The 144,179-nt window shown below is 44.3% G+C and overlaps 1 protein-coding gene across 1 annotated transcript; it reads left to right on the top strand.

Annotated features, from left to right (window-relative positions):
* Positions 1–24,708: 24,708 nt before the first annotated feature.
* LRIG2 (leucine rich repeats and immunoglobulin like domains 2) lies at positions 24,709–128,330 on the top strand. The gene is made up of 19 exons (XM_040337469.1): positions 24,709–24,903; positions 58,851–58,922; positions 61,540–61,614; positions 67,275–67,409; positions 71,088–71,231; positions 71,353–71,496; positions 76,544–76,687; positions 85,118–85,261; positions 96,645–96,725; positions 98,864–98,935; positions 102,299–102,367; positions 103,340–103,503; positions 105,978–106,298; positions 110,853–111,134; positions 112,217–112,666; positions 116,264–116,413; positions 119,723–119,872; positions 120,207–120,458; positions 127,480–128,330. The coding sequence occupies exons 1-19, from the start codon at positions 24,725–24,727 to the stop codon at positions 127,713–127,715; spliced, it is 3,264 nt and encodes a 1,087-aa protein (XP_040193403.1). The 5' UTR covers positions 24,709–24,724; the 3' UTR covers positions 127,716–128,330.
* Positions 128,331–144,179: the final 15,849 nt, after the last annotated feature.

The raw sequence follows: 144,179 nt of genomic DNA, 5'->3' as shown, positions 1-144,179 counted from the left end.
TGCAGGAGCACTTAGTCTCCATCCAGCAGAATTTTAAAAAGCTTCAGGAAGGCATGCAGCAAGCTCAAGAGACTTTTAAAAAATTCTATGACAAGGGAAGGAGGGAGTGTCCGGCCTTTGAAGTTGGGGAAAGGGTCTGGCTGTCCGCCACTAATCTCAAACTACCAATCCCTTCACGGAAACTGGGTCCCAGGTTTATAGGTCCATTTAAGATCAAGAGGAGAATCAACCCCGTGGCTTTTGAATTGGCTCTGCCTGAATCTTACAGGATCCATCCGGTTTTCCACGCCTCGTTACTCAAACCACTTTCTTTTAACCCATACCCTGGAAGAGAGGAACCTCCGCCTTCGCCAGTAGAAGTTCTTGGGGAAAGAGAGTTCGAGGTAGAGTCTATCTTGGGCTGCAGAAAAAGGGGGAGGCAGCTCCAGTATTTAGTCCAATGGAAGGGCTACCCTCCAGAAGACAACTCCTGGGAACCCTCCAGGAACCTACATGCTCCCCGCCTGATCCGAACATTTCACCAGGAACATCCAGAGTTAATGGACAGTTTGGGCGTCCGGAGTCTGCCCCTTGGGGGGGGCACTGTCAGGGCACCAATCCCGGGCAGTCCCGTTTTCCTTTGCTTCTCGGCAGGCCAGCGCTGTTGCGCGCGCCGCTGGTGCGCGCATGCGCGGCGTGACGCACAGGCTCGTCTCACCTTGGGCCAATCAGAGGCTTGAGCGGCCTATTTAAACCAGCCCCTTCCTCCTTTCAAGTTGCTGGTTCGTTTCAGTGTTTGGAGTGTTTGCTGCTGGAAACCTTATCTGTGGATATCCTGTTTTACCTGACCTTTGGTTTGCTCTCTGGATTGCTGCTCTCTTTCTCCCTGTGACCCCGGCTTGAACTTTGGACTGTCTGACTTCTCTACCCCTGACCTTGGCTTTGGACTTCGGATACTCTGCCTGCTCCAACCCCTGACCTCGGCTTGCTCTCTGGATTATTCTTCAGCCTTGTTTCTGTGTGAGCACCTTGTTGCTGGACTATTTCCTGTTTCGCTTTCAGAAGTTTCCGGTGAATTACTGCTACCCGGTTCCGTCCTTGCATCGGATTTCCACCTGCCACTGGTCCCGGTGCCTCCTGGTGCGTCCATCCCTCTGTCCCCAAATCCAGGGGGCGGATCGCGCCGGGTCGCAAAGGTGAGCCGCCCTTGGCATCTCGGCCTTGGTAAGTAACGTTTCTGACAATACAAACCAGCCAGATGTCTGAGGCCGACAGGGCGCGCTCACCCTTTGAGGCTCTGTGCCAGCAGGTCTCTGCTTTGGCTGATGCCGTTCAAAAGCTACAAGAGGGTTACCTACAAATGGATGGCCGTCTCCAGCAACTGGTTGTCGCACCAGGACCTTCTGCCGCCCCCTCATCTCCAGTCACAGGGGCATCTAGCACATGGACGAAAAAAACTCTGGATAGCCGCACTCCAAAATGACTTAAAATAAAGTTGGTCTTTTATTGTCAAAAGCACATGCAGACACTGCAAACAACAAGTACAGAATGGCCGACGCGTTTCACGCTGCAATTCAGCGCTTAGTCATGGCTAACACAGGTTCACACTAAAATAACATATATACCAATACCACCATCATGTGAGAAAACATTCGCCAATGGCGGTGCTTGATCAATCAAATAATTAAACAGTTAATTGCATACATATTCAATCTGAATCAAATAGAGCAGGTGATGTGACCTCCTTTACAATTAACAAATTAAGATAAGAAAAAGAGTATAAAAAACATGTATATAAATAAAACATATAATGGCAAAAAAAAACTATATACCCCCTCAAGATTCCAAAGTTATGGAGTGACAATTGTGACCTATGTGTGACTCCACATAAAGTTGCATTTTATGTGCGTGTTCTAAGTATATTAGAAAAATAAAATAATTTTTTTTTTTTTTTTAATTTTCGTGCATTAAGAAAACACAACTATTGTACAGATATAAGCACTCCTGTGTAATACTGTGAAATTCCCCATCAAACCAAGACGTGGGAGTAAAGATTGAAGTGCTTATAAATCTATATTTTTGTTTTACTGTGTATATTTTCTATTTAAAATAAAGAAATTCTAATTCCTATATCTTTATATTCATTTTAATATTTTATTTTTATAATTTTATTTTTATATAGTTTATCAACTGTGTTCCCAATATTTATTCAAAGTGTACAAAAGTGTGACTTTAGTGAAATAATTAATCCTCCCAAGTGAAGCCTGAGTGAATATAAAATATAATTTATTGTTCCGCAACTGCCGTTTACGAGCCGTGCGATCAAAAAAAGTATATGTATACTTGCTTAAAAGAAGGAAGAAATAAAAAAGAATACTTAAAGTAAAAAGGACTGTTGAGAGTGTGAAGTGACTATATAATGATGAGAAAACGTGCATGTATGAACTAGGTGCTGACAAATGTCTAGTGGAGTTCGTAGTCTAATACAAAAATTTGATGTCAAACACAGGGTTTGTATGTCAACTTTATGTCTGTGGCAGTCCAGACACTGCAGTATATATAGGCATCAAATATTATATAATTATGTGTCCGGTTTGTAAAGTTGGCCCGAAAAATGCACTGGACATATGCTTCAAATAAAAGTTGTAAAGATCTGGAGGTTGCCAAAGGGCAGCTGTCAAGATATATGTAACGACCTCTACGGTATCTAACCGTAGGCCGAAAAATAGAAGCATGATGATCATATAGTGCAAGGGTTGATTATCGGGAAACCAAACATGACTCTCCAAAAGGCCGTGAAGGTATACACCTAGTGAAATCAATAGCCTTTTGTGTATATAAATCCGGATGCGTGTAGAACAAGCCCAAAGGCTTGCCAAGAACGCATCCTGAGAATATAACAAACCCCTGTGCCCAAAAATCGATTATTATTTGCGGCCGGCGGTTTTCGTAACTATAGCCTAATGGAGATTATGATCTAATGTATAAATACGTTCATCAAACACAAAAATCGTGTGTAAGAACACTATATCAGCAGTAATATGACACTGCAGGACACCGCAGATAGTCGGTTTGTCAGAAAACCCGATCATGACTCTCCAGAAGGCCATTAAGGTGTACAACCAATGGAAGCAATAACCCTGTGTGTGTGCATTCAAATATGTGTAAAACGAAACTAGGAATAGTGTATTGGATTGGGGAAGGTGTAGCTATAATATATGCTATGAGGGAGAGCATATAGCTCCTATGAAAAAAGATGGTGATAGATATTATGTTCCATAATCTGGGCTTCAGAGAAGCTCCGTTGGAACCGAAGGGAGGTGGTGTGGGTCGGGACACCGCATGAGAAATATTCTCATATGGTACAAAATATTTTAAGACAAAATGTACAGAGATGAAAGTTGAATGTCAGTTGGCAAGAACAAAATAGGTAAAGTTATATAGACACTACAATAATTACTATGTAGTCAACCGATGGACTAAATCAAAGTCCAAGGTCAATACATCAGTTAAGATAAAACAGCCTAGGTTGCAAAACTGGCATTCAAGATAAAACAAACGTAGCTGTAAAAGCTATAAATATGATCCGATCCACCCCTCCTCCCCTCCTAGCAGAACCCCTCTGCCTCTCAAAGTGAGTTTAATAAGGAACCCGAACAATTATAGATCTAAATGAAGGTGAACTTGAGCAAAATAATGCATCACGTCGAACCCATACAGAAACTCGCCCATCTATAAGCCAATATACATATGTGTTTTATGATGTCAATGACATATATGTAAAGACCTGATATACCTGGGTAGGTTATAAATAACAGTCACTGTGTATAAAGTCATGTATGTATGTGGAATGAAGAAAAAGGGGGAATGATGTAACTGAAATAATGCAAAGAAAATAGAGAAGGAGAGGGCATGTGTGTCCACGGGAGGAGGGAGAAGGGGGGGGGGTGGCGGCATTCAATCATGGTAGTGTGAAACATCCCAATCAAAATTAAGTCCCTGTGGCTGCCTGCAATCAAGATGGAATATCCAAAAAACCTCTCGCTTACAGAGGAGCTTGAACTTATCTCCTCCTCTAGGTGGACACACTACCTTTTCCATGCCCTGTATGGATAGACTGGAAATATTTTTGTCATGTAAATTGTTCCAGTGTTTAGCCACGTTGGTGTTGTGGTTCTTCTCAATGTCGTATAAATGATCACTGAGTCTATCCCTTAATCTCCTTATAGTTCTTCCCACATACTGAACACGACAGATACTACATGTGATGACATAAACTACAAATTTGTGTTGCAGTTAATGAACTGTTTTATTTTGAAATCTCTACCGTTAGAGCATGACTGAACCGTGCTGCCAGTGCCTACTAAAGGGCAATATCTGCACCCATGGGTGCCACATTTAAAAGTGCCAACAAAATCAAGCCATGTAGGGGAGGCGGGTTTAGAGACAAACAGGCTGGGTGAGAGAACACCCCCTAAAGTGGGGGCTCTACGGCTCACTGATTTAATGCCCTCAGACAGAATAGATGCATAAATACTGTCACTATAAAGGACAGGTAGATATTTGTTCACAATTTGTTTGATCTTATTGAACTCTGTACTGTAAGTTGTAGAGAATAAGGGGGCTGATCTGTGAACCGAAGACCCAGTCTGAGTGTCTCTCGCTCGTTTCTTGGTCAACAATGAGTCCCTAGATATGATGTTAACCCTGCGTAGAGCGTTGTTGATGACAGTGGCTGAGTAACCTCTGTCCCTGAATCTAAGGGCCATTAGGCCTGCCTCTTTTGTGAAATCATTGGGAGAAGTGCATAGCCTTTTCAAGCGAAGAAACTGTCCATATGGGATGCTGTTTATGGTATGCGTCGGGTGGGATGAGTCAGCTCGCAATAGAGCATTGCCCGCTGTACTCTTCCTATAGAGTCCTGTGGAAATACTGCCATTGGCTCCCGTGAGTGTTACATCCAGGTATTCTATGGTAATAGCTTGTAGATTACCCGTGAATTGAAGATTCAACTCATTGTCATTGAGATATTTGAGCCATTCGTTCAGATCTGCAAACTCATCAGATACGATGAGGAGCAGATCGTCGATGTAGCGACAATATAGAATGGTATCTAAGCGGCGGGGGCTGGTATCTCCAAAGATGCGGGACTTTTCCCACCACCCCATGTACAAATTGGCCAGGGATGGCGAGAACTTGGCCCCCATCGAAGCCCCGCACCTTTGGAGGTAGCAGACCCCGTCGAACATAAACATAAAGAAATTGTGTGTAAGTAAATAACGCAAGGCTAAAATAATGAATTCCTGTAGGGCCAGTGAATAGCGTCCCGACTGTTGCAAAAAGTAGGATACCGCTTGCAGTCCCAGATGGTGTGGGATGCTGGAATAAAGGCTACACACATCAAAGGGGCATCTACCTCTCAGTCGTCTGCAGCACCGGCAGTGGCGGCGATCCATCCAGAACCTCGGGTCCCTACACCTAAGCGGTTTTCAGGCAATCGCAAAAAGTTCAGAGCCTTTAAAAATGCCTGTTTACTATACTTATCATTACAACCTAGAACTTTCTGCTCTGAAGCTGTAAAAGTCGGTTTCGTGATTTCGCTTCTTGCTGACGAACCCCAAGCGTGGGCTCATAGCTTGATGGAGCGGAGAGACCCAATATTGGACACTATGGACTCTTTTCTGGAACACATGTCCAAGTTGTATGATGATCCGTTACGTTCAGCTACGGCAGAGGGCACGCTCCACAACCTAAGCCAGGGGAGGAGGCCGGTGGAGGACTACACCGCAGAGTTCCGCAAATGGTCAGCTGACACGGGGTGGAACGAGGTAGCTTTGAGATATCAGTTTCGTCAAGGACTATCGGAGTCCCTCAAGGACAAGTTGGCCAGAGTCGATCCTCCCACCTCTCTTGAAGCCCTGATTCAATCAGCCACACAGCTTGATAGACGCTTGCGGGAACGACGGGCGGAACACTTCCAAGCGACCCGTCCCAACTGGACACCATCAAGATTCTCCCCGGCTCCTCCGCCTCCTTCAGTTCCATCAGTACCCTCTCTACCTGACCCTGAGCCCATGCAGCTTGGCCTGGTTCGGTCTCCGCTCACCCCCGAAGAGAGACAGCGAAGACGCCAATCCAACTTATGCCTGTACTGCGGTGGAGCGGGCCATTTTCTTCGTTCCTGCCCGGTGAGACCTTGTAAGTCCAAATTACCACCTGCTTTCAGCTTCCACATTACTAACCTACCACAGACTTATGTTGTAATTTTTCTATCTTTACAGCTCCCGGCGGGGGCAACCCGGCTACCAGCCATAATTGACTCTGGAGCATGCAGTTGCTTCCTGGACTCTGCCCTTGCCCAGAAACTACATGTTCCCTACCGTTCCAAAGACTCCCATCTGCAGATTCACCTGGCGGACGGCTCCCTTCCACGTTCCGGATTGGTCACCCAGGAGACCTTACCTATTTTTACCACCTCTGACATCGGACATCAAGAATCTCTCTGCCTGGACCTCATACCATCTCCAATGTTCCCTATCATCTTGGGACTTCCGTGGCTCCAAGTTCACCAACCCTGTATCGATTGGGGCACAAGAGAAGTTAAGTTTTCCTCTTCATACTGCTCTCAACACTGCCTTCGGCCTGTCAAAGCTTCTTGCTCTACCATTACTCCTGCACCGACCAGTACTGCTGCACCAGACGACCTTCTTCACGTCCCTTCTGTCTATTTTGATTTCAAAGACGTTTTTGACAAACAACAGGCCGACCGCCTTCCCTCACATAGGCCATACGACTGCCCTATCGATCTTCTGCCTGGTTCCAAAATTTCATTTGGTCGTATCTTCCCCTTGTCGGAGACGGAACTAGTAGCCCTCAAGGCGTATATCGATGAAAACCTTGATAAGTTCATCCGCCCATCCTCTTCTCCAGCCGGGGCGGGGATCTTCTTTGTTGGGAAGAAGGATGGCTCCCTCAGACCATGCATAGACTACCGTGAATTAAATAAAATCACTATAAAGAATAGATACCCGCTACCTCTCATCCCGGAATTATTCCAACGTTTCCGTGCAGCCCAAGTTTTCTCTAAATTAGATCTCCGGGGAGCTTATAACCTTATCGGAATCAGGCCGGGGGATGAGTGGAAGACCGCCTTCAGATCCAGATTCGGGCATTTCGAGTACCTAGTGATGCCCTTTGGTCTCTGCAACGCCCCTGCCACTTTCCAGCACCTGGTTAATGACATTTTCCACCAATACTTAGACGATTTCATGGTTGTCTATTTAGACGACATTCTTATTTTTTCTGCCTCTCTAGAGCTCCACCGGAATCACGTCAAGAAGGTACTCGCCATCCTCAGGGAACATAAATTGTATCTCAAGGCCGAAAAATGTGTTTTTGAAAAGACCACGGTCCAATTCCTAGGATTTATCATCTCTACCAACGGAATAGCCATGGATCCACAAAAGGTCAAGGCTGTCCAGGACTGGCCACCCCCGACCGATAAAAAGGGCGTACAACGATTTATTGGCTTCGCCAACTTTTACCGGAGATTCATTGTCGGTTTTTCTTCAATTGTGGCTCCCATTACCGAGTTGACCCACCAGGGCTGTCGTTTTCAGTGGTCCCAGAGGGCACAGTAAGCATTTGCAAAACTTAAGGCAGTCTTCTCTTCTGCACCTGTTTTACGGCACCCAGACCCAGTCCTACCTTTCATCCTGGAGGTTGATGCCTCCGAAACGGCCACTGGCGCCATCCTGTCTCAGAGACAGGGACCTAAAGCCTTACTACACCCTGTGGTCTACGCATCCCGAAAGTTGACTCCTCCAGAAAGGAATTATGATGTCGGGGACCGAGAACTTCTTGCCATTAAATTTGCATTAGAAGAATGGAGGTATTTGTTGGAAGGAGCTCTCCATCCTATTTTAATTTTTACCGACCATAAAAACCTGGAGTACCTCCGATCTGCCAAACGATTAGGACCCAGACAGGCCCGTTGGGCTCTATTTTTCACACGTTTTAATTTTCATATCACTTACAGACCTGGCTCAAAGAACGGGAAAGCAGACGCTCTGTCTAGAATGTTTACGGACAATTCTATACCAGTGGAACCTAGTACTGTGCTAACCTCTTTTTTTCGTTTCTCAAACTGATTTACTAACTTCCCTGAAACTCGCTTCAAGACAGTGTCCCGACCAAGCCACCTTTCCTCTGGAAGAACGGGACGACTTGCTGTGGTCAAGGGGTAACATTTTTGTGCCAGCTGAGACTAGGCAATTAGTACTGAGTACATTCCACGACCATAAATTTGCAGGCCACTTTGGTTTTCGAAAGACCTTGGAATTAGTTGGCCGCTCTTTCTGGTGGCCGAAATGGAGGCAAGACTGTAGGGAATATGTTTCTTCTTGTTCCCGCTGCCAGCGTTGCAAGGGCCCGAACATCAAGTCCTGGGGCTTACTGAAACCTCTTCCCATCCCGGAGCGCCCATGGTCAGGGGTTTCCATGAACTTTATTGTGGATCTGCCCCCATCTGAAGGTTTCACTACGATTCTAGTCGTGGTGGACCGCCTGTCTAAACTGGCTCACTTTTTGCCCATGATTGGCACACCCTCTGCGACTGATACAGCCAAGGTCTTTCTGAAGGAGATAGTGAGATTGCATGGAGTACCCAAGAGTATTGTGTCCGACAGAGGGGTGCAATTTACGTCTAAATTTTGGAGGGAGCTTTGCAAATCGCTGGAGATTAAAGTTTGTTTGTCCTCTGCCTATCATCCGCAATCCAACGGTCAAACAGAAAGGACCAACCAAACTCTGGAGCAATACCTCCGCTGCTTCTGCTCGGTATCTCAGAATGATTGGGTGTCCCTATTGCCGTCAGCAGAATTTGCCTACAACAATTCAGTACATGCCTCTACTAACCAAACCCCATTCTGGGCCAACTACGGCTACCATCCGTCCTTCCGGACTCCATCCCCGAATCATCTGTCCCAGCGGTGCAGGAGCACTTAGTCTCCATCCAGCAGAATTTTAAAAAGCTTCAGGAAGGCATGCAGCAAGCTCAAGAGACTTTTAAAAAATTCTATGACAAGGGAAGGAAGGAGTGTCCGGCCTTTGAAGTTGGGGAAAGGGTCTGGCTGTCCGCCACTAATCTCAAACTACCAATCCCTTCACGGAAACTGGGTCCCAGGTTTATAGGTCCATTTAAGATCAAGAGGAGAATCAACCCCGTGGCTTTTGAATTGGCTCTGCCTGAATCTTACAGGATCCATCCGGTTTTCCACGCCTCGTTACTCAAACCACTTTCTTTTAACCCATACCCTGGAAGAGAGGAACCTCCGCCTTCGCCAGTAGAAGTTCTTGGGGAAAGAGAGTTCGAGGTAGAGTCTATCCTGGGCTGCAGAAAAAGGGGGAGGCAGCTCCAGTATTTAGTCCAATGGAAGGGCTACCCTCCAGAAGACAACTCCTGGGAACCCTCCAGGAACCTACATGCTCCCCGCCTGATCCGAACATTTCACCAGGAACATCCAGAGTTAATGGACAGTTTGGGCGTCCGGAGTCCGCCCCTTGGGGGGGGGGGCACTGTCAGGGCACCAATCCCGGGCAGTTCCGTTTTCCTTTGCTTCTCGGCAGGCCAGCGCTGGTGCGCTGTTGCGCGGGCGCGCGCACAGGCTCGTCTCACCTTGGGCCAATCAGAGGCTTGAGCGGCCTATTTAAACCAGCCCCTTCCTCCTTTCAAGTTGCTGGTTCGTTTCAGTGTTTGCTGCTGGAAACCTTATCTGTGGATATCCTGTTTTACCTGACCTTTGGCTTGCTCTCTGGATTGCTGCTCTCTTTAACCCTGTGACCCCGGCTTGAACTTTGGACTGTCTGACTTCTCTACCCCTGACCTTGGCTTTGGACTTCGGATACTCTGCCTGCTCCAACCCCTGACCTCGGCTTGCTCTCTGGATTATTCTTCAGCCTTGTTTCTGTGTGAGCACCTTGTTGCTGGACTATTTCCTGTTTCGCTTTCAGAAGTTTCCGGTGAATTACTGCTACCCGGTTCCGTCCTTGCATCGGATTTCCACCTGCCACTGGTCCCGGTGCCTCCTGGTGCGTCCGTCCCTCTGTCCCCAAATCCAGGGGGCGGATCGCGCCGGGTCGCAAAGTTGAGCCGCCCTTGGCATCTCGGCCTTGGTAAGTAACGTTTCTGACAAAATGTTTCTTAGCATGCTAAGAAACATGTCCGCTGGAAGCCTGTCCGACATGTTCATGTCGGACATGTTCAGTCGTCTGTACAGACTCACCGGACATGTCCGATCGGCCGAAAGCCCTCGCGTCAAAGTGATTCGACGCATGCGTGGAAGCATTGACCTTCCAGGGCCGCACACGTCGCCGCGTCATCGTCGCGGCGACGGCACGGCCACGTCACCGCGTATCGTGTCCGCGCGCATTTTTGTCTGATGGTGTGTACAACCATCAGACAGAAATCCGGCAGCGGACAGACCTGCTGGTGTGTACGAGGCCTTAGGGGTTGTGACAGGAGTCACTTTTGGGTGCAGGGTGACCAAGAAAAAAATTAACATTGAGAAAATGATTGGATTACTTCAAATGGGACAGTAGTTGGAACTGTCTAACTTTAGCCAACCGGTTATATACTCTTCTTTGGGCATCCTGAACCTTCTGCATGTGCTCCCTCACCAGCGGCATCACTTTAGCCACCCTTTCTCGCATTTCAGAAATATGCTCTACCACAGTTTTATGTGGTGAGGACTCACTTTTTCCCATGTTTCCTTTACTAGATCAAGCAACCCCCGGGGACATCGTCCATACACTAGCTCAAACGGTGAGAAGCCCGTGGAGGCTTGTGGAACCTCCCGGATAGCGAACAACAGAGCAGGGAGTAACATATCCCAATCCTTCCCGTATTTCTGGACCACTCTTTTTAAAGCCGAGGTTCACCCAAAAAATACATTTTTAACATTACATTCAGCCGAGTTGTCATAATGACAATCGGCTGTTTTTTTTTATTTTATCCCCGTACATACCGTATTTTCACCGTCGCTTCCGGGTATGTCTTCTGTGTAACTGGGCGTTCCTAATTGATTGACAGGCTTCCGACTGTCGCATACTGCGCGTCACGAGTTGCCGAAAGAATCCGAACGTCGGTGCGCAGGCGCCGTATAGAGCCGCACCGACGTTCGGCTTCTTTCGGCAACTCGTGACGCGCTGTATGCGACGGTCGGAAGCCTGTCAATCAATTAGGAACGCCCAGTCCCGCAGAAGACATACCCGGACGCGGCGGTGAAAATACGGTATGTACGGGGATAAAATAAAAAAAAAACAGCCGATTGTCATTATGGCAACTCGGCTGAATGTAATGTTAAAACATTTCTTTTGGGTAAACCCCCGCTTTAACATGGACTTTAGAGTTTTATTAAACCTCTCACCTAGTGTTGCTCATGAATATTCGCATTGCGAATATTCGTTACGAATATGGCATATTCGAATATTCGCGAATAACTCGAATTTCGCGGCCAATATTCGCTATTCCGAATATTCGTATTTTTTCAATTTTATTTTTAAAACAGATCACATCCTAGTGATCTCCATCGACGTCTAAAAACATTGCTGGTATGATTAGAGACCCTGGGCCGAGTAGCTAAGCTGAGGCGATCCTTTTATGTTGCCGAATATTCGCAATCGCGAATATTCGATTTCCGAATATTCGCTAATACTTTCTCCGCCCTTCTTTTGCATCAGAGCCGCCAATCAGAGTTCTCCTGCCACAGTTGTCATATGAGAGAGTGGAGTGTTTCTGTGCGTTTTTCCAGTGTATCACATCTTCAAAGAATTTTCCATCTTTTGTCCCGTGTCATCATCATTTGCATTTCACCTCTTTAATGAGAATAATAACTGTTTAACATAAAGACATTTAAGAGATGTCAACGTAAACGGTTTACTTGTATTTTCCTAATCTATGGTTATTCAATATTTATTAAACTAATCAATATACAAATTGGTCAAAGTAAACCCTCAAATCTATATAATAATGTATTTATTTTATTAATACCTTGTTAGTTGCAGGGTCCATTACGTAAAACCACACTTTTTCCAAAGGGCAGGTGAAATTCAATGTTTCAAAATTTCGCATTCGCATTAGCGAAATTTCGCAATCAGTTTCGCATTAGCGAAATTTCTCCAAAAATTTTTTTTGATAAAATATCACGAATATTCGATTTTAGCGAATATTTCCCGAATATTCGGCTATATATTCGTGATATATCGCGAAATCGAATATGGTGTATTCCGCTCAACACTACTTTCAACTAAGCCATCGGTCTGCAGGTGATAAACGGATGTCCGCAACTGCTTAATCTGAAACAGTATGCACAAGTCCACCATCACCTTTGACATAAAATGGTTGCCCTTGTCCATTAGTATCTCTTTGGGGAACCCTGTTCAGGAGAACCTTTGAAATAACTCCCAGGCAATGGCCTTAGAGGAAGTTTTTCTCAATGGGACTGCTTCTGGATACCTAGTTGCGTAGTCTAGGATGACTAATATGTATTGGTGCCCCCTTGCCGACTTTACCAGGGGTCTCAAAAGATCCATAGCGATCCGCTCGAATGGGACCTCAATAATTGGCAAGGGTACTAGAGGGTTTATATAGTGGGGCAGTTAACTGGCAAATGGCACAAGATGCACAATATTTTTTAACTTCGGCCTTCACCCCCGGCCAGTAAAACTGGTCGATTATCCTGGCCTCTGTTTTCTCTGCCCCCAGGTGTCCTCTCAGTGGGTCGTTGTGGGCTAGATCAAGGAGCATCCGCCTATACAGTTGGGGGACCAGCAACTGCTCAATGGTTTCCCTCGGCTTTCAGCCACTCTATAGACTAAGGCCCCCTTCAATGCAAAATGAGGAAACCTCTGATCTGCACCTGATATTTGTGAAACCCCATCAATAACAGAAACCTGCTCTTGAGAGTTGACCAAGGTAGGATCCTGTAATTGGGCGGTGCCAAATGCACCCCTGTATACATCCAGGTCTGGATGCACTGGCCTCGAGGACATTTCCCCTTCACCCTCCTCAACCGGGGAGAGCTTCTCGTCATCCTCCCCCAGCATAACTTGTAACGGGGAGACTTTCCCCCCCTCAGGGGTCAACTTGGTTTTGAGGCCTGAAACAGAAACATTATCATCCAAATTAACACTCTCTGCAATTTCATTATCAGCGACAGGTATCTCCACATTAGAGGGGTGTGTTGTGGAGGTTTCAGACCCGGACCCCTCAGACTCTGTCCCTTCCAAGCCCAGTGTCCCCAGTTCTCCTGGCAGCCCCACCTGTACCTGGTTCCACCCCACTATGATGTCATGTATTAAACTTCTAACCCCCCCAAACCTCTTATGTAACTGAGGTACGGCCATAGGAAACAGTCACCGGGACCAGGGGGTACTCCTTGGTGTCCCCATGGATACATACTACCCATAGTGTCTTAGTTACTGGACCGAGCCTCCCAACCATCCTGGCATGTACCAGTGTTACCATGCTACCGAATTCCAGTAGAGCCCTGGTAGGAAGGTGGTTCACCCACACTTCACACACAAACCGTCCTGCAGCTAGATCAAGATGCGTGGCACACGCTCTTTGCACATAAAAAGAGCTTCTTCGGTCAGTCCCGCAATCCATAGGCTCCTCGTGAAGCAGGCACTGTGCCCGGGTATGTCCCCAGGACCGACATCGCCAACACTGTATGTTCTCCATCTTTGGCACAGGAACCAACCTCTGTGGTTCTATGGCAGATGGTGTAGACCTGCGGATTCCAACAACCGGCAGGGCTTCTCTCCTCGGGGCGGTGGCAGGTCTGGGTGTTTTGGTGTGGGTTCCCGACGCTTGGCAGGCCCAAGCAGGTCCTCCACCACGGTGTACCGTTCGACCAGCTGGTCAGCGTTTGTAGGGTTTCCATTGCTTACCCAGCGCTGTAGGTCATCTGGCAGGGCCCGTAGGTACCAGTCCATCACCACTCGTTCTACCATTTGTGGGCCTGACAATTTTTCTGGCTGCAGCCATTTTTTAACTAACTGTATCAGTTCATGCATTTGGGACCTGGGTGGTTGGTCAGGTTTGTACCATCAGCGATGCACCGTCTGAGCCCGGACGGCTGTGGTCACTCCCAGGATCTCAGCCTTTAGACGTTCATAGTTGCTAATGTGCTCAGCTGGGAGGTCAAAATAGGCCTTTTGCGTCACCTGTGAGAAAAGGGGAGACAATGCCGGCCCATTGGTCATGGGGCCACCCCTCTCTCTCTGCTATCCTTTCAAAGGTGGTGAGAAAGGCTTCTACGTCATCGCTGGGCGTTAGTTTTTGTAAGAAATGGCTGGCTCTCACGGACACTTGGTTGCCAGCAGCAACGACCGCTTGCTCTCGTCCCTGAGCCATAAACTGGGCGGCTAGCAGCTACAGCCTGTGCCAGGGCCTGCTGCTGAGCCATTGCTTCCTCATGGCGACGGTTTGCCTCTGCTGAAGCTTGCTGCTGGGTCACGGTGGCTTGTGCCAAAGACTTGATGACCTCCTCCATGCCTTTGCCTGCTGCTTGCAATGTCTGGGCTAACTTCACCCAAGACATGCCATAAGCACACTGGGCTAGATTCAGAAAGAATTTACGCCGGCGTATCCATTGATACGCCACGTAAATTCAAATCTGCGCTGGCGTATCTTCTTTCTGTATTTAGAAAGCAAGATATGCCAAAATTAGGCTAAGATCCGACTGGCGTAAGTCTCTTACGCCGTCGTATCTTAGGGTGCATATTTACGCTGGCCGCTAGGTGATTTCAGCGTAGAATATGCAAATGAGCTGGATACGCCAATTCAGAAATGTACGTGCGGCCGGCAAATTTTTTTAGGTCGTTTGCGTAAGGCTTTTTCCGGCGTAACGTTACTCCTGCTATATGAGGCATAGCCAATGTTAAGTATGGACGTTGTTCCCGCGTCGTATTTTAAAAAATTTACTGCGACGGGCGCAAGTACGTGCGTGAATCGGCGTATTTCGCTCATTTACATATTTGACGCGTAAATCAATGGAGGCGCCCCTAGCGGCCAGCGTAAATATTCACCAAATATACGACGCCGTAGGAGACTTCGTAGGAAGCCAAAATTCAGGCGTATCTTGTACTGTAAATTAGGCGCATAGATACGACGGCGCATCCGTGGACTTACGCAGCGTATCATTAGATACGCCGGCGTAAGTCTTAATGAATCCGGCTAAAAGTCTGCTTTTCTTCAGCACAGCAATTAATTTAAAGCAAAGGCACATACGGTTTTTAGGCAGGTCTTCACCCCAGAACTTCCAGTTCTTGCTGACCCTTTATCAGCTTCTAAGAGGTACACAGCTCTTCAGACAGGTGCACTCCCATACTCCTCATCACACCCTCTATCACCACTTCCTGTCTTTTAAGCTGTTCTTCTGGAAGTTCTTAATCCCCTGTGTGATGACTGCCAGTGGTCAGGAGAGGAGGCTCTTTCCCTCCCGAACGTCACTTTAGAGCCTCTGAAATTCCAGGCCCCAAATGACACTCTAACAAGGACAGAGAGGACTGTAGGCCTGTCCTCTCTGGATTAACTTTTATTGCCAGAAATTTCTCACCCCCTCTGGGTGACCCCCTGAACACTTTACCATTCCCTTAAAGGGACCACGACCCAAATGTTGGTGCTATGTAGCAGCCGTCCAGGATCCAAACCTGGCGTTCTGTACAATATATATACACTGGGGGTCGAAAGTTTGGGCACCCCAGGTAAAAATTTGTATTAATGTGCATAACGAAGCCAAGGAAAGATGGAAAAATCTCCAAAAGGCATCAAATTACAGATTAGACATTCTTATAATATGTCAAAAAAAGTTAATTTTACTTCCATCATTTACACTTTCAAAATTACAGAAAACAAAAAAATAGTGTCTGCAAAAGTTTGGGCATCCTGCAGAGTTAATATCTTGTACTGCCCCCTTTGGCAAGTACAGCTTGTAAATGCTTTTTGTAGCCAGCCAAGAGTCTTTCAATTCTTGTTTGAGGTATCTTTGCCCATTCTTCCTTACAAAAGTCTTCCAGTTCTTTGAGATTTCTGGGCTGTCTGTGACTCACTGCTCTTTTAAGGTCTATCCATAGATTTTCAATTATGTTGAGGTCAGGAGATTGTAAAGGCCATGGCCAAACCTTCAGTTTACACCTTTTGATGTAATCCCCCGTGGATTTTGAGGTGTGTTTAGGATCATTATACATTTGTAGAAGCCATCCTCTCTTTAACTTCAGCTTTTTCACAGATGGCATCAAGTTACCATCCAAAATTTGCTGAAATTTTATTGAATCCATTTTTCCTTCTACTCGTGAAATGTTCCCTGTGCCACTGGCTGCAATATGACCCCACAGCATGATGGATCCACCCCCATGCTTAACAGTTGGACAGAGGTTCTTTTCATTAAATTCTGTGCCTTTTCTTCTCCAAACGTACCTTTGCTCATTCCGGCCAAAAAGTTATATTTTAACCTCATCGGTCCACAGAACTTGTTTCCAAAATGCATCAGGCTTGTCTATATGTTCATTTGCAAAGTTCAAACGCTGATTTTTGTGGTGAGGACGTAGAAGAGGTTTTCTTCTGATGACTCTTCCATGAATACCATATTTGTACAAGTATCTCTTTATAGTGGAATAGTGTACCACAACTCCAGTGTCTGCCAGATCTTTCTGGAGGGATCGTGCAGTCAAACGTGGGTTTTGAATTGCTTTTCTCACAATCCTGCGAGCTGTCCTGTCTGATATTTTTCTTGGTCTTCCAGATCTTGCTTTAACTTCCACTGTTCCTGATGACTGTCATTTCTTAATTACATTCCGAACAGAGGATATTGACATCTGAAAATGCTTTGCTATCTTCTTATAGCCTTCTCCAGCTTTGTGAGCGTCAACTATTTTCAGTTTTCTAGACCACTGCTTAGAAGAACCCATGGTGCTGATTGTTGGGGCAAGGTCAGATGAGTCTGGGCATTTAAAACCTTTGAGATTGACATCACCTGGTCTTCCCAGACGATGATTGAGAACAATCCATGACACTGGCAGGTCTCAGCTTTGCAAAGGGGGCAGTGCATGCTATAAATTCTGCAGGGTGCCCAAACTTTTGCAGACGCCATTTTTTGGTTTTCTGTAATTTTGAAAGTGTAAATGATGGAAATAAAATATAACTTTTTTTTGACATATTATACGAATGTCTAATCTGTAATTTGATGCCTTTTGGAGATTTTTCCATCTTTCCTTGGCTTCGTTATGCACATTAATACATTTTTTTTTGTATTTGTGGGAGATTAGTTTTAGTTGTAGCTGTAGGTGTTTCCCTTCGGAAAGGCTGGAGGAGTATGTTCTTCCTTTATCAGAAAATTTGACCACAAAAGGAAAGGCCCATCTGTATTTAATTTATTTTTCTGTTAAGGCCAATAGTAGTGGTTTTGGTGCCCTCCTGCGCTGGATAGTAGAAGGGGAGAGATCTGCAAATAGTTGTATTGAGTGACCTTGATATAACACTTGGGGGGAGGATCTGGCCCGTTTCATTACCTCTCCCTTTATGGAATAATAGTGGGGCTTGACAATGATGTCTCCAGGTTTACCATCTTTCCTTGGGGTCCCAGAGCCCTATCGAGTTCCAGGTGGTGATGAGGTACAGTAGGTAGCAAGTTTCTGAATAATTCCTGGACTGCTGATGATACATCTAGAACTGTTTCAGGAAGCCTGATTCTGATATTGTATCTGCGAGATCTGTTCTCGAGGTCATCAAATCCAGTTGTTCCTGAACTGTGTGTATATGTTTCCTATTTTGATTTAAACTGCCCTCATTTACAGACCAAAGTTCCTTCCTTTGATCTAAAGAACCAAACATTACAATGTTTATAGTTAGACTTGGCTGAGGAATGTTGTGATACTTGGCAGACTGCCTGTTGTTTTATTTATTTTTTGACAGCCGTTGGATTGAGCAGAGAGTTCTCTGCATAGAAAGAATCGGGAATATGCTTTGTTAAGATCGTGATTAATTCTTAATGATTAATCATGCAGCTCTACCAATCACATGTAATGAAACTAAAAAAAAAAATCAGCATTTTTGCTTGCACATGATTGGATGATAGAAATCAGCAGAGCTTCCCATCAGCTCCAGAGAAACTGCACTTGTAGTGCACTTCCAAGTGCACAGTATAAATTGAGATTTTCCTAGCTTGTGACGGAAAATATTAGTTATATGAAGACAGGAGGTGAGTATCTTATGCATTATCTTCCTTTAATAATGCCCACAGCAGAAATACAACTTTCAGTGAATTTCAGTAATAAAATAACTTTTTTGGAACAAACTACAAGTCCCAGCAGCCCTCTGGGTATGACTGCCAATCACGCAGCAGGTCAGACAGTATATAAGGGGCTGCCTCTTTACACTCCTCCTCTTTCTTGGAGCGAACTGGTATGGACTTGTAACTGGAACTTCAGATGCAACTAGTCTTCCGACCATCAACGAACCGGGTCCGGTGAGTCGAGCAGGTAAACATCCCAACGGGGAACAACAAAGGAGACCACTTCCGGAAGGTTTCAGCCTTTGGCTCGCGTGTTGCGTTCATCAATAACCTGGAACAAATAAGGTAAAATCGTGACAGGGTTGGGTCGGGTGGGAAGATACTCGCCTCCTGTCTTCATATAACTAATATTTTCCGTCACAAGCTAGGAAAATCTCAATTTATATATCAGACAGGAGGCTCATATCTTATGCAAGTTCAAAGTCATACATGGATATATACAGTAATAATAATGACAAATCTATCTAACAACAGAATCACAGAACTGACATAGATATGTGTTCCTCCGGTCTAAAGTAAAATTGGCGGAAGGTGGTCTCGGAAGACCAGTCTGCTGCCATCAGAAGATCCGAAAGGGAACCTCCAGAGGTGATTACCTTGGTAGCCATAGCACCCCTGGAAGAGTGTGCACCGAACAGGGAAACGTCAATCCCTGCCATGTCCATTGTGAACCTTACCCACTGGGCCAACGTAGCCGAAGAAACCGGGTGGTGTGGTTGGACGTAGGAAATGAGGAGTTGGGAAGAAGACGACGACTGCAGCGAAGCTGTTCGTGACTCATAAGTCTGTAAACAGCGAACCACACATAAGTGTGGGTGTGTTGGAAAAAACGGATAGAAGACCGATTGGATTCCCGTTTTCGTCCTACGCACAACCGAGAACTGAACGCCGTGAGGTGAGAATTGACGTCTAGATATGTCTAAGGCTTTGACATCGGACACGCGTTTGATGGAGATCAGGCATAGGAGAACCGTAAGTTTAAATGACAGTAGTTTTAGCGGGAGAGCGTCATTGTCATCCCAAACTGAAAACATGTGCAATACCGTAGTTACGTCCCAAGTGGTCTGATATTTGGGACGTGGCGGGCGTTGGAACCTAACACCTCTCAAAAGGCGGCACACCAAGGGGTGTCTACCCACGGGAAGGGGATCTACTGGAGAGTGATAAGCCGAAATCGCGGAGCGATACACGTTAATGGAGCTATACGATCTCCCGGATTCAAAAGAATCCGCCAGGTAGTTAGCTACCACTGACACAGGTGCGTGAACGGGATCAATTTGCCGTTGATCACATCAACGCACCCAGGTTCCCCAGGCTGATCGGTATGCCGATCTAGTCCCGGGGGCCCAGGCCAGGGCGAGGAGGTCCCTAGCTGTTCGTAAAGGGGGCTACCTGCGTCCGACACCCCGAGACCAACCATGCGAGGAGATGCAGATTGTGATCCACAACCAGAGGATGTGGTTCCCCGGTTGGATTGGATAGGAGATGGGGCACGCGAGGAAGCAGCCTGGGGAGATCGACAGTCATTCCCAGGAGAAGGGGAAACCACGGTTGTGTTGGCCACCACGGAGTGATCAGCACGACTGAGGCCCCCAGGTTTGCAATGTGTAAAAGAACCCTGAGGATCATTGAGAATGGTGGAAACGCATAGTGCGTCCCCTGTGGCCAGGTCTGGCGAAGGGCGTCTATCGCCTGGGCCTCAGGATCCGGTCTCCAGCTGTAAAAGAGTGGAAGCTGCCGATTGAGGCGGGAGGCGAACAGGTCCATGGTAAAGGGGCCCCACAACCGAACTAGGGAGAGGAACACCATTCGGTCCAGCCTCCAATCGCTGGAATCGGTGAGGTACCGAGAATTCCAATCCGCAATCAAGTTCGAGGTGCCTGGAATGTATTCCGCCAGGGGAACGATGTTGCGTTCCAGACAGAAGTGCCAAAACTCTTTTGCTAGGTCCGCCAGGGCTCTGGATCTGGAGCCCCCTAAGCGGTTGACATATTGGACTGCGGTCACATTGTCCATGCGTAACAACACACAGCAGTTGGATACGTTCGGAAGAAGACTCCTGAGGGCGAAAAAGGCCGCCATGAGATCCAACGTATTGATGTGTAGCAGAGACTCCTCTGCGGACCAGGTCCCTCCTGTGGAGGAGGGCCCGCATCGAGCACCCCAGCCGAGTCGGCTCACATCCGATTCTATTATGTAATCCGGATTGGAACTGAAAATGTTTTTTCCGTTCCAATCGATAGCATGACGTAACCACCAGCGCAACTCCACTATGGCTTCCGCATCCAGTGGTACCTCGTCTGCGTAGCGAAGACCCTGGCGTAGATGGAGCGCCTTGAGCCTCTGAAGGGCCCGATAATGGAGAGGTGCCGGAAAGATGGCCTGTATTGAGGCCGATAACAGTCCTACTAATCGTGCTAAACCGCGTAAGGACACTCGGCGTTTGTTCAATACGGATCGAATCTCCTTGTGGATAGTAGTCAGTTTGGACTTGGGCAAGCAAAGGACAGATCGATTGGTGTCCACTAAGAATCCCAAAAATTCCATCTCTTGGGATGGAACCAGGATGGACTTCTCGTGGTTTATGACGAACCCTAGCTCCTGGAGCAAATTGACGGTCCAGGAGGCATGTACGTTCGCCTGGTGGATGGATCGGGCCATAATGAGCAGAACGTCCAGGTAGATAATCAATCGTACGCCTCTGCTCCGTAACGCCGCCACCACTGGCTTCAGCAACTTGGTGAAGCACCACGGGGTGGACGAGAGGCCGAAGGGGAGGCAAGTGAATTGCCACATCTTGTCCCTCCAAAGGAAGCGTAGAAGGTGTTGGGAGGAAGGATGAATGGGGACTGTGAGGTAGGCGTCCTTCAAGTCCACCTTTACCAACCAGTCCCCGGAATGTAAGAGGTCTCTCAGATAATGGATCCCCTCCATCTTGAAATGTCGGTAAACGACATGTTGATTGAGGATTCTTAGATTTATAACTGGGCGGAATCCGCCATCCTTTTTTCTGACCAGAAAGAGGTTGCTGAGAAACCCTGGAGAATAAGGGTCCACCTCTACCACGGCCTGTTTGGTGAGAAGAGCTTGAAGCTCCTGGTCTATAAGTGTCGAATTTTTGTTGGAAAACCGGATGGGTTGAGGTACCACATTCATCTCTGGTAAGGAATACAGTTCTATCTGATATCCCGTCACTGTATTGAGTATCCAGGCGTCTGCCGTAATCGCAGACCAGGCGTGGATAAAATGTCTCAGTCTTCCCCCCAAGAGAGTGTGAAAAGAATTCGGGTGTATGGTACTCACCGGTAGCAGGTCTAGAGCGGGGGTAGCCTCTCCCTCCGCATCCCCTCCAAGGACGTCCGCGAGGTGGGAAGAAGGGTGCTGGTTGCGCCACCGGGACTGGATATGATTGCGGAGCCTGGCTGTACTGAGCGGGAGCTCTATAGTATTGCCTGTTTGCGGAATAGCGACCGGCAGAACGGCCCCTGTTTCTGCCGGCCCTAGGAAAATTTTTGGGGGTCCCTGACTTCTTCAGTGACGACTGGGCTTTGTCAAGACTCGTGTACAGTCCGACCATCTTATTAATATCCTTAATAAGTGTGTCGCCAAAGAGCATGCCTTCGGCGAGATGAGATAGTTGAGGGTCCAGTCTCATTAAAATGGAACGGCGACGCTCCGTGGAGCAAATGGTATTTGCGCACCCCAAAAGACAGACCGTTCTCTGAGCCCAGCCTCTGAGCTGATCTAGGTCCACAGGGTCATCCGTGGAGGAAGCCTGTTCGGCAATATTCAAAATCTTAGTGACAGGGCCAAACAGGTCGAGGATTCGGTCCTGGATGGAACGAAAGGATCGTTCGATACCCTTTTTTGAGTATTTGCCCTACTTAGTAAGGTACCTGAGGAGTACCGGGTCCACCTCGGGGGTGACTACAGCCTTCTTTGGGATACAGGGACGAGGACAATCTGCCCTCAATTTATTTCTATTAATCTTGTCTACGGACCTGCGGGCCCAGTATTGGATATATTGGGCAACCTCTGGGAGAGGAGCCCATTCCCCAGAACGGGGGTGAGAAATCCCCTCTGGGTCGAAGAAGGGTTCTCCCCGAGCGTCTAAAATTGTTTCGCCCTGGGTCACAGGGGTGGCGTTGTCTGGGGGCGCCATATGCCCACTACCCTCAAATTCTGCATCATCATCATCAGACTCATAGGCGTCTGCCGCCTCGGATTCCGCGGATGAATCTGACGTATCCACATAGGAATCAGGTTTGGACCGCCTAGCGGACCTTTGCCCCTGCGATTGCTGCTCCCCGAGGCTCAGGGGTCGGTGAGAGTCTGGAAGGGTAGTGGGTCGGCAGACCGGGTAGGGTGCTGCCTGGGGCACATTATTTACTTCCCCTGCCGGGGAGTCGTGAATTGTGGTAACATTTTTGCGCTTTTGAGTCGCCTTGCCCTTCTTTGTGGGCGGTTCACCACAGCCTGAGGGACCAGGCATGACAGGCGCAGCCGAGTGCGTTACAGGGGCAGAAGCCATGGCTGCTTGCACTGAATGATTAATTAATTCCTGGATCTGGGTAGCAGTCAGGAAAATGGGGCTGTTAAGGGTGGGGTCTCCCCCAGCTGGGATAATAGGAGACTCAGTGTATCTCTCATCAGCCATGGTGAATGCAAAAAACAGTGATCAGAGAGAAACCACAGTCTATTCTAGTGAAGAACTTAAACAGGAATCTGCACAGATAAGGAGAACTGATGGGGAAAATCTTCCCACACTCTGAGTCCAGTTAAAACTGCTAACCTGCACAGAAAAAAGGGGGGATGAGATAAAAGAATCCCCCACACAGTAAGCCCAGCGGCCGGGTAACCGGGTTATGATTTTTAGGGAAAATGAATAATTTTGCTCCGGGACATACAATGACGTCCTACCAGTACAGCCGACTCACTCTTCACTGGAGCAGCGGCGAACGGTAGGGACGTCCCTGCTCAGGAGAGCGTAATCTCGCGAGATTACGTCTCCTGAGCCGCGATTGGATGGCGCAGCGGTCCGCCGGACACGCCCCCCGCAGCGTGCGAAGCGCTGAGTGGATGAGCGCGGTGATGTACCGCCACGCCCCCTCAGAGACGAGAACGTTCTGAGGGGAAGCGCGCGGTGCTTGAGAGGAAAGACAGGAAGGCTCCAAGGGGTGTAAAATGGCGCCGACCTGTAATGAGGTAGATTTACCTCAGCGGGGACAGAAGGAAACCGAAGTTTGCGGAGCGCCGCTGAACGGCGAGAAAAACATAATAAAAAAATAATACAGATAAAACAATTATAATAGAAAATAATAAAATATTAATAAAATATTACTAATACAATATTAAAATAAGGAATAAAATAACGCATACGATCTCGTGAGGGAAATGTAGCGGGAGACAAGTCCCAGCAGACAATATCCCAGCACAAAAATAATGATCTAAGCAGTAAATTAGTGAGAATAATAGACTTATCTGAATTTCTTGCTGTGAGCAGAAAGAAAGAGGAGGAGTGTAAAGAGGCAGCCCCTTATATACTGTCTGACCTGCTGCGTGATTGGCAGTCATACCCAGAGGGCTGCTGGGACTTGTAGTTTGTTGCAAAAAAGTTATTTTATTACTGAAATTCACTGAAAGTTGTATTTCTGCTGTGGGCATTATTAAAGGAAGATAATGCATAAGATATGAGCCTCCTGTCTGATATATAATTGCTTTTAGTAAATCAACCTCCCGTATCCTAAGACAGCAGGTCAAATGCAGCTTCTCAACTACTGTGTGTACAGCTCAATTACACTAAATGTGGACTTGTGTTTGAGGTAAGGAGAGCTAATTCCAGGAATGTATGTTATGGGAATATGGACTGTAAGGCTAAATCCAAACGCAGGAAACTGTTGACACGAACCCCTAAAATCCACTGCTCCATCATGAAAAAAACACTTTGATTTTTGCCTTTCTTGTTTTACCCAATGTGTTTCACAAAAATAAAACTCCAAAACTTCGGGGAAATAAAAGCTCTTACGTTAGCCGATTCCTAACAGTCAGTAAAGCAAAATAGGAAACATAACCCCTTTCTAAAAGACCCTTTAGAATTATAATAGTTGTAATCTTCAGTTTCCCTGAAGTGACTGGTTCCCTTTACGTGATCCTATCCAGCGCTGAAGCGACCCGCCAACTCCTCTGACATTCTGTTTACACCTCAGAATACTTCCGGTTACTGGTCGGCGCTTGGCCGTGACGTCAACACGTATGGTACGGCAGAACGGAGTGTAAGCAGTAGGCGGTCCTACGACTAGACGGGGATCGGGGAGAGTGGGCCTTACCGGGGAGCGTTATTTGGATTGTTCGGGATTGTGTACGGGCTCCGGGAGAAGAGCCACAGGGAGAAGATGGAAGCCGCTACATGGCTAGCTCTGGGGGTCCTCCTAGCTGTGCTGCTGCTGGAGGCCGCATCCTCCGATACGTCCTGCCCGGCTCCGTGTGTATGCGAGGGCCGAATGCTGGACTGCAGCAGAAGAAGACTGGGCCGGCTTCCCGCAGCGCCCCTGCCAGAGGGCATCACCAGCCTGTAAGTGTCTCATTGCATGCTCCGGTGTACTGCAGGGCGAGCCGATCTCCGGGGAGGGGAGCTGCACTCAGGATACTTGGGGATAAGGGCTGTGCATGGGATCCCTGGGGATGAGGGATTCACACAATATAACCAGGGGTTTGTAAGCATACACACAGGGTCTTCATGGTATGGGGTCTGTGCGCGAGGGGAGGGGGTAGCCATGGTATGGGGTCTGCGTGCGAGGGGAGGGGGTAGCCATGGTACGGGGTCTGCGTGCGAGGGGGAAGGGGTAGCCACGGTATGGGGTCTGCGCGCGAGGGGAGGGGGTAGCCACGGTATGGGGTCTGCGCGCGAGGAGGTAGCCACGGTATGGGGTCTGCGCAGAATATAACCAGGGGTTTATAAGCTGCGCACAGGGTCTCCATGGTTTGGGGTCTGCGAGCGAGGGGGTAAACATGGTATGGGGTCTGTGCAGAATATAACCAAGGGTTTACAAGCTGCGCTCAGGGTCTCCATGGTTTGGGGTCTGTGCGCGAGGTGGTAACCATGGTACGGGGACTAAGCAGAATATAACCCTGCACGCGAGGGGGGTAGCCATGGCATGGGGGGGTCTTTGCGCGAGGGGGGGATAGCCATGGTATATGGGAACTGCACGCGAGGGGGGGGTAGCCATGGCAGTCTGCGTGCGAGGGGGGGGTAGCCATGGCATGGGGTCTGCGCGCGAGGGGGGGGGTAGCCATGGCATGGGGTCTGCGCGCGGGGGGGGTGGAGTAGCCATGGGGGGGTCTGCGCGCGCGAGGGGGGGGGTGTGTGTGTAGGCATGGGGTCTGCGCGCGCGAGTGTGTGTAGCCATGGGGTCTGCGCGCGAGGGGGGGGTGTGTAGCCATGGCATGGGGTCTGCGCGCGAGGGGGGGGTGTGTAGCCATGGCATGGGGTCTGCGCGCGAGGGGGGTAGCCATGGCATGGGGTCTGCACGCGAGGGGGGGGGGGTGTGTAGCCATGGCATGGGGTCTGTGCGAGGGGGGGTAGCCATGGCATGGGGTCTGCGCGCGAGGGGGGGTAGCCATGGCCTGGGGTCTGCGCGCGAGGGGGTAACCAGGGGTTTTTAAGCGGTGATCAGGTGATGGGGGCTGAGCGCGGGGTGACCAGAATATGAGCTGTGTGCGGGATCTCTCTGGGGATTACGGGCTTCACACAAGGTGACCAGAGAATATGAGCTGTGCATGGGATCTCCCTGGGGATGGGGGCTGCGTGCGGGATCTCCGGGGGTTATGGGCTGTGCACAGCATAACCTGGGAATGGGGGTTGCACACAGGGTGACCAGGGCATGGTGGCTGTGTGTGGTGTAACCAGGATGTTGATTGCGCACTGGATTTCTAGGGATGGGGGCTTCACAAAGGATATCTGGGAAGGGGAGCTGTGCAAAAAATAACTCGGAATGGGGGTTGCTGTTTAGAAATTATTCTGAAGAAATGAAACCCACTCCCATCACGTTCTAAAGTTCCTGCCTGTTTCTGTGTCATACTAATTTTCTTTTTATGCTTTGGTAGCCTAACCTGTACTATGATGTAAGATTTTTTTTTTTTGTGCATACTTGAATTTTTTTCTGTTTGGAGTAGGTGCTGTCTGTTGAAAATGAAACACTATTGCTAGGGAATGACTGTATGAAAAGTCTGCTACAGCAGTCATAGCAACCAATCGGGATCAATGTTCTATTATTGGACCTAGGTCACAAAGCTTCAACACAAGTATTTTAGTCATGTGACTGTAATTTTAAAATATCATTATACCGCGCTTAAAGTTTTCAGTTTGACACTTAGAAAGGTGTATTGGGTAGCCTAGTAGTAAAAAGGGTTGCTGGTTCGAATCCCAACCACGATACTGCCTGCCTGGAGTTTGCATGTTCTCCCTGTGCCTGCGTGGGTTTCCTCCGGGTACTCCGGTTTCCTCCCACACTCCAAAGACATGCTGATAGGTTAATTGGCTTCTGTCTAAATTGGCCCTAGTATATGAATGTGAGTTAGGGACTTTAGATTGTAAGCTCCTTGAGGGTAGGGACCAATGTGAATGTACAATGTATATGTAAAGCGATGCGTGAAATATGCTATATAAGTACCTAAATAATAATAAGCTACTTTGCCCCATGAAGGGCAGCTCATTGATACGAATGGTCTGATCTATGCATTGTGCAAAAATGCACGTTTGTACATGTTTACAAAACGCTATAATGTGAACTGAGTCTTTTTCTTCCATAGACCCCAAGTATGTATGTAAAGTACCTGGTTGGTTTGCAGGCCCATTGAATTGTTCAGGTACATGTTTGACTGCTTGACAGTCTTCAGCATAGTCTGACTTCTGTATTGGCTCCTATTGCGTATCCCTGAGATGTGCATATTGATACCAGTAACATTGCTGGCATTGAAGTGTGCTACCGTGTTTCCCCGAAAATAAGCCCGGGTCTTATATTAATTTTGGCAACCTAAAACACACTAGGGCTTATTTTCAGGGGGTGTCTTATTTAACTAAGGTATGTACAATGATCCTAAAGTGGTTGTTATCCTAAAGAAAATAAATAAATCCTTTTCCTTTAAAGCATGATAGATCTCCTGTGTCTCCTGTCTTCTCCCCTCCCTGTCAGGTCAGGAGTCAGTATTTTGATGTAAAAAGCATCTTCAAAAACAGTACCTTTCTTGCAGCTTCCCCGGCTGTCGCATGGTCTGCCTAGGCTCTTCTCTGCTCCAGGATCCCCGCTGGCGTCGGCCTGCTCCGTGCACTGGGGAGGGGGCCGCGGGTGTCGGGCGGGAGGAGAGCAGAGGAGGGGGGAGCCGGTGTCCTGCTGGCGTCGGCCTGCTCTGTGCACTGGGGAGGGGGCCGCGGGAGGAGAGCAAAGGAGGGGGGAGCCGGTGTCCTGCTGGCGTCTGCCCGCTCTGTGCGCTGAGGAGGTAGGGGCATCGGCAGGAGGAGAGGGGAGCCAGTGTCCCACTGGCGACTGTCCGCTCCATGTGCTGAAGAGGGAGGGGCTTCGGGCGGGAGGAGAGGGGGAGCCGCTGCAATAATTCTGCAAAGTGGATTAAAAAAATGTTAAACTAATTTTACTAGGGCTTATTTTCGGGGTAGGGCTTATATTGCAGCCCTCCCCAAGAATCATGCTAGGTCTTATTTTCGGGGAAACACGGTAGCTAGGTCACATGAGGACTTCCTTCGTTGTTGTTGTCACAGGCAGCTTGGCATGGTCTGACAAGGAGTTGGATAAATCAGTCATTGTTTAAGCGGAGTTCCGCCTGGGGAAAAAAAAATTAAGTCAGCAGCTACAAATACTGCAGCTGCTGACTTAATATATGGACACTTACCTGTCCGGAGCCTGCAATGTCTGCACCTGAAGCAGTTCTTCGGGTCGGCTCCCGGGTGCTGCTGCCGCCATTCCTGATACAGGAACCAGGAAGTGAAGACTTTTGGTTTTATTCCTGGTTCCCTACTGCGCATGTGTGAGTCTAAGGCTGAATTCACACCTATGCATTTTGCAGATTTGCCCTACAGAACGTGTTTCATAGGAAACCATGTTAAATGAACTGTGGTGCAAATCTGCAAAATGCAAAAAGCACTGAAACTGCATAGGTGTGAATCCAGCCCTTATTGTTTCTGCTGTTTTCTGGGACATTTGTGTCGCCCAGAAGATGGCGGGGGGAGGAAGTTGGAGGGGGGCCGGACATGGCGTAGTTCACCGCAGAAAGTGCAGTGATCTATGCCTGGAAGTGTAAGCAAATACCTGGATTTGGCGGGTATCTGGCCCCCCCCCCGATCAGCAGAAGTTCCATTTCTGGGTGGAACTCCGCTTTAATGTTTGTTTCCTTACTGTTTAGAATTTGAATCACATGCTATTGTATTCCTAAAGTGGAACTAAAGTCAACACTTTATTAAAACATTTTGTATAGAGCAAGAGTTTTTTTTATTTTTTTTGGTTGATTCCCCTTAATTTCTTTTCCCATAGCCACAACAGGAAGTGAGAGGGAATACCAGGGTGTTATCAGGGCTGCCTGAACTAGTGTTTCCATTGGAAGATTTCCCCTCTATTCCTGTTCTAGTGACCACTCAAAATTTGGAATTTTCTTTCACCTTTGGTAATAAGTCATTATGACAAATAGAGAAGGCTAATCTGCCTAACAGGGTCACATACTGTACATCAGGGTTTGACAAATTTGCTTGGAATCTAGGAGCCAGCTAAAAAAGTTAGGAGCCAGAAAACGCACCCGTCCCGACGAGCTCGCGCACAGAAGCGAACACATACGTGAGCAGCGCCCGCATATGTAAACAGTGTTCAAACCACACATGTGAGGTATCGCCGTGATTGGTAGAGCGAGAGTAATAATTCTAGCCCTAGACCTCCTCTGTAACTCAAAACATGCAACCTGTAGATTTTTTTTAAACGTCGCCTATGGAGATTTTAAAGAGTAAAAGTTTGTCGGCATTCGACGAGCGGACACAATTTTGAAGCGTGACATGTTGGGTGTGAATTTACTCGGCGTAACATTATCTTTCATAATATTTTAAAAAATGGGGATAACTTTACTGTTTTATTTTTTTATTAAAAAAAGTTGAATTTTTTTCCCCAAAAAGTGCGCTTGTAAGACCGCTGCAAAAATACGGCGTGACAGAAAGTATTGCAACAATCGCCATTTTATTTTCTAGGGTGTTAGGATAAAAAATATATATAATGTTTGGGGGTTCTAATTAGAGGGAAGAAGATGGCAGTGAAAATAGTGAAAAATGACATTAGAATTGCTGTTTAACTTGTAATTTTTAACTTGTAATACCAACGGCCACCACCAGATGGCGCCAGCTCACACAAGGAAGAGCTGGGGACTTCACAAGGCCGCAAAGCCGCGGCCTCAATTACTGGACATCACGGGCCCAATTCATTTTATATAATTTTTGAGGCCGACAGGTCTTTCGGCGATATTCAAACACATGCAGTGTTTACATCTGTGATTTCTGATTATGTCTGTGCAGTTTGCCTGAGATCTCTCCTGTTTACTGACAGCAAGATCACAGGCATTGGGATCACACCTAGCATGAGCATCCTCTCTGTACTGTAGGCCATTTTTAAATGTCTGATTGCTCTTCAAACTGTCTGGTTTACAACACTGGCTGGATGAAAGGTGGAAAACTATGCCAAGCCAAAAATGTGTTTTTCTTCTAGTTTTGGTTTGTGTGGAAGGACTAGGCCCCCTGTCAGTTTTTTCCCCTCCTGCTATATGGGACTTCGTTACCTCCGTTCTGTAACTTTCTGTTTTTACCAGAAAGGAACAATCTGCATATATATATATGGGTGTTAAAGGGGTTGTAAAGGTTAGTTTTTTGTTGTTTTTTTTCACCTCAATGCATCCTATGCATTTAAGTGGTAGTATACTCTTTTCATCCGTCGATTGGATGAAAACGCCCACAGTTAAAATGGCTGCAGCCAGACTCAGTGGGGGGAGATTTCTGCAGCATATTTGGCAGGTACAGAATCACAGTATATATAAAATATTATGCAAAGTGGTTGGAGGGAAGCTTCAGAATAGCAAAGATGTTTTTATTACAAATTATGTGCGCAGACTGCAGTTCCTCTTTAAAGCGGTCCTCCACCCTAAAGTGGAGTCCCGCTGATCGGAACCCTCCCCCCCTCCGGTGTCACATTTGACACCTTTCAGGGGGGAGGGGGGTGCAGACACCTGTCTAAAGACAGGTATTTGCACCCACTTCCGGCCACACGCTACGGGCGAAAGACGGGCATTCCGTCACATCCCGTCTGTCGCCCGTTGTGTGCTGGGAACACTCGGCTCCCAGCACACAGCGTGTGAGCCAATCGGCGGGCGCAGCGCGACTCGCGCATGCGCCGTAGGGAACCGGGCAGTGAAGCCGCAGCGCTTCACTTCCTGGTTCCCTCACCGTGGATGGAGGGGGGAGCAGCAGAGAGACGAGCGATCGGCTCATCCTCTGCTGCGATCACCGCTGGACTCCAGGACAGGTAAGTGTCCTTATATTAAAAGTCAGCAGCTGCAGTATTTGTAGCTGCTAGCTTTTAATATATTGTTTTAGTGGCACATCCGCTTTAATGTGCTTCTTCTTGGCCGTGTGTTTTGGGTCATTGTCATGCTAGAATACCCATCCATGACCCATTTCAATGCCCTGGGAAAGGAAAGGAGGTTCTTGCCCAAGATTTGATTCCGCATGGCCCCGTCCATCGTTTCTTAGATGCGATGAAGTTGTCATGTTCCTTTAGCAGAAAAGCATATTGTTTCCACCTCCATGTTTGACGGTGGGGATGGTGTTCTTGGGGTCAAGGGCAGCATTCTTCCTCCAAATACGGCGAGTTGAGTTGATGCCAAAGAGCTCAATTTTGGTCTCACCTGGCCACAACACTTTCACCCAGTTTTTTTCTGAATCATTCAGATGTTCATTGGCAAACTTCAGATGGACCTGTACATGTGCTTTCTTGAGCAGAGGGACCATGCGGGTGCTGCAGGATTTCAGTCCTTCACGGCGTAGTGTGTTGCCAACTGTTTTCTTGGTGACTATGCTCCCAGCTGCCTTGAGATCATTGACAATAATCTCCTGTGTAGTTCTGGGCCGATTCCTCACCGTTCTCATGATCATTGAAACTCCACAAAGTGACAGTTATTTTGTGTTTCTTCCATTTGTCAATAATCGCACCAACTGTTGTCACCCTCTCGGCAAGCGGTTTGGTGATGGTCTTGTAGCCCATTCCAGCCTTCTGTAGGTCTACAATCTTGTTCCTGACATTTTTGGACAGCTCTTTGGTCTTGGTGGAGGGATTGGAATCGGATTGCTTCTGTGGACTAGTGTATTTTATACACTGCCTTTTGAGTGCTCCTAATCTCTGCTTGTAACCTGTATAGAAGACACATGGGAGCCAGAAAGAAATATTGCTGATAGGGGATCAAATACTTATTTCACTCAATAAAATGCAAAACAATTTTTAACCTTTTTTAAATGCATTTTTCTGGATATTTTTGTTGTTCTGTCTCTCATTGTCAAAATAAACAAATCATTAAAATTATAGACTGATCATTTCTTTGTGAGTGGGCAAATGTACAAAATCAACAGGGGATGAAATACTTTTTCCTCTCCATTTTAACCACTTCCTGCCGGTCGTACGACTTTGTACGGCTGTAGTGTGGATCCCAATTGCCGGGAGGCCGTCTATATACGGCCCCCGACTTCCAGCCACTGGGGGGGGCACGCGAGCACCGGCGGCGCGCGCGTGCCTGCCGCATCACTGAGATGCCGATGCGCGTGCCTGTCGGCCGCGATGTCCGCCAGGCACCCGCGATCGGTGGTTACACAGACAAGGACGTGGAGCTCTGTGTGTGTAAACACAAAGATCCATGTACGGTCAGGGAGAGGAGACCGATGCTGTGTTCCTTGTACATAGGGACACAGATCGGTCACCTCCCCCAGTCAGTCCCCTCCCCCTACAGTTAGAACATTCACTAGGCTACACATTTAGCCCCTTCCTCGCCCCCTAGTGTTAACCACTTCCCTGCCAGTCACATTTTTTTACAGTAATCAGTGCATATTTATAGCACTGATCGCTGTATAAATGTGAATGGTCTCAAAAATGTGTCAGAAGTGTCCGACGTGTCCGCCATAATGTCGCAGTCCCAATAAAAATCGCAGATCGCCGCCATTACTAGTAAAAAAAAAATAATAATAATAAAAAAAATAATTCTGTCCCCTATTTTGTAGGCGCTATAACTTTTGCGCAAACCAGTCGCTTATTGCAATTTAAAAAAAAAAAAAAATTGGGATATTTATTATAGCAACAAGTAAAAAATAGTTTTTTTTTTCAAAATTTTCGCTTTTTTTTTTTTTTTGTTTATAGCGCCAAAAATAAAAACCGCACAGGTGATCAAATACCACCAAAAGAAAGCTCTATTTGTGGGGAAAAAAAGAATGTCAATTTTGTTTGGGAGCCACGTCGCACGACCGCGCAATTGTCAGTTAAAGCGACGCAGTGCCGGAAGCTGATTTTTCACCTGGGCAGGAGGGGGGTATATGTTCCCAGTAAGCAAGTGGTTAAGGCAGGTGGCCAGACCACATCATCCTTGCTGAGGATTCAAAAGAAATCAATGAAGAAACTAAAGCTATTTAATGTTAAGCAAAAACTTTTTCTAATTGTTGCATAGTAGGCAACCTTGAAAAGGCACAGGTCCATCCATCTAACCTGTGTGTGTGATTTTATGTCAGTATTGTATATCCCTGTATGTTGTGGTCATTCAGGTGCTTATCTAATATTTTTTTTAAACAATCGACGTTCCCCACTGAGACCACCGCCTGTGGAAGGGAATTCCACACCCTTGCCGCTCTTACAGTAAAGAACCCTCTACCTAGTTTAAGGTTAAACCTTTTTTTCTTCTAATTTTAATGAGTGGCCACGTGTCTAGTTAAAATCCCTTCAACTAAAAAGTTTCACCCCTCTTGTGGGGTCACCAGTACAGTATTTGTAAATTGTATTAGAGATTTTTTATACTAAACCTAAAGCAGAACTTTGCCCAAAAGGGGAAGTTCTGCTTTAAGTCATCCTCCCCGTCCCAGGTTTGGAATGTCATTTTTTGGGGGGCCGGGTACTTTGATTTGACAGGTACCTGCTTCCACCTCAGCTCGGATCTCTTAAGAGGCTTAAGATACCGGCATTGGGAACTCGAAGGGCAGTGAAGAACTGGCCTGGGTTAGAACTGCTCTGGATTCCTAGACAGGTAAGTGTACTGTTATTAAACGTCAGCAGCTACAAGACTTGTAGCTGCTGACTTTTAATATATTTTTCTATTGTGACAAACCAATTTAAGACCAGGACCTTTAGGCAGCTAAAGGACCCGGCCAGTTTTTGCGATTCGGCACTGCGTCGCTTTAACTGACAATTGCGCTGTCGTGCGACGTGGCTCCCAAACAAAATTTGGCGTCCTTTTTTCCCCACAAGTAGAGCTTTCTTTTGGTGGTATTTGATCACCTCTGCGGTTTTTATTTTTTGCACTATAAACAAAAATAGAGCGACAATTTTGAAAAAAAATCAATATTTTTTACTTTTTTCTATAATAAATATCCCCCAAAAATATATACAACATTTTTTTTTCCCTCAGTTTAGACCGATACATATTCTTCTACCTATTTTTGGTAAAAAAAATCGCAATAAGCGTTTATCGAATGGTTTGCGCAAAATTTATAGCGTTTACAAAAAAGGGGATAGTTTTATTGCATTTTTATAAAAAAAATATTTTTTACTACTAATGGCGGCGACCAGCGATTTTACTTTTTTTTTCTCTTCCCTGACTGCAACATTATGGCGGACACTTCGGACAATTTTGACACATTTTTTGGGCCATTGTCATTTTCACAGCAAAAAATGCATTAAAAATGCATTGTTTACTGTGAAAATGACAATTGCAGTTTGGGAGTTAACCACAAGGGGACGCTGAAGGGGTTATGTGTGACCTCATTTGTGTTTCTAACTCGGGGCTCGACAAATCCCGGTCGCCATGGCGACTAGAAATAGCGTTCTGGCGACTTGGCTTGGAAGGTGGGCCAAAAAAAAAAAAAATTTCCATAGGACCGGTGCTCCGCGGACTAGGCCGAAGCCGCGGCCTCGCCTAAAACATCCTGCTCGTAGCGAGCGCCATCTGCCGCTCGCGGCCTTTTCCCAGGATCGCTGCGGGCAGGATGTTTTAGGTAAGGCTTCGGCCTAGTCCGCGGAGCGCCTTTTCCTCAGGCCCCCACCGCCATCGCCGCTCGATCGCGGGGGCCCGTGATGTACGGTAAATGAAGCCGCGGCCTTGTGAAGTCCCCAGCTCTTCCTTGTGGGAGCTGGCGCCATCTGGTGGTGGCCGTTGGTATTACAAGTTAAGCATTACAAGTTAAACAGCAATTCTAATGTAATTTTTCACTATTTTCACTGGCATCTTCTTCCCTGTAATTAGAACCCCCAAACATTATATATATTTTTTATCCTAACACCCTAGAGAATAAAATGGCAATCGTTGCAATACTTTCTGTCACGCCGTATTTGCGCAGCGGTCTTACGAGCGCACTTTTTTTGGGGGGGGGAAATACACTTTTTTTAATTAAAAAATAAGACAGCAGTAAAGTTATCCCAATTTTTTTTTTATATTGTGAAAGATAATGTTACGCCGAGTAAATTCATACCCAACATGTCACGCTTCAAAATTGCGTCCGCTCGTGGAATGCCATCAAACTTTCACCCTTTAAAATCTCCATATGCGAGTTACAGAGGAGATCTAGAGCTAGAATTATTGCTGAATACCGTTTACATATGCGGGTGCTACTCAGGTATGTGTTCGCTTCTGCGCGTGAGCTTGGCGGGACGGGGCGCATTTTCTGGCTCCTAACTTTTTTAGCTGGCTCCTAGATTCCAAGCAAATTTGTCAAACCGTGTGTGTGTGTGTGTGTGTGTGTGTGTGTGTGTGTGTGTGTGTGTGTGTGTGTGTGTGTGTGTACGTGATCCCCATTTTTTAAATTATTATGAAAGATAATGTTACGCCGAGTAAATGCATACCCAACATGTCACGCTTCAAAATTGCGTCCGCTCGTGGAATGCCGACAAACTTTTACCCTTTAAAATCTTCATAGGCGACGTTTAAAAAAATCTACAGGTTGCATGTTTTGAGTTAGAGGAGGTCTAGGGCTAGAATTATTGCTCTCGCTCTACCAATCGCTACCATATGCGGGCGCTGCTCACGTATGTGTTCGCTTCTGCGCGCAAGCTCGTCAGGACGGGGTGCGTTTTCTGGCTCCTAACTTTTTTAGCTGGCTCCTAGATTCCAAGCAATTTTGTCAAACCCTGTTCTAACTGTAGGAGGGTGTAGCTGTAGGTGTGACGTCATCGATTGTGTTTCCCTTAGAAGGGAACACACGATCAATGACAGCGCCACAGTGAAGCTGTGTTTACACACAGCTCTCCCCGTTCTTCAGCTCCGGGGACCGATCGCGGGACTCCAGTGGCGATCGGGTCCAGGAGTCCCGCGGCCGCAGAGCTTTGGACCGGGTCGCGTACGTGGATGTGCCCAGCCGTGCCATTCTGCCGACGTATATCGGCGTGAAGGGGTCCTTAAGTGGTTAAAGTAAAAAGTAAAAAATTGCCCAAAACCATTATGTTACTTTAGCTTTTGGGAGATGTCTAGAACGGATGTTTCCTTCCCCTCGCTTTTTTCCATTTGTATGATCATTTCACACCAGTCATATTTCTGCAGGTTGAATCACATATCAGTTCCTCCTATCTCAAGGGAACTCGGCTGAGCTTTCTGCTCTTGTATTAACAGTTCTGGCTACCTGCCCAGCCATAACAAGGAGTTTTCACTCTCCCTGATGATTCTTCAATTTGTTTATATTATAATCTAGAAGGTGGTGTGAAATTCTCTTTTCAGTGAGGCATTTATCTTGCCTGGATACCAGAGAGATACAGGAAGAAGGTGATTTAGCCTGTCGGCGTCCACTTATGGTGGATATACATTTTGGGTGGACAGAACCTTAAAATTACACAAAATTTCTATCAAAGTATGTCTTTTAAAGCGGAACTAAACCCTCCTATGTTTTAGCATAGGAAGCTGCCATCTTGATATCTGTTTGATCTTCAACTGCCATATTGCTGCACGTGTGATCAGTTATGACAGCAGCCATTTGATTTGACAGTTTTGGTCGAGAGCAAAACATGACCGTTACATTCCTGTAATGTAACTGTTAAATCATAGGGTTTTGTTCCGCTTTTAATAACAAAAAAAAAAATAATAATAAAAAAATAAAAAAATTAAAACCTTCCATCCGCCTCCTCCAAATTCCTTTTTTTTTTTTTTTTGCTGCTGTGATCTGATTTCCTGTAAGGGTTTGTTACGTTCGTTCTCTTCTTGATTGTCTCACTGAAAGTAGCCACGCTCCCTTGTTTGCTCCTGACATGGACTGTGAGATTTGTAGTGACCATGACTGCAGCACTACTCCTTTCAAACAAACGTAAAAAAAGGGGAGAGGTCCAGAACCTCATGGAGAACATTGCAAGGGGCTACAGAAGATAGAATATAGAACCATTATTAATGGATGTTTATGGATTATTTTTGTGAGTAAGGATATTGTTTAGTGTCACTTTTAACCACTCGAGCTCCAGAAAGTTTTACCCCCTTCATGACCAGGGGTATCCCTGACCATATGCAGTACTGCACTACTTTAACTGGCAATTGCACGGTCATGCAACACTATTTTTCACACACTTTCTATTGGTGGTATTTGATCACCACTGTTTTTTTTTTTGGGGGGGGTAACATTCCTAAACAGTGAGAAGCTTAGTTTTGTATATTTTATGTTATATTTGTTTCCCAAATCTGTATTGTATGTGTGCGTTTGTTGTGAATTCCCAGTAACTTGTCACAAGGAAGTTGACCTATAACTGAATGGATGCCTAGCACAAGTCTTAATTGGTGTATTGTGAAAGGCTTTCTATTGTGGTATGATATAACAAAAGGCCTTGCTATTGCAGTCTAGTAGTGACCAAACTGGTTTATAGACAGTTGGGCATGCAGGATGTTGGGTTGATTGAACAATTAAAGTTGTAGTAAACTCTGTTTTATAATTTTTACCTACAGGTAGGCTTATAATAAGGCTTACCTGTAGGCAAAATGAATATCTCCTATACATGCACCGTTTAGCAGATATTGTGGCGAGCAGCAGCCAGTGATGTCACCAGCACATGCATTAGGAAGGAAGAGCATACCCGTGCTGTTTCTTCAGAGCTATGTGCCACGACCGAGTCTCCAACGTGCATGCCTGGGAGTGATGTTATCGCAACTTCCACCAGTCGGAAGGCTGGAGTCTGGGAACCCACACCTGGTAAAGATCACCTGGAAACCTCTGCAGCAGTGACAGCGTCCCGCTGGAGGGCTTCGTTTTATGGGAAGTCTTTCATAATGTACTAGTATGCGGTTATTACCTCCAAAAGATTTACTCTCTTCATGACCAGGCCACTTTTTGGGATATGGCATTGCGTTGCTTTAACTGACAATTTTGCGGTCATACAACGCTGTACCCAAATAAAATTCATATAATTTTTTCCTACAAATAGAACTTTCTTTTGCTGGTATTTGATCATCTATGTGGTCTTTATTTTTTTACACTATAACCAGCGTCACAGTCCCAGCATGCTCCGGGTGATGACGTCACCACACGGAGCATGCTGGGGCTGATGTCATAAGAGGCCTATATAAATCGTCGCGCATCGCACACCCGGCATTACAGCGGGAGGGAGCGTTGAGTCAACATCGAAGAGGAGAAGAAGGCGACACAGAAGACCGGGCCCCCACTGGTTAAAGAGCTGAAAGAAGACAGCGGTGGTGCCTGGCATAAGAGAAAAAGACTCAGAGAGCGGGAGAAGAGAGCGGAGATGTACCCCATACTCATTCACATAGGGTGGGGGGCCGGGATCTGGGTGCCCTCTTATTAGAGGGGGCTCCCAGATTCCGATAAGCCCCCCGCCCACAGACCCCGACAACCAATGGCCAGGGTTGTCGGGAGGAGGCCCTTGTCCCCATCAACATGGGGACAAGGTGCTTTGGGGTGGGGGGGGGCCACAGGGCACCCCCTGCCCCAAAGCACCCCCCATGTTGAGGGAATGCCACCTGGTATGGCTCAGGAGAGGGGGAGCTCTCGCCTGTCCCCACCCCCTTTCCTGACCGGCCGGGCTGCGTGCTCAGATAAGGGTTTGGTATGGATTTGGGGGGAACCCCCACGCCGTTTTTTCAGCGTAAGGGGTTCCTTTTGAAGTCCATACCAGACCTAAGGGCCTGGTATGCCCCCAAAGGGAAAACCCATGCCGTTTTTTTATTTAAAATTTGGCGTCGAGTTCCCCTGTGGGAGGGAGGGGCTTGCCTTAGAACAGGTTCACACTGGGGTGACTTGCTGTAAAGTTGCCTCACTGTGAACGGGAATCCGACTTCTAGGCAACTTCCATTGAAATCAATGGGTACAGGTCGCCTAGAAGTTGGATTAAAGTAGTACAGGAACCTTTTCTGAAGTCGGAGCAACTTCAGTAGTGTACCTTAAGACGGCTCCATTAACTTCCATTCATTTTCTCGACCACGCGACTTGGGGCGACCTGAGGTGACTTGCAGTTGATTCCAGGTCGCCCTATTGTGAACCGGCTCTAAGAGATGAATCTTTGCAGGAACACAGAATCCCCCCCCCCCCCCCCCCTCAGAACAGAACATGGTTCTGTGTCTCTGCCCGATGATTGGTGGGTCCCGGCAGACATCGAGTGCCCAACACCTGCAGATTGGCTTTTGCTGTGAATAAAGACCGCAGAAGCGGTGCACACTCGTGCCCTGCAGTCAGAAGTGCAGGATCACATGTGTATGTATGGTATGTGTGAGTGTGTACACACACACTTTATATTTTACATTTTTTATATGTAATGGGGGTGTGTGTGTGTGTATGTGTGTGTGTGTGTTTGACAAATTTGCTTGGAATCTAGGAGCCAGCTAAAAAAGTTAGGAGACAGAAAATGCGCCCCATCCCGCCAAGCTCGCGCGCAGAAGCGAACACATACCTAAGTAGCACCCGCATATGTAAACGGTATTCAAACCACACATGTGAGGTATCATCGGAACGAGAGCAATAATTCTAGCTCTAGATCTCCTCTGTAACTCGCATATGGAGATTTTAAAGTGTAAAACTTTGATGCCATTCCACGAGCGGAATTCCAATTTTGAAGCGTGACATGTTGGGTATCAATTTACTCGGCGTAACATTATCTTTCACAATATAAAAAAAAAAATGGGATAACTGCTGTTTTTTTTTTTTTTTATTAAAAAAAGTGTATTTTTCCCCCCAAAAAGTGTGTTTGTAAGACCACTGGGCAAATACGGTGTGACAAAGTATTTCAACGATCACCATTTTATTCTCTAGGGTGTTAGAATAAAAAAGGTATATAATGTTTGGGAGTTCTAATTAGAGGGAAGGAGATGGCAGTGAAAACAGTAAAAAAAACACTTTAAGAACTGCTGTTTTACTTGTAATGCCAATGGCCACCACCAGATGGCGCCAGGTTACAGAAGTAAGCTTGGGCCTTCACAGGGCTGCAAAGCCGCGGCCTCAATTACCGGCGGGCACCAGGTCACAATTTCTTGTCGCAATTGCGACCGGGCGCCCGGATTTTATCGAGCTGTGTGTGTGTAATAAATAAATAAATCTATCTATCTATCTATCTATCTATCTATCTATCTATCTATCTATCTATCTATCTATCTATCTATCTATCTATATATATCTCTATATATATCTCTATCACAGTCAGGTCCGTACATTTCGGGACATCGACACAATTCTTATCTTTTTGACTCTATACACCACCACAATGGATTTGAAATGAAACAAACAAGATGTGCTTTAACTGCAGACTTTCAGCTTTAATTTGAGGGTATTTACATCCAAATCAGGTGAACGGTGTAGGAATTACAACAGTTTGTATATGTGCCTCCCGCTTTTTAAGGGACCAAAAGTAATGGGATAGATTAACAATCATAAATCAAACTTTCACTTTTTAATACTTGGTTGCAAATCCTTTGCAGTCAATTACAGCCTGAAGTGTGGAACGCATAGACATCACCAGACGCTGGGTTTCATACCTGGTGATGCTCTGCCAGGCATCTACTGCAATTGTCTTCAGTTTCTGCTTGTTCTTGGGGCATTTTTTCTTCAGTTTTGTCTTTAGCAAGTGAAATGCATGCTCAATAAGATTCAGGTCAGGTGATTGACTTGGCCATTGTAGAACATTCCACTTCTTTCCCTTAAAACTCCTTTGGTTGCTTTTGCAGTATGCTTCGTGTCATTGTCCATCTGCACTGTGAAGCGCCGTCCAATGAGTTCTGAAGCATTTGGCTGAATATAAGCAGATAATATTGCCCGAAACACTTCAGAATTCATCCTGCTGCTCTTGTCAGCAGTCACTTCATCAATCAATACAAGAGAACCAGTTCCATTGGCAGCCATACATGCCCACTCCATGACACCACCACCATGCTTCACTGATGAGGTGGTAGGCTTTGGATCATGAGCAGTTCCTTTCCTTCTCCATACTCTTCTCTTCCCCTCATTCTGGTACAACTTGAATTTGGTCTCATCTGTCCATAGGATGTTGTTCCTGAACTGTGAAGGTTTTTTTTTAGATGTTTGGCAAACTCTAATCTGGCCTTCCTGTTTTTGAGGCTCACCAGAGTGTTCTTGATCTGGTCAACTGGGAATTCTTCAGTTATCCACCACAGTTGTTTTCCATGGTCTTCCGGGTCTTTTGGTGTTGCTGAGCTCACCTGTGCGTTCTTTCTTTTTAAGGAGGTTCCAAACAGTTGATTTGGCCACACCTAAAGTTTTTGCTATCTCTCTGATGGGTTTTTTTTTTTAGCCTAATGATGGCTTGCTTCACTGATAGTGACAGCTCTTTGGATCTCATATTGAGAGTTGACAGCAACAGATTCCAAATGCAAATAGCACACTTGAAATTAACTCTGGATCTTGTATCTGCTCCTTGTAAATGGGATAATGAGGAAATAAAACGCACCTGACTATGGAACAGCTGAGCAGCATTTTGTCCCATTACTTTTGGTCCCTTTAAAAAGTGGGAGGTACATATACAAACTGTTGTAATTCCTACACTGTTCTCCTGATTTGGATGTAAATACCCTCAAGTTAAAGCTGAAAGTCTACAGGTAAAGGCCTTCTTGCTAGTTTAATTTCAAATCAATTGTGGTGTTGTATAGAGCCATAAAGATTAGAATTGTGTTGATGTCCCAATATTTATGGACCCGACTGTGTGTGTGTAATATAGCAGGTTTTACTGCTTACATGGTGCCAGATCACATATACACGCGCACACAATATATATATATATATATATATATATATATATATATATATATATATATATATATATATATATATATATATATATATATATATATTTATTAGTGTGTGTGTGCGTGTATATGTGAACTGGCACCATATACATGTATACCCCGCTTTAAGTACACTCACTTTACATACACTCGCGAGTAAGGACATACCCGCGAGTGTATGTAAAGTGCCTTACAAGTACTGTACAGACATTTTGCAGCCGCAGTAGAAGGAGCTGAAGCTCCGAGAGCATAGCCCGCCCTGTTCCAGTGTGCCCCTGACACCCCCACTACAGCCCCGGAGACCTCAACTACAGCTCCTGACACCCCCACTACAGCCCCGGAGACCTCAACTACAGCTCCTGACACCCCCACTACAGCCCCTGACCCCCTACTACACCCTAGAAGTGAAAAAAGGTATTGTTTCACTTTAAGTACATTTTAGTTTTACATACATGCTCTGGTCCCATTGTGTACTTAAAAGTGGGGTATGCCTGTAAGCAGTAAAACCTGCTATAGGGCGGTCAGCAAGTGGTTAAAAAAATGTAGGTTGGATTTACAACATTGTGTTGCGGTGCCATTCATTTTATTCCTCCTCTCTGCAAGTTTTCATTTATTGTGTTTTGGTGCTTCTATAAATGGTATTCCGATAAATCTAGAAATATTATTTTAGACGCAAACTGATTCATTTAAGTCTATGATCTGGAGAAGAAGGTGCATGGTTTTTCTGTTTGCTCTGGTCCAATGCAGCCTACAGAACAACGTGTAGCACGAGAGTGGGCTGGTGTGAATAGGCCATCAAGACTTGTGCAGTTGCACGTATTGTTTTTGGACAGGCGTTAATCGTCCATACTTTCTACTAATGTTTACAGGTGTACAGCATATATGGACCTTATTATAGTCCACGGCTGCTCAGGGCTGACCTGTAGCCGTCAACAATCAGATCTTTCTGCATATGTGTAATTGCAGCATGGATGACCCATTTAGGGATATGTAATTAGTGGCAGCAGTGCCAATAGCTGCACATTATTGACATTTTACATGCCAGCCGGGAGCACAGTGGCAACATGGTTAGCACTTCTGCCTAGCAGCACTAGGGCTGCCGGTTCAAATCTCAACCATGGCACCATTTGCCTGGAGTTTTCATGTTCTCCCTGTGCCTGTGTTTTGTTTCCTCTGGGTACGCCAGTTTCCTCCTATGCTCCAAACACATGCTGGTAGGTTAATTGGCCCTAGTATTTGTATGTATGAATGTGAGTTAGTTAGGGACCTTAGATTGTAAGCTCCTTAAAGGCAGGGACTGATGTGAATGTATAATACGTATAAAACATGTGTAAGTTGACGGCACTATATAAGTATCTGTAATTAAATAAAAAAATATATATAATGTACTCATGTAAACTTTGGTACAATTGTTTACAGCATAAAATATGGTCTATACACAACTATGAAAGCAGATTTTTTCTAGTTTGGGTTTTCACAGCCAGACGCTAAGTGGGGTAGTGTGCATGGGCCCATAGAATCACAATACTTCTACGTTCAGATCCATATTAATCATGGATCTAAACAGCGGTGACCCGTCCATTAAGGCTGCATAGGCATCACCCCCCCCCCCCCCCAGTCCATGCGTCCGAGCCCTTGATCTACATACAGGAGGGTGACAGACTCATGAATTCCAATGGGGGGGGGGTGTTTTTTTGAAGAACATGATTAGAGCCAGAGGCTCTAATAGGCTTCAAAAAAGGGTGAGCTTGGGGCACAGTGCTTAGTTGTGCTCATATTTGCTATTGCTTGGCTAATTAGAAAGCAGATCTTGTGTCCCGATTGGCTGAAAGGACAGGTTATCCTATTGGACACCTATGACGAGGAGCGAGGAGCCGCACAATGGAAGCCGTGCTGCCTGCCGCAGAGGAGGAGAGGACACGGAAGCCATGCTGCCTGCCGCCGAGGAGGAGAGGACAAATAAGCCGTGCTGCCTGCAACACGCCTGCTGCCCATAGGAGCCAGCAACCTGGCCGCCACCTAGATGGGTTAAGTTCCAGGAGTGGGGGAGGTGGGTTGTTCCGCCAACCGACCAACATGGGGGTGGTTGTTTGCCACCCCCCAAAAAAACACTAGTCACCACTGGATCTAAACGGCATGACCGTGTGCATGAGCCCTTTAAATGTAAAAGCCCTGTGAGCCGACACCACAAAATGGCTGTTCTTTTTGTTACTAGCCAAAACGGCTAGTAATGTGCTGCTTGTTGACTTTCGCCTATGCATCATCAACTGCTATCCACCATTCAGTGAGAGAAACTTTATGGGCCAATGAGTGGCACACACGGGGTTATTTACTAAAACTGTATGGGGCAAAATCCGGTGCCACTCTGCGTAGAAACCAATCGGCTTCCAGATTTTATTGCCAAAGCTTAATTGAACAAGCTGAAGTTAGAAGCCAGACTCTGAGTGCTCCAGTTTTAGTAAACCTCCCCCCCACAGGGTCACCATTAAAAGATGTAAGCAAGACATTCACCTTAAAGTATCTGAAATACAAACTGTCCGTGTTGCCCAAAGCAAACAATCCCTTACGATTTTAATGCCTGTACTAGAAAAATATATGCAAGCTGTCCATTTTTAAACGTTTCATTACAGACAGTTTTCCAGACACTCGGCTGGCGTTGTTTATGACGCTTTATACACCAAAGGCGTGAAGAATTTATTGCCCCCAGTTTAATTTTATTTTGCATTCTTGAGAAAGTGTCAAGTTTTTATAGCTGCTAGCTGGACTGTGCTACGGTTTTTCGGATTATGGCTTGTAATTAGGAGAAATACTTTCACATGAAATCACATGGATGTTTACTTGTGTTGGAGAAAATTGTGGAATTGTTGCATTACTTTATTCTTGAGCATAGAAGAGAAAACCCTGTAGAGTATTTTAGAATGCATTTCATCTTTTACCTGAGCCTATGTGAGGCAGGAAAGTAGAACAATCATTTAAAGGAGTTGTAAAGAAGAGAAACATTTTTCACCTTAATGCATTCTATGCCTTAAAGCAGGGGTGGGCAATTATTTTTTCGATGGGGCCACATGAGAAACTAAAAATATTTTGGAGGGCCGGGCCAAAAGGCTAAACTCAATACTGCATAAAATCAATTGTATTTCTTTATAAAAAGCAGTAAATATCATTGTTGGAAAACTGGTACGAGTACTTGTTATAGACATGGCACAGGAGGGGGACAGAGGCTGGGGACATGGCACAGGAGGGGGACAGAGGCTGGGGACGACACAGGAGGGGGACAGAGGCTGGGGACATGACACAGGAGGGGGACAGAGGCTGGGGACATGACACAGGAGGGGGACAGAGGCTGGGGACATGACACAGGAGGGGGACAGAGGCTGGGGACATGACACAGGAGGGGGACAGAGGCTGGGGACATGACACAGGAGGGGGACAGAGGCTGGGGACATGACACAGGAGGGGGACAGAGGCTGGGGACATGACACAGGAGGGGCACAGAGGCTGGGGACATGACACAGGAGGGGGACAGAGGCTGGGGACATGGCACAGGAGGGGGACAGAGGCTGGGGACATGGCACAGGAGGGGGACAGAGGCTGGGGACATGGCACAGGAGGGGGACAGAGGCTGGGGACATGACACAGGAGGGGGACAGACGCTGGGGACATGGCACAGGAGGGGGACAGAGGCTGGGAACATGACACAGGAGGGGGACAGAGGCTGGGTACATGACACAAGAGGGGGACAGAGGCTGGGTACATGACACAAGAGGGGGACAGAGGCTGGGGACATGACACAAGAGGGGGACAGAGGCTGGGGACATGACACAAGAGGGGGGCAGAGGCTGGGGACATGACACAGGAGGGGGACAGACGCTGGGGACATACGCTGGGGACATGGCACAGGAGGGGGACAGAGGCTGGGGACATGACACAGGAGGGGGACAGAGGCTGGGGACATGACACAGGAGGGGGACAGAGGCTGGGGACGTGACACAGGAGGGGGACAGAGGCTGGGGACATGGCACAGGAGGGGGACAGAGGCTGGGGACATGACACAGGGGGGGACAGAGGCTGGGGACATGACACAGGAGGGGGACAGAGGCTGGGGACATGGCACAGGAGGGGGACAGAGGCTGGGGACATGACACAGGAGGGGGACAGAGGCTGGGGACATGACACAGGAGGGGCACAGAGGCTGGGGACATGACACAGGAGGGGGACAGAGGCTGGGGACATGACACAGGAGGGGGACAGAGGCTGGGGACATGACACAGGAGGGGGACAGAGGCTGGGGACATGGCACAGGAGGGGGACAGAGGCTGGGGACATGACACAGGAGGGGGACAGAGGCTGGGGACATGACACAGGAGGGGGACAGACGCTGGGGACATGACACAGGAGGGGGACAGAGGCTGGGGACATGACACAGGAGGGGGACAGACGCTGGGGACATGACACAGGAGGGGGACAGAGGCTGGGGACAGGCAGCCACTGTTTAATCAATAACAATTGATTAAACAGTGGCTGCATGTGATGGCACAGTGGCTGCGTGTGATGGCACAGTGGTTGCGTTTGATGGGCACAGTGGCGACAATTGATGGCACAGTGGCTGCGTGTGATGGGCACAGTGGCAACAATTGATGGCACAGTGACTGTGTGTGTTGGCACAGTGGCTGCTTGTGTTGGCACAGTGGCTGCATGTGATGGCACAGTGGCTGCGTTTGATGGGTACAGTGGCTGCGTTTGATGGGCAGAGTGGCTGCGTGTTATTGGCACAGTGGCTGCGTGTTATTGGCACAGTGGCTGCGTGTGATGGGCACAGTGGCTGCTTGTGATGGGCACAGTGGCTGCTTGTGATGGGCACAGTGGCTGCTTGTGATGGGCACAGTGGCTGCGTGTGATTGGCACAGTGGCTGCGTGTGATTGGCACAGTGGCTGCGTGTGATTGGCACAGTGGCTGCATGTGATTGGCACAGTGGCTGTGTTTGGGAACAGTGGCAACAATTGATTGCACAGTGGCTGCGTGTGATTGGCACAGTGGCTGCGTGTGATTGGCACAGTGGCTGCGTGTGATTGGCACAGTGGCTGCGTGTGATTGGCACAGTGGCTGCGTGTGATTGGCACAGTGGCTGCGTGTGATGGGCAGAGTGGCTGCGTGTTATTGGCACAGTGGCTGCGTTTGATGGGCACAGTGGCTGCATGTGATTGGCACAGTGGCTGCGTGTGATTGGCACAGTGGCTGCGTGTGATTGGCACAGTGGCTGCGTGTGATTGGCACAGTGGCTGTGTTTGGGAACAGTGGCTGCGTGTGATTGGCACAGTGGCTGCGTGTGATTGGCACAGTGGCTGTGTTTGGGAACAGTGGCTGCGTGTGATTGGCACAGTGGCGACAATTTATGGTGGCACAGTGGCTGCGTGTGATTGGCACAGTGGCGACAATTTATGGTGGCACAGTGGCTGCGTGTGTTGGCACAAGTGGCTGCGTGTGTTGGCACAAGTGGCTGCGTGTGTTGGCACAAGTGGCTGCGTGTGTTGGCACAAGTGGCTGCGTGTGTTGGCACAAGTGGCTGCGTGTGACCCCTCCCGGCCCTGCCTACTGTTATCACCGCGGCGGGGAACATTAGACAGCGTTCGTTTGAACAGCTGTTTTCCCCGCTGCGCATAGATACTCCCCCTTGGACGGATCTGTCCAATCGCGAGCAAGGGGGGGTGTCTATGTGACTCCCCCTTGCTCGCGATTGGACAGATCCGTCCAAGGGCGAGTGTCTATGCCATAGACACTCCCCCTTGGACGGATCTGTCCAATCGCGAGCAAGGGGGAGTGTCTATGTGACTCCCCCTTGCTCGCGATTGGACAGATCCGTCCAAGGGGGAGTGTCTATGCGCGGCGGGGAAAACAGCTGTTCAAACGAACGCTGTCTAATGTTCCCCGCCGCGGTGATTAACGTGGCGGCGGTTTCGGCGGCGGGGGTGGGCCGGATTAAAAGGTCCGCCGGGCCGTATACGGCCCGCGGGCCGTAGTTTGCCCAGGTCTGCCTTAAAGGAACACTAAACGTTCGTTTTTTATTAGATCAATTGATTTCTGTAAGCTAGAGCATTTAAATATCACTTACCTCGTTTTTCCTTTTGACCTCCAAAATACAGTAATCCAGGTTTGAAAATGCCATTTCCTGTCTCTCCTCTTCTTGCTTTCCACCAGCATCTGAGCCGTTTTGCATGGTGGAAAGCAGAATGTGCTCACCCCCTCCCTATGACTACAGCCCTGTGTGAAGATGCTCTTATCCCTCACAGGCATGGAGGCTAAGCCTAATGGGAACTGTAGTTCCCATTAGGCCGTGATGTAGCAAAAATGAATGTGCACCGCAAACCAGGAAGTCAGCGAGAATAATGATTCAGGAGTGACGGAGGTGAATAAAACAGCTCGATTTCAACAGGTATCAAACTAGTTATAATGCAAAACATTATTTTTTTACTTTATCAGCTACTGTCAGACTTTAATTTAACCACTTAAGCCCCGGACCTTTAGGCAGCTAAATGCCCAGGCCAGGTTTTGCGATTCGGCACTGCGTGGCTTTAACAGACAATTGCGCGGTCGTGCGACGTGGCTCCCAAACAAAATTGGCGTCCTTTTTCCCCCACAAATAGAGCTTTCTTTTGGTGGTATTTGATCACCTCTGCGGTTTTTATTTTTTGCGCTATAAACAAAAATAGAGCGACAATTTTGAAAAAAAAACAATATTTTTTACTTTTTGCTATAATAAATATCCTCCAAAAACATATATATATATATATATATATATATATATATATATATATATATATATATATATATATAAAAAAAAAAATTTCCTCAGTTTAGGCCGATACGTATTCTTCTACCTATTTTTGGCAATAAGCGTTTATCGATTGGTTTGCGCAAAATTTATAGCGTTTACAAAATAGGGGATTGTTGTATTGCATTTTTATTTTATTTTTTTTACTACTACTAATGGCGGCGATCAGTGATTTTTTTCGTGACTGCGACATTATGGCGGACACTTCGGACAATTTTGACACATTTTTGGGACCATTGTCATTTTCACAGCAAAAAATGCATTTAAATTGCATTGTTTATTGTGAAAATGACAGTTGCAGTTTGGGAGTTAACCACAGGGGGCGCTGTAGGAGTTGGTGTACACCTAGGGGGGTGGGGCTGTAGGACTGACGTCATCGATTGTGTCTCCCCTTTAAAGGGGATGACACGATCGATGCAGCGCCATAGTGAAGCACGGGGAAGCCGTGTTTACATACGGCTCTCCCCGTTCTTCAGCTCCGGGGAGCGATCGCGACGGAGCAGCTATAAACGAATAGCCGCGCCGTCGTCCTCGATCGCTCCCCGAGGGAACCCGACCGGCGCATGTAGCGGGGGGGGGGGGGGGTCCCAATCGGACCCGTGGAAAGGCAAGGACGTACATGCGGCGGTCGGGAAGTGGTTAAGAGGAAAATATTTTTGTCTTTACAACCCCTTTAAGGTGAAAAAACTTCACAGTATTCCGACCCCTGTTATACTTACCTGACCCCCAAAAGTCCCGCGCTCGTTCCCGAGATCCTCTTCGCCGCTCAGCCTGGCCGCTGATTGGCTAGAGCGGATGGATTGAAAGCAGCGCAGCCATTGACTGGCGCTGCTGTCAATCGCATCCAGTGACGCGGCGCGCCGAGGGGCAGGGCCGAGTGATACAGTGAGTGGCCATAGTTGCTCACTGTATCACGGGAGCGCGCCCGCAAGGACTACACACAAAGCGAGCTCTTGCAGGGAGGACCAGACACAGCCACCCAGGGACCCCAGAAGGCCAGGATCGAGGCCACTCTGTGCAAAACGAGCTGCACCGTGAAGGTAAGTATAACATGTTTGTTAATTAAAAAAAAAAAAAAAAATGTTTGTTTACCACCCCTATTAAAAATCAACTTATAATGGTGAACTTGAGAATGCCTTAAACTTTAAGGGTCCATGCACACTGGGCTTCTAGAGGAGTTTAACATTTTTCCTGTAGAAGCAGCTCAATGTTATCCTATGTGTCTTGGAATAATAGGATCATGACGTCTGAGATGGCCGCCTTTTTTTTTGCCCTGAGATTCCCTTTTAATGTATTGGGCTGTAGCTTTGAATAAAGTCGATTTGCTTGGTTCCTAAGCAATTCTAATCTGTTTTTAAAGTATTTTCCACCCTCTTCCTTGCCCCAAGCAGAAGGATAGCTGAGCCAGAGTTTGTGTAGCCCTGGCTGTCCTTTGACCAATCAGCCTGGATTTGCTGCAGGGTGCAGATTCAAAGAGATCTGTGCTGCGAAGGCCCGTCTACTTCCTGTAACGCACACTGCAGAGGCTGCTCGGGATTTTAATTACGGACACGTCGCCGGCTTGCAGACATCTGGTTTTAGTTAATCCATAATAAGAGCATTCTAAGGGAGCTTTCAGGTATCTTTTTCTGCAATGGTGAGGAGTAGCTATCGGCTTTAGGAGAGATGGTAAGCCTAGTATAAAGTCTCTCTATTAGAGCTGCACAATTGGCCATTGTTTACTTTGAAGCTTTACTAGGCTACATGTGGACACATTTTAATTGAGGTTTGTCATGCAACCAATATATTAAAATGACTCATGTCTAGTGTTTTTTTAGGGTCATCGAAAAGCAGTAGACTTTCACCCTAAACGAAGTATAAGTTTACCCTGTCTCTCCCCCCCCCCCCCCTCTTATATTTGGATAGTCGTTTTATTTTCATTCAATAGATTTTTTTGTGCTGCAAACGGCAGTTCCTGATTTGTTGTCTAGGCAAGAATTACTTGTGTTCCCACAGCCCACCTTCCAGGTTCTGTGCATGAAAACACATGTCACTTTGGGTCCCAACAGAGCCCTTATGGCACATCTGTGCATGCACAGCTTTCCTCCAGCATGTCCAAAAGCTGTTATTACTATACAGGATTTATATAGCACCAACCATTTACTATGATGCTTACCAAATTTTTCTGTGTTTGTGCATGCACAGAAAATCTCTTGTGTCTAAAGATGTGTTGAAGGGCTCTTCTGGAATCCAGATTCTAGGTAGAGCCCTTTCTGAACTTTTGTGCATGTGCCAAACTCATGAAAGCTGCTCTTTAACCACTTCAGCCCCAGAAGGATGTACCCCCTTAATAACCAGACCATTTTTTTGCAATACGGCACTGCGACACTTAGACTGACAATTGCGCAGTCATGCGACACTGTAACCAAACAAAATTATTGTCCCTTTTCCCCACCAATAGAGCTTTATTTTGGTGGTATTTGATCACCTCTGCGTAAAAAAAAAAAAAAATTGGCGCTATAAAAAACAAAGGGCGACAATTTTATGCTATGATATATAAATATCCCCCCCAAAAAAATCAGTTTAGGCCAATATATATTCTTGTACATATTTTTGATAAAAAAAAAAAAAATCTCAATAGGCGTATATAACTTTGTTTGCGTAGAAGTTGTAGCATCTACAAAACAGGAGATAGATTTAGGGACTTTTCATTTTTTTTTTTTTTTTGTTTTTACTAGTAATTGCGGCGATCTGCGATTTTTAGCTTGACTGCGGACAAAGCTAACCCTAAGTGGCACTTTTTGGGGAGCAGTAACACCAATACAGTGCTAAAAAAATAATAATGTACTGATCAATGCATACATGACACTGGCTGGTTAGGGGTTAACACTAAGCGCGATCAAAGGGTTACTGTGTTCTAACTGTGTGGGGGGTGGGCTCGCTGGGACAGCACAGAGATCGCTGTTCCTGATTACTTGGAACAGCCGATCTCAGGGTTGTCCCCTGTCAGAACGCGGATCGGCCTTTTTTTTACATAGGAAGATCCCAGTTCTGCCTCTGTGGAGCGATTGCGGGTTCCCGGTAGACATAGAGTCTGCGGTACCCGCGTGCGTGCTCCAGCGGCGTGCAGCAGGCGCACGCACACAACCCACAGTATCTCATGCACTAAATGATGTACAGGTAAGTCATTTAGTGGAGCCGGGCCACCCTGCCACTGTATGTGGGCGGTCCGGAAGTGGTTAACCATTTCCCGCCTTCACTATAGCTAAAAGACAGCTAAAGCACCGCCCTTCAGTTCTGCCCACGTGCACACATTCAAGGTCAATGTGCTTTAAATGAGTCGCATTTACTGCTTTATAAATATGCTCCATAGTGTTTACCCTTGTTAAAAGGAAGATCATGACATGGTCACATCCTGGACATAATGCCTGGAAGCTACGAATGTACATGATGTACTAAGCAGCTCTGCCAAAGTCATTTTATAAACTTGAGTTTTAATAAGCAAATGGATTGAAGCCAATAAGATAATTTAACAATACAAAATACAGTATAAGTATATGAGGCCTTATGGAAAATGTAAACTGTTATCTATAAATACAAACAGAACTTCCTTACCTATCAGCTAGTATTCCTCATAAATTCTTCCTCACATTTGTCTGTACCAATACATTCAATTGTATCACGTTGACTGATTGTACATCTTATAATACTTACCTAAGCCCTATCTCGGTCCAGTGATCTTGCACATGAGCCACAAAGTCCAGGTACTCTCCCTCCTGATTGGCTGAGACCACAACGGGTGCCACTGGCTCCCACTGCCATCAGTCAAAGTCGGGGGGCCAATGAGGTGAGAAAGGGGGCAGGACCAAGCCGCTGCTTCGTATCTGAATGAAAACACATCCCAGCAGCTCGGGTGCCCCCATAGCAAGCTGGTTTCTGTGGGGGCACTTGGCAAGAGGGAGGGGCAAGGAGTATCAGGGAGAGACCCGAGAAGAGGAGGATCTGGGCTGCTTTGTGCGAAACCACTACACATAGCAGGTAAGTATAAAATGCTTATTATTTTTAAACCAAAATTAAGACGTTATCACTTGAAAGTGTAACTCCACTTTTGTTAAGAAAAAAAAAAAACATTCCCCTCTGGGTGATCTATGTACATTGCAAGAATTATAACAAACTTTATTTCAGATTCCTACCTTTTTGTTATTCTGAAGAAATCCCTCTGTGTTTGCCTGTGCCTCTGGGTAGAGTGGTTTCCTAACTAACTGTCAGGTGTGGAGCTTCAGAGCTCTGAGGAAATCTGCTGGGCCTGCATCCCTTTAGACGTGCTCCTGTTGAAAGTATCTCTCCAAAAATGACATTTTTGTTGCAGGGGATGCCTGAAATCTGACTTGTATCTTAGGCAGACTTCTGGGAAAATTGATGAGCCAATCACACAAGCAGGACATTATGTTTCTGGGGGTGGTCAGTAGTAGTACACACTCTGTACAGAACAACTCCATGTAGCCTTATTGCATTGCATTCACAGAAAATTACAGTGGCTGCATATTGAAAATAAAAGGTAATTTTTAATAACATTCAATTACAATATAATTAGTGTTGCAATTATATGCACTATTTTTTCTTGCTTTGATATTTTTTTTCCCACTAAGGTGGATTTACCCTTTAATTTCCATTTTCCATTCCCAAAATTCTTAGGGGCGTTCATAAGTAAGGTTATCCGACAAAGGACTAGTGTATTTAGTTAATCCTGTTAAACTCGGAGCAGTAATTATTTTGTTTTTTGTATTCTTGGTTTTCATTTGCTTGTTACAGTTCTTCCTCACTATAGTATAAATATCTATGCGTTTATTTTTTATTTTTATGTTGCATTAGAGCAGATGGTGCTTTGCTACTTTGAAAGTAGCATCTTGCCTCAACATGAAATAAAAACTTTACAACTCTCATTCTTTAAAGTGGATGTGCGGCCAAAAAAAAAATATTAAAAGCCAGCAGCTACAAATACTGCAGCTGCTGACTTTTAATATTAGGACACTTACCTGTCCTGGAGTCCAGCGCCGTCCGCAGCAGAGGACGAGCGATCGTCACTCTGCTGCCCCCCCGCCATCCACTGTGAGGGAACCAGGAAGTGAAGCGCTTCGGCTTCACTGCCTGGTTCTCTACGGCGCATGCGCGAGTCGCGCTGCGCCCGCCGATTGGCTCCCGCTGTCTGCTGGGAGCCGAGTGTTCCCAGCACACAACGGGGGGTGACGGGATGTAATGCAATGCCCGTCTTTTGCCCGTGAATGCTGGGCCGGAAGTGGGTGCAAATACCTGTCTTTAGACAGGTATCTGCACCCCCCCTCCCCCTGAAAGGTGTCAAATGTGACACCGGAGGGGGGGAGGGTTCCGATCAGCACGAGTTCCACTTTAGGGTGGAGCTCCGCTTTAAGCAACAGTTTTATTTTGCCACTACAAACAATTCCTCATTGGATTTTGATCACAGTAGTGCAGATGAGCCAAAGTGAGTATTCGTTTGAAAATAAAACGATTACATTAATTTTCTGTATTTCATATCGATTAAGACAAGGCTTATTATATCATTATACAAAACAGAAACATAAATTTTGTAGGCTTAGGCCCCGTTCACACAGGCTTTCCAATCGGAACCCGTCTGTCAGTTTTTCAGGAGGACCTAATCGGACACTCCAGTCTCCTCCTATGGAGTGGCTGATGTCCGCTGACACCCGCTACTATCCAATCCGTTCTGTGAAATCTAGGTGGCTGGTGACCCTATTTTCCATCTGTCTGGCGGATTGGATGAAAACGGACAGGTGGTCCGTTTTCATCTGATCTCCAATAGAGGAGAGCAGGGCTCTGACAAGTCCGTCTCTGCACAGTGAGTGGAGACGGACCTGTCATCTGCCTGCTCAGTGAGGATCAGCAGATCGATGTCCACTGAGCAAAGTGGCATCCTGTGAACAAAAAGCCAATGTGAAAGAGTCCTTAAACATATATTAAAGCCTCATGTTTCATTATTCTATATAATAATATATTATTCTAAATAATTAACATCTTATACTTGCCTGCTCTGTGAAGTTGCTTCGCACAGCGCAGCACCGGTCCTCCTTCTTGGGTTCCCCACTGGCGTTCCTGACACAACCCCCCCCCCCCTCCCCCCTTGCCGAGTGCGCTTATAGCAACTGATTTTAAAAAAAAGACCTCCAAGAGGTTCAAACCTTCTTTTTTTTTATTTTTTATTAACAATAGCAATATAACATTTATACAGACTATTTTGCTAGGTGGTGATACCCAAAACCATACATCACTCCAAGGTTCAGTTAGTTTGTTTATGAGAAGGGAAATCAAATGTGTTTAGAGAAATTCAGACATTATCTTCATCAGGGATATACTGCCACCCTACAATGTAGAAAAAACTATCATATATTAACAAAGTGTTTCTTGCAACTGTTCATGGTACATCACCTCCCAGGTTCTGGACAGAAGGTGCCCACCAACTAGGAACATGTATGGCTTAAAACACGACCAAGAACAGAGTGTGTCTAAAAAACCTTCCAATAAACCAAGGGAAACATAGATCTAGGTTCTAAAACAACACTATGGGGTTGATTTACTAAAGGCAAATTCACTTTGCTCTACAAGTGCACTTGCTGTAGATCTAAGGGGGACATGCAAGGAAAATAAAAAACAGCATTTTAGCTTGTACATGATTGGATAATAAAATCGGTAGACCTTACCCTCGAATCTAAAGCGATTGCACTTCCAAGTGCACTTGTAGTGCAAAGTGGATTTGCCTTTAGTAAATCAACCTCTATATATGAAGATATTAGTACATCCAACCACAATCTGTCAGCGGACAGATTTCCCAATGAGCAGATGGACTCCAGTCCCATTCCGCCACGCATTGAAGAGGTCTTAAGGGATTTCTTCTTTCCATCACTTTGACTTTCTGACAGTGGTCACTAGGACAAATTTGAGGTTGATTCTCCTTAGAAGGAATACAAAATGCAATAAACACGTGATGGAATTTCTTACTCCTCCTACTGTACCCAAAAATGTAAAACTACAGCGAAGGAAAGTGAGATCACTGTCCAGTCATAAATTTTGCTTTTGATTACTTCAATGTGAACCGTCTTGCCCTGCCTAGATTTTATTGCTATGCTTGAAAGTTCAGCTCTAAAAATGGAAACCAATGTTATGTGCATACAAGAGTTTACTTGTTATATTTTTTTAATGGAGTTTTTTGGCTATTTTTTATTATTACATTATGAGAATATTATGCTCTTCTCTGTTGAGAATTGGCGGTTGTCCCTGATCAATTGGCTTATAGATGATTTCCATGACATCACTCGGGTCCAACCAAATCCTGCTGTGCTCACACATCCTTCTTGCTCATGAAATATTTATAAAGTCACTTCAGTTACAGCCTGTCGATAAAGGATGATGCAGGCAAGGATCAATTTGCTCTTCTAGACACAGCAGTGTCAGACCTAGTGCTGGCGTGTAGTATTTTTCTCTGTGAGTCATATAAACTAACCACACTTGCATTTATCTCTGTGTGAGAGCAGGAAACATCACGATGACTAATAAAACAAATAATATCCTTTCTCGAGAGTAGTATATGGCACATATGGTCCCGTTATTCCATAATGAACACCACAGTTATGGTTGATATGAAATTATGTATGAAATCCAAATTAATTAAAACAAGTGAACGTTCATGTAAATTTTTTTTTTATTTTTTTTCTTTATGCTAGTAAAAAGAAAATCACACTTCTATTTTAGGTGACTTTTACTGAAGGAAAACATCTTAAAGTTTCAGGGTTCATTCACATAGGTGCTCAGTGCATGAAGACTCCTTAGTGACTGGACATGCATCGTCTATACTAGGGATGCCCAACCTTTTGAAGAGCGAGGGCCACTTAAGCGACTTGGTAACTGGTCGCGGGACAAAATGAGCGGAGGGGCGGATGGCAGGTCCGTGTCTTCTCTGTAAATGCAGAGCGGACACAGCCCACTATACTCTTTGGCTTTCCTGCACATTGCAATAGACTCCTATTATATTCTGCAGGTGTAGTGCACTTTCAGAAAGCTCACCGAACTCACAGGTAATAGAAGTCTATGGCTCAGTGCAGGTAACTCGCAGGTGCACTACTCTGCTCCTGTGGATCAATTTGAAAGCACTCCAGTAACCACTGCAGAAAAGAGATGCCCATATATACTGTGATTTTATTAATAAAACTGAACTTTAATAACCGTATTCTATTCCATCCCAGAGCAGGAGGTCGAGGGCCACATCAGGGGGCTCCGCGGGCCACTGGTTGGGCACCCCTTGTCTATACGGACTCGCCCGCATAGCCCAGTTTGAAAGGCATGCAGGGATGGGTGCACAGTCCTGGATGCACAGGCTCCTCATCAGGGCCCATGTACCCGTTGTCATCACTAGAACTGAAAAGTAAACTAGGGTCTCGTATGGGACTGAACCCCATGTGTGAAATAGCCCTTAGAGGATCAAAATAATTTAAAAAAATCTGCAATCAGTTATATGGTGTAAAGAAAGCAGCAGCCACTTAACTGTGGTACCAGTTACTAGACATGGTGGTGGATCCTTTTGGCTGCTTTACGTTGCATATTCACTTTTGTAGATGGATTGATCTATTCGCCTTTTGGAATGATCACCATTATGAACTTTTGGTTAATATTTTTTTTTATGATGATTATCAGCCCTTAGAGGATATATGGTTTTTACTTTCCCTGGTATGGTTTGAGCTATTATCGATTAGGATGACCAATTATTAAGAATGCTTCTGCTCCCTCATTGTTTAATTAGTAGGCGGAGGGTGGGGGAGATTATGAAAGCACAGCTGTGGCAGGCTTGTTTCCATACTGCTCCATCAGTAGGATAAGGCTGGGTTCACACTGGTCCGACAAACGCTCCGACATTGGGAGCTCATGTTGCATGACGTGTTAAAATCATTGTTTCCCTATGAGAGCCATCTTAACTGGTCCGACTTTGAAAAAAGTTCCTGCACTACTTTGGTCCGACTTTGATCCTACTTCAGCCCATTGAAGTCGGATGAAAGTAGGATCCTTGTCCTAACCATCTGACATGCGGCATCCAACATGGTGATTACAGCAGCAGTAAAAGGAATTTATCTCACACTGGGATTGTTTTGATTGGTTAAATAAGTCAGACTATCAAAGTCGGATCAAAGTAGTATCCTGTTCATGAAAGTCAGATGGATGTCAGACCAATGTAGGACTGATGTCGCAGAGCAAAGTAGGATGAAAGTCGTATGACTGTCGTGTCATATCAGTGTGAACCCAGCCTGACATAGAACAGGCGTCACCAAACTGCGGGCCAGATGTGGCCCTTTGGATTCCTGTATCTGGCACTTTGGGATGTTTCTTTCAATCGGTATGAGGCACTATTCCTCCCACTGACACCAGTGATGGGATTCTATTCTTGCCAGTGATATTGGAGATGGGAAACTAATATTCCCAGTGACGCCAGTTATGGGACAATATTCTTCCTACTAACACCAGTTATAAGACGCTATTTTTTTCCACTGACACCAGTTATGGCACACTATCTATTCCACTGACACCAATGATGGTGCTGGGGCACTATTTCTCCCACTGACACACATTATGGAACACCATTCTTTTCACAGAAACCAATTATGGGGCACTATTTCTCCCACTGACAGCAATAGTGTTCATTTATTTTTCCTCCCACTGATCACCTATGGCATTTTTTGCTCCAACTGATTCCAGGGCATTTTCTACCCCCATTGGTCACAGTCCAGCCCCCCTAAAGCTTGAAGTACCCGTACTTCATTTTAAAGGTTTGGAGACTGACATAGAGGATGCTTGCAGCTGTAAGTGTGAATTGTGTGTGTGTGTGTGTGTGTGTATGTATGTATATGTGTGTGTATATGTGTGTGTATATGTGTGTGTGTGTGTGTGTGTATATATATATATATATATATAATCTCTATATCAGAACATTTTACATTTTGAAATAGTTTTTTGGCTAGAATTTTGCTTCCATTTGTGCCAATAACTTATTCTTCAACATTTACAACGGTTAATTATTGTGATGCTCATTTGAGCATTGTGTAATGGTTCCACATGACGTAAACGTGCAATAATGCAATGTTGTTGCCTGTAATAATACAAGCAAATGTTTAATCTGACATGTTTCTGTTTTCTTTAGGGAGATAAGCCATAATTGGTTGACTCTATCCAACAGCAGTCTGGTGCCAGAATTGTACTCTCTGCAAGAAGTGTAAGTTTTTTTAGTCTTTTTTTTTTTTTTTTTTTTTTTAATATGACAGGCCTGTGTGATTGGTGGAGAGGATGGCAAGTCTTTAACCACTTAAGGACCGAGCCTCTTTTTTTGAGATTTGTTTAAATCGGTTTACTTGGCTAGAAAATTACTTGGAACCCTCAAACATCATATTTTTCTTCAGACACTCTAGAGAATAAAATGGCAGTCTTTGCCACACCGTATTTGCGCAACGGTCTTACCAATGCAATTTTTCTTGGGGTCCCTCGGTGGCTGTCTCACCTCAGATAACCCCCTCTGGGAAGCGCTCTCTCAGGGGGGTTACTTTGCGGGCGTGCTCCCGAGTCCTGCATTCTGCGTCCATAGCCGCCGATTGCAGGACTCAACCCCGGGGCCCACGTCATTGGATTTGATTGACAGCAGTGCAAGCCAATGGCTGCACTGCTATCAATCTGTCCAATGAAGGGACGAGAAGCCTGGGCAACGTTCGAGCGCATTCACCGCGGGACTTTCCAGGCCTCAGGTAAGTAAAACGGGGGGCGGCGGTAATCATCGGATGTTTTTTCACCTTCATGCATAGGATGCATAAAGGTGAAAAAACATGAACCTTTACAACCCCTTTTTAAGCCTAGTACACACAATGAGAATATTGGATGGATCATCTTCCGTTTTTTTTTCTCTTGCAGGCTAGTCTCATTGTGATTTTTATTTTTTTTCAACCCGGACGAATGATGTACCGATTTAAACAAAAATCGTATGTTCTGGTAATTTTTGTGTTTGTCCCTTTTGAATAATTTTGCATGAACTGTCATGATCGGCTCACAAACTATGTAATGATCAGATTAACGTACAATCGTCTCAAAAGCTGTATTTTTCGCCCAGATTTTCTGATCGCGTGTACTAGGCATTTGCTTTGTAGTAAGACTGCCATTGTTTACTTTAGTGCTCCGTACATCATAAGAAGGTCTTTCGGTGGTAACTGGCTTTTATGTAGTAACAAAGAACAAGGTTGTCTCTAGTTTTATTGGAATAGATATGGATATGGGGAGGAAAGCGATAGGGTTAAAAGGCACGTATTCTCTATTCATGCACGCACAAGTTGTCTATCCATATGTACCTGAATTTGACTGCCAGTCTTTTTGTACTATTTCAGCACAAGTACTAAATACATGTAGACACTAGCAATTGATTAATGTATGTTTCCTTCCACTGACACGTGTTCACTAGGGATGAGCTCCAGTGTGTTCGCGCACACCACGTGCAGAGCCCGTCAGAAAGTCGGCGCTGGGCTAATTACAGGCAGTGAAACATTTACCGATCTCTGCAGCCCAGCATCGGGACAATGTCTCCCTGCCTGTGATTAGCGCAGTGCTGACTTCCTGGCAGGCTCTGCACGTGGAGTGTGCGAACAAACCAGCGCTCATCCCTAGTATTCGCAGAGTGATGCCATTTTGGTACAGTTTTTGTTTCTTTTTCCCTAAGACATGACTGAAAAAAATGTTTTTATGCAGTTTATTACATATGTATATAGCCATAGATTCTGTTCTACTTTTTTTCTCTGTAGAACAAGCTGATTTGACTGTGGCTCATTGGCAAACAACTACACCTTACATGCTATAGTGCCAGAAAAATTCCTTTTTAAAGTGGTTGTAAACCCTTACATAATATACCCAGGAACCATCCTCGGGTGATACACAGGGATGACACAAACCCTTCTTCATAAGTTGTATCTGCAGTCCTCTCTACTTGTTTATAAAGCTTGTCTGAGCTGTCAGGGAAAAAAAAGGGGGCGGAGAGCTGAAGTTACACTCTGCAGAGTTCAGTGCGAAGAATTCTGAGAACTGATTAGAGGGATGGGACACACCCTCTCCACACAGGAACAGAGCTGAGTCTGTCAATCAGCTTGAAGCCCCTCCCTTGCCCCTTTTTTTTTTTTTCTCTTGGTGTCAGAAAAACTTGTCAGAAGTGACTTGTGCTGATAGTGGAGGAGCAAAGCAGCAGACAGAAATGACAATTGGTGCTTTTAATTAAGACAAGTACACACTAAATAGGGATATGCTTTGTTCATATTTCAGGCCTGAGGTTTACAACCACATTAAGGTGAATATCCAGCAAAGTTTTTTGCTTGGAGTCACGTTTTCAAACAAGCACCAAACACAAACAAAAAATCATGCAAGACCCTTTGACAATGAACTAGTTTTGCATTTTTATTCACATCTATGAGTATGAAAAATCCACTTGAAATGGGTTAGAAGTAGGTCAGATGCACCTGGCAAGTCTGAATGATCTTGTAATTGTATCAATACAAACAAACCCAAGCCTGTTGACATAGGCCCTGTTCATGCTGTCCAGGAATCTGTTAATCTAAAGCTACTCATGTCCCCCTCAAGGTCCTGCAGCATCCACTGCAATAGTATGTGTGCCAGTAGGAATAGATCACGTTTAGTATTTGGGTTAAAGTACTTGTAGAAGAAAGTGCTTGACAGTGGACTACCTAAATTGTTTGCAGGGTATCGTATGAACCATGTAAAATGCTAAAGTTTCCATAGATAAAAATGCAATCTTGTATCATTGGTAATTATCTTTTTCTTAAGTGAAAATGTTGTGCTTTTTCTAGGAAAATGAATTACAATGAGCTAACTGCAATCCCTCCCCTTGGAGAACCAACCGCTAATATTACTCTTCTTTCTTTGTAAGTATTAATAAGAGTTTGTTGATATATTGCCATCCACACTTATTTGATGTTGTGTTTTTTTTTTTTTTTTGTGTTTTTTTTTTTTTTTTTTTTTTATGGAAAGTGCATACCTTTTAATATATTAGTTGTTACTACATTCAGAATTTTCCCTGCTTCTATCAGTCATAAATCATATTTTTGGAATCATACTTTCTTGGGTGGATACAGCAGTGGTCCAATGCTGCATCTGTCCTCCGCCAGCTCTAACACTGAGAACCGAGCGATCAAACACAGCCGATTGCTCAGTTCTCAGAGCTCCATGAGCAGAGAGCTGGTGACTGTCATTCAACCGTCTCTCTGCTCTGCCCCTTCAGTGCTCACTGGATTGCTGAGCTGTGGAGGGGATGGTTGTGGTCAGCTCAGGCTCTCAGTGGCTTGCTGAGAGGCTGAGCCAGGTGGTAGTCCAGGAATGTGGGAGGATCCCGACAATATGTTTGTGATCTTTCCTGAGCCTGGACCAGCTCTGTGACGTCAGCCAACAGCGGGTTTCAGCCCACTGTCTGCAGAAAACCGGTCACAGAAGTATAATGAACTGTGATCCACAGGAGGCGTGTATAGCCAAACAAGCTTTGGCTGTACGTCTCGTTTTAGTTTCCTTACCTTTTTTAAATTGAGGTAATGTACCTGTACGACAGGGCTTTTTTCTGGGTCAGCGCGCGCCTCTGGAAACTTGCGCTGTCATTTGCTGCAGCACAAGCCGATCAGCGTCTTCCTGTCGATGATTTATGGACAGGATTGGCTGAGCGAATGACAGAAGAGAGCCCTGTGTTGGTAAACGCAAGGCTCTCTATAGACAGCAGCCATGTTCCATTTTTATTTTTCTCCCTGCAAAGGAAGTAAGAACCGGTACATTGCTGAGTAAAGGCAGCACAAAGTATACACAGTAAACATTGTTAGGCATATATTTAACTCCTTGATCGATTTTTAACCAGCCAGAGTCATTATTACGGTGACAGTGTATATTATTAGCATTGATCACTGCATTAGTTGTAGTCCCCTTACAAGTTGCTGATCACCGCCATATTAAAAAAAATTAGGGCTGTTACTGATCAAAATTTTTCTGTTCGATTAATCGTTTTTTTATTTATTCGATTAATCGACTAATTTCGATTAATTATAACGCACATACAGATCCAACTACTTTTAGCTGATCTCCTTGCAGGCTGATTCCCAGTGCAGCTACCAACCACTGGAAAAATGGATAGCAGGATACAAAAAACACACAAAGGCAGCGCTCGATGGGAATAGCATTAAAACTTTTATAGTCTTCAAGTAGGTAACAAAATAAATATTGCACTGGAGATAAAATCGATGTAGCTACATAATCTGTAAAAATGGTGCGAGTAATACCAAACGGTACCAAAAGAAGTCATAAAAACATGTAGCCAAGTATGATACTGGTATAAAAATGTGTACAACGATACCACTGCTGATTCCAGATGAGGAGAGGTTAACATCAGTCCGTCGGCATGTAGATGTCCCATGAAGGAACCTATCACAACTCCCAGTGGATGGTTGTAGAATCCCAGGTTGATAGAGGGAAGTGTAACAGCCCTTGCGTGTGGCAGATAGTGAGGTCCCGCAGGCATGCAGATATGAAGGCACAGCAAAGGAGACCTTCAGATGGACACGGCAAGCCCCGCCGGTGTCCGTGAAGTTACTGGATCTCCGACGGAACTCCCTGAAGGCCCAGAAGCCGGCGGAGAGGTGAGTACCGATCAAAAGAATTTTAATCGATCAAAAAGATCGATCAAAGTGAACAATATTGTTTTGTGTGTTTTTTCCCACAAAAAAAATGTGAAAAAAATGATAAGCATTTTGTTTGGGTACAGTATTGCATGACTGCGCAATTACCAGTTAAATAGTAAAAAAATGCCCTAGTCTTCTGGAGCACAAGTGGTTAAAGGCAGTTATAGCAAAGCGATTAGAGCTAGAAAAGCCATTCAATCCACCTGTCTCTAACTTGGAGATCAGCTACAGGACAATGTATACCCTGTAGTCTAGCTAGGAAGTTATTGGTAGACTTGATTGATATGTGCCTTCAATTGCCACAATTGTTAATTTCCTGGTCTGTGCACTTCCTCTTCTCTCTCCCTCTGCATTAAATAACAGTGCTAGGAAGGTCTGACAAATCTCTGACCTCTTGGGTGGTCAAATTGCTGTTTTAAAACTTGCAGTGTGGGATTTTAAAATAGCCATGTTCATGCAGAAGAGAAGAAACTCCTCTTTGAATTGGGACTATGTGGGCTCAAATCTAAAAAAATATACAATTTATTTGTACAGGAAGTTTAAAAAGACATACTAGAATACCAATTTTTCCAGCAAATAGTTTTCAAACGTGATATCTGAGATATGAACAGCAACTATGAAAATTATCCCAATAATGTATAAAGGAAGGCACTGACGCATTTCAAGGTTTCTTCTTCAGAGGTGTCTGAAAACTGCCCATTAATATAGAGTATATGAGAAGCAGATCATCACTTGTATCATGTCCTCAGTCTCTAACCATCTCCTTTATCATGTCTGCAATCTCTTACGTAAACTTAAACACGCTGCTAATGGTATTAGCAAAATTTCCATTTGGTGCACCTCTAGCAGACATGATACAAGAGATGGTCAGAGACTGCAGACATGATACAAGAGATCAATGCAGCCGCACCAGTGCCTGTCGGATGCAGCCGCACCAGTGCCTGTCGGATGCAGCCGCACCAGTGCCTGTCGGATGCAGCCGCACCAGTGCCTGTCGGATGCAGCCGCACCAGTGCCTGTCGGATGCAGCCGCACCAGTGCCTGTCGGATGCAGCCGCACCAGTGCCTGGATCAGAGCAGCGATCTCCCGCTGTGTCACAGGGCTGCATTTAAATTTCACATGCCTGTCGTCCGCAGTAACAATGTCCCGCCTTGTGTTATACGTCAAACTGATTCAATGCTTCGGCATTGGATCTGTGTGCCGTCTTATCACAAAAGGCGAGACATCGTTACTGTGGCCATCTAGACAATTCAGCTCCGTGACAAAGGGAGAATGCTGCTCTGTGTGAAGAAAAGAGGAGTAGAGAGGGTGGGGACGAATTGCACCTCTGCAATGTACAAAACCCGGGGCGGGGCCTGCCCCCATTTTGGTGCCATTATCTGCACCCTTTCTTCTTTCAGTTGAATGCTGAAAACAGTTTTCGGATGAAATTTTGGTGCACCTCTACAAAATTTAGCTGCATGTCAAGTTGCCTGAAAGAAGCCTTTACTGCACCAATGCCACAAAAAAGCCTGGTTACAGTATGCCCGACAACACCTTGACACCCTTCTGCCACACTGTAATCTGGAGTAACCAGGCCAAAATAGAGCTTTATGGTCACAACATTAAGTGCTATGTTTGGAGAGGGGTCAACAAGGCCTATGACAATACCATTCCCACTGTGAAGCATGGTGGCGGCTCACTGATGTTTTGCGGTTTATGAGCTCTAAAGGCACATGGAAACTTGTGAAAATTGATGGCAACATGAAAACAACATGAATGCATCATTATATCAGAAAATACTGGCAGACAATTTGCATTCTTATGCACGAAAGCTGACGCTCTTGGACTTTCCACCATGACAATGACCCTAAGCATAAAGCTAAATTGACCCTCCAGTGGTTACAGAAAAAAAAATGAAGGTTCCGGAATGTCTATCAGTCTCCTGACTTTAATATCATAGAACGACTTTGGGGAGATCTTAAAAATGCAGGTAATGCAAGACGACCAAAGACTTTGCATGACCTGGAGGCATTTTGCCAAGATAAATGGACAGCTATACCACCTGCAAGAATTTGGGGCTTCATAGAATACTATTAAAGACTTCACACTCTCATTGATGCCAGTGTAGCACCCTGGAGTTTAGGCAAGGTTGCTCCTAAATTTACTTGCCAGGTATAGCTACCTTGGCTAATTGTTGAGGATCAATTGATTTCACTCTGTCTGTAATTGCTGCACTTCTCTCTTTTGCCCTCAGGTGGCCCGGTACCTGGTGGCATTAGATATGAGAGGGGCACCGCAAGGTCAGATTATGGGTATATGGGGTGTCCCAGCCAATGGGCAGGGGTTTTCCTAAATCTCTTGACTTGCTGGAACAATCTATATATTTGGGTGGAGTCAGGTGATCTATGTTCTTTGCCACCTGGTATGCTAGACCGGAGATTGGACCTATCCCGGGCACATCTGGCTACTTGGCTGTTTGAGGGCCTATCCAGATGCAAGAGGGCAGTGCAGGGTTGGGATTTTGGAAGTGCCGCTTCTGCCAGCCTGAAGAACCTGTCGTGGTAGGAGGTAGGGGGGAAGCTGTCACCGCTAAGGGACCCAACCGCCTTATTACCAGGGACCACAGTTAGTAACTGAAGCAAGTACCGGAGTAGTATTTTCACCACCTGGGGACGGTGAAGAATCTGGAAACTTCAGTGGGTATCAAGCCAGGGACGCAGCCAGCGGAGGTGACGCTTTCAAAGCAGCCTTGTGTGTCAAGCTAGGAACCGAGCCGGCCAGTGGGGTGACGCTTGAGGATTATCTTGAATGCCAAGCTAGGGACCCAGCAGAGAAGCGGGGGTGACGCTTGAGGAAGATGCTAAAGTGAAGATTGGAAGAGCTCAAGGGATTCAGTGGCAGATAATCATCTAGTCTAGTGAGAGAGACTGGAGGCTCGGTGATTTAAAGAACTACAAGAAGTGATTGTAGTGTGAGGGAACTGTTACAACTTGTTAGGAACTGTTAAAGACTTTTGACATAGGAGACAGTATTCCTACACATGCAGATGTGGTGTATTGCTGGATTCCTTTCCCTTCATGGCTGTTCACCTGTTGAAGTCTGAGTCTGCCAATTAATCTTGTAACTACCCAAGGGTGTCCTGACCCTAACCCTCTCTCCCAAAGTTCTATTAAGAGAAATACAAATCTCTTTTGCATTTAAGAAATGTCTGGCGCCCAATGACTTTAACTACTTTTCACCCACTATGCCTCACAACCCACCATATACAGAAGAATGTCGGCTATCTCTGTCCCTGAAGGTTCTCATTAGACCAAAGTAGGCCTAGGACCTTGCTACACTAAAAGGGCACAATATGCAGTATTAGGAACTAAGGGGATGCAGCCTTTTGAACAGGGGTCATTTAATTTGTTTACTTGTTGCCCTGTTTTGTTTTATGATTGTGCCATTCTGGTATGCATGTTACAATATGAATCCCATAAGAAATAAAAGAAATGTTTTGCCTGCTCACTCATGTTTTCTTTAAAAAATGGTGCATAATGTAAAATACCAATTCTCCAAGGGTATGCTAATTTTTTAGCACACCTGTATGTGGTCAGCCTTGTGCCTGCCAGATTACGAAACTCCCAACGTTCTTGCTACAGGAACAGAGTGTAAAAAATAAATGAATGCAGGGACATGAACAATTGGAGGACAGGGAAGTTTGGGGGTACATTTCTGGTAATGCTTAGATATACACTTTGAATCCTTCCAAGCAACACATTTCCCTTTGCAGTGTTAAATATCGGCAAGTGTAAATGTTATTGTTGTGATATGTCATTCACAATTTTATTTCGTTTTGGCCAATTATGGTTTATGCTATAATGCTTTTTTTCTTTTTAATCTGCAGAATACATAATAAAATTTCAGAGCTAAACGGAGATTTGCTTCAGCAGTACCTTTCATTGGAAACCTTGGACCTCAGCTCAAATCTTCTCACAGAAATAAAAAGCTCTCATTTTCCACGGATCCCTTTGAAGTACTTGTAAGTCAAGTTTGTGTCAGTTTTATAACAATGTGCATGTTTTTGACCCAGAAACCTTTGTTTCGGCATACATAAACACTGATTTGATTCTTTTATGATCTGCAAAAAACAGGTTTGATTGCTTTTTAACCTCTTCCATACAGGGCAGTTATACACACATCCATACCGGGCCTATTCTGGCACTTCTCTCCTACATGTACAAATCATAATTTTTTTGCTAGAAAATTACGCAGAACCCCCAAACATTATATATGTTTTTTTAGCAGACACCCTAGGGAATAAAACGACGGTCATTTGAAACCTTTTATCTTGCAGGCTATTTGCGCAATAATTTTTCAAACGCCTTTTTTTTGGAAAAAAATTGTTTCATGATTTAAAAAAATAACAAAACAGTAAAGTTAGCCCAATTTTTTTGTAAAATAGATACCTAACATGTCACGCTTTAAAATTGCGCACACTCATGGAATTGCGCCAAACTTCGGTACTTAAAAATCTCCATAGGCAACGCTTTGAATTTTTTTACAGGTTACCAGTTTAGATTTACAGAGGAGATCTAGTGCTAGAATTGTTGCTGGCACTCTAACGCACGCGGCGATACCTCACATATGTGGTTTAAACGGCGTTTACATATGTCGGCGGGACTTGCGTGTGCGTTCGCTTCTGCGCGCGAGCTACTGGGGACAGGGGCGTTAAAAAAAATATTTTTTATTTCTTTTTTTTTTTTTACATATTTATTTCTTTTTTTACACTTCTTTTTTTTTTTTATTTAATTTTTTTTATTATCACTTTTATTCCTATTACAAGGAATGTAAACATCCCTTGTAATAGGAATGTGTGTGACAGGTACTCTTGACAGGTACTCTTAATAAGACCCCACATCTCTCCTCCAGGCCTGAAAGCATGAAATCAGTGAAAAAAAATTCACCGATCTCATGTTTACTGTTGCTTAGCAGCCGCAATTGCGGCTTTGTTTACTTACGGGGACCCGGGCGTGACGTCATCACATCGCGCCCGGGTCCTCCGACGGTCATAGAGATGACTGGTGACCATCTGGCCACCAGTCATCTCTATGCTTCCTGCCAGCGCCGGACGATTCGTTCTCCGGGCCCCCGATGGCACAGGAGAGCCCGGAGAAGCACCGGATGGCGGCGGGGGGGGGGATGTCCCCTCCCACCGCCTGTAAGAACAATCTAGCGGCGGAATCGCCGCTATGATCGTTCTTACATTGTGCAGAATCGCCGGCACAAGAGAAGGATATCTGAATGATGCCTCTTGCTGCAGGCATCATTCAGATATCCACCCGCAAAGCCCAGGACGTCACATGACGTCCTCCTGGATCGAGGAGGGGTTCCTACCGCCGTCATTTCACAATGACGCGGTAGGGAAGTGGTTAATTGTAAAATGGCCTAGAATTGAGAATGCTTGTATCAGATAAAACACGGAAAGCTCCATAAAGTGTCTAATTTTTTTTCCCGTGATCTATTTAGGGAAAAGGGAGTAGCCGCTCCAGATGGGAACCCAGATGAATATCCTCCGCTGCAGCCAACTCAAAAATAAAACCCGACTTCTGACGCGTTTCGCACTGAAACTAGTGCTTAGTCATAGCTGATGACTGATGAGCTATTACTAAGCACTAGTTTCAGTGCGAAACACATCAGCAGTCGGGTTTTATTTTATCTTGCTGTGACTTGTAGTGTGTCCTTCTTTTAATAAAGGCTACAATTTGTTCAGAGTGTGGCTGTCCAGAGACTATTTTTGTTTCTGCTGTGATGTTCTATTTGGGAGGTTTTGCATTTAAACATGACTTTTTTTTTTTTTGGTGCGTCATGTCTAACATTGAAGTACATTAAAGTCTTGACTAGTAAACCCTCCCTATTCAATGACCAAAAAACCTTGTGTTGACTTGACAAAATGTAACACTTTCTGTGAGTGAGGTAGAGCGGATTCTGTCATTTTTCTACCCTTCCCCTAGTCACAGAATGGATGTTCAGCTACCCCCAAGGCTAACCCCTCAGATGCATACTCTACCTTGAAGACTGTGATTTCACTGCTTGATTACATCCAGTAGTGCTAGTCTTCTCCATCCTAGCCTTTCGTGTGCATTGGTGTCCCATAGACCTCTATCAGTCCGTGTCCTGTAACAAGCGACAGCCAGAGATGACCCCATGGAGCTGTGGGACACCAATGTACTTAATGGTGAAGACATGCTTTGATGTAAACAGGGGTATCTCAGCCATCAGATCGAGATAAGTGTGCGTTTGTAGAGGGATACAAGTTAGGTTAGGTCAGGAGAAGAGGACAAAAAAAGGATAAATGCACTTGGTTCTAAAGCGCACTTCATATCCTTTAATGAGCTGTGGAATGTTGGTAATAGGACACTTTTTAATTGTTTTATGTGAAAACTGGGGATTTAGCAGTTTCTAATTACTGAACTGTAATTCCATCTTTCTAATTTTTTTCCTTCACATGACCAGTGAGAATTAACTTTAGTTTCATTCTTTTGTATCGTGCCCATCTGATCTGTACTTTTCTCTACATTGTGGTGTTCTCATTCTGATCAAATCCGACACAATAAAATAAGTACTTGTTTTCCCGCCAGGATTTTTTCCTGACGGGGGGAAAAAGAGATCCCACATTTTTTTTTTGTCCGGCAGTTTAACAGTCGGAAAAACAGCGATGGAGCATACACAAGGCCAGAATTCCCGGCCAAAAGCTTTCATCGCAGGTTTTCCGACGGGAAAACCGGTCGTGTGTACGAGGCATTAAACACGTTTGATTGGTGATGAAAGATGTTGGCATTCGGTGTGCATGTATCCATTTTTTGCAGGCTTGACTAACATAGAGAATGAGTCATTTTTGAGTACTAGCCTGTATATCACCAGGTCATTTTTCAGCTTTTAGTGCTGTGATAGTTTGACTGACAATTACTTGGTCATGCGGCACTGTCACCAAATTGTATATCATTTTTGAGTTTATTTTGTAGGAATTTAATACCTGCTGTTTTTTTTTTTTTTACTGTATAAAAGAATAAAAAAAAGTTGGGGGGGGGGGGAATAGTTTCCCCTACTGCCACGAAACATCTAAAAATGCTGGGAAAGTACTAAACCCCAAAATGACCCACAATTTGTAAAAAAGAATTTATAACGCTTGTCTGAGCTGTCCGAAAACAGGACAGAGAGTGGAAATTGCGCGATGCTGAGCTGATTGGAGGGAACAGAAACACAAATAGAGCTGATGCTGTCTGTCACACTATAGAGGGATATGCTTTGTTCATATTTCATGTCTGAGGTTTACAACCATTTTAATCTGCAGTACAGCCTTTTGTAGAGATAACATGCTCCTGTTTATGCTCTAACTTTTTGTTTAGTAGTTTTTTGCTTTTTAGTGACTCTGTGATAATTTACACTTGTGGTTTCAGTGGGAATGCAGATTTTTAGTGTGTGTGTGTGTGTGTATGTATGTATGTGTGTGTGTGTGTGTGTGTGTGTGTGTGTGTGTGTGTGTAATATATGTATATGTATATGTATGTGTATATATATATATATATATATATATATATATATATATATATATATAAAATTATGTGTGTGTATATATTTATAATATAAAAAAAATGTTATACTTAAAGTATTCAGACTTTATTTTCTTTACTTACATGTTTAATTCCTCTTTATGCAGGAATCTAAGTAACAATAGAATTACCACTTTGGAAGCTGGATCTTTTGACAACTTGTCTGGGTCTTTAATAGTTTTAAAACTGAACAGGAACAAAATCGGTTTGATTCAACCAAAAAGCTTGAAGCTCCCTCATTTGCAGTTCCTGTAAGTATTTTACTCTCCACCTTCTTCTGTCTGGATTGTCTAAAGAATGTGGCAATCGCAATGAAAGCCAGATGATTACAACTCATAAGGTTATGTAAATTGACACACTTCATTCTTGCAGTGAATTGAGGCGTAACCGAATTCAAATTGTGGAGAGCTTGACTTTTCAAGGGCTGGATTCTCTGAAATCTTTAAAACTGCAACGGAATGGTATCGGCAAACTCATGGACGGGGCATTTTTTGGACTAGACAACATGGAGCAGTTGTAAGTGTTCTCTGATTGCATTTCGGAATAGTTGTGTGTCTTCATAGGAACTGATAGTGTGTAAAATTAATGGTTATATTCCAATGAATGGATAATGCAGGCTCGATTAAAGCTCTGTATCCAGGTTGCTGATACATTTACAAGGTGATTGAGTTTCCTGCGTGGCTTTCAATGCTGTCCTTGGCACCCATAAGAGCTTGAGAAAGCCACTTGAATGAGTGTTCACTTATCTTAACCCCTTTCCATCAACCACACACATATGCAGCCTCACGGGAATGGTCTTTTTTCAGTAGTGTCGCTGCACAGCATGCTCCCAGCACAGAGACCCGGGCTCTCACTGAGAGCCATAAGTCTTGTACTAAAGATCGGGACATGGAACTGTTGATTGGCTGTGAACCCAACCGTGTTTACCTTCTCTTCTGAATGAAGAGAACGATACATTGTATACAAACAACGAATTGTGTATATACATTGTCGGTGTGTATGCATCAGGTCATATTTTTTTTTCTATTATAAAGATGCACCTTTTTCTTGCAGGGGAGAAAATTTAAACAAACCCAAAAAAAATTATAATTACATTAAAAATGAAGAGTAGGATTGTATTTGGGGCCGGCCAGCATATTTTGGGTAGAATAATAATAAAAAAAAATGTAATTGGTGTCAGTGTCCGCATATTTCAGGCAGGATAAAAGCAGCAAAATGCGCACAACAACTACGAACATACACATGTGGTAAATTATGATACTGGCAAGAAATATGCTGCTAAATTTAATCACTCTACCCACTGGCGACTTAAACCCCCTTCCTAACCAGATCAATTTTTCACTGTACCCATATGAAATTGTTGTCCTTTTTTCACACAAATATAGCTTTCTTTTGGTATTTAATCACAGCTGGAGTTTTTTTTTTTGCGCTATAAATGAAAAAAGACCAACAATTCTGTAAAAAAATAAAAAAAAAAAAAGCATTTTTGTTTGTTATAACATTTTTCAAATTGATCATTTTTCTTCATAAATATTTGCCAAAATGTATACTGCTACATATCTTGGGTAAAAATAACCCGAATCCAGTGTACATTTTTTGGTCTGTATGAAAGTTTTATAGAGTCTGCAAGCTATGGTGCTAATCGGATTACACCCGATGTACTGACAGGCTATCTGATTTCTTGAGATGCTAAGGCCGGGTTCACACTGGTGGACAAGCACTCTGACATTGGGAGCTCATGACGTGTGAAAAATCAATGTTTCCCTATGGGAGCCATCTTAACCGGTCCGACACAAGTCAGTCCGACTTTGAAAATGCTCCCTGTACTACTTTAGTCTGACTTTGATCCTACTTCAGCCCAATGAATATCATTGAAGTCGGATCAAAGTCGGAACTCCGTCTTGCCTGGTACGGTTCAGGGGGGCTCGCTCGTCCTCCTGACTGGCCAGACTGCGTGCTCGGATAAGGGTCTGGTATGGATTTTTGGGAAACCCCTGTGCCATTTTATTCGGCGTAGGGGTGCGCCGTATAATCCATACCAGACCGAAGGGCCTGGTATGCTCTTGAAGGGGAAACCATGCCTGGGGGGGGGGGGGGAGACCCTTTTTTATTTTTTTTTATTTGGCGTGGAGTTCACCCTCATGATTCATATCAGACACAGTGCCTGGTATTGTCGGGGATCGAAGTCGGATGCCTGTTCATTGAAGTCGGACTTGAAGTCGCAGGGCAAAGTTGGATTCAAAGTAGTACGACTGTCGTGTCGTACCAGTGTGAACCCAGACTAATACAAGCTAAGAAAGTAAAAAAAAAAAAAAAATTACACCTTTTTGGAAAGTGGTCATTCCAAGGTATTTAGTGAGAGGTATGGTGAGTTTTTTCAAAGTTGTAACTTTTTCCCACAATTCTTTGCAAAATCATATTGGCAGGTTTTCTCACACACCTCATATGCAAACCACAAATTGCACCCCAAAACATATTCTGCTATTCCTCCTGAGTATGGTAATACTACATGTGTGAGACTTTTACACAGCCTGGCCACATACAGAGGCCCAACATGCAGGGAGCACCGTCGGGGGTTCTATGGGGCATAAATTACACATTTAATTTCTTGACTACCTCTTGCATTTTTGAAGACCCTGGAGCACCAGGACAATGGAAACGCCCAAAAATTACCCCATTTTGGAAAGAAAACACCCACATGTATAATCTGAGGCATGTTGAGTCTTTTAATCATTTGGCTATAGTGCGGGTGTTAAAAGAAATGTTTTTTGTGGGGTTTTTTTTTTTTTTACCATTTTGGGACAGTTTTCCTTTAAATAAATAATTAATAATTAAAAAAAAAAAAAATCATGAGACATCAATTGCAATTTACCACCAAAAGAAAGCCCAATTTTCCTTTAACCGCCCTGGCGGTATTCCCGAGTCTGACTCAGGGTGAGATTTTTTGGCTACGATCGGTAACCCCGAGTCAGACTCGGGCTCGCCTCGCTGCAGCCACAGACAAAGTTACTTACCTTGTCCCTGGATCCAACGATGCCACCGTGCTGTGTGAGCGAGCGGGACCTCGCTCGATTCACACAGTGCCTCTGTGTGCCGCCGATCTCCGTTCCCTGCAAGGTTACGACGCACGGGAGTGGAGAACGGCGCCAAATTCAAAAAGGTAAACAAACACATTACATACAGCATACTGTAATCTTATAGATTACAGTACTGTATGTAAAAAATACACACCCCCCTTGTCCCTAGTGGTCTGCCCAGTGCCCTACATGTTCTTTTATATAATAAAAACTGTTCTATCTGCCTGCAAACTGTATATTGTCCATAGCAACCAAAAGTGTCCCTTTATGTCAAAAATGGTTTTAGAGCAGCTAGAAAACAGCGATAATAAATTATAATCACTTGCAGAATTGTGCGAAAGCGATTTGTGGGGAAATTCGTCATAAAAAATAAAAGCAATGACAGCGACAATTCTGCAACTGAGCAAATTTCAGTGATTTTGAGTTGATTACATTATTGAATAATTTTTATTATAATTATATTATTATTTGTTATAATTATTTATTATATTATAATTTTGTTTTAAAAAAAATGTCATACCCGGGATGCCTATTAGAATCTTGTTTGGTCAGATTTAAGTGAGTTATTTCTAAGAATTGCAAGCTTACAGTATAAGACACCCAATTTCCTTGCAAATAATGGTAACGCTTTCAGCACCTTTTTTCTGAAATAATCGTACCGCCAGGGAGGTTAAAAGAAGTGTAATCCACCTGGATACACTAAATAGTTGTGCTATGTACAGTTTTATTAAAACATAGCAGTCGCAAAATTATGCTTGGGCATTTAGATTTGTTTTACCTTTGGGCGTGAAGGGTTAAACATCAGATGGCCCTATGATTTTGTTGAATGTCAATACCTACTATTAGATGCTCATTTTCTTTGGTTCTTTTAATAGTACCTCACTGAACTGACTTAATGGCGCAATCTTTATTATTTTCTGTCTGAAGGTTTATCCAGGTCATGATATACTAACAGTAGTAGGTCTCATTCAACTGGATTTGTTCTGCCTATCCAAGCAGATTCTGCAGTCCTAATGATCAGTTCTTTAGAACTGAAAAAGCTGCTTGGATAAGCAAAGACATGTCTTCAGTGTTACAGAACAAGTCCAACTGAATGTAATTAACTTCTCTATGCCTATTAACTATTCTTTCTACCCAACATAATCTAATTCATAAACTCTCATCCACAAACTTATATATATATATATATATATCTCACAAAAGTGAGTACACCGCTCACATTTTTGTAAATATGTTATTGTCTTTTTTGATGTGACAACACTGGAAAAAAGATACTTTGCTACAATGTAAAGTAGTGAGTGTAAAGCTTACATAACAGTGTAAATTTGCTGTCCCCTCAAAATAAGTCGACACACAGCCATTAATGTCTAAACGGCTGGCAACAAAAGTGAGTACACTCCTAAGTGAAAATGTCCAAATTGGGAGTTAATATTTTGTGTGGTCACCATTATTTTCCAGCACTGCCTTAACCCTCTTGGGCATGGAGTTCACCAGAGCCTCACAGGTTACCACTGGAGTCCTCTTCCATTACTCTGTGATGACATCACAGGGCTGGTGGACGTTAGAGACCTTGCTCTTCTCCACCCTTTGTTTGAGGATACCCCTCAGATGCTCAATAGCGTTTGGTCTTTTCCTAATAAGAATTTCTGGTAGGTAGGGGGCTGTGATAGAGAATCGAAAATGCTGTTGCTATTTGGGAGGCATTGGTTTAGGGCTTGTTCTTGTCTGTTGAGCTGTGTTTTACTGGCAGGATCACAGATGAGAAACTTTGCAACAGATTCACAAAAAGCAATTTGTTAATAAAAAAAATTGTATACATTGAAACATGATGCCCAACATACTGAAAAATGGATTTAGTGTTTTTACATATACTTTAACGTGATATGGTATTTCTTTTTTTTTTTTTTTTAATAAGATATGTCATATTTACCTGCTCTGTGCAATAGTTTTGCACAGAGTAGCCCCAACCCCCCTCTCCTGGCTCCTCCCTCCTACCAAGTACCCCCACATCAATCAGCTTGCTATGGGGTCACCCATGCAGGTTTGCGCCTAATCCGCTGCTCTGTTCCTATTCACACACACGAAATGGAGCCGTGGCTTGGACCCACCCCCTCTCTCTTCATTGGCTCACTGAATAGCTTCCGCTGCTGTCTCAGCCAATGAGGAGGGAGAGTCCCCAGCAAGCCAAGGTTCTTGAGCACATTGCTGAATCACAATAAAGCCCAGGTAACTAATACAGGAGGCTGGGGAGGGGACCTGCTCCACACAGGTTTTTTTTACCTGCCTGAAGGTACAAAACCTTGAGCCTTTACAGCCTTTTTTAACGTTTTAAATAGCAAATTCATGCATTAAATTATGGAAAAGGGAGAATAATATCACGTCAAGCATAGATTAGTTGCACCACCTGTAGTTATGCTCTAGCTTAAGCCTGTTTCTGAATGATTTTGTAACTGGAAAGATATGTTGTTTCCCTTGTCTTCCTGCAGAGAATTGGAATATAATAATGTCTCGGACATAAATAAAGGTTGGCTCTATGGATTGCGATCTCTACAGCAGCTTATCATGAACCAGAATGCTGTTCACAGGATCAGTCCAGATGCATGGGAGTTCTGCCAGAATCTGTTGGATCTGTAAGTATTCAAGTGCATTTGTGAAGATGTTGAGCTCTGCTCTAGTTTTTCTTTCTCCGTTCTTTTTTAATAATGATGGCATAAGTTTAATGGTTCCACTGGGTAATGATGGGGGAGGGGGGGGGTGTTAAAGACATTTGCAATTTCTTGAACACTGATGAGTAATCCGCTTTTTAGAATTTCATTTAGCAGACAAATTTCTTCTTAGATGTATTACTTTTTTTATTTAAATATACAGAAAATTAATTTTAACCCCTTCCTTCCCAACTCCAGCATCCTTTTAATTGGGCTATGATCAGATGTGATTGGCTGTCACAATGGTCACATGATTGGGAGTTGCCCTTTACAGATTTTTTCTAGTGCAGTGGGTGTGCTTCCAGCAAAGAAACCTTGGCTGCCCATGGACACATTTTTGTGGCTTGTGGGAGTTGAAGCTGACCCCCCTTGGCTGCCATACATACAGTGCCCTGGAAAAGTATTCATACCCCTTAAATTTTCCAAATTTTCTCATGTTTTCAACCAAAAATGTAAATGTATTTTATTGGGATTTTATGTGATAGACCAACACAAAGTGGCACAAAATAGTGAAGTTGAAGGAAAATTATAAATGGTTTTAATTTTTTTTTTTTTTTTAAATACCTGAAAAAGTGTGGCGTGTATTTGTATTCAGCCCCCCTGAGTCAATACTTTGTAGAACCACCTTTTGCTGCAATTACAGCTGCAAGTCTTTTGTGGATGTCTCTACCAGCTTTGCACATCTAGAGAGGGACATTTTTGCCCATTCTTCTTTGCAAAATCTCTGTCACTGTCAAATTGGATGGTGAGTGTCTGTGAAGAGAAATTTTAAGTCTTGCCACAGATTCTCAATTGAATTTAGGTCTTGACTTTGACTGGGCCATTCTAACACATGAATATGCTTTGATCTACACCATTCCATTGTAGGTCTGGCTGTATGTTTAGGGTTGTTGTCCTGCTGGAAGGTGAACCTCAGTTTCAAGTCTTTTCATGTTTCACGATGGGGGTGGTGTGTTCAGGGTGATGTGCAGTGTTAGTTTTCCGCCACAAATTGCATTTTGCTTTTAGGCCAAAAAGTTACATTTACCATAGGCCTCTTGGCTACTTCTCTGATGAATGCTCTCCTTGCCCAGCCTTTCAGTTTAGGTGGAAGGCCATGTCTTGGTATGTTTGCAGGTGCGCCATACTCTTTCCATTTTCAGATGATGGATTGATCAGTGCTCCGTGAGCTGTTCTAAAATTGGGATTTTTTTTTTATATAACCTAACCCTGCTTTAAACATCTCCACAACTATCCCTGACCTGTCTGGTGTGTTGTTTGGCTTTCATGATGCTGTTTGTTCACTAAGGTTCTCTAACGAATCTCTGAGGGCTTCACAGAACAGCTGTATTTTTACGAAGATTAAAATACACACATGTGGACTCTATTTACTAATTAGGTGACTTCTGAAGGCAATTGGTTCCACTAGATTTTAGTTAGGAGTAGCAGACTATGGGCTCTTTCACACATGCGGACCGTATGTCCGATTTTTCATCCATCTGTTTATGGATGAAAAAGGAACATACATTGATCCCTATGAGATCGCGGCTGTCAGTGGAAGAACATCTGCTGACACCCGATCTCATCAGTGTCCGCGATCTTCCGATTCTGCAGACGGAGGAAAATCCTATTTCTTTATCGTACATCACGGGACACAGAGAAGCATAGTAATTACTATGTGGGTTTTAGAGAGTACCTTCAGGTGTGGACACTGGCACGCCCTTAAGGCAAGAAGTTCCCTCCCCTATATAACCCCTCCCATACCGGGAGTGCCCCAGTTTTTTGCCAGTGTCTAAGGTGTTGGTCACGAGTGAACATGTGCTCCAAGGAGCTCCACTGGAGGGATCCATATTGGATGTAAAAAGCCTCCATGAAATCCGGATCCGTCCAAAGTGCTTCTGAGCCAAAGTGGACGGTACCCGGGCCCCGGTTAAGAAGAACGGGGTTTGGCCTGTAATGCTTCTCTTTGAGAGCTGGATCCTGGTTATTCAGTACTTTGGTCAATTTCCTAATACCAAAAGTTTACTGACAGGGTGCGATATGGGTCCAGGGGTGTGGTGTTCCTGTCCATGGACCCCGGTCCCTGAAGGTCTATAGACGCTGCTCTCCGTGATGGGTGAAGATTGGACTGTCTGTTATGCAGAGTCCTGCAGCGTTGGATCAGGTAAGTGAAGGTGCTTCAGGACTTGGTCCTAGGAGTAACCTTCCTTTATTTGAGCCATTATGTTTGCCTAAAGCTAACTGTCTGTGCTTCTCCTATATGGTCCTGTGTGTTGTGGGGAGGAGGGGTATCTCTAGTCAGGTAGTTAGCCCCTCCTGTGCAGGTTAAAAGCAGAGAAAAGTTGTCCAAAATGTTTGGCTTCACTTGGCTTACCTGGTTCTCACATGGAGCTGTGGGTTCCATCCTCATGCATGGCGCGTAGCGTCATGCGCGCGCGACATTGATGTGTCTTAGGCGCACGCGCGCGCACAAATGAAATTTTTGTACGCTGCTCCGATGCGCACGAATGTGCGCGGCGTGCTCCGTGAGATGCGTGTGACGACATGTGCGCGCGTGCGGCTACGTGTGCGCGCGTAGCCTCGTGGTGCACGCCTAACAGCGGCGCGCGCGTGCGCATGCGCGCAGGGGGTCTATCTCAGCTGTTCTCTATGAGACTTGAGATTACAGGACAGAGCAGGTCAGGTGATACACCTAGTCCTTATATGCTCCAGTCCACCTAACTGGTTCTGGCTGACGGTGGACACAGAGATCTTGTGCACATACTTCAGTATTTAGTACTGGTGGTGGACAGTGACATTTGCTTAAGGCGCATAGTGGGCTCTGCACCTTGCCAACCATCAAATAGCAGCGTCAGTGCTGGTCTATAGGTTCGCAAGTAGTTGCAACTATTGTGAGAACCTCAGCTTTATCATGGCTAAAGGCTCAGGGACTAGAAGCAAAAAAGCAAAGGGATCGCCATCTGGCTCAGAGGATCTCGGGCATGCTCCTGCGGCTGCTTCCTCTCCTGAAAAATTGAAGGAGGCCCAGGGTGAACCATCAGGGCTGTCAGATGCCTGTTCTGCCCTTGTCCCACTTGCTCCAGTTTTTGTGACACAGGAGGCTCTGGCCTCAGCTATGGGGGGTCTGGAGCAGAGATTAGCGACCTTGATTGCATCCTCTCTCTCAAGGGAAAAACGCACAAGGTCCCCCTCTCCCTCTGAGGAGTCCCTCGATTTGGGGCATGCATCCTCAGAAGAGGTTGATTTACCCTCTGGAGATCTGGCAGAAGGTCAGCTGGAAGTAGTGGACTCTGAGGATTCCACTTTGGGAGAACCCTTTTCGGCGTCGCAATCCGAAAAATTGTTGGTCCAGTCCCTCACTGAGATGGTCCGTTCGGCCTTCAAGTTGCCACTTTCAGAACCAGCTTCAAGTGCAGTCTCATCTTTAGGCTCCTTAAAAGCTCCTCAAGCTAATTATTCCTTCCCGGTTCACCCCCTGCTGGAAGGGCTTATCTACAAGGATTGGGAACATCCAGATAGATATTTTCTTCCTCCTAAGAAGTTTTCGGTTTTATACCCCATGGAGGAACAATTCACTAAAAGATGGGGCATCCCCAAGGTTGACGCAGCTGTGTCCTGCGTAAACAAATCTTTGACCTGTCCAGTAGACAATGTTCTGGTATTCAAAGATCCGACAGACAAGAGATTAGAGACTTTATTAAAAACCTCTTTTGCTTCGGCGAGAGGAATAACCCAGCCTGCAATTGCGGCTATTGGGATTTGCCAGGCCTTGAAGGACCAGTTTAAAGGGGTCTTAAAGGAATTGCCGGCACAACAGGCCCAGAATTTGTCTGAGTTTCCCAGAGCATTATGTTTTGCCATAGATGCTATTAAGGACTCCATTCAGCAGTCCTCACGTCTCACTCTCTCGCTAGTTCATATGCGCAGGTTACTCTGGCTGAAGAACTGGTCTGCTGAAGCCCCGTGTAAAAAATTACTGGCGGGGTTTCCCTTTCATGGAGAGCGTTTGTTTGGGGAAGATCTGGATGCTTACATTCAGAAAATTTCCAGTGGCAAAAGTACACTGTTGCCAGTAAAGAAAAGGTTTAGGGGTCCCCCCTCCTTTAAGCGATCCTCCTCTCCTATCCCTAGTACTTCCGGTACCAGGCAGTTCCGACGGCCTCCTGGACGATTCAATGCAGGTGGGAAGCCACAGGGCCAGCCTCAGGCTTCCAAAAAACCTTGGAACCGTAAGCCACAGGCCAAGCCAGCAACTAAGTCAGCATTATGAAGGTTCTCCCCCACTCAGCCAGGTGGGGGGAAGACTTCAGCTGTTTGCGGAGGCTTGGCTAGACAGGATCCAAGACAGGTGGGTCCTCTCTACGGTCTCCGGGGGCTACAAGCTGGAGTTGAGCGAATTTCCTCCACCGCGCTTCTTAACCTCGAACGTCCCAAAGGACCTCGGCAAAAGAAGGTCCTTAGCATTGGCCTTAGATCATCTGTTATCCCAAGGGGTAATCAGAGAGCTGCCAGTGGAAGAACAAGGTTTGGGGTTTTATTCCAATCTCTTCACCGTCCCCAAACCAAACGGGGATGTAAGACCCATCCTGGACCTCAAGGCCTTAAACAAGTTCCTAAGGGTCCAATCATTCCGGATGGAATCGATCAGGTCAGTGGTGGCCTCCCTGCAAGGAGGGGAACTACTAGCGTCCATCGATATAAAGGACGCATACTTGCACGTTCCTATCTTTCTCGACCATCAGAAGCTGCTTCGCTTCGCGGTAAATCAGCGCCACTTCCAATTCGTGGCCTTACCTTTTGGTCTGGCCACCGCTCCTCGTGTTTTCACGAAAGTATTGGCTCCACTGTTAGCCTATCTAAGGTCTCAAGGCATATCCATAGTAGCCTATCTAGACGACCTATTGGTAGTAGACCGGTCAGTGGCCGTTCTAAACTCAGCGGTACACAGAACCGTAAAATTTCTGGAATCCATGGGTTGGGTTCTCAACCTGGACAAGTCAGCCTTAATGCCTGTGCAAAGGCTCGAATATTTGGGTCTACTCATAGACACAAAGCTAAAAAGGGTCTTCCTGCCCCAAAGGAAGTTCGAGGCTTTAAGAGAACTAGTTCAACTAGTCAAAGCAAAGCGTCAGCCTCCCATTCGCCTCTGTATGAGGTTACTGGGAAAGATGGTAGCCTCGTTCGAGGCCGTCCCATTTGCGCAGTTCCACTCAAGGGAGCTTCAACATGCCATTCTGTCCGCTTGGAACAAAAAGGTTCAAGCCTTGGATCTCCCTATGTCTCTCTCCCGGTCAGTCCGGCAGAGCCTTTGTTGGTGGCTGGTTCCCCGGAACCTGCTAAAGGGGAAGTCCTTTGTTCCCGTGACATGGCAGGTTGTGACCACGGACGCCAGTCTGCTAGGCTGGGGTGCAGTCCTGGGAGGTTTGTCTCTCCAGGGGAAATGGTCAGCCTCCGAGAGGTCTCTACCCATAAATCTGCTGGAAATTCGAGCAGTCTATCTAGCCCTGTCAGCTTGGTCAGACAGGTTGAAGGGTCTTCCGGTCAGGATTCAATCAGACAATGTCACTGCCGTGGCATACATAAATCACCAGGGGGGCACAAGAAGTCGTGCAGCCCAAAGAGAGGTGAATCCTGACCTGGGCAGAGAAATATGTCCCATGCATATCTGCAGTGTTCATTCCGGGAATAGACAATTGGCGAGCAGACTACCTAAGCCGCCAACAGGTGCTTCCAGGGGAATGGACTCTTCACCCCGACATCTTCCAGAGCATTTGTCAGAGGTGGGGAACACCAGATGTCGATCTCTTTGCATCGAGGTTCAATGCAAGGGTGGGCAATTTTCTGTCCCGGACAAGGGATCCACTTGCTTACGGCACGGATGCACTGGTGTTCCCATGGGATCAGTTCTCCCTAATGTATGCGTTTCCTCCGCTGCAATTATTACCCCGTCTTCTTCGCAGGGTAAAGTCGGAAGGAAGACCAGTGATTCTGGTGGCTCCAGCGTGGCCCAGAAGGGCCTGGTTCGCGGACATTGTAAGGATGTCCGTGGGGCAACCGTGGTCCCTGCCGCTTCGGCCAGACCTATTGTCCCAGGGGCCAATATTCCATCCTTCCTTACCGTCTCTCAATTTGACGGTCTGGCTATTGAGTCCCATATCTTAAAGAAAAGGGGTCTCTCTAATGCGGTGGCATCTACTTTGATTAATGCCAGAAAACCGGCATCCAGACTTATCTATTACTGAGTTTGGAAATCTTATGTGGCCTGGTGCGAGACCAGGGGTTGGCATCCCCGGAGGTATCTCATTGGCAGAATTCTGGAGTTTCTGCAGTTAGGGGCGGACATGAAGTTGGCCCTAAGCACCATTAAGGGCCAGATCTCGGCCTTATCGATTTTTTTCCAAAGGCCACTAGCTACACATTCCCTGATCAAAACCTTTTTGCAAGGTGTGATCCGGCTTAGTCCACCAGTCAAGATTCCCTTGTGTCCATGGGATCTGAATCTGGTCCTTTCTGTCTTACAGAAACAACCATTTGAGCCCTTGGCTCATATTCCTTTGGTCCTTCTGACCAGGAAGGTGATATTTTTGGTAGCCATAACCTCCGCCAGGAGGGTTTCGGAGTTGGCGGTCTTGTAAGGAACCGTACCTTATATTCCATAAGGATAGAGTGGTCCTACGGCCCCACCCGGCTTTCCTACCTAAAGTTGTTTCAAGATTTCATTTGAATCAGGATCTTGTTCTCCCGTCTTTTTTCTCAGAGCCTAGTTCTGCAAGGGAGAAGTCTTTACATACGCTAGACGTATTAAGAGCAGTTAAGATCTATCTTAAGGCTACTGCTCAGGTCCGGAAAACTGATACATTGTTTATCCTGCCAGAAGGTCCCAGATGTGGGCAGGCAGCGTCGAAGTCCACTATCTCCAAATGGATTCGGCAGGTCATTACTCAAGCCTATGGCTTGAGGGGAAAGGTTCCCCCGTTTAAGGTTAAAGCACATTCCACTAGAGCGGTGGGTACTTCCTGGGCAGTGCATCATCAAGCCTCCATGGCTCAAGTCTGCAAGGCCGCGACATGGTCGTCTGTCCATACTTTCACTAAGTTTTATCAATTGGACATAAGAAAGAATGAGGAGAGCGCCTTTGGGCGCAGTGTGCTGCAGGCTGCAGTTTGATTCCTCATGTCTGATGGCGCCCGGCTTATTTCTTGGGGTCTCCCTCCCCTTATAGCATTGCTTTAGGACGTCCCACATAGTAATTACTATGCTTCTCTGTGTCCCGTGATGTACGATAAAGAAAATAGGATTTTTATAACAGCTTACCTGTAAAATCCTTTTCTTTTGAAGTACATCATGGGACACAGAGCACCCGCCCCTCTTTTGGGGTATTTGGGACACTTATTGCTTGCTACAAAACTGAGGCACTCCCGGTATGGGAGGGGTTATATAGGAGAGGGAACTTCTTGCCTTAAGGGCGTGCCAGTGTCCACACCTGAAGGTACTCTCTAAAACCCACATAGTAATTACTATGCTTCTCTGTGTCCCGTGATGTACTTCAAAAGAAAAGGATTTTACAGGTAAGCTGTTATAAAAATCCTATTTTTTCTATCCATCTGCAGAGCGGATCGGGTGAACGCGGACAGACGGTCCGTGTTCATCCGATTTCCCCCCCCCCCCCCCCCCCCCCCATAGGGGAGAGCAAAGATTGACAGGGCGGTCCCTGCACAGTGTGCGGGGACCGCCCTGTCATACGCCGGCTCAGCGAGGATCAGTGGCGGTTCACAGGGCGAATCATCACTAGTCCGTCCTGTGTGAACATGCCCTAAAGAGGACTGAATATAAATGCAGGCCACTTTTTTCACATATAAAATATTGAAAAACCTTTATCATTTAGCTTCCGTTTCATAATTTTATGTGCAGCTTTATGTTGGTCTATCACAAAAAAACTAAATGTGTAAAATGTCAAGGGGTGTGAATACTTTTTCAAGGAATTGTAACTGTTTAATAAATACGCTGCAAAGGGCAGTGATTAATAGTAACCTAAAGAAACCAACTAGTTAACTTTTAGCAGTTTGATCTGGTTAAAGTTGACAAAGTAGACATTTGATTGGTTTATGCTACTATAGACTGCTTGGTACTGTAGACTGTTCAGTATTTGTCATGTCATTTTATTTAAGTATAACAGCAAGTTGCAGACATTTTCCAATCTATTAAATGTTTAGATACTGGACTTTCTGCTTGAATTTTTTATTTAATTTTTTCATGCAGTATGTTAAAATTTTGCTTCAGGTTGTAAAGGCAAGTAAAAAAATGATGTGGTAATATTTTTCCAGCTTGTTCTGCTTTTCTGACCGTCTGCATATTTTCCTGTAACTCCCCCTCTAGGGACGTGTCATACAACCAGCTGAATCGTTTGGATGAGTTTGCATTTGTTGGGCTGAGCTCACTGGAAAAACTGAACCTAGGTGATAACCGGATAAATCACATTGCTGAAGGCGTTTTTAAGGGTCTTTCAAACCTTCTGACATTGTAAGTGGCATGAATTTTCTTGTACTTTGTTACATGAGCTGAATTTGAACATTAAATTCGAACTCTAGGCAAATCTTAGACACAAATGAATGCAGTTCTGTGTTCATTAATGCACCGTTGGGTATATGTTTTGAATGCAAGCAGTGTACATACCTGAATTTGATCTGCTATCGGCATCTTACAGTCTCTCTCTATAGCAGAAGTGTGAGAGGAATAAGCAGTGATAGGTGCCAATACGTTCATTTTCTAACATGAAGCATTGTAATAAGAGAAAGCAGAGAAAAAAACGAATTATTCCGCAGTTTCTCCCTTTTAATGTGCAGTCACAGGGTGGAACAGGTCCAGGGCAACCTGGGCTCAGAAAAGTTTTCATTATTGCTCTCCATCAGACCGAGGACATTTAAGTGGTGGATGAAAGTACTTCAGGGAAAATCTCTGGATTGAAAGTGAATTTACAGCACCAGCTAGTTTTGTTATTTTATCCTTTTGATGCAATTTTTATTTATCTTGTTTTTTTGGTAGATTTGTACTCTAAAATAGAGCTCTAGCAGAGACCCACTTTGTGGGTTGAGCTTTCTTTTAATACAGTGACAAGAAAAAGTATGTGAACCCCTGGAAAAAACGTTTTTCTGCAGTAATTTGCCATAAAATGTGATCTGATCCTCCTATAAGTCACAACAATAGAAACACACAGTATACTGTGCTGCTGATAACACAAACAATTCAAATTTCTTGTGTCTTTATTGAACATACCCATTAAACATTCACGGTGCTGGGATAAAAAGTAAGCGAACGCTTCTAGTTAATAGCTGGTCAAACCCTCTTTTGGCAGCAATGAGTTCAAGCCAGAAAATGTGGTAGATCTCGATTTGTGACCATTCCTCTCTACAAAAGTGGCTTCCTTTGTGGTGTCCTGCCTTATACACTCTGCCTATTCAAAGACTTGCATATGATAGACTCATGTACAGGAATGTTTGCCAGTTCAGTGATGTCTTCAAGCCTTTAGCTGTTACTTGTGGGTTCTTCCTTATCTTATTGAGGATTTTACATTGTACTTTGGGAGTCATCTTGGCGGGGTGCTACTTCTAGTCAAATTTGTTTGTTCGCGTTCAAACATAACAAAAGTAAATCTGATACAGCCAATGAAACATAAAGGAGTATACGTTTTACACGGGCATAAAACAGGACAGATAAATTGGGGAACATGAGTTGAGATCAAGTATTTTGCTGGCTGGTAAGGCTAGCAAAAAAGGCTGCCATCAGCGAAGCAACTGGAGCGGTCACCCCAAAAGTCAGGAAATTCCTGTAAAAAAAAAAAAAAAAAACTTCACAGCCAGCACACTGGGTAGGAACCAGCAGTCTTATAACAGGATAACTGAAGGTTAGATTCCCGGCCAAATATTATTACTGTACTATGAAGGAAGGAAAGCAGGGATGAGTGAGAGAAGTATGAGAGGAACAAAGAATAGAATGGGGAAGGGTAGAGGGATGTAGATCTCTGGGGGTGGTGCGGCTCCAGTTACCCACACGATAAAGGAGCAGCGAGTAGAGGATTAGAGACCTAACAGAGTTACATAGTCAGGTTAAAAAAAGAAACAAGTCCATCTGGTTTAACCATAAAGTCGACTGTAGTCCGCTTTCTGCTGACGTCGCAGAAATCAGTCCAGGCACTGTGCCATCCTGACGATGGAAGTCTTGATTTACCATGTGCCTCGATTTGATACCCCTCTCAGCGAGCCACTGAGAGCCTGAGACAGCCCTCTCCGCCTCCTACACAACTTAGCGCTCCAGTGGGTGAGGAGAGAGAAGAGCAGAGAGCCTGTGACTGACAGTCTGCAGCTCTCTGCTCACGGAGCTCTGAAGCAACCCGATTTATTGCATTTATACAGCATTTTTGTAAATTCGTTGTACAAGTTGTGCTTGCTTACTGGAGTTAAAAAACGGGTCCAATATGCTCAGACTACAATTGTAGATGGCTTTATAATAAAGCAACAAGGACACACTGCAGGTTAACCTAATTTTACCTAAATTAAATCTTCTACCTACTTGCATCATTTTGTTTGAAGCTGCTTCTGCATTTACATTGACTCATATGGAGATATTTTGACACAAATGCAAGCCTGTAAGAAAAAGTGAGTCAACATAGGCACTTGTATTACAGGAGGAATCGGAGGCCCTAAAGATTCAATCTACGCACTGTTCTACCAGTTAACAAAGATGAGCTTTTAAAATTCTTTGTCTAAAGTAGAAAAAAATCTTCGCTATGTAAAATTGCAAACTTTTGCATATGTAGCACACAAGGTGCCACTAAATGTAAAAAAAGAAAAAGAAAAAAAAAATGGAAACGGGTAGGCCTTTTATTTATAGAGGACACCCACCTGCCTATTCGCATTCCTCTGTGGAATGTACACTGAGCTGTAGATGAGCAGCTCACTTCACATTCTGCTCCAATACCAGTGTGCTAGGATGACTGTACCCCCGCACAAGCTCGGGAGTGATGTCATCCTGTGCTTGCCAAGTCAAACAGCCAAAGACCGTCGCCCGTAAGAAACTGGTGAAGGACCTCATGGGCTTTGGGCTGTTGGAACTATGGTAAGTGCTTTTAGTTCTGCTTTAAATAATGCTAGGGTGGTCTAGCTCTGAGCTAGAGGTGCTCCAGCTTTTGAACCGCTAAAGAAATGATGGCAGGCACCATGTCTCATGTATTTGCCAAATATGCGTAGGACAACCGCAGTCTAATTGAAGTCTTCAGTGTATCTAAAATATGTGTGAGCTATGAACTTAGCAGAAGAGTACAAAATGGTTACTGGAAGGATTAAGCAGTGTATTTAGTTAGAATTTATTTTTTTCCAGCTAGAGGATTAACTTGTTTTATATCTGTATATTTGTTTCAATAGTAAACCAAATACTATTTGCAGAATATTCCTTTTAATCCATGTAATTCTGACCAAGCGCCCAGAGGCGATTCAGTTCGCATGTGTTGCGCTATATAAGTTTTTCACTCACTCAACTATTGCATATGGGCGGTAAAGCTGCAGATTTGAAGATTGCTGTAAAGTTACTGTCAAAAATGTGCTCTGAGTCACTGTACTGTGACCACAGTTGAAAAAATGTTATAAGACTTTAACCATAAATTCCTCTTTGGATTGACCGTACAATTTTGTCAGATGGTACTATTTAGTGAGCTGTTTTTGAGTATAGGTTTTGATGGGGAAGTTTCTGAAAAGCCTCTGAAAGTCAGATGGGGGTCACTAAATAGGAACTCTGACTACTAATACAATGCAGTTAGATAACTGTTAGACCCCATTCACACCTAAGCGACAAAACGCCCGACGCGGGACGCTTCTGTCGCTTGAGGGGAGAATTCCCATTGCCGTCTATGGAGATGGTTCACATCTCATAGACGCGCAACGCCTGTCGCCTGAAAAAAAGTCCCGGACCCTTTTTTTCACGCGACAGGCGCGTTTTCCCATAGACAGCAATGGGAATACTTTAGAAAAAAAAAAAAAAAAAAAGAAACATTTGTAATCGCGGCAAATCTGCCGCTACACGCGTACGCGGCTGTCGCTTAGGTGTGAATGCAGCCTTAATGTCTGAAGTGACACTAAAAAAATCTATGCAAGCGTCTATTCTGAATTCAAAAATTGTACCTTTTTCTAAACCGACTTTCTGCTAGAAGTTCCCTTCATTCCCGGAACTGTTTCCCATCAGACTTCAGGGGAGGTTTCTTCATCAATAGAATTGTGTTCAGTAGTGCGTGTAGCAAGAGACAGAAGTATTTACACTCTCTTGCAAGAACAAAGGTACCTTTTCATGACCAGGTCAACTCAAACGGCATTTTACAAGAATACACATCTCAATGCTTGATTAAACACAAAATTACCAGTCCTGCATAAATGGAAGTTAGAGTATACATATTAATGGGGGGGGGGGGGGGGGTAATAAATTTACTCCATCCTGAAAATCTGGTTTATGAATGGTCAGTTCACACATATTGAAACATGTTATACTTACCTGTTCTGTGCAATTGTTTTTCATATAGCAGCCCTAATCCTCCTCCTCCTCCTGAGTCCTCCAATCCTGGCTCCGTTTACCCCCCCCCCCAAGCCAATACGTCCCTGAATATGAGTCCTGAGCCCTTCTACACCTTGGGAGTTCCTAATGAGAGAACATGCCATTGGTAAAAGCTAGGGCTGCAACTAAGGATTGTTTATATAACCGATTAGTTATTTGATATATTGTTGTTTTGATCAATTCATTGTATAAAAACCTCAAAAGTGTGAAGTGTACAATTTAGTTAATAGTAAAGTTTAAATTTTCTTTTATATATATATATATATATATATATATATATATATATATATATATATATATATATATATATATATATATATATATATATATATATATATATATATATATATATATATATATATATACAGCCCTCAAAAATTCCACTCGTTGCTCGCAAAATGCGAGTGGAATTTAGTCCAGGGCGAGTGAGGAGCGGGGGTGAACCAGGCTGACAGTTTCCTGGCTGAAGCGATCAGCCAGGAAACTGTCAGCCGAATGACACAGAGATCGACAGGGCTGGACTGCCCTGGCGCCGCTTTGAGCCGTGGCTGCAGCTCTCTCCTTCTCCTCCTCTCGTATCACACACACACAGCGCTTCCGCTGTGTGTCATGGAGCTGGGCAGGCCCCCCCGTCGAGCGGGGGGGGGGGGGATGTAAACTACAGGTCATGTGATCTGTGTGAGTATGACGAGGGAGCGGGGATCTGGAGGATATGCCGGACCTGCCTGGATAGGAGGAGCGGCAGGACGTCTGCATAGAAGAATACATTTCTTTATTTTACTCCTGCAGCCTCTTAAAGCCAGCTTGTCCTCCTCTCTCCTACATTCAGAGGCTGCAGGAGTAAAATAAAGAGATTGATTCTTCTAAATCCTCCCATCCAGCTACTTTCTGCTGCCCCATCTGTGCTCTCAGGCGCCCCCATGTTCTCACCACCACCCTCCCCCCCAGTGCTCTCTGACCCCCCATGCTCTCAGGCGTCCCCATGTGCTCACCCCCCCCCCCTCAGTGCTCTGATCCCCCTATGCGCTCTCCACCCCCCAGTGCTCTCTGACCCCCCATGCTCTTAGGCGTCCCCATGTGCTCACCAACACCCCCCAATGCTTCTGACCACCCATGCTCTCAGGTGCCCCCCATGTGCTCACCACCACCCCCAGTGCTCTCTGACCCCCCATGAGCTCTCCACCACCCCCTGTGCTCTCTGACCCACCATGCGCTCAGGTGCCCCAATGTGCTCACCACCACCCCCCAGTGCTCTCTGACCCCCCCCATGCACTCTCCACCCCCCCCAGTGCTCTCTGACCCCCCCCATGTGCTCACCATCATTCTCCCACCAGTGCTCTCCACCCCCCCAGTGCTCTCTGCCCCCTATGCTCTCAAACACCCCCATGTGCTTGCCACCCCCTCAGTGCTCTCTGACCCCCCCGTGCGCTCTCCACCACCCCCCAGGTGCTCTCTGACCACCCATGCTCTCAGGCGCCACCATGTGTTCGCCACCACCCCCCAGTGCTCTTTGACCGCCCATGAGCTCTCCACCACCCCCCCAGTGCTCTCTGACCCCCATGAGCTCTCCACCACCCCCCCTCCCAGTGCTCTCTGACCGCCCATGAGCTCTTCACCACCCCCCAGTGCTCTCTGACAGCCCATGCACTCTCCACCACCCCCCCAGTGCTGCTCTCTGACCCCACATGAGCTCTCCACCACCCACCCCCAGTGCTCTCTGAACACCCATGCGCCCTCCACCACCCCCATGCACTCTCTGACCCCCCATGCGCTCTCTGACCCTCCCAGTGCTTTATGACCCCACATGCGCTGTCCATCCCCCCAGTGCTCTCTCCCTGTGCTTTCAGGCTCCCCACCTTGCTGTGCTTTTTGCGCCCCCACCTGTGCTCCAAGTTTTCCCGCCATGCTCTCAGGCTACCCCTGTGCCCTTCTGCCCCCCGACCCTGTGCTCTCAACCCCCCCCCCCCCCCCGTGCTCTCCAGCCCCCCAGTGCTTTTAGCTTCCCACATGCTCTCAGGCTCCCCCCTAGTGCTCTTAGGCCCTCTGCCCTGTGCTCTCAAACTCGCCCTGTGAACTTTAGCCCCCAGTGCTCTCATTCACCCCCATGCTCTCATTCACCCCCATGCTCTCATTCACCCCCCATGTGCTCTCAGACCTCCCCCATGTGCTCTTCACCCCCCCCCCCCTGCTCTCCCATCTGTGCTCTCCACCCCATGCTGCACTGATGGGGCACTGTGATGCTGCACTGATGGGGCACTGTGATGCTGCACTGATGGGGCACTGTGATGCTGCACTGATGGGGGAACAGTAATGCTGCAAGTGATGGGGGGGCACAGTAAGGCTGCAAGTGATGGGGGGCACAGTAAGGCTGCAAGTGATGGGGGGCACAGTAAGGCTGCAAGTGATGGGGGGCACAGTAAGGCTGCAAGTGATGGGGGGCACAGTAAGGCTGCAAGTGATGGGGGGCACAGTAAGGCTGCAAGTGATGGGGGGCACAGTAAGGCTGCAAGTGATGGGGGGCACAGTAAGGCTGCACTGATGGGGGCACAGTAATGCTGCACTGATGGGGGCACAGTAATGCTGCACTGATGGGGGCACAGTAATGCTGCACTGATGGGGGCACAGTAAGGCTGCAGTGATGGGGCACTGTAAGGCTGCAGTGATGGGGCACTGTAAGGCTGCAGTGATGGGGCACTGTAAGGCTGCAGTGATGGGGCACTGTAAGGCTGCATTGATGGGGCACAGTCAGGGTGCGTTCACGGGCACAGTGAGGCTGCGTTCACGGGCACAGTGAGGCACAGATGGGTACTGATATGCTTTATGTTACTATTGTTAAAGTTATTAATATTTATTTTTGGAACGTAATTCTGCTTAAAATATTTAACAGTGTAATTTCATGAGATAATTTACATGTCGTGTTTAGGGGCGGACTTTGGGGTATGGCAGGGGAGGTGTTGGGTGGGGCAACTGGTGGCGAGTAACTCTTACAGCCTGGCTAGTGGCTCAGGACTTGAAATTTTGAGCCCTGTGTGTGTATGTGTGTATATGTATGTATGTATGTGTATGTGTGTGTGTGTATATATATATATATATATATATATAGTAAATTTAAATACCAGCTATATGTTTGGAAAAGATATTTAAAGCGGAGTTCCACCCATTTAAAAGTCAGCAGCTACAAAAAGTGTAGCTGTTGACTTTTGATAAACACATTCACCTGTCCCACGGCCCAGTGATGTGGCCGCCTGAAGCCTTGCTTCTCTCCCCCTCCTTTCTGTGGAGCCGACATTGCAAGTGTTACTTCACGACCGGGCGCGCACTGCACATGCACGAGCTGCGAGTAATGAATGGCCGGGCAGTCTCCTCGGACCTGTGACGTGTCCCAGAAGATTTCAGGGAGGGAGGGGGGAGAAGTGAACTTCTGTGCAGTGCCAGGAGAGGAAATGGGAGCTGGGTACCTGTGAAACCTTTCCCAAAAAATTACTTGCAAAATGTGGCATGTCAGGGGGTCACAAATACTTAAAGCGGAAGTTCCTCCTTTGGGTGAAACTCTGCTTTAATCCACTATGAGAATAACGGACAGAAGATATATACTAAATAATGCAGCGCCAATGTGATTAAATCCTCAATATCACCAGCTTATCAGAACTGGAAGCCCCCCGATCCCGCCCCTCTCATGTGAATAGATATCATGTACATGGTACCCCTACCCATTCACCAAAAAAGTGTCAAAAAGTAATAACTACAACATTTTTGGCAAGTCCTTTATTAAAAAAAATAGTGTCCCATCCATCGTCAATCACAACTCCTGTCGGACCCAAAAAATAGAAAAATGCTCTTGCTGCGTCACGCAATATCAAAAGGGCAGTGCCACCGAGTTATATACACGTGCGCGCACTGCACGTTTCTGGCTAAAATGAGAATCGCATTTTTTTTTTGCTTAGAATAAAGATCACGTTTCTCGCAGCTAACTTGGACTAACTTTACCGTTTCGTGTTTTGGGCTAACTTTACTGTTTAGTTTTTTCATTTTATTTATTAAAGTGTATTTTTTTCCCAACAAAAATCATGTTTGAAAGACTGCGGCGCAAATACATTGTGACATAAAATATTGCAACAACTGCCATTTTATTCTCTAGGGTCTCTGCTAAAAAAGAAACAAAAAAAACTGTTTAGGGGGTTCTATGTAATTTTCTAGCAAAAAATACATATTTTACCTTGTGAGCAACACGTGTCAAAAAAGGCTTAGGCCGCGTACACACGATCAGTCCATCCGATGAGAACAGTCCGAAGGACCGTTCTCATCGGTTAACCGATGAAGCTGACTGATAGTCCGTCACGCCTAGGTTAACTAACCGATCGTGTCAGAACGCGTGATGTAAAACACAACGACGTGCTGAAAAAAAACGAAGTTCAATGCTTCCATGTATGCGTCGACTTGATTCGGAGCATGCGCGGGTTTTTAATCGATGGTTTTGCATACTAACGATCGGTTTTGACCTATCAGTTAGGCGTCCCATCGGTTAAATTTTAAAGCAAGTTGTCTTTTTTTTTTTTAACCCAAGGTTAAATAACCGATGGCGCTCACACACGATCGGTTTTGACCGATGAAAACGGTCCATCAGACCGGTGTCCTCTGGCTAACCGATCGTGTGTAACTTCAGTAATTTTTTCATCTATTAAATCTTCTGTGTTTGGATTGTAAAAAAAATTCTGCCGATAAATATCTTATACAGCCCACTACCTGTTTCTTGTCTGGAAAAAAAGCCTAGGTGCATGACATCATGCACCGCTCTCTCTCACATGAGTTTGCCAGGATGGGAGGGTGGATAAAAGGGCCAATGAGAGCTGCAGAGCTGGAGGTGTGCCTCTGTGTAAATCCAGGAAGCGAACAGACAGCAGCTTCAGTTAAAATGGTTGCAGCCAGACATTACTGCACATCTTTATTGCACCAAATATTGACATACTCATACTCTGAAACCTTATTTGGCGCAGATTGTAGGACTTTGAGCCCTTTATTTTTAGCATTCATCCTGAACGATTATTTTCTGCATTCCATAAATCGTTTTTGTGTATGCCAGATAGCTACCCCGGTATATTTTCCTTCTTTTTCTCATGGACTGCAAGGGTTCCCCCCCCCCCCCCCCCCCCTTTTTTTATGCACCTTTTTTCCCTTTTTAGCTGAGGTGTAATTGCTGTATGCTTTCCTAATTAAGCTGGATTTCTACACCTAATATTTAAGATTGTTCATACTGTATTCCCATAGACTATAGAGAACATGTGGAAATTGCACAGTTTGTACCCAATTATTCATCCGCGTTTTTTTTTCATCCCTAGCTGAGAAAAACGTCTCAATGCAATCATATTCTGTTAACCTTTGTGCAACCTCCCTAATGCAATAATTAAAACCAATCTGGTAGAGTTAGTGCTGCATGAAAGAGAACAAGAATACATTAATTAGGAGTTTTTTTGTGGTGCAGGAAGGGCATAAGAACAGATGACAGGCAGACTATGCAGTTCAGGGTCATGAAATGTTCACAAGCAGGAGGGCAGCACTGGTAAATAGGACTCCAATCACTGATGCTTAGCCAAGCATGAGCCAGGAAACTCAATCAGACAAGGAACCGGCTTTCTCCTTTTCCTTTGCATATCGTCTTGTATTATTAATCAAACTAATGCCAGACTAGAGAAGTATTTCTAAAGTAAATGAAGGAAAACTCACAGGTATGTCTTATTGAATGCATTTGAAATCTCCTGGATGTTTCTTTGCCCCCGTCAAAGGTATTTTTGCAGACCTTGGTGTTAGTGCTTGCTGCTTTTAATGTAATGCAGCTGACTAGCAGATTGGGAAAATTATTTTATTTGACTTGCAATATCATATAGGGCTGTCCAAATTGTGCCGCCTTAGTCTCCGCAACATCTCTAGGATGCGCCCCTTTTTAACCGATGACACCACCAAGCTTCTAATTCACTCCCTGGTCATCTCTCGCCTTGACTACTGCAACTCACTCCTCATTGGATTACATTTACATACACTATCCCCCCTTCTGTCTATAATGAATGCTGCTGCAAGACTCATCCATCTTACCAACCGTTTTGTGTCCTTCACCCCTCTCTGCCAATCCCTACACTGGCTTCCGCTCACCCAACGAATAAATGTCAAGGTACTAACAATTTACAAAGCTGTCCATAACTCTGCCCCCAGCTACTTCACTAACCTAGTCTCAAAATACCAACCAAGCCGCTCTCTTCGATCCTCCTGCTCTCTAGATCCCTTGTCACCTCCTCTCATGCTCGCCTACAGGATTTCTCCAGAGCTTCTCCCATCCTTTGAAACTCATTTGTTAGATTTTCTTATGATTTGTGGGGTTTGAATCGACATTAGTTTTTGACCGCAGTGAGGGGAAACTTGAAAGGAGCAGAATAGAAAACGTCTTGATCAAAGGAATTTTCAGACCGTGTATGTGGTTTTTGTCCTTTATAGTACAAAAAGAGCAGATAATCCCTACTATAAGACGCACCTGACCATAAGACGCACAGAGGATTTTTTTTTATAAAAATATTCTGCAGTGGGTGGCTGGGCTGGCACCTGGTCCCTGCAGTGAGTGGCTGGGCTGGCACCTGGTCCCTGCAGTGGGTGGCTGGGCTGGCACCTGGTCCCTGCAGTGGGTGGCTCGGCTGGTACCTGTTGTGGCTTGCTGGTGTGTCCTCTGATTCCTTTTCTCTTCCGCCCGTTCCGGGCAGGCACTGTTTAAGGTACTTGGAGGGAGGCGGCGACCTATGTAGGTACACTTTTAGGTTTACAGCAGTAGGCCGTGGGCAGAGCAACACATGATGTTGTGTGAGCGTGCCGCACGACAACTATTTTCATAATTGATTCATTGTTTCGACCCTAATATCTTATAAATAGTTCTACCTGAGCAACGCACTGCAAAAGAGGTTGCCAAAATTATTTATAAGCCAGATATATTTTCATTATGTTATGATATTAATTGAAGATCATCTTTTATTTGAACCCAGCTTTGCTTCATTAGCCTTATACTTGAATTATTGAAGTTTGGGAATCCTTACAAACAGGCAGCTCCCTCCCCCACAATACCTGATTCTTTTGGTTATATCCTAGCTTTGTCTAGTTGTATATGGAACATTGAAAACCAACTTTTATGTTTGTCAATGTTGCTTTGACTTCTGTACAAGATTTTCACAGTCTTTTTTCAACTATTATATTTTAATTTTTCATTCTTTTTATGAATAAAATCCCTCCTAAATGCTACCAATATTTAATTGTCAAAATGATTTGTTTAACGTAGGGACCTTCGAAATAATGAGATCTCCTGGGCTATTGAAGATTCTAATGAAGCATTTGCTGGACTGGTCAAGCTGAATACACTGTAAGTACACCATATTGTAAAATGCTGCTTTTAGCGTGTCACTTTTAAGCAGATCACAACTACTCGCAGCCTGACATTCTGATAACTGGACAATTACAAATAGTGTCTTAAAATAAAAGACTAAGTCCACTTTTCTGAGCATGTTTCATGTTACACCCATACTCAAGCACTGCACCCATGATCGAATAATGATGGTTACAGTGCTTTCCCAGCTTCTATGCAAATTAAATAAATGCATATTTTTATTCATAAACCACTTGGCAACCGCCAGCCCTCGATGTACTGTGGGCAAGCGGACACGGTAGGCAAAGTGACGTACTGGTATGACCCGATCAATGCCGCCTCACCTGTGCAGGGGAAGAGAGGAAGAGGATTGGCGACCGGATCATCAGGAACATCACTGTAACAGCTTTCATTTCAATTGCTGTGTGTTCCCCACACTCTGACACATACAGCCCCGCCTCCTGGCCCAGGAACTTATATATACGTCCTGGGATTGGGCGGGTGATCTGTCAAAGTATCCAGGCCAGGAGATGGGGCTGTCTGTAACAGCGAGTGCGGGAAATACTCAATGTTCCACGCTCTGATGATCCGGCCAGCACTCTCCCTCTGGGAGAAGAGCTCCCATTCAACCCCGTCTGCTGGCGGGGCTCGCCCCCCACTCAAAGGTAGCTCACGCTTGCCAGCCCTCATTTTCCTCTCGCAGAATACGAACAGGCGAGTGGAAAATGTGAGGGCTGGTCTACAGGCAGGCGCATTATATAGTGGGTGGTCTACAGGCGGGCACACAACATTATAGTAATGACAAAGCTCACTCTGGGATTGCTAGACAACTGTCATTCAAGTGACTGGTAGACAGTCTTGAGGCACAGATATGAGAAGGGACATGTTGACGCCCTGTGTGCTGTCGCACCCTCCGGGTGACAATGTTGCATCTCCATAGAGTCCATGGACGTATAAAGGGTTGTCTCCAGAATAAGGGGAAGGTTGGACACACGCTTAAAAATTATTTTGATACTTTGGAGTCACAGGAAAAGGGAAAGTGTCAGCAATGTTTATTCTGGACATTAAGCTGTGGCATTTTTTATTCCTGGGTGTGTTAGGATATGCTTTAAATGGAAGGATAACTTGTATTTGGCATCTCTTAAGTCTCTCTCCATCAGTATGAAAGAAAAATTGTCCAATTTAGTAAAGAACTGAAATTTAAGTACAGGCAGTCCTCTGGTTTCAAATATTTGACTTACAAATGACTCATACATACAACCAGAGGGAAACAACAGGAAGTTAGAAGAAAATTTAACACCTAGGAAGGGAAATTCACTCCTGTAATGCCACGTACACACCATCCTTTTTCCTGACGTTCAAAAACCTCATTCCTCTCCAGCCTGACTTGCATACACACGTATATGCAAAAAAAACGTCCGACCAAAGCGCAGTGGCATACAACATGTATGACGGGACTATAAAGGGGAAGTTCCTTTCAAATGGCGCCCCCCTTGGGCTGCTTTTGGGCTGCATACTTATTTCTGAGCATGCACGTTTTTTTTCCCCTCGGAAAAGCATACACACGACCGTTTTTCACGACGAGAAAAAGACTGGTGTGAAACACGATGAGAAAAGAGAGCTGGTTTCAATTTTTTTTGTGGGCAGTTTTTTCATCGAGAAAACTGCTAGGGAGCATTCCCCCCATCGGTTTTCTCGACCAATATAAAAAATGGCAGTTTTCTTGTGAAAACCGGTCGTGTGTGCGAGGCATAAGCGTTGTTATGGGAAAAGGTGTCTCCACTGAAGCTTTATCACCAATCCTTTCCACAACAACCCAAAATATTCAAAATCGAATGGTCACAGGGACAGAAAGTGAGGTTAAGCCTTTTGAACAGGGGCACAGACAGCAAAACAAACCTTACAGGGGTTTTATCCCTTCCCTATGCCATTTAAAAAACATTAAAAAAAAATTTGGGGGCTGGAACTACACTTAAAAAATGTACCTGTTCCGACTTACAAACAAATTTAACTTAAGAACAAACCTTCAGTCCCTATCTTGTTTGTAACCCGGGGTATTGCCTGTATTGTAATTTCATGTGATCTAGTTGTGTAAAGATCTGTGTTTTACTTGGCTGTTAACACTTTTATTTCAGCATTTTGCAAGGGAACAAGATTAAATCCATCACGAAGAAAGCTTTCACTGGCCTGGATTCCTTGCAGCATCTGTAAGTATTTTCTGTTTAGATTTTTCTAAAGGTAAAATAATCTTGTATGAAGTATGTGGCAATGTTCCATCTCTTTTGATCGTATTAGCATGGAAAACAGACACACTTTAGATTTTACAATAGCTTTGAGTACAACACAACTGACATGGGGTGGGACATATTTAAAGAAGAACGTGGAACCATCATTAGTTATAGGGGCAGCTGAAATGTCAAGGTGACACTCAAATGGTAAGATCATCCAGTGATTTCCTTTCTCCATGCCCCTCTTGTGCCTTTCAGTGTGTCAGAAGATATACCCATAAACTCATTTGGGCTGACCTACAACCTAACAGATAAAAGTAAGCCCAATCGGCAAATGAAAATGTATAGAAATCCTAATGGCGTTCTCATCTTCTCAAAAAGTACTTTAAATTTGGGTATAACACAACAGCGCACAAATGCAAAATAAAAATTTCAAAGAGGGCATTGAGAGAGGTGATAAAGTAAACTCATTGCTATGTCCCTAAATGTTGCATACAGCTACTGGTTGGGTCTTTCTGCCAAGTATTACCTACAAATAAGTGTATGTGGACGTTTTCATCTCCTCAGAATAAGCCCTGCCTATGCTTCCTTTCACTTTTCCATATTTGCTCCTTTGTGTTCTTTTTTAGATGTAGGTAATTTTTTTAGTACTGTCAGTCAACACTGTCCATGTTAACCAACTGGAACTTGGTAATGTGGGGATACCATGTTAAACTAAGGGACAGATAATTGTTTAAATGTGACTTTTTATGAATGTTTTTGGAAGTTTTTTTTTTTTTTTTTAATGTTCATTAACCACTTCCAGACCGAAGGTGTTTTTCAGATTCGGCATTTACAAGACTAAAACTGTTTTTTTTTTGCTAGAAAATTATTTAAAACACCCAAAATTATATATATTTTTTTTCTAACACCCTAGAGAATAAAATGGCGGTCATCGCAATACTTTTTGTCACACAGTATTTGCGCAGCGGTCTTACAAGCACACTTTTTTTTAGAAAAAATTCACTTTTTTGAATTAAAAAATAAGACAACAATAAATTTGGCCCAATTGTTTTATATATTGTGAAAGATAATGTTACGCCGAGTAAAATGATACCCAACATGTCACGCTTTAAAATTGCGCCTGCTCGTGGCATGGCGTCAAACTTTTACCCTTAAAAATCTCGATAGGCGACGTTTAAAAAATTCTATAGGTTGCATTTTTTGAGCTACAGAGTAGCTCTAGGGCTATAATTATTGCTCTCGCTCTAACGATCGCGGCGATACCTCACTTGTGTGGTTTGAATACCGTTTTCATATGCGGGCGCTACTCGCGTATGTGTTCGCTTCTGTGCGCGAGCTCGTCGGGACGGGGCGCTTTAAAAAAAAAATGTTTTTGTTTTCTTATTTATTTTTATTGATTTTATTATTTTTTACACTGAAATAAAAAAAATAAAAAAATTATCACTTTTATTCCTATTACAAGGAATGTAAACGTCCCTTGTAATAGAAAAAAGCATGACAGGTCCTCTTAAATATGAGATATGTGGTCAAAAAGACCTCAGATCTCATATTTAGACTTCAATGCAAGAAAAAAAAAAAAAAAAAAATGACAACAAAAAAATCGTCTCTTTAAGACGCTGGGCGGGACTGACGTTTTGACGTCACTTCTGCCCAGCAAAGCTATGAGGACGGGTGGGGGCCATCTTGCCCTCACTCAAGTCCTCACACACCAGGCGGCAGCATCCGATCTCCTCCGCCGCTACCGACGGCTCCGGTAAGCGGCGGGAGGGGGGGTCCCTCTCCCGCCACCAATAACGGCGATCTCGCGGCGATCGTTTACACGGCCGCCCACTGTAAAGATGGATACCTCGGTTGTGGCAACAGCTGCTGCCGTTACCGAGATATCCAGCTTTAAAAACAGGACGTACATATACAGTGGGCCGTCAGTAAGTGGTTAATGGAATCTAAATCAGCTGTCATGCTCTTATGTGAGCAATACATTGATATCACACTCTGTGGAATGGACCTGGTCATGCGATTAACATCAGACGCTCAGCCCTTTTAAAGTAATGTACTAGTCAATCGATCAGATTTTAAACGCAACTATAATCCCCCCCCCCCCCCCCCCCCCCCCCCCCCAGGAGAACAATTGCTCAGCGGGAGGGATTGCCCTGTCAACACTGTCTATGTTGATGAGAGAGTTGAGTGGTTGCAGGAAAGACATGGGTCGAATTCTGAACATTTTGTTGATCGAATATCGATCAATGTTTTGGAATCTGATGGTGCCATCATGGATTTCGAAATTTGACCAACCAAGCCTTTGATTTTACCTTATGTTGTTGCAAAAAAAATACAATTCTTGGCCAGGAATCTTCTTTTCTTTCCAGGTCACAGTTCATGCGTATTTCTTTTTCGATTACATTTCCTGCACGATTCTCCCCTCATTGATTAGAAATTCTTGCATTGTTTTAAAAATTTCCAACATACCTGATCACTCAAATTTGATGACTGCACGGAAATCGGGCGTTGCTGCGGGGCCCCACCGATGGTCGAAAAAAATCAAACAATTATTCAAAGGTGGAATTTTTCAAATGTAAAATTGTTTGTAATTCGACGTGTATGGCTAGCATTTGTCTCCAGCAAGAATATAGCAGCACAATAGTGATACCCCCCACTTAACGCATTAGACTAGCAGCCAGCGGCAAATGTGCGTTAGATATCACACTGCAGACAAACCGCTATGAAGTTCAAGTCATGGGAGTGCCTAAGCATCGGAGCTGTATTTTTTTTTTTTCTGGAGGAACTCCAAATGAAAGCTACCTTTTTAAGGTTGCTAGTTTGACTTAACATTTCTAGATGCACTCTGTGACATAGCAAACCTTTTACTTGTTCAGCTCCACTTAAATTTCTGTTCTGAGTCAGAAGATACTATTTGGTTCTCTGTGGTAGCATACTGTTGTTAAAATGAATATATTTAGGTGAATATTGCATCTGGCAAGACACTGCTGATGGTATATGGGAGTTTCCAGAAGGAAATGCTTAATACAAAGCAGAAAAGCTTTCAAATTTGCTTGGGAAAGATGTGACACCCCAGCTTCAGTCAGTCTGCACTATTGGCAATTTAAATTCTAATTACTGCGCTAATGCACTCTATAATACAGTACTAAGCTGTCATTTATTGTTTGCCCCTGAAATGACACTGCACGTGACACTAGTATTCTTGGTTGCTGTTCTCTCCTCAATGCATAATTAATAGAGCTGCTCCACTTAATAAACATCAAATATGGATTATTTCACATCCGATGTAGTTCTGTTTGCAATTGATTATTTTTCTGACATTTTCTAAATTTTGTTTTGCAGTGACTTGAGCAACAATGGGGTCATGTCTGTGCAAGATGATGCCTTTGCTCACGTTAAACTTCAGGAATTGTAAGTAGTGAAAACTTGTATGCATGACCAACAAATAAAATTGTATGTTTGAGTTGCCATATTTTAATATTATTATTGTTTAAGATTTAATATACTGTATATAGTGCCAACAATTTGTTCAACACTTTACGTTGAGAGGCAGCACAGTTTCAATACGAGAGCTAGGAAGGTCCTGCTCCTGAGAACTTACAATCTCTAATAAATAAAAATTATATTTTTTTTAGCTTTCCGAATAAATTTGTACTCAATATTATATAATACATGGTATTTTCCATGTGAAAGCATCCCTTATGTAGGCATCTAAAATTCGTGAGGCTTTTGTAGCCTTATCTCGGCGCACAATTGGTGCAGCCTCATCTCGGCGCACAATTGGTGCAGCCTCATCTCGGCGCACAATTGGTGCAGCCTTATCTCGGCGCACAATTGGTGCAGCCTTATCTCGGCGCACAATTGGTGCAGCCTTATCTCGGCGCACAATTGGTGCAGCCTCATCTCGGCGCACAATTGGTGCAGCCTCATCTCGGCGCACAATTGGTGCAGCCTCATCTCGGCGCACAATTGGTGCAGCCTCATCTCTGCGCACAGTGGTGCAGGGGAAACCTTACTTATTTAGAAAAAATTCTGACAAACTAAGGCAACTTTTTTTATTTTTTTTAAGCAAAAAATTTTAAAACCCACTAGAAAGCATTATTTGTGTGACAGTGCTGAAAATTGTCCTGGGCAGGAAGGGGGTAAAAGTGCCCTGTATTGAAGTGGTTAAGCTTATTTAGTATCAAATTAAAACTTCAGAAGTGTTGCAATTTTTCCACAAGGTTCAGATACTTTGACGTATTATTCTTCAGTCAAGATTGGTGTATTTTTAGGTTACTTGTTGGTTTGCTCTGTCCATTTATTGTCACGTTGATAATTACTATCCATGTTTATATATGACTATTCTTTCTTTGATAACCTACTATGTGAATCTGCTTGCAGAAACCTAAACACAAGCAGTTTGCTTTGTGACTGCCAGCTAAAATGGTTCCCCCAGTGGCTCATTGACAATGGTTTTCAGCATTCTGTGAATGTGAGTTGCGCTCATCCTGATTGGCTCTCCGGGCGTTCTCTACTCGGTGTGGATGCAGGAGATTTTATCTGCGGTTAGTATTTTATTTGATTGCTGCTTTTTCAAGGTTCTGGGACTTTCATTATTTTCCTCCTGCTAACGTTTAAAAGAAGAACCTATTTTTCTTTTTTCTTTACAAAGGCATGTAAGTTCTGTATTGTCAGGACTCAGTTTGCAAAGAATATAACTTTGTTTGGGACACAATATAACGTAAGGTCTCAACATCTGTGGATTTAAAAACTCCAACTGCAATATTGAAAAGACTAGAGTTCTCTCTTAAAGTACTTTCTTTTGTAATGGGTGTTTGATTTGTTTGCTTCTGTATGTTTTTTTTTATCTTGTCCTTTAAAAAAATCTGACCCTTTTTCTAGTAGGTAACTCCATAGGGTGTCAGTACATGTTACAGCTTTAAACTTGTTTTCTACATATCCTAGGGGCCCTGAAATAGATTTCTCCTCCTTCCCGATATCCAGTGACATGAAGGCTGGCCATACATAATACAATTTTCTGGTACAACTTTCCTTTAGATTTACCAAAACCATATAATATGAGGTCAAACCTAAACACTTTTTTTTTTTATTTTGTATGCAGTCAGGCAGGCCCTTGCACTACAAAATATGGTCCGCAACTTGCTTACTCTTTAAAATCTTCAAAATGTATTCTCCATAAAAGACACAGATGTAAACACGTTTCAGCCTTGCACTACATAGTTGACGGTAAATCTAAAGGAAATTGAGTTAGATAATTGTATAATGTATGGCCAGCTTTATGCTCACCCCACAATGCAAGTTCTTCAGTTGTCTGTAGAAATATATGATTAGACTAGGGGACCATAAGCTCACATTGTGAGGTTGATAAAAGCCTTATACTTGAATCGTACAAAATTTCTGCTACAAAAATGGCTTTACTAGTCATTAATCCTTTTGCTGCCACTGACATAAGGCATAGGTCAGCAGCAAGGGGGGTATTTATACACACACACACACCTGTAATGCCTTTGGATTATTTCCACAACCAGAAAATGCCCCTCATCCCCTTTTGTGATGGCAATAAAGTTAAGTAAATGTACTTGCAGAATCCTTAATTTAAAGCGGAGTGCCACCCACAAAGGGAACTTCTGCTTTAAGTACTGGTGACCTCCTAACATGCCACATTTGGCCTCTTATTTTTTGGGGGTAGGGGGATTACCCAGTTTTGACAGGCACCCAGCTTCCACTTTTTCTCCTGGCGCCGCGGCCCCGGAAGATTACCTCTCCCCCTCCCTCCCTGCAATCTTCAAGGACACATAACAGGTCCCATAAGAGATTTCCCGGCCATTCACAACGCGCAGTGCAGCTCGCACATTCGTAGTGTGCACCCGGCTGTGAAGCCACAGTTACAATGCCAGCAGAGATGAGGGGGAGAGGAGCGGGACTTTGGGCGCCCACATCGCCTTAAAGTGGAAGTCCAAGCTAAAACCCCTGCCTCTATAGCCACCAACATTCTAACACCAACCTATCTAGCCCTGAAAAGAAAAAAATCTCTATACATACCTTTTCTGCAGGCGATCTGACCCGATCTCCAGCGGCAGAAGGTCTGCAGAGGACACGGCCGACAACGGCTGTGAAATGAATGGGAAGTTATGTCAATCATAGGTGGTGGTGAAGCGCTGTGAAAGCTAATAACACAAACAAATTTGGGTACCCATGTGGGTAGGTGACCCTGGTGAGAAAAAATAAATAAAAAATAAGTGACTACTAAAAAAGGGGAAGGAGGTGAATACAATAACATATAATGTGAACACTAAGTGACACAGTGTAACAGGCTGGATATACCAGGTAGACAATAATAAAGGTTAGTACACAAATGTGAACAAGTCAATAGCTCATACAAGCTAAAATATCTATGCTGTCAGTAGCAACACACAGAAACAATGCATAGCAAAAAACATGTGAAAAAAATCCATAGGAATGGTGACACCAAAACCCCCCCCCCCCCCCCCCAAAAAAAAGTCCAGTGTTTAAATAAAGCAGACTTCAGTGCGCACACCTCTTGTGGTACTAAATGCTCACCTCAGATGTCAATCATAGTTACTATGGGGCTTCCATTGACGGATGTGTCCTCTGCACCCGCCCACACAGGGAAGCAGCGGCTGACAGCTCAGCATGGGATCATAGATTCCACCGCTAGAGATCGGGTCGGATCGCCTGCAGAAAAGGTATGTATAGCGATGTATTTTTCTTTTCAGGGCTAGATAGGTTAGTGTTAGAATGTTGGAGGCTATAGATGCAGGGATTTTAGTTTTAGCCTGGACTTCCACTTTAACTGCTACATACCAATTTGGAAAATCTATTTCATTTGACAGCAGATAGTCCTGAAGTGACTAATCATCCTCTATGCAAAGCCAGATAATCGCTTTTACTTCTATATTTTCCTGCTTTTCAATTCAAGTAATGCAGATATATATATATATATATATATATGTGTGTATATTTGCTGATTTAAATGTTTTTTTTTTTTTTTCACCAGATAACTTTCCTAAACCGCAAATCAAATTACATCCTGAGACAACAGTGGCATTGAGAGGAATGAATGTGACGCTCATATGTTCTGCAGGCAGTAGCAGTGATTCCGCCATGTATACGACATGGAGAAAAGATAGTGAAATCCTGTATGATGCCAAAGTAGAAACCTTTGCCAGATATTATAAAAATGGACTGGAGCTCATAGAGTACACTACAGTTTTGCATCTGTTTAATGTGAACTTTACAGATGAAGGGAAATACCAGTGTGTCATCACCAACCATTTTGGATCCAATTACTCCAGTAAAGCTAAGCTCACAGTCAATGGTATGTGTTTGTTTGTTCTTCTTTTTTACTTTTAGCAATGCAAAGTCGTATGTAAAAAAGAAATTGTATATGATAAAACTATTTATGTCCAGGTTGTAAATGTATTATTCTGAGAAGTTTTTACAAAATACAGTATGTTCCCATCATAAGGAGGTTTTCAACTGCCTAGACAGAAAAATAAGGGTTAATTAGAATGCCATTGTTTTTGATTTGGACTGTGAGTTTTCTTTCAGCCCCTGCTACTTTCAGAAAGAATGATTCAGTTTTTTGTCATTTCGGATGGGCCCAGAAAAGGTACCCCATCTTCTATTTTCACCACCCCTAGATATAACCATCGTTCAGGCTTATAGCCTTGAGGGAAGCTTGGGCTCACCCTTTTCACTCCAGTTCACTCCACCAGGGTTGTGAGTGCCTCTTGGGCCTCAGGTCCACAGATATACACCTGGTCTTCTGTGCACACATTATTCACGTTCTATTAAATGAATGATACTACATCTTGGGCCAGAGTCAGGCATTGGGTCCTTCAGACAGCTTTGAGCTGGGGACAGTCACCAATTGTTTGTTGGTCCTGTTATCATTTGTTGTGTTGCCAACCCCTTAGACTACTTTTTGACATCCCGAAGGTTTAAGAGTTCCTGTGTCCGTCGATGGGGGGGGGGGATGTATTTTTTGTTCACACCATAAAATCGTTATCGCCCCTTTGTGTTAATTATCATGCTCTTGGTGCTGCTTTGCTACAGACTTAAACTATGTTTACACATGTCTGGCACGAATTTCCCTTTCGATTTCACTGCAAATTTCCAAAGCGGTGTCGGCTGCGATTTAGATGTGGTTCAGATGCAAATTTTTGGAGCCGGTGTTCTGACGAGAAATGCATAAATATAAAGAGTTTTCACGCACTACTGTGGAACAGCTGAATGACAGCTGTGAGGGGGTTAAGTATGAATCAACTGCTACAAAACACTGAAAGGTAAAACCAAGACCTGAGTGTGCATGAATATAAAAAGTAGTGCTGAGCTGTTGATAAAATTTATATGCAAAAGTATAAAAACGCACAAGCATACAAGTAATGATAATAGGTGCAAAATATAAGTGACAAACTAAATAACGTGCCAAACAATATAGTGTCCAAATAAACCTCAAATTCTGAAGAGGTATGTAACACAATGCAAAATAATCATGGAAAAAACTTTAAATAGTACAAGCGAAAATAACATCTGCTGTGAAAAATGTAAACAAGCATGAAATGAAATGCAAAGGTGCATTAGGTGAACGTGGTAAATTCCAAAGTGTGATGCAAAAATAAAATAAAAAGTCCAAAATGTGCAATCGCACATAAAAAGTGATGTGTGCAAGGTGATGGCTTCTTCAGTGCCTTCTAAGGTGCAATTGTGCACAGTGGTGGCTCTTCAGTGCCTTCTAAGGTGCAATTGTGCACAGTGGTGGCTCTTCAGTGCCTTCTGCTAAGGTAAATGGATGGCCCCTTACCTCACTGCTGTGAGGTTACAGCATATAAGAAAAGCCTGAGTGTATCCAGCCTGCCTGGATGGTGCCTTGGGTAATCCCTGGTTGTGGGGAGCGGCTATTACGTCCGTGGTGTAAGGGGTCTCCGGATGCTGTACATATATGATAGCAGGGAAGTAAAAAGGAATCCCAGAATAGTGTAGTGCCAAAGCACTCGTGCACATCGCTGGACGTAAAGGGGGCTCAGGTAAGTGCTACGGGGGCTTCTGCACACAGAAGGTTTTTTATCTTAATGCATAGAATGCATTAAAATAAAAAAATGATCATTCTCCCTTCTGCATGGAAATTATCACCTCCTAGAGTGTCCAAGCGGACCTGCTGGAAGCTCAACCCGTTCTGGTTGTCACTTTTCCTGACCCCATCACTGGTTCATAAAGATCAGTCAGGGTTTATCCCCACTAGGTCCACAGCCCTTAATATTCAACACTTATTTTTAAACCTTCAGATTCCAGTGGACAATCCAGGATGACAAGCAATTCTCTCCTTAGACGCGGCTAAGGCCTTTGACAGTGTTGAATGGCCTTACCTTTAGGACCTGCTAAAGCAATTTGGGCTTGGTGAGAACTTTAGTAATTGGGTTAAGTTGTTCTATGCGGCCCCCATGGCTAGGGTCCGCGTGAATGGGGACCTTTCGAATCCTTTTCCTCTCTTTCGGGGTACCCATTGTCACCCCTGCTGTTTGCGCTCGAACCACTCGCTGCCACTATACGTTTATCCCCATCTATTGTGGGGTTCGAGAGAGTGGGGCTTTGAGAAGGTTTCTCTTTACGCGGACGACACTTTATTATATTTGGGGGATGTGGACGCATCCTTGGCTAGTGCTATGGAGGTGATTAGACATTTTGGCTCCTTGTTGGGATTCTCCATCAATTGGAATAAATCTGTTCTTTTACCTTTTGGATGCCCCGACAATTTCGTTGCCGGTTGCTGCGGAATCCCTCAAGGTAGTCTCCTCTTTTATATACTTAGGAGTGTATGTTTCTGCGAACCCGTTGTCCTACTGGAGGAGAATCTTTTGCCCCTTTTCAAAAAACTCCAATTGACGTGCAATGCTTGGTGTAAACTACCATTGTCCATAATCGGTAGAATAAACTTGATTAAAATGGTCTGGTGTCTCCAACTGTTGTATGTTATGCACAACTCCCCACAGTGGATCCCACGTAGATGGTTCACCCGTATTGATACCCTGTTCAGATCTCTAATATGGAGAAAACGGGTCGCCAGAATTAGTATTTCCACTTTGCAGTATGGCAAAGATCAGGGAGGAGCTGTAGTCCCCAACCCCAAACTTTATTTTTATGCATCTCAGTGGCTGTGGGTTGTTGGATGACTCTGATCTGATCGGGAACATATTGCGAACTGGAACGCATGATACAACAGTATTGACCGAGCTGGAGGCAGGGTTTCCCCGGTTGCCGCAAAAGGCCCCTACTGTTGTCCTTTTTAAACAACTTTGGACTGCTTTCAGGTCTTGTCTGAGGATCTCAGGGTTTTTGGAGGAGACCCCATTGTGGGGTAATCCTAATTTTAAGGAAGTATATCAGCTGGAGGGTTTCCAGGCGTGGATGGTGGCGGGTATTCACAAGGTTGTCCAATTATATCATAATGTATTGAGGTTCTTTATAGACCTCCAAAATTAATTTAGCCTTCCTAGAACTAAATTTTAGATATCTCTAATTAAGACACGCTCTTCAGGCTCAAGGCCGCATTTCTACTCTCATGCTTGTCAGTCATTCCTTACTTAAGGACATTTTTTATGGTCAGGAGAAGGGCTTGATTTCTCATATCTACTCAAACCTATTATTAGCCACGCAGGACACAGCGAATTTTCCGAGTAGAAGGGGTTGGACACATGATTTGGGAGAAATTTCTGAGGAAAATTGGGATTTATGCTTACAATCTGGTCCCCTTAATTCTGTTTCACAGTCTCATAGGTTGTCCCATATCTTTTTGTTGCATAGGGCTTACCACATACCTATACAATTGCATCGCTGGATAAGGAGGGACTCCTTTATATGTCCTAAATGTTGCAGGGATGAGGGTTCTCTAATTCATCTCATGAGGCGCTGCCCCAAGTTACATCGTTACTGGGGTGATGTCACTGAAGTCCTCTCCTCAGTATTTAAGGTTAGGATCCTATTGGATCCCTTGATCTGTGTCTTGGGAGCAATTGATGAGGATTTTTTTCCTTACCCTGTCAATATAGCGGTGATTAGATTATTATACATAGCTCGCAAGCTGGTAGCAAGGTTTTGGCTGGCTGCACATGTACCGACTAAACTTCAGTGGGTGGAACAAGTAAACTGTGTTCTCATTCGAGAACACCTAACATATCGACATAAAAATGCACCTCAAAAATTCTATTCTATATGGCAGGCTTGGCTAGACACACCTGGGTTGGCACCTCCACGATTGATTATGCATCGGTTATTGCAAATGTGAGCAGAATATCTGAGTGGTTGGATGGTGATCTCAACACACTCTATCTTTAACTGAAAAGTGTGTGAATTGTGTTTACCCCCTGCTGCGGAGAGGGAGTTTTTATTCGTACAGGTAGAATGTTATGAGTACTCTGTATTATTTTTTTATTTTTTTTGGCTAGTTGGCCTGTTCTGTAGTTTTACCAGGTAGGCGGGTGGTTGTTCCCCAGTCTATCTGGACTCTCCTTTTATTTTTTTGTACAAAATGTCTTATGTGAATTGCCTTTGTGCCGCTATTCTATATGCCCTTATTGCGCCCCCCCCCCCCCCTCCCCCTTTTTTTGTACAGTCTTTAGATGTTTTGCATTATTTGATTGTGCAATGTATGTCTTGTTTCTGATGACACGATAAAAATGTATCTGTTTTTAAAAAAGATAAAAAAAAATGCCTTTACAACCCCTTTAAGCCTCTTGTATACATGTGCAGTGCTGTACAAGAATTTCTTCAGTTCGCTGACTGGTTTAAAGACTTTTTCTTGCAAAGTGAATAAGCTGCTAAGGTATTCATTTGGCATGTAGTTCCTTTGACATTTCCTTGTCTTTTATTACAGAAATGCCTTCATTCCTGAAAACTCCAATGGATCTGACCATCCGCACTGGTGCCATGGCACGTTTGGAATGTGCAGCAGAAGGTCACCCACCTCCCCAAATTGCATGGCAGAAAGACGGGGGAACAGATTTTCCTGCAGCCCGAGAACGTCGTATGCACGTTATGCCCGAAGATGAAGTTCTATTTATCGTCAATGTTAAAATTGAAGACATGGGTCTTTATAGCTGTATGGCTCAAAATGCTGCAGGAAGTATATCAACCAATGTCACACTGACTGTGTTGGGTAAGAATCCTTTATAATGCAACTGCTGAATGCTAGGACATGCATATAATTGTGCATACATGAATTTGACCATAACGGAGCATGTGATTGTTGCAGGGCCCAGCAGCATATGGGACAAAGCACTGTTGGGTTGCAAAAATACTTGGTAAACAATTTTAGATGAGATAAAATTGATCAGTATTATGTTGTGATAAGTGTTTCGTTTTCAGTAGTTAAATTTTAAAATGGAATCCCCCAAGGCCCTTATTTATTATTAAACCCCAACATGCATGGTTACAGGTCTCTTAAAGAATGTGTTACCCCCAACATTTCATATTCCCGATGTGTGTCTACTGTACCATGTACTTGTATGGAAAAGTATCTTGTTCTCTTTGTATTGCAAATTACAGTAAACATTTGTGATGATAGTGGAAAGCCTTAAAGCAGATCTTCACCCTGAAATACTTCCGACATGTATAGCTTTTTTTTTTTTTTTTAATCCATTTTCTTTTTTTTCTTCTTTTTTTTTTCACTGAATTTGTTCAGCCCTGCCCCCCAGTGCATGTCATGCGCCTAGGCAAATGCCATGCACTGTGCTCCCTTTGCCTCCTGAGATATGCATGTCACATATTCCAGGAGGCATAGCCCTTCATTCAGGAAAGGAGGAAGGGGCAGGCCTGTCGGTGCATCATCTGATAGTGTAACAGCTGGCAGCCTCTCGTTGTCACGCCCAAACATGGTGGCGTGTTATTGAGCTCTGACAGAAGAGGTTCTGTATCTAACATGCAGAACTCCCCTCAAGGTAAGCAGGGGTTGTAAAAAAAAAAAAAATATGTTAAGGGGGGGGGGGGGTCGTTGGTGGTGAATATCTGCTTTAATGTTAGGGTCGTGCTTTTATCCATGACATTGTGTATAGGCTTTTTGAAGTTGATAATGAGCTGTAATCTCTCATGTGACTCCATATGCATCATCATTTTTTTCACTTTTTATAAATAAAGCTTTAGTGTGCAACAAGTATCTTGACTTGTAATGTAGGATTTATTTATTTTTTTTCCAATTTTTGTATGCATTGTGATCATATGTTACCCCTGCTTCTGTTTCAGAAACGCCATCATTCATAAGACCCCTAGAAGACAGAACAGTTGCCCGTGGGGAGACTGCTGTGCTGCAGTGTATAGCTGGGGGAAGCCCTGCTCCACGTTTGAATTGGACTAAAGATGATGGTCCTCTGGTGGTCACTGAGCGGCATTTCTTTGCTGCTGCAAATCAGCTGCTTATCATTGTGGATACAGGACCTGAAGATGCAGGGAAATACACATGTAGCATGTCCAATACTCTTGGAACTGAAAGAGGTCACATTAACCTTTACGTACTGTCATCCCCTAATTGCGACTCTTCCCAGAATGTCATAGGCTTTGAAGAAGATGGTTGGACTACTGTGGGCATTGTTATAATTGTTGTCGTCTGTTGTGTGGTGGGGACATCTTTGGTCTGGGTTATTGTCATATACCACATGCGGAGGAAAAATGAAGACTACAGCATAACCAGCACCGGTGAATATTCCGTTTTACATTACTTTCGTTTGCTTCCGGTCTTGCCAGAACATTGTTTTATTAGCAAAGATACTGCATTTAAACTACAGTGACTAGATATGCTGTGACTCAGTGAAATAGGAGAGGTCTAACTAAACACAATGGCCCGGATTCAGAAAGAATTGCGCTCTATTTGCGGAGGCGCAGGGCAACGATTTTGCCCTGCGCCCCCGCAAATATTTTGCGCTGCCCTCGATTCACGGAGCAGTAGCTCCGTAAATTGCGAGGGCGCGCCGGCAAAATTGCCCAGCGTAAGCACGCGCAATGTAAATGATCCCGCCGGGGCGGGAATCATTTAAATTAGGCGCGCTCCCGCACCGAGCGTAGAGCGCATGCTCCGTCGGGAAACTTTCCCGACGTGCATTGCGGCAAATGACGTCGCAATGACGTCATTTGCTTCAAAGTGAACGTGAATGGCGTCCAGCGCCATTCACGATTCACTTACGCAAACGACGTAAAATTTGAACGTCGCGACGCGGGAACGCCGGGTATAGTTTAGCATTGGCTGCCCCTGCTATTAGAAGGGGCAGCCTTACGCTAAACACGCCGTACGGAAACGACGTAACTTGCGTACGCAGGGGGCGCGCAACATTGTGAATCGGCGTAAGTATGCAATTTGCATACTATATGCTGACCACAATGGGAACGCCCCCTAGCGGTCATCGCAAGAATGCAGCCTAAAATCTGCGTGGCATAAGAGCCTTATGTCACGCAGATTTTAGGCTGCAGTCGGCGTAACGAGTTCTCTGAATCAGGAGAACTTGTTACGCCGGCGCAAGTCAGCAATTGCGCTGCGTAACTATGGTTACGCAGGCGCAATTGCTTACTGAATCTGGGCCAATGGTTGTAAATCATGGATTTAGGGGCAAACGCTTATAATTGAGGTGACATTGTTAAAATATAAGAGAAGCTGACACTCTAATTATCAACCTTCAGTATCTCATGCTGCCTCGGCTCCCGCCCCTACAGTGCTGTAGTCATGTAGGAGCGAAATAGGGTGATCATATTTTAACATAAAAAAAAAAAAAACAACTAGGCTTTCATATGCCAAAGTAAATGATAAACGATATCCTTATTCTCAAAAAAGAATCCATACACATCACTTGCTCATCATGTTTCTTTCTGTGTTTTTCTGCCTCCGTGTAATGTTCTCTATAAATTCCAAAGCCTCCCAAGAAGCAATAGAATGTACTTTTTTTTTTTTTTTTAGTTATGAATACTTCGCTTTTTTTTTTTTTTTTTAAGCTACATTTTCGTGTCACTTGTCACTAAGGAGGTTTTGTGGCGATACGCAAACATTTCAGATTTCTGCATCTGTAGCAGGCAGTTGGGGTAGATTTAGTCATGTGTCTAAATCTACTTCTCTGATGCCTAATCTTCATCTGGATGGCGTTTCAGTGAAGCCTCCTCACCGCCACCTGTTTTAGCCCCATTATTGTGTGAAAGTTTGTGGCTTTCACAGTTTGACCGAAAATGTCACATTTGGCACGCTTGCTGCCCGCCAATCACTAATTTCAAGTAGATTTAGCCATGGGTGCAAAGCCAAGAATCGCAACCGCTGAAATGTAAACTGAATGGTTGGGAGGTGGTGAAAACCAGGCTCAACCGCACATTTTTATCATCCACCAAACAAATGTCTAAACTTAGCCTTAGAAGCATGTACTGTAGGTGAAATGACCATCAAAGCTCAGCATGTAGTGCACTTATTTTTGGAAGACAGAGATCATACAGGGTCTTTTTTATCTTTTTATATGCATTTTGAAGATTCTTCAGTTTTGTAAAGAAGATTAACCATGTTTTAGTTTACATTCACATCTCAGACTGATTTGATCAGTAGTTTGTACTTTTAAAGTGGCTGTAAACCTCAGACATGAAATATGAACAAAGCATATCCCTCTATAATGTGTACTTGTCTCAATTAAGAGCACTTGGGGCTCTTTCACACATGCTTGTCCGTTTTCACGGACTCTGCTTGCTCAGCAGGGATCGATCCATTGATCCCCACAGAGCCGGTAGTTGACAGGTCCGTCTCTGCTCACTGTGCAGAGGCGAACCTGTCCCTTTTCATCCGATTCTCCCAGAAGGATTGAATATAGGGTTTCCATCTGTCTGCATATTTTTAGCACTGATCATTATCAGTGACACTGGTTCCCTTAACATGTCAGTGTCCAATTGTCCGCCGCAATATCACAGTCCCACTATAAGTCGCTAGTCGTCGCCATTACTAGCATAAAAAAATGTATAAATAAAAATTCCATAAATATATCTCATAGTTCTCGTAAACCAATCAATATACGCTTATTGGGAATTTGTATTACCAAAAACATGTAGCACGTTGGCTTAAATTTATGAAGAAAGTAGATTTTTTTTTTTTTTTTTTTTTGGTATATGTTTCATAGCCCACGGTAAAAAATATTGTCCGTTGGAATTTTTTTGTTTATAGTGCAAAAAAACGCAATGGTGATCAAATACCACCAAAATAAAGCTCTTTGTGGGAAATAAAATGACAACCTTTGTGTACAGTGTCGCACGACCGCGCAATTGTCAAAGTGACGCAGTGCCGTATAGCAAAAAATGGCCCGGTCATGAAGGGGGGTAAACCTTCCAGGGGTCAAGTGGTTAAAGGGTCACTAAAGGAATTTTTTTTTTTTTTTTAGCTAAATAGCTTCCTTTACCTTACTGCAGTACTGGTTTCATGTCCTTATTGTTCGTTTTTGCTTTGATGTTGCTGTAAAACTGCTCTGATCTCCACACTTCCTGGTTGTCTGTTTCCTTATAATCCTAGTACTGGGAGCTTTTCACTGTGGTCTAAGCTGTCATTACTGTGTGTCTAAAACTTAACAGAACCAATCAGATTCATTTTAAAAACAAAACACTGCCCTGGATTTGTTTGTTTTTGTTCTGTGTGTCTCTAGTTCACAGGAACATGAAACCAGTTTAAAAGTGAAACTAACCTGCAGGCACATTATATGATTGATTTTTAAAAGGAATCAGTTAACTTTTATGTCTCTATACCCTGTGAACAGTAATTTCAGCAAAAAAAATGGTTTTCCTTTAGTGACCCTTTAAGCACTAGATGTTATTTCTACAGCTTACCACATAGCAGGATGGAAAGAGACTTGAGAATGCATTAAAAGCATCTGATAAAGCAAAACACTTTATGTAAGCTATTGCCATTTTTTATATGGGGTTCGCAGGAATTAGACATTGTATTAATGGCCTTTAAATGGCGTGTTTGTGGCGATTTTCTTATTCTCACCGCTTTCAATGCCATTTGTCTGTGGGATAATATATTCTACAAAAGCGCTGTCTGAAAATGATTAAAACAAAAAGTGTTGGTTGCAATTGTGGCTACATATTCTAGTTATTTATACCATAGACGGCAAATAGAATTCTAGGTTCTTGGGGATCTTTCAGGTTTAAGACGCACTTTTTTTTTTTTTTTTTTTGCTCATCTTGTACTTTATAATCTTGAGATTTAGAAGATCATATGTATTTTAGCTAAGGCTGGTTACTGCAGTACATATGAAGTTGACATTTTTCTGACTCTCTTCACAGAGGACATGAACTTACCGGCTGATATTCCAAGCTACCTTTCTTCCCAGGGAACACTGTCAGAGCCACCAGAAGGATACAGTAATTCTGAAGCTGGCAGTCACCAACAGCTCATGCCTACTGCCAGCGGCTGCGTTCACAAAGGAACCGATGGTATATAGCTTTAGATGATACTTTATTCAACCTGAACACACTTTTATTGCTTGCCTTATTAAAAACAAAATGAGATGTACTGGGTGGATTGCTGAATAGGAGCTTTGTCTGATTTTATCTAGATCGTGAGCCAGCTGTGTAAGACAAAAACAAAGGAAAGATTCCCCAGAACATAGTGTATCGAATTAAGGATGAGAATAGCATAGTAAAAATGTATTTATATCTGGTTTGAATGTAATGATTTTGGTTGTCTGTAGACAAAAATGTGCTTCTTTTTGTTTTATTTGTTTGTTTTTTGTTTTGTTTTTTTCTAAAAATTCGAAAATCCGAAAATGAGAAGGGGAAAATCCGTAAATGCTAAATAATGACTATTAAATTATAGGTATTTAAATTTCCTTTCAAATTTGTCTGTTAGTGAGCGTAACAAATGGAAATTTATCTGAAGTTACGGGTTATCTGAAATGAAGAATGCCGCATCTAAACAAATGGAACAAAACTAAATAATAATGTTTGTTACGTTACATTCATTTAGATATGACATTCATTATTACGGATAATTCGTAACTTCAGATAAATTCGTAACACACAAATTTGAAAGGAAATTACAATACCTTCAATTTTAACCACTTCCCTACGGCCGTACGACTATTGACGGCCGCAGGGTGGTTCTAAATCTCTGAGCCGCCGTCAATTGACGGCAGCTCATTTCCGCGTTCCCCGCGCGCGCTCCCGAGCGCGCAGCGGGGAACTTCTGTGCTGGCCGTGTCCCTTGGACACAGCCAGTCACAGATCGCCGTGAACGGCCAATCGGAGCGGCCGTTTCCTAGGCGATCTGTGCGGCCAATGAGAGATGATCTCATATGTTTACATATGAGATCATCTCTCATTCCCGGCTCTCGCAGACAGCGGTGCTGTCAGGGGAGAGAGGAGACGGATCTGTGTCTCTTGTACATAGAGACACAGATTGGTCACCCCCCCAGTCACCCCCCTTCCCCCACAGTTAGAACACTAATTAGGGAACACACATTTAACCCCTTCCTCACCCCCTAGTGTTAACCCCTTCCCTGCCAGTCACATTTATACAGTAATTAGTGCATATTTATAGCACTGATTGCAGTATAAATGTGAATGGCGCCAAAAATGTGTCAAAGTGTCCGATGTGTCCGCCATAATGTCGCAGTCGCAATAAAAATCGCAGATCACCGCCATTACTAGTAAAAAAATAAATAATAAAAAAAAAAATATTCTGTCCCTTATTTTGTAGGCGCTATAACTTTTGCGCAAACCAGTCGCTTATTGCGATTTTTTTTTTTTTTTTTTTACTAAAAATATGTAGAATATGTATCGGCCTAGACTGAGGATAAACATTTTTTTTTTTTTTTTAAATTGAGCCATTTATTACAACAACAATTTAAAAAAATATATTTATTTTTCAAAATTGTCGCTCTATTTTTGTTTATAGCGCAAAAAATAAAAACCGCAGAGGTGATCAAATACCACCAAAAGAAAGCTCTATTTGTGGGAAAAAAAGGACGTCAATTTTGTTTGGGAGCCACGTCGCACGACCGCGCAATTGTCAGTTAAAGCGACGCAGTGCCGAATCGCAAAAAGTCCTCTGGGCAGGAAGGGGGTTTAAGTGCCCAGTAAGGAAGTGGTTAATAGTTGGTATTAAATTAATATAATTAATATTGGTTGTTGTTGGTTCAGATTTTAGAATTTTCTGATTTTTGTTTGAATATTCGGAAAAATTTTAAAATTTGAATATTTCCAAATTAACAAATTTGGCAAAATTCGTTAAAAAAACTTGTTTTAAACTAAACGAATGTCTAGTCTGCATACAGGTCATTTTAAAAGAAGAAAGCAGGACATACACATAGTTTTCTAACAGATTCCTCCATCCACTCTACAGAGCGAGGATGGATCAATCGCTTACTGAAGCTATTACTGAAGCTATTGTATTTTGACAGCTAGCTCCACTGGCTGTCCAAATACCCAAACAGTGCCAGCATTTGATTGGATGCAACCACTGTTCAGCCAACATTTTTTTATTTTTTTTTATCCAGTTCCTTTGATTTTCCAGTAAGGAGGAATTTTGTCTGGAAGATGGCCAGTGGGGCGACCCACTGATTGAATTTTAGCCTGCTCATTAGGAATTCATAGAAAGGTAGAAAAGTAATGGCAGGAAAAAGACCAAGTAGTACATTGGGTCTGCCCTTTTTTTAGATGGGGAGATTATATATATATATATATATATTTTTTTTAAATCTCTACAATATATACATTCACTTACTGTATGGCCAATCTGGTGGGCCACCATTTTATAGACAAAGGAGCACAAAATAGCGAATGATGCACGTGTATTTTCTTTAGGCTATAAATGAAGTGCTTCATATATCTACAAAATATGTCTGCCTTCTGATAAAAAATGTTATTTGATTCCTTATGCCATAATTGTATCTACATCTTATCATATCACTCCTGTATTTTACATGAACGCTGAGCCAGAATTCCTGAATTATACTGCAGCTCCACCATCTTTTGTGATCGGGTATTGCAATTGAGCCATGGAATTCAATAGTTTTCTTGAGAATGTTTGCAGTTTCACAGTTTGCCAAGTACAGGAACAGGGATCCCAGTGTTTACAAGGGATTGTGGGGAATGGGGGAATATATATATATTTTTTAACTACAGGGCAGAAGCCGAGACAAATAGGGTTGTTTGTTTTTTAACACAGGCATTAATGTTTAAAGCTGTATTATACCCAAAAGCAAACATTTATTATAGGAAAGCTTATCAGTTCTTGGATGTGATGGCTGCAACAAGCTCTCTTGCAATTGCAGGGATGAGACAAACCATTTACCACTGACGGGTGCTTACAATGATCAGCTTTTATTTATGTAAAACCTTTATCCCAAAAGGAAAAAACTGTTTGCTGTAACGGATTATAAAGTATTAGCTGAAGTTCAGCTTCAATTTGTTAATGTATTTAAATCTGCTAATACATCTAAGAGCCGCCCCCCCCCCCCCCCCGACTGGCAATGCTACTGTCCAAATGTGCCTCTTATGCTCCTTCATTCAGAGTGGGGGCACACAATACAGGTTATGTGTTACTGGTCAGATCACCGGGTGCAAGCAGAGCAGAAAAAGCCTACAAAAAGAAAACAAATGCACATCTAATGATTGGTAAGCTGTAATATATTCTATTTTTGGTTTTGGGTTTAATTCTGCTTTAGGATTTATTTGCATATATATTTTTAGTATTTATCACTTAAATGTGTCTTAAACCAGACATTTCCATTTTCTCCAAAGGATTATATGTAGATACTGGAAGTGAGGCAGATGCAGAAATCCTAAATACCCCATTTGCAGCAAATATGCAGAATAGCCGAATTCCCCCATTATATGGAGTTCGTGGGGGCATGCACCCAGGAGAGATGCGCGACAGTCATCCAGTACAAGGTGAGATGTCACTTGCACAAACAATGGTTGGTGGTTGTATTTACTATTTGTATGGCTATTGGTTTATGTCAATCCTACAGGACACAGGCTGGGTTATAGACCCAGGGTCTATGATTTACAGTCCTGTAATGTACTGCAAGATATGGAGTTTACAGGTAAGTCAAAATTCCTCTCTTCCACAGCTTACTTAATTTGTTAAAATATCTCATTCGGATAGTGTTTGCATAAAGCATAAATAATTACATTTTCTGAGGTTTCTTTAACGTTTTATCCAGTGCAATTTTAATTTCACATCTGTGATTATGTTGCTGATCTGAATGTATTATGTTTGTAGGTGCTGGACAACATATGATCTGCTCTGACTGCTATGATAATGCTAATATCTACTCACGGACTAGAGAATATTGTCCATATACATACATGACAGAGGAGGACCCAATGGACCAAACTTTGTCTAGCTTTATGGCACAAGTTCCAAAGGAGACTTTCCTGTCTCTCTCTAATGAAGTGGGAGCGTCTGCTGCTAAAAGAGATATATCTCCATTCCTCAACTATGACAGAAAGGAGGGCGTAAAACCCAACTGTGGTAGGCAATCTTTGTGTTCTTTTACTTCTGTCATTGTAAATCTTGATGTTTTTTGGAAGATAGATTTTGTAGTATCCAGCTCTTTAAACTGAGCACTAAAATAACCACAGCTGTGTATCCTTATTTGCTCCATGTCACAACAGGGATATTATTCACACAGAAGCCATACCAAATGCTATATTCTACACAAATAAACTATAGCTAATCCTATAATCATTTTACTTTATATTTCTCTTTACCTTTTTTGTAGATTCCAGTATAGACTATTCTAGCGTAAAATTTCCCACATTTAATTTCCCAAAAAAAGGGTACAAACAACCCTTTCTGCTAGTACAATATATATTATTGTATATTTTATTACTGTATATCTATGTATGTGTCTTAACACGTGCATATTATATTAAGACGCTGCTATTCACATGTAACATCTGTACAGAAATGCAATAGAGTATGTTATAGCTTTGCAGAGATGAAAGCTGTGTCTTACTGGTAAGACCTAGATTGACTTCATTACTTATTACTCATAAAAAGGACAAGATTAATGTAGACTGGGTAAGAACTTGGCCCAGTGTAGATATTTGCCAGCGCACCACAGATCTTCAAGTTAAGCCCAAATGGCTTTATTGAAATATGCAGGACCCCTTCACCAGGCATGTGATAATTGAACAGCAATTGTGAAAAATAGTTAAATAAACATCCACCAATCATAACCAATGACTGGTGGATGTTTATTTAACTATTTTTCACAATTGCTGTACAATTGTCACATGCCTGATGAAGGGGTCCTGTATGACTCTGAAACATTGCACTCTCTTCTTTGTGATGTCATCGTACTTCAATAAAGCCATTTGGACTCAACTTGAAGATATGTGGTGTGCTAGCAAATATCTACACTGGGTCATTTAGGATCCAATCTCCAGCTAGTGGTTGCTGCAGCACAAAGTATGCTAAATGTCTGTTCAAGGAACACGTGCAATGGGAATATGGATTGTTATGGGTAAGAACTTGGAACACCATTTAAAGCTAAAGAGAATTGTCGTCTCTGGGTGTGCAGAAACCCTGGTGCTGGTGTGTCTGTATGCTTATCCAGAGAGTGCCCAAGTGTAAATAGAGGAGACACCGCTCTTCCAACCAGCCCATGCAGGGTGAGAGTAAAGAATGGCCTTAGCTTGCTGGCCTCTGTCAAATCACATCCCACTGATGCGTTTCACACCACCCTCAGTTGCTTAGTCATAGTTCCTATGACTAAGTCCCAGTGGGTGGGGCAAAATATGTCAGAGAGCATTGGTTGACAGAGGCCTGGAACAGAGGCCATTCTTTACTCTCATAAATGTAGACTGATTTGGGGTATATTTCAGTTGGGGCCTGTGTCGGATGGGTTTAGAGGTCTCTTGATTAGCAAAAAGGTATTTCTCTTTCGTTCATGGATGGACACAGCCTTAATCTTGACATAGTGGGAGATAGCCTATCTTAGGAGTGACTAGGCAGAAAGTGTTAACTCCAAAGCTGAACCGCCCCACTGACTATATCCTCTCAGCCTGCACCAAGCAGTTCAGTTTTTTTTTCTGTCTAGTCTAGGAGAAGACATGGCCCCTTCAGGCCCAAGGCTTGGAGGCTTTTAATTTGGATTTTTTATTTATTTATTTAAGTTTTTCCTGCGATCTTCGATCAACTGCTGACTGGGCGACAGGCTGGATCCCAGATCCTTGTATTCTTTCCAGTTTCGGCCATCGAGCGTGTGCCGACCATAGCTGCGCGCTGGGTCGTCCACAACATGCCCGTCGCTCTACGGGTGGCCGGTGAGCTATACGCTCCAGGGCTTGCATAAGGACCGTTCTGCAGGGCCGAGTCGCAGTAGCCTGGCCGACAGTCACCTCCGTTACCATGCGGTTGATGCACTGTCCAGGATGCTTCCAGCATAAACCCACAGGAAGGGTAAGTAACTACTACCTTGTTTAGCTGGGCATCCTGGGAGAGGTGATTAAAGGGCCTTATCCCCCTTCTCCCCCCCCCCTCCTCCAATGCTCTGAGCTAGCTGCTGGGCAGGGGTTCCTCTGGACACCTGAGCTGGCAATTGATGCCCCTGCACCCGATTTATCGGTGGACGCTAGATGCCTTTGTAGCCTAGGTGAAAGCAGTGCGTGGGAGAATGGGGGCTCCCTCCCCCCGCCATCTGCTTGGGACAACTCAGATGCGTTGCCGGGTCCAGCTAGCGCTCATGACCCTGGCCCTGAGGTATCTGAAGATGCGGACCAAGAACCCTCTTGAAGAGAGTTTCTTGAAAAGATGGACCTCGCCCCCGATAGTGGACCCTCCTGTGTCCAGATTAAACAAGCTCCACCATACCAGTGGCGGGGGCTCCCGCCTTCAAAGACCCTGCGGACGAGAAGGCTGAGGCGGTCACCCGCAACCTGTCCATGGTAGTGTGTTTTTCACGGTATGCCCAACCATATTTGGGGCCCTGGTGTCTCAGACACTCACGTAAGGGGCAAAGATGCTGCTCAATGGGTTACAAGCCTCATGCTTCCTCGAAGGAGGTAGCCCTAGCTGACCTACTAGTACAAGGCCTAAAATTCATTTGTGAATCGGCCTTGGACACTATTCCTCTACTGGCCAGAGCTTCAGGTCAGGCGGTGGCGTTACGCTGTCTACTTTTGTTAAGATTTGATCCGTCAACCAATCTTCCAAGAAAGCCCTGATGGACTTGCCCTTTAAGGGCGACAGACTTTTTGGAACTTCCCTGGATGACATAATTAAAGATGCTACAGGAGGTAAGAGCACATCGCTTCCACTGCCCAAAAAATGGAATTAGCCACGCCGTAGGCAGGGGCCCTTCTTTACCGCATACAAGCATTTTTTTGGTCCGCCCAGTACGGCGGCTAGAAGACCACGGGCCGATAAAGCACCTGCTCAGGGACTGAGACGTCCCTGGTTTCCCAAACCCAACAAACCTGCAGACAAAGCTACGTCCGCATGAAGGTTTGCCCCCACCCATCTCTCGGGTGGGGGGACGTCTTCGCAACCTGATGGACATCTCGGGTCCCCCGACCGGTGGGTTTGCAAAGTAGTGTCTTTAGGGTACAAGATAAAACTTCTATCTTGCCCACCAAACAGATTTTTTTCCCTCCAACTGCCAGCTACAACAGACTCGTCTGGAAGCCCTATTCGGGGCAGTTCAAGACCTGCTGAAACGCGGGGTGGTTATTCCTGTCCAAGTACAGGATCGGTTTCAGGGGTTTTACTCCAATCTGTTCATAGTACCAAAGAAGGAGGGCGTTCGCCCAATTCTGGACCTTAGGGCCCTCAATTGCTTCGTGAAGATACAAGGATTCCGGATGGAATCGGTTCGCTCTGTCGTCGCTGCCCTCCAGCTGGGGGGACTTTTTGGCATCCTTGGACATCAGGGATGCCTATTTACATGTCCCCGTATGCACAAAGCATCAAAGACTTCTGCGCTTTCCGGTCGGGGAAGACCACTATCAATTTGTGGCTCTCCCCTTTGGCCTGGCATCGGCAACAAGGGTGTTCACCAAGGTGCTTGCCCCAATTCTCACCCTACTAAGACAACGTGGCATCGCTGTCGTGGGCTACTTGGACGACCTGCTTCTGAGGGCCGCTTCAGCCTCACAATTAGAGGTGAGCGTGTCTATAACCTGTCAGACCCTCAGACACTTTGGGTGGCTACTGAACATTCAGAAGTCAGTAAGGGACCGACTCGACGCCTAGTATATCTGGGATTGATTCTGGACTCCTCAGAGGCAAAGGTTTTCTTCCCTGTGGAAAAGTGGCAGACCCCTCTGGCTGCGGTGCGGTAGTTGACATCCCAGAAATGGTCGTCCCTCCGCTTTTGCATGTGAGTCCTGGGCCTCATGGTGGCCTCCTTCGAGGCGGTACCATATGCGCAATCTCACAAGGGCTACAGAAGGACATTTTGTCCAGATGGGACAAGTGCCCATCATCTCTGGATTATCAAATCTGGGTGAGCCACCTTGTCAGGACCTCCCTAGTTTGGTGGCTGACCTCACCGGCACTTCTGTCCGGGAAGTCGTTCCTTATCACTGGATAGTCATCACGACGGACGCCAGCCTTACCGGTTGGGGGGGAGGGAGTCTGGGGGGTTCAGTTGACCCAGGGTCGCTGGTCTCCAGTGGATTCCCATTTGCCAATCAATGTCCTGGAACTTCAGGCGATCAGGCTGTGCCTCTCCACATGGTCTCAGAGGCTACCAGGGCGTCCAGTCAGGATCCAGTCGGACAACGCCACAGCGGTGGCATATGTCAACCATCAAAGGAGGAACAAGAAGCTTGGCTGCAGCGTCAGAAGTCGCTCACAGCCTAAGGTGGGCAGAAAGGAGTGTACCGGCCCTGTCGGCCATATACATTCCGGGTGTGGAAAACTGGCAGGCGGACTACCTGAGTCGCCATATGCTGGACCAAGGAGAATGGTCTCTGCACCCAGAGGTGTTTCAGCTCCTTTGCCAAGATGGGGCACGCCAGACGTAGATCTCCTGGCGTCTCGACTCAATCGGAAGGTATTGAGGTTTGTGGCCAGGTCAAGAGACCCATGGGCGGACGCGACAGATGCGTTAGTGGCGCCGTGGAGTCAGTACCGGCTAATCTATGCCTTCCCTCCTCTAAAGCTCCTGCCTCTTTTGCTTCGCAGAGGGGATTCCTATGATCCTAATTGCTCCGGTTTGTCCTCGGCGTCCTTGGTACGCCGATTTAGTGCGGCTAGTAGCAGACGTCCCTTGGCGTCTACCGCTGAGAGAGGACCTGCTTTCACATGGTCCCATACTGCATCCTGCTTTACAGTCGCTGCAGGGGGTTCAGCATGTGGCCGCTCCGGCCCGTCCTCCACTACCTCCGTGGAGATTTGAATAGCAGACGCATCTTGGCGTCTACCGCTACAAGAGGACCTGCTTTTGCAAGGTCCCATAGGTCATCCTGCTTTACAGTCAATGGCTTTAACGGCATGACCTCTAGGTGCCTCAGAAACCACCGTTTGAGAACATGGGGAAGTTCCCTTGTTGACACTTTTTTAGAAAGTAGTCCTTTTGGATAGGTCAGTTAAGATTCTGAGGTTCTGAGCTGGCTGCCTTGTCATGAAGGGCTCCCGATCTGATCTTCCACAAGGATAAGGTGGAGCTGCATCCGCAGCCTTTTTTCCTTCCTAAAGGTCATGTCGACCTTCCATTTCAAGGAAGATTTTGTACTACCATCCTTGTGTCCTCATCCGTCGAATCCTAAGGAGACGACGTGGCATCCCTTGGACGTTGTCCGAGCTCCGAGAATATACTTGTCTGTTACTGCTCCGTTCCGGAGTTCAGACTTACTGTTTGTTTCGGTGGCTGGACCCAAGAAGGGCCCAGCAGTATCTTCGGCCACCATTTCGAGGTGGACCTGACAGATCCTGATCAGGCTTACGCCATAAAGGGTCGGGCGCCTCCCTATCACGATGCATTCGACTAGGCCAACGGTGCCTCTTGGGCTTTCTGACATCTAGTGTCTGTTTCCCAGGTGTGTAAGGCGGCGACCTGATCGCCCGGTCACACTTTCACTAAACTTACAAGTTGATGTGAGTGCATCTTCGGATGCTTCTTCGGTCGCAAAGTTTTGCAGGCGGCTGTTTAGAGTTATAACTCCTCAGTTGAGGAGCTCTGTTTTGTTTTGGGGTGAAGTTTAATTTTATGCTTCCCACCCCTCATTTGGACACTGCTTTGGGATGTCCCACTATGTCAGTGTTTCTCAATTCCAGTCCTCAGGCCCCCCCAACAGGTCAGGTTTTCAGGATTTCCCTCAGATGAAAAGGCTGTGGTGATTACTAAGGCAGTGAAACTGATCAAATCACCTGTGCAAAATAATGGAAATCCTGAAAACCTGACCTGTTGGGGGGCCTGAGGACAGGAATTGAGAAACACTGCACTATGTCAAGATTAAGGCTGTGTCCATCCATGAACGAAGGAGAAAATAGGATTTTATGTTTACCGTAAAATCTTTCTCTGAGTTCGTGGATGGACACAGATCCCACCCCTCTCTTTTTTTAAAGTTTGTACTGCTTGCTACGAACTTAACTGCTTGGTGCAGGCTGAGGGGATATAGTCAGTGGGACCGCACCCTGGGCGGGGCGGTTCAGCTTTTGAAGTTAACATGTTCTGCCTAGTCACTCCTAAGATAGGCTATCTCCCACTATGCCAAGATTAAGGCTGTGTCCATCCATGAACTCGGAGAAAGAGATTTTACGGTGAGCAAAAAATCCTATTTTTTTCCAAGTGTTTTTGAGATTAGTTTTAGAGAGGTTCAGAGTTCATTGACATATCTCATTTAAAGCTACCTCAACCTGCTTCAAGCTTCTTTTTGTATTCCTACTGACTTGCGTTAGTGAGAAACCATTCTGACTGTACAAGGGTGAGTGTCTGACAAAAGCCTTTTGACACTGACCCTTTGTATAATACAGTTTGCATGCATGATGGCTTCATGTCTGTCTAGGTTGGGAAAATTGCTCTGAAAGTTAAAGTGGAAGTTCAGCCAAAACCTAAAAATCTAATGCTAAACCTACTCTGACACATTCTAAGCCTAATCTCTCTAGCTCTGCCAAGAAAAAAAAAATCCCTATACTTGCCTGTTCTGCAGCCGCTCCGGTCTGGTCCCACGCTTGGCTGTCAGCGGCGGCTTCAGTGTGTGGAAATGTGCAGGAGAGGCAGTCGACAACGAAAGCCCCATAGTAAGTCTGTGGGTGACGTCATGTCTCGGATATTTCCCAGCCGTTGTCAGTTCTCTCCTACACACAGCAGCCGCTGCTGGAGACCAAACTGCATTGGCTTCAGAAATGGTAAATATAAAGATTTTTTTTTTTAGATTAGGTGTGGAATGTGGCTGAGAGTAGGTTTAGCATTAGGTTTTGGTTGGACTGCTGCTTTATGTAAAACTTTCAATGTACGTCTAATATTAAAATGTCTGTTTTATTTTGTAACGCGCTATAGTAGAACAGGGTCTCATTTTTATTTATTTTTTTACTCTTACAGATTCATGTTCTTGTCCAAATTGGCCCATAAAGAAAGATGGCAACTTGCCAGCAGCACCACACCCTCCCTTATGCCACCATTCTGTTGGTCATGAAAAAACCTTATTCAGAAATGAAGGACCACCTTCAGTCAAGGCAGAAGAGCATCCCCTGCCAAGACCTTGCTTGAGATCTTATGACCAAGACTGTGACCTAAGCAGGACTCTATTTATTGGCGATTACAAGGAAACGACCTAATCATACCAAACAAATCTGCAAGTCAGCTGACTTTGTGTGGACTACCTCAGAATTTACTCCATGGCCAAAAAGTGCTATAATAGGCTTGTTTACAAATGTTGAGTGGACCAATGCAAACAAAAAAATGCCACTGCATTGAAGTGCAGAGAGGTAAATACTATGTAGCTTGGATTGGTCAAAACATGAGCACTTGTCGCTTCTACAGTTATATGCTTCAAAGATCGAGTCAGTTGGAACATTGGTTGTGACCATAGTGGCTTATTATGTGATCTCCTGAACTACTACAGATGGACATTTGTAACATGTTGCATTGTCACAGGCTCACAGTAAAGTGGATTTACTCATTGCGATGTGTGCAATGTCAGCATATGCTCAATGAACACATGCCTAAGCATGTACCTTCACAGCTGGTACTAGCAGTCTTATGCACGTGGTACTAGTCGGAAATGCATACAAGTACTGCGATAATCGGTAAAGCTTTTGAACGTTACTGCAAATAACATTAAAGCAGTAGCTATGACTTTATGTTATTTATACCAGCTATATCAAGTGAATTTACAGTCTAAGATTACTGAAACCTAGAATTAAATAAGAAAACATTCCATGGAAAGGCAAGTTGTGTGATATTGCTTTTGCTGCTTTCAAGAGCTTTAACATGTGTGAAATCAAATGTTGGCATTATTCTAAAATTGCTGCTCTGGTAACTGCCTAAAAGTGCTGTAACCTATAGTATATTTACATTCCTATGTTGTATCAGAAAGAAAAATCAGGGTCTGGATGCTTTAGTGCCGGTTCACACAGGGGCAACACGGCTTACAGAGCGACTTTGCAAGGCGACTTCAGCACGACTTGGAGCAACTTACAACGCGACAAAGTTGCCTCCAGGACCGGCGACTTTGTGACCAATCACAGAATAATCAGCTTTGTGGGAGGGAGGGGTTTGCCTGAGTAAACTATTTTCTTTTCCTGTAAAGTTGCTTCAGTTAAGACAGTGATCTGACTTTGGAGGCGACTTCCATTGAAATCTATGGGTACAAGTTGCCTTGAAGCAGTGCAGGAACCTTTTCTGAAGTCGGAGCGACTTCAGTAGTGTACATTAAGACGGCTCTCATTGACTAACATGAAATTTCTCATGTCGCGTCACTTGGGGCGAAACAAGTCGGATCCCAAGTCGCGCTAGTGTGAACCGGCACTTAAGTTACAGTATTTTATGCAGCTGCTTGTTGCACCAAGGATTAAAAACAAACAAAACAATCCCTAGTCTATTTTAATTTGAGTTCGGATTACTGCATTAACAAATGGTTATATTCTTCATAACTAAGTGTATTGCCTTCCATTACAGCATTTCAAGAGCTAAATTTAAGTGGATCTCCAGGCAACATTATTTCACAGTTTAATCTATACATAGTTATATAGACTTGTATATCTGTCATGCGTTCTCTGTCTACAGAGGTAAACGCTATTCCTCCCCCTTAAAATCATGTCTATGGCCTTCGTTTGGTGACCAAAGATTAAAACCGTTTCTGAAGTTCTGCTTCTTAGTCCATTCTTCTCCCTCAACCTGTCAATGGGATTGTGAAGAAGCAGCACCTAATTCATATGGTTATCCCTCTCCTTCCCCCTTCCAGTAAGCACGTATGCAGAGTTAAAGTGACAATACTGTGTAAAGCAGTACATCCTGATTGGTGGAAAGAGCTGTGCTCTCCAATTTAGCGTTTTAGTGCATTGTAGAAGTCCGATATCAAAACCGATTTAGACAAAATTACTATCTGCTAATTTGTAAAAAAAAAAAATCCATAACTGGATTACATGTTAAAAATATTTGCCTGGATTTCAGCAAGGCGGGGTTGATTTTATAAACAAATATATACATATTTGCATGGTTTTATTTTTTATTTTTTTCATGAGAATTTTTTTGCTTGTCAACATTGGCTCAGATTTTTTTTCAGAAATGGATATAATGTGCAGCATATGCCACTTGAGCTCATGATATGCTTGCCCATTTCAACATTGTAACTTAGGTTATTAACCATTAGGCTTAATTTCCATGGACGTTTTTACAGCCACTTTTCTGAGTGTTTTTTGCAGCTTAAAAACGGCTCTCCATGTTAGTCTATGGCCTCATGCCCACCATGACGTTTTTGAGCTGTAGATGGCTGAGCCGTTTTTAAGCTGCAAAAAAAAACCAGGACCAGTGCGTTCTGAAGCTCCAGCATTAGAGCTGTAAAAACATTTTTGAGCGTTAAAAACCGCTCAAACGCTACCGCAGCGTTTTTGAGCTCCAGCTCAAAAAAAACATGGACAGGCGTTTTTAAGCTGTAAAAAGGCTAAAAAAATGGCTGTAAAAACGTCCATGGAAATGAAGCCTAAGAATTGACCTTTCATAACTCATATTTTTGGTATTTGGTACTTATACTAATGACCTGGATTCCAAGATTGGTTTATTGTAATCTGTCCCGCAACCTCTTCATTTTTCCAGTGCACTTTATTAAACAGAAATGACACTTCTCTCTGTAGTTTGACTATGTTACTAAAATCCATTATATGATAGTTGAAGGTAAACTTCACGTTCTATAAAACATGTTATAGAAATCATTCTTTGTATTAAGATTCAGAGCTCCAATACTGTCTTTACAAGAGTAGTTACAGACAATCAAGTGTGAGGTCATTGTTTCCAGGAATCCTAAAGCTGAACATATACTTTACAATCTCTTTTATATCGATCAATAATGTAGTACAAGACTGGCCTGATTGTATTGATTAGGTAGGTCCTCGTTTTAAACTGTTTTAGTTAATTAAAAAGCGATTGTACAGACTGTAATGTGCATGACCAGTTTGAGGTTACCTGTTCTATCATGGCACGTTCTGCACCTTGGTTTGGGAAAAACAAATGCCCCCAAATAATTCATTATCTTTTATTTTTTTATTTTTTCTGTTGCATTTTTTTTTTTTTTATCTGTTTGAAATATATTTTTCAGTATAGTAGCGGCCATTTCGTGCCAAACAATATTGCTGGTTTGCACAGGGTTTCTATTAATGCATATTTTTGTTATTGTTTTGGTTGGGTGTTTCCTACTATAAAGCCTAGTACACACTAGTGTTTTTTTATTTTATTTTTCCCTTCAGCCCTGAAAAAAAAACCGACTGCTCTGGAGGACTAACCATGAAATGTTAGTACAGCCATCTCTTCTATACTATTGTGTTCTGACAGGGGGACAACCCCTGCTACAACACTCCGGTCAGTGCTCTCAGTCATTGGCTGAGAGCGCTAATCCAGAGTTGATCAGCATACCTTTTTTCAGTCATGCCTGATCAAGCTTCTGTTGGACTGGCTGTAGTACACGTGGACTGAATGTGCCACCTGACATTCGGCCCATGTGTAGTAGGCTTAAGGTGCGGAATCTTGCCTCAGGCAGTTCAGTTGATGGAATCTTTGCTTCTTGGTCAGTTAAGCTAACCGTACACCTTTTAGATTTTGAGAAATCGTTTGATTCCCCCCATCCACACTCCCAACTGCATGGATGGAGGAATCTCCCTTGCCTTCTATTGTATTCAGACAGCCACTGCACCAGTGACTTTCTGAATACCTGAATAGTGACTGCATCTGATAAGACGCTGTTGCTATTTGGCTGATATTTTATCACCCAGCTCCTTTAATTTTCAACCAAGTTTTGAAAAGGAAAGGGTGGTGTTACCACTGCTCGAATTTTGGCCTTTTCAGCAGAATTTGGCAGAAATTCGAGCCATGTTTTAGTTGCCTTCCAGTCCTGTATTATACTAAAGCTGAGGGGCAGGGACTGGAGGCTCCTGGGACAACTAAACATTGCTATCTGCTTACCTCACAGCTGCATTTTCTTAGGGATTCATTGATTCTGTTGATCTCTGGGTTTGTGAGTTTAGTATATCTATTGCTCATTTTGAAAAATGTCAGGATGCTGCTTTGTGATTCAAGATCCATTTAATAAAATGTACATACTTTTTTTTTTTTTTTTTTTTTTTTTTTCTCACTTGGATTATGGTCAGGACTATGCTATTTTTATTGTTTTAGTGTGAATAGTTTTATATTTACCACTAGCATGTTTCAAGCTAAAAAAAAAGTACTTTATCCAGGCTTTCCTCGTAAAGTGGCCCCTGGCCCCAGAGTTGGCCATACACCAGTAGAGTTTTGTTGGGGGAAAAAAACATTTTTCACAACATTTATTCAATATATATTTTTCTCAAGAGAATTTTGTGAATGTGATTTTTGATTGGGGAAAAAGCATACTTATTCCAAAAAGCATTCCATAATTGAAACCAGAATTCAAAACATTTGGCTTTGTTATTTGAACAAAAATTTTCATCCAAAATGTGTTCTGTATGAACGTTTGCCGTTCTATTGGTGTATGGTCACCTTTAGGAACACTTCCCAGGTACCCGTTGTGTGCTTGCCTAGGGATCTCCAGCACCCAATGTGCTAAATTTTCCATTTTTTTTTTATGTTTACATTTTATGTAGAACGCAGTGCTCTTAAACCTACCCTTCTAATAATTGCATTACAGTGTATCTTTGAAAACATAAAGACATGAGCCCATGATAGACCAATTTGAAGGGCTGTGTAAGCCAACACATATTGTTAACCCAAATAAAAAGAAATTTGCGCAATTCCCCAATCAACACAGTGTTGACAGGGGTGTCTGCAATTGCCTTTTCCCCATTGGGGAAAGCCGTCCCTGCCAGGAGAAGACGTGATTTATTGCTAGCAGCTTTAGCAGGTGCTAGAGATAATCGCAGGAGAATCCAGCAGGCTATTTGTACCCAAGTTGATCGATCAACTTGGTTCATTCAACTGCCCATTAACAGTTCAAATCTCGGCCGATTGCTGCTGAACCGGACAAGATTTGAACAGTGTCTGGCCAGCCTTAAACCTTGTACACTTGATCAGATTTCCATCCGACAAAGAGTATGACTTTTGTCCGAAGGGGGTTGGCCGTGAACTTGTATTGCATACAAACGACAAAGAATTCATGGCCAACAAACACAAAATTACTTGTTTTTTTCAGCTCTTTAGCGTCACTCTTTGGGCAAATTCTGCTAATGTTGTGTGGAAAATTTTAATGCATGCTATCCCACATTTGTTTGTGGAAAATCCGACAATTGTATACAAACGGTTGGGTTTTCCGACAACAGCCTGCCATCACACAATTCCTGTCGGAAAATCGTGTGTACGAGGCTTTACACTCCCTAGATGTGATTGTGAGTCTAGTCCTTATTTTTAAGCAAAGCAATGTGGTAATGCCATGTCATATACATATTATAGAAGTCATTTTGGAATCTGAACCAGTTTCAAGTGATTCTGTTTCCTTTATAGTCACTTAACAGCCGCCATCTTGAATGCCATCAGTGGATATTTGTGATATTACAAACTGTCAATGCCTGGGTGAGGTTATTAGTCTGGTAAATTGATATTCCATTGGCTTCTCATAATTTTTTTTTAGAAAGTATGAGCCCTAGTGTTGAAAATGGTCATCAGATAAACAATATTGTAAATTAGAAGCAATAGCCGCCATTCTTCATAACTTTCTATAAATGTTTATTCTAGACTCAATGGCATGCAAAACTTTATTTCTTTCATTCTTCATATAATACACTACAATGTCTGTAAACTTTCATAGCAAATGTTTTTTATGCACTATAAATCTGATCCATGTTTGCCAAATATGGCAGCCAAAGATGATAGCGTCTTGTTATATATGTAAATATACCTGCAATGATAAAATATTTTTGTACACATTGCACATACCTGTTTGTCAGATCATTGTAAATCGGTTCTGTTTTTTATTTTTCCTTTGTTATTTTATGCCAAATGTTATATTATTCTATGTTAATCAGTCTGTTATCTTACTCTACGATGTTTGAAATGTTATTTTTTATTAACATCCTCAATGCAGATAAGTGTGTGGGTCAACTCTTTTTAGATATGAAGCTATTTTGATGTTATTGCCTCGGCGCTAGTCTTTGAAATGGCTCTTTAATGGTTAATCTTCCATGAAATGAAAGCACATAAATTGTTTAGAGATGGCAAAGGACAAAAAAGGTTTTACGGTCTCTGCAGAATATTAGGAATGATGATGAATAGCTAAGATAAGTGTGTAGTCACTTGCCCTGCTGCCTTTTATATTACACCTGTTTTGGATGCGGCAGCTAGGGTGTCACATGCTGCTACAATGAATTTATATGGCTTCTGGCAGAAGTGGAACGGTTTTATAACTAGCCCAGTGGGTTGCTTGATCTCTGAAAATGTAAGCTATGACCTTCAAAAATGAAACGCGTTCTAGGCAATCGCCGTAAAAACAGAAGAACCGCTTAAGAGATGAAAATGTAAAATGTGCTACACTTGCAAAATTGTTTCAATATCTGTGATTGTAATTTGTACCAAAAAAAATAGTATATTGTAAAAGATGACAGCACTGCAGCTTGTGGGTGATACAGAAATGGGTAACTTGTCTTTGTACACTCCATGTAACAGAAATTGTCTTTTTATTATATCTGTACACTTCATTTCACATGCTTTGTGTAGTCTTTTATAATGCCATTATGTTTTCAGAAAAGTGGGATACTCAGCCTTTGAAAGATTCTGCAAAGGTTTTTGCATGCTCAATTATGTACGTATACTGTCAGTTCATTTTGGATTAAAAAAAAAATCTTGGTAGCAAAGAACGTATTTTGCTCATCTCAGCTATAAAGTTAAATAAGGGCATAATCGTAGCATTTTCCTTGAAGACATTTTTTAGTCCTTGTATATACAGGCTTTGGTATGTGAAAGAGCAAGGCAAGCTTTAAAGAGGAAGTAAAACCTCTTCTAGAAAAAAAAGAGCCTGCAAGACAAAGGCATAATGAGCTAGTATCCATAGCATACTAGGTCATTATGTAGCACTTACCTGAGATCGAAGTCCCCACAGCAGTGCTCATTCGCCTCCAACTCCACTATCTCTCCCGGAGTGACTTCCGAGTATCGCTGCTCTGGCGCTGTCACTGGCCGGAGCAGCGATGACATCACTCCCACGCATAGGCACGGGAGCCGGCAGTGACGGCATGATTGCCTTCACTAGTGGCGGCACGCTCAGTGCGCCTGCGCTGTTGCATCGGTGCCCGTTTTGTAGTGCTTACTAAAGCCAGGCATAGGCCTTTTTAATTTCTCCTCCCTCCCGTTGAGTGCCCCCACAGCAAGCAGCTTGCTATGGGGGCACCCAAGTCAAGCAGGAGCCATTGTGTTCTTCGGGCTAACCTTGCTGGAAGAACACAATGGCTCAGCAGGAGTGATTCCTCCATCAACACTGTGTTGATGGGGGAATCGAGCGATCTCCTCTGTCTATGGCTGACTTAAAGCCTTCCAGTAGCTTGTTTTGAAGTGGCAGCTGGTATTCCCATTACAATTGTCTCATTTTATGTAACTAAATGGTGTTTCAGCAAAATAGCTTGCGCTTGTTTGCACACTTTATTGTGTTGTACACATACAGAAGCCTGCATGTTTCAAAGGCCCTAATAAGATAACAGCTCAGGGCTTATGGGCTGTGGTTGACATCTAAAGTTGCGTGTAGGGCCCATTTGAAGCCTGCATATTAGTGCTGCTGCCTTCAGTACCTGCAATGGTGGCTCTATGTACCATAGGTACAGTTAATATTGTTCATTGTTGGCATTTCAAAAAGGAGTACTGTCATGAAGGATTGAAGCCTACTTGGTTGCAAGGATACTATGGCCTTTGGTTGCCTATATGTGCTGTAGCTAAAAAATGCAATTACCTTTTTCAATTTTAGATAGTTGGGAAACTACACACTACACTGCTATTAGTATCCAAAACACATGATACAGAACAACAGAATTTTGTGTACATTCGCCTTCATGTGCATTCAGTGCAACTAACCAAAGAGACTGAGGGAAGAAGCTAGGAGTACAGGGCTATTGGGGGGAAGGGGGGGGGGGACATTACAGCAGGAAAGTGGCACATGGCATGGCATCACATCACACAATATGGACCTTCCTGGAACTTTAAAACATAAGTGGACTTGGTTGGGAAGACCTAATGACATACAAACAGGAAAAGGGAAGGTATTCCCAAAATTACTGACATTAGGCACATAGAATTGAGGTTGTATAGGATATTTTAGCAATTTCAGGATAGAAAATAAATGGTTAGGACTTTTGTTTTACTGTTAAATGACCTTTCATGATCGGTAAACTATGTTACAGGTTTGTTTTCTTTAGAGCCATGTTGTAAGTATTCTCTATTTCTTGATGATCCAAAATCTTTGCTGTGGAATATCTGACAAAGGCTGAGATCCCCATGGAAACTTTTACATTCCCATGTTTATTAAGAGCTACAGTAGATGTTAATATTAATCTGCCATTGCTCTGTACGCTTGCAGCACAGGTCATCAATCAGTGCATGCCATTTTTAACAGTGATGGGGTTAACAGCAGATAACTATATTCTTGTACTTGTAACTCGATAATTGGAAGCTGATGTTCCTGGTACTGTTATGTATTCACACAATATACTCTGTTCAAAAACAACTTGTGTGCGTCTGTTTTTCTTTGTATAAATTAACAATTCATTCTGTGACCTTTGGGTGGTGGTAGCAGATTCTCTTTTAATGCCAAATGCACTCAGTGTACAAGTACATGAAGATGGAATATCACATCAATTTTACATTGCACTTGGCGGAAGAAGCTCATTATCTTGTGAAAAGCTCTGCTGCAACTGGCACTGTTGGAAGTGTGGATGTTTTCTTTACTTATCGGGTAGGGATACCACGCTTACGTTTTCATGCTGCCTTTAGACCTAACATACCCTAACTCTTTATATTTGCCATATTATGAGCTGCCTGGGTGATATTATTTTTCGGCTTAGAGGTTTAAATCCCAAAGCTTGGACAGAACAAACAAAAACACTTGCAGTGTTCGGGGGTGGTGGACTTCTTTCCTAGCTCCAACACACTTGTCTCTCTAAGTTTGGGCTGTGTGCAATCCCTCATTGTCAGGTGCAATGCAGTCCTGCATTGTATGTGAGGAGGTAAGCATGAGATTCTTTAGAGAGGGGCTTGAGGAACTGGTTGCAGAGATGCCTGGAACTTTCAGGAGCAAAAAATATTAAATCTTATGCCTATGATGAGAATTAGTGAGGGGGTAGTTGACCAGAGTTGGTCTTTAACCATTTACTGGCAGACAGCAAAAAGCTTAGAGCTAAACAGGAAATTGTCAGTAGCTCACTTGTACTAGTGATTTAAAGTGGTAGTAAACTCTGTACTACCGCTTTTATAATGAGGCTTACCTGTAGGTACTGTGAATATCTCCCAAATTTCCACTGTTTAAGAGATATTCACAGTGCATGCAACCAATGACTTCTGTGAACGCGTGCTGAAGGTCCGGCTTACAGTGCCGGACCTTCAGAGCCTGTGCTGGAAACCGTGGCTCCCGCGCATGTGCGGGAGTGAATTAGTCGTGGCTCCAGCCAATCGCATAGCCGGGGCTCGTGCACCCAGAAGACAGACGGGAACATGTCGACCCTCTCAGCGGTGACTTTACAGCACTGGAGGGCTTTGTTCCAAGGTGAGAATTTCATAATGTGCTAGTATGAAATGCATACTTGCACATTATGCCATTGCCTTGCAGAGTTATTTTGAATGAATTATGTTGAAAACGGGCAGTTTACAACTGATTTTATTGCCTAGGTGTAGAAAATGATTGGTAAACCGATGGATCAAATGGCATATATGGCGGAAAGTACACTAGTAGCATCTTGTAGCGATCAGTCATACAAAAACAAAGCATCGTGCAATAATGCAAGATCGTTTACTACTGCATGATACACCTTTGTAGCTTACTCCCACCTGTTTATCTTTCATTTGCACAGTGATTTTAGTAGCAGGCTTGAGTCACAAAAAGTGTAGCTTTAGCCTAATTGGGTGACTGCCGGAAAGTGGTAAATCTCACAGTATCAAGGAATTTAAATCACCAATGTAGCTTAGCCTGAATGCAGTTCCCTTCTTAGTGGCAGCAGATTTGTATTCCAAAAGGCTCTATCAAGATTCTCAAAATTAGAAATAGTTCAGCACTCCCTGGGGAAAAAAGAAAATCTACCATCTAGATAGTATCCACTCACAACACACCTTTGAATTAACATCTAAGGTTGTGCAAATATTTCCACACACATGTATCAAGAGTATACACATGAACATATAACATAATAAGTGATAATATCGTAAAACTACTTAAAGGGTCACTAAAGGAAAAAAATGTTTGCTGAAATTACTGTTTACAGGGTATAGAGACATAAAAGTTAACTGATTCCTTTTAAAAATGATTACAAATAGATAACAAATCAATCATATAATGTGCCTGCAGTTTAGTTTCACTTTTAACTGTGAACTAGAGAGACACACAGAACAAAAACAAACAAATCCAGGGCAGTGTTTTGTTTTTAAAATGAATCTGATTGGTTCTGTTAAGTTTTTAGACACACAGTAATGACAGCTTAGACCTACAGTGAAAAGCTCCCAGTATGATGGTTATAAGGAAAAAGACAACCTGGAAGTGTGGAGATCAGAGCAGAATTACAGCCACTTCAAAGCAAAAACGAACAATAAAGACATGAAACCAGTACTGCAGCAAGGTAAAGGAAGCTATTTAGCTAAAAAAAAAAAAATCCTTTACTGATCCTTTAAGACTCCTTTCACACTGAGGCGCTTTAACGCTAAAAATAGCGCCTGCAAAGCACCCTAAAAGAGCTGCTCCTCACACTCCAGTGTGAAAGCCTGAGGGCTTTCATACTAGAGCGGTGTGCTGGCAGGACACTAAAAAAAAGTCCTGCTAGCAGCATCTTTGGAGCGGTGAAGGTGCGGTGTGTATACCGCTCCTGCCCATTGAAATGAATGAACGGTAAAGCTGACACGCCCAATGTGAAAGGGGCCTTAGAGCCAACTAATGTTGTTAACAGTTCAACAGAAAAGCAAATCCAATCAAAGAAAAACATTCATTGGAAAATCATGTGCAAATTCTACCTAAAAAAATAATGTAACCAGTTCACAATATCTGTACAATTGTAATATGGTGTAAAATGTGTGTAGGTGTAAATGTATATATAAAAATAAATGCAATCCTCAATGTTAGTCAGTAGGGAGAGTTCATAATTGCCATGCTGGCAATCGCCACCCATCCACAGTTTGCTTCTTAACCACATGCCGACCAGCGCACGATATACGTCAGCACAATGGCTCGGCTCACAGAGAGGCAGAACAGGGAGATGGCAGGACAGTGATCTACTGCTCCCTGTCATCGAGAGCAGTGATCAATGTCGTGTCACTGGTAGCGCTCCCCCACAGTTAGAATCACTCCCTAAGACACATTTAACCCCTTCACTGCCAGTGTTATTTACATAGTAATCAGTGCAATTTTATAGCACTGATCGCTGTATGAATGACAATGGTCCCAAAATAGCGGCAAACGTGTCTTATGTGTCCACCATGTTGCAGTCACAATGAAGATCACCACCATTACTAATAAAAAAAACTTATTCTAAAAATGCCATAAAACTATCCCCTATTTTACCAGGCAGTCATACCAGCAGAAATCGATAGACAGATTGGTGCAATATGTGGATAGCAAACTTCTTAGACTCGGCCCTGCCGAGGAAGTTGCTACAACGTAATGCGTACGGGTGAAGGAGCCTGAAGTCGCTTGCTGCCATCTCTGAGAAGACACATGTTGTGTGAAATTCCTTTCTGCCGTTTTGCCTTTTCGGGCTAATGTGAGTAGCCTGTTAATGCCTTTTTAATAAACCTAAGCCGTTTTAAAGCAGAGAGCACTTCATTCTGTTTTTTTCCTCTTATCCTCGATCTCAATGCTGCCCAGCCTAAGAAGTTTGCTATCCACATATTGCACCAATCTGTTTATCGATTTCTGCTGGTATGACTGCCTGGTAAAACAGGGGTCCATACCTTAAGGTGACAGTAGCCATTCTTAACGGTGGAGGGATCACTTATTTAAAGTTAGTCACCAGTGAAGATTTGGAGTGGCTGTCACCCTATTCCTTTGGAATTTTTCACTTTTTGGACTTTTTATTTTTTGCATTATTTATGCACCATTCATGATTAATTTGTTATTGGTATAACAACTGTGTTTTGCACTTTAGTTTAATTGTATTTATATTGCGCTGCACTATTTCCTATACATTTCTTCACACCTACCTAAAACTTACACATTACTGTGTGTGTGTGTGTATATATATATATATATATATATATATATATATATATATATATATATATATATATATATACATACCGGTGTATAACACGTGCCGGTGTATAACACGCACCCCAATTTAAGAGAGAAGTTTCAGAAAAAAAAACTTAAAAAATAAATAAAATAAACGACTTTGAAGCAAAGTAATGGTCAGTGTCCATCTGCAGCCTGTGTGTCCCTCTACAGCCTGATGCCCATTTGCAGACTCACCATCTCCTCATACAGCCGTCATCTCCTGTTCACTCGGAGTCGGCAGTCACATACACAGTCCTGCCTCCGCCATCAGCCTGTGTGTCCCTCTGAAGCCTGATGCCCATTTGCAGATTCACCATCTCCTCATACAGCCGTCATCTCCTGTTCACTCGGCATCTGCAGTCACATACACAGTCCCGCCTCAGCCATCAGCATTGGACCAGCTCCTGTGATTGACAGAACACTGGTCCAATGCCGGTGGTGGAGGCAGGACTGTGTGTGTGACGTCAGAGCCGAGTAAACGGAAGATGGTGGCTCAGTGAATTCCGGCGGCACTCGTTCCCCTCCGAGTCCGAAGTGCACTATCGGTGTATAACACGCACCCGTGATTTTCCCCCTATTTTCAGGGGGGAAAAGTGTGTGTTATACGCCGATAAATACGGTATATATATATTTATATACACTTTGCACCAGATTAAAGTGTTTTCTTTCCACTTTTGCAGCCAAATTGGAAAAAACATCCACTTTATTTGGTACATGTTCTTACTCACATAGCATGACTAAAAAAATAAAATACAATTGATATACCTTTCTCTTATCGTCCATGGACAGACACAGCTCCTTAAGTCTTGACAAGTGGGTTATGTTCCCTGTTTACAGGAGAGGACTAGGCAGAAACATGTTAAATGGTTAAATACATGTTAAATTAACTGAGTTGAACAGCCCCGCCCAGGGGGCGGTCCCTCCAGACATAACCCTCCTCACTGCAGCATGCAGCCTCAGTTTCGTTCTGCCTAGCAAAGGAGGACGTATGGCTCCCTTTGGGCTCAGCGCCCTGAGGAGAAATTTTATTTTATTCTATCTTATTTTATTTTATTTTCACTTTTTCTTGAAGAATCTTCTTTCAACTGTAGGCTGAGTGACAGGCTGGATATTATAGATCCTTGTAGTCTACTCAGTCCGACCAGCAAGCGTGGATACACCTATGCAAAGAGGCTTGGTCTGCCACGCCATACCTCATGACTCCTGAGGTGGCCGTGAGCTTTGCTCCGAGGTCCACATATGACTGGGCTGTGGTGTTGCCTCACTCACAGAGGACCGGGCCGACAGCTACCTCCATTGCGGTTGTAGGTCTGTCAGGAATGCGTCAGCGAGTCCTCACTCGGACGGGTAAGTACAGTCCCTCCTACTTCGGTGGGTTGGTACGGCTGGGCATTCCTGGGGTTCGGAGGTGCTCTGACAGTGGAGGAGCACTCCTCCCTTCCCTGCTCCTTTCCCTTGCTGCATTGCTAAGGCACGCTGTCCGGGGGGGGGCTTTCCTGAGAGGGCTGTGTTATCTGGCACCTTTTACTGTCTGATACTGGGTTTTTCCTGTGGGGGTTTTCACTGTAAAGGCTCTAGGAGGCTTTCCCTGTTTAAAATGTGGCATTTTGCCGCGTTTGGCCGATGCTGGCGCCATTTTTTTGGGAGGTTTTCAATTACATTGAAAACTCCCATTGGCGGCCATTTTGTCGTCGCCGCGCCATGTGCAGCGGGCGGCCATCTTTGTGCAGTTCTGACTCCTAGTGCTGTATCTACGGCACACACAGGTCCCTGCAGATGCCGCAGTTCCTTCATGGTTTCTTTCCTCTCCACACGCTGTGTGATGAGAGCGGTCGGCAGCGCTGGGCAGTCTCCTCCTGAGGTGAGTCCCCTGGCTATGCTAACAGACTTATATTGGGATACGTTTTTTAACTCCCCGGGTCAGCGCAGCAAGTGGGTAAGATGCCCTGTATAGGGCCCTGGGAGCATCAGTTTTTATGTTAAGACAGGTATTACATACACATGTAAATGTCTTTTATATTTGGAGTCAGTATCTGGTCCTTCCCCAACATGCTCAGCGGCAGGTGTTAGCACCTGGGATCTCCACAGAGACTTCTTTGTTAGCCCTGGACACTTTTGGGCCAGGCTGGGGGCGGAATGCGGACGGTCGGGGGTTAAAAGAGTGCCCCCTCACTCCGTTATCCCCTGGGGAATGCTCCGTATTATTGAATTTGTGACCATATGTGTTTTTTATTTTTTTTTCTATGGTCTATATGACTTTTTTTTTTTTTGTGTGTCACCTTTTAAAATCCCACCCTCAGGGGGGTACTTTTGTTTTTTCTGCTATGGAGCCATGGACCAGGTACCTGGGTAGTAAAAAAAAAAAAAAAAAAGCAGGATAAGACATTTATGGGTGCGCTTCTCACTGCTGTGTGTTTCCGTTGAGGGCTCGATCTTTTTTTGGATCTCACAAATCAGACTGCTCTGTGTAGGTTCTCTCCTTCTTGCCCTTCTTTGATAATTTCTAAGATGCGGAATGAGAAAAGCCGCTGAGGTAGTCCCTCACCGCCTGGCGGTTCAGTGCCCTTTTGAGGAGAGCCCTTTCAGGGGATCCTCCGGGTGTCATATATAGCTGACCACTCTCCCTATTACGGGAGTCCCCGCTTGTATGGATCTGGCTGTTAGAAGATCCGAGGTACTGGCCCTTGTCATGTTTACCATGCTGGGTTCCGTCTTGCGGCCTATTGTGGCTACTACTCTGGAGTCTCAGTCGATTTCTGAGTGAGCATTTTGCACCAAACAGTGGAGGAGCACCGTCTCTGTACCAAGAATATTAGGCTAGCGGACCCGTTGGTCCAGGGCCTCATATAGGTCTGTGATGCTTCTTTGAATGCTGCGCCCTTGTTGTCCAGGGCTTCTGTTTCAGAGATGGTACGCGGTGGTGTAGTGGTTAATTCCATTACTTGTCAGCAAGAGTCATTGGTCCGAATTCCGGACACTGACACCAATCTAGCTGGAGCTTACTTTGTCGCTCTCTGTGTCTGCATGGGTTTCCTCCGGGTACTCCGGTTTCCTCCCACCCTCCAAAGACATGTGTGCATACACTTCCATAATATACATACAAACTTTGTGTATGTATTATTACGGGGGCCGACAAGGGCTCAGTTGGGGGACTAAATTGTCCCTGGGTGCATAAACGCCCTATGCAGTCGTCTTCCCTCCCTGCTCTAGGTGGGGGGGGGGGCGGCTTACAGGTTCACAATTCAGTGAATCTCCCTGCTCTCTGACTGATGGGTCTGCGAGGTGGTCTCTTCAGAGTCCTAGATAGGGTTTACGCCTATCCATAGAACAGAGTTCTTTTCTCGTTTATTCCTCGCCCGGCTTGTCGGTCTGCCTGAGAACAGTGTGGGACTTGTAAGTCCCGCAGGGACGCATACATGCATGTCCCGTTTTGCATATGTCACAGAATTTTCTGTGCTCCGTGATGGGATAGAGCTTCTGTCAGTCTGTGGCCCTCCCTCTTGATCTGGCGTTAGCACTGAGGGTTTTCGCCTAGGAGCTCGCAATTATCCTAACTTTGTTGGGACAGTGAGGTTTTGCCTCGTGGGCTTCTTGAACGACCTTCTTCTGAGGGCAACTTCTGTCTCAGACCTAATGGAGCTGTTTATAGCCATTCAGACCACCCGAAGTCTCGGGTGGGTGTTAAACATTTGGAGCCGGTCCTGAGTTTGACTCAAAGGGAGCGAAGGTCCTTCTTCCCCTGGAGAAATTGCAGACTCTTCAGTCTGCAGTGAGGGTATTAGCATCACGCTATCGGTCTTCTCTACGGGTGCATGCTGGTCCGGGACCTGTGGGTAGCCTTCTTCGAGGCGGTACTGTATGCCCAGTTCCACATTTTAGGCTTTCCAGGAAATACTGTCCAGGTGGTAAGAAATTTCTTGTCTCTGTAATCGCCAGATTCAGGTGTGCCACCTAGTCGGAGTCTTCTGAGTTGGGACAAAGATCCCCGGATCTTAAGCCCGGGAAGTGGTTCCTTCCTTCCAGTGGTCGTTGTTTACGACGGACGCAGGCCTCACGGTTTGTGGGGACCCCTGAGGGGGGTCCAGTCGGCCCAGAGTCGCTGGATTTGCATGGACCTACGGCGACAACTTCCTGAATGTGCCTTCTCTCTTCTGATCTTGATGGCTACCCA

The sequence above is a fragment of the Rana temporaria genome, chromosome 2, assembly GCF_905171775.1.
Source record: "Rana temporaria chromosome 2, aRanTem1.1, whole genome shotgun sequence".
NCBI classification, from domain to species: domain Eukaryota; kingdom Metazoa; phylum Chordata; class Amphibia; order Anura; family Ranidae; genus Rana; species Rana temporaria.
Note: the sequence above shows the minus strand (reverse complement) of the source record. Positions and strands in the feature narration are given on the sequence as shown.

Excerpts from the sequence above, each read along its gene's own strand:
- LRIG2 (XM_040337469.1), top strand. The coding sequence starts at position 24,725 with ATGGAAGCCGCTACATGGCTAGCTCTGGGGGTCCTCCTAGCTGTGCTG. Across the intron at positions 103,504-105,977 it reads TGCAGGAGATTTTATCTGCG|ATAACTTTCCTAAACCGCAA; the intron begins GTTAGTATTTTA and ends TTTTTTCACCAG. Across the intron at positions 116,414-119,722 it reads CGTTCACAAAGGAACCGATG|GATTATATGTAGATACTGGA; the intron begins GTATATAGCTTT and ends TTTTCTCCAAAG.